General features: G+C 43.3%; 3 protein-coding genes and 1 long non-coding RNA gene across 6 annotated transcripts; 3 read left to right on the top strand and 1 right to left on the bottom strand.

Annotated features, from left to right (window-relative positions):
• Positions 1-55,737: 55,737 nt before the first annotated feature.
• Positions 55,738-82,437, bottom strand: LOC134504020 (uncharacterized). The gene is made up of 4 exons (XR_010068621.1): positions 81,905-82,437; positions 68,047-68,141; positions 63,259-63,301; positions 55,738-56,283 (listed from the first exon to the last, which is right to left on the bottom strand). It is a non-coding gene; the product is annotated as an uncharacterized LOC134504020 (long non-coding RNA).
• A 156-nt stretch (positions 82,438-82,593) lies between these two features.
• Positions 82,594-100,185, top strand: LSM14A (LSM14A mRNA processing body assembly factor). 2 transcript variants are annotated; one of them, XM_063313066.1, is made up of 10 exons: positions 82,594-82,839; positions 88,074-88,237; positions 90,674-90,806; positions 91,670-91,789; positions 93,355-93,534; positions 95,113-95,178; positions 95,930-96,103; positions 96,703-96,865; positions 97,400-97,640; positions 98,335-100,185. In XM_063313066.1, exons 1-10 carry the CDS (start codon positions 82,719-82,721, stop codon positions 98,356-98,358), a joined length of 1,386 nt encoding a protein of 461 aa, XP_063169136.1. In that variant the 5' UTR covers positions 82,594-82,718; the 3' UTR covers positions 98,359-100,185. The 2 variants fall into 2 exon arrangements, with proteins under 2 accessions (XP_063169136.1, XP_063169135.1); XM_063313065.1 differs by having other exon boundaries at positions 95,924-96,103.
• Positions 100,186-100,785: 600 nt separating this feature from the next.
• Positions 100,786-122,409, top strand: PDCD2L (programmed cell death 2 like). The gene is made up of 8 exons (XM_063313080.1): positions 100,786-100,978; positions 101,031-101,536; positions 102,246-102,409; positions 103,659-103,728; positions 109,423-109,781; positions 110,464-110,577; positions 113,122-113,273; positions 122,256-122,409. Exons 1-8 carry the CDS (start codon positions 100,786-100,788, stop codon positions 122,384-122,386), a joined length of 1,689 nt encoding a protein of 562 aa, XP_063169150.1. The 3' UTR covers positions 122,387-122,409.
• A 1,864-nt stretch (positions 122,410-124,273) lies between these two features.
• Positions 124,274-143,922, top strand: UBA2 (ubiquitin like modifier activating enzyme 2). 2 transcript variants are annotated; one of them, XR_010068604.1, is made up of 17 exons: positions 124,274-124,549; positions 127,603-127,686; positions 132,320-132,390; positions 132,785-132,849; positions 133,434-133,534; positions 133,639-133,760; positions 134,817-134,884; positions 135,293-135,414; positions 136,411-136,510; positions 139,271-139,431; positions 140,104-140,197; positions 140,287-140,399; positions 140,484-140,639; positions 140,806-140,902; positions 142,098-142,203; positions 142,436-142,561; positions 142,985-143,120. XR_010068604.1 is itself a non-coding variant. In XM_063312821.1 (17 exons), exons 1-17 carry the CDS (start codon positions 124,334-124,336, stop codon positions 143,167-143,169), a joined length of 1,992 nt encoding a protein of 663 aa, XP_063168891.1. In that variant the 5' UTR covers positions 124,319-124,333; the 3' UTR covers positions 143,170-143,922. The 2 variants fall into 2 exon arrangements, 1 of the variants encoding a protein (XP_063168891.1); XM_063312821.1 differs by having other exon boundaries at positions 124,319-124,549; positions 142,431-142,561; positions 142,985-143,922.
• The last annotated feature ends 257 nt before the right edge of the window (positions 143,923-144,179 follow it).

Here is a 144,179-nt window from a genome sequence, read left to right as displayed (position 1 = left end):
CATTCTATTCCCAAATAAAACCAGAACCTAAAGTCTACTCTAGCGTCTGTGTTGTTATTGGGTCTCAGGCAGATCCTGACAGTCCCCCGGTTGTGAGCTTGGACTCGGCCATCGTTAACTATTTTCCCTCACAAGAAACTGATCTTGGTAGGAGCTAATGGTACAACTTTGGTCATTCTCAGTTTTATGTAATGAATGCCTATTCTAAAACACTCTCAGACTCATGAGCAAGAATGCAAAGATATCTGATTTATTAAGGAATAGTATGCAGGATCACAAAGAAAGCTGAGAATGATAAAAGCGATCAAAGTGAAAGAACTGGTTCAAAAATAAATTCATCCATTCATCAGGGCCATGTGCTTGGGCCTTGATGAAGAATTCTGCCCCTTTCTTCCACACAGCTTTGGCAGCTGTAGGGCTGAGAGTTTAGGGCAAAGTTTAGGGCACGTTTAGGGCACTAAAAACTCTTAGCCCTTTAGCCATTTTCCTTTATTTACTTTCTAGTTTTGCACTCATCTGAAATGAGAGGGAAAGAAATAAGGGAACGTGTAGGGTAAATGTCATGCATGATGACTTTACATGGCATAAGCATGAGAGAAAGCACAGAAATGAGCAAGCAAACTGAAACCGCTTGATGACCCTGGAGGGAGAGGAGACAGATAATGAAAACCAGACTGTTTTCTTTCCTTCGGAAGGCACAATAAATGTCTTTGTTTATGGTACACAGTATTAGTATCTGTAACTAGGGCAAGGAAAGTGTCCCATTCACAGAGAGGAATGTAGAGGCCATAGTAAGGTCATCCCATTATATTATCAGATACTACATTCTGATTGTAAAGGTCATACTACGATTTACATTATTTGCTTTATCATTACTATGAAATCTCTGGGGTTATATAACCCATAAACTTGCTTAGTTTGGGGCTGTTTTGTATTCCTTTGGCCAGAAGCCCAGTGTTTACTGTAGTTGTTCATGCCAATAAAAAATATTAGTTGCATCTATGTCCAAATGCTCCAGTTCCTTATTTAAGTGGGCATTTTTTCCACAACACCATTTAGGAAATAGTAAAACCCAAACCAATGGAATGGGATTAACACCTTTGGTCAGGAGAAGCCAAAGGAAAGAAAGGAATCCTTGGGTCCTTCCTTCAGGCCCAGAGTGGCAGGGCTTGGTGAAGCTGTTGGCAAGGTCTTCCTGGCATAGAGGGGCTCCACAGAAAAGTTCTCTATCTGTAAAGTTGGCTGTTCTTTGAGACTGGCCAGCAAGAAAGCCCTCTGCTGCCATTTAGTTGGGTTTGTGTGTGCATTTTTAAATTATTTTATTATATAACAAACTAATTCATAGAAGAAAAAGTACACATATATACTACACCATGTATTGTAATCAGTAAAATATATAATCGGGGGAAGGGGGAGGGGTAAGGGAGAAGATTGGGGTGCTCATCAAATCTATCCATAGAAAAGGATGTTCAGTCACCACACTAGGCATTCTGATGTAATCCTCTTCATGCCACTGGTCCCAAATTAAGGATAGCCAAGCAACCTGCATGTTGCAAGAATGTCAAGGTTGGGAGAGGAAGCTAGAGAATCTCTAAGAAAATCAAGAATGATGCCATCTTTCAGCACTTTCTGACAATCACCCTTCTTTGGAATGGTACTGAGCTGAAATCTCCCCTCAACGCTCCAAAATGCTGACCTGCAGTGCAGCACAAGGACTGAGAAAAGTCAGAGTCTCTCTCCACCATGGCTGTATACTTTTCAGACACTTGGAAGCAGTGAGAAAAGTCCCTCGTGCATGATGCAACCCCCAGCTCAGTCCTGAGCATCATTTGTGCAACCTCCCTAATCCTACAAGTTCTGAGGTTCAAAGAAAGAAGGACACTCATATAGTCTATGCAAAACTACTGTCTCAGATACTTCACTCATAATGGGTTTTGATGTGTGTGAAAAGAAGGCACTTTCATGTGTTCTTTTTTCCCTTGTATCAAAGAAACTGCAGAGTTACCATTATCTGAAATGTCTCCCTATGTAAGAAACAACCCTTTCAGCTGCATACCTAATTTTTCCAGTAAGGAAAATAATTTGACAGGTAACTCTTTCTAGAAACTCTCCTTCCTTCCTTCCTTCCTTCCTCTTTTTTTTTTTTTGCAAGTGAACTTCTCCAGAAAGGGAACATGGAAGAAGAAATTAGGCATACATTAAATAAATAAATGTTCTCATTGCAAGGAAAGTTGGGCTGGAAAGGGGTTTTATTTTATTTTATTATTAAATTTATACACCACCCATCTCACTATAAAAGTGACTCTGGGCGGTTTACAAATAAAAGTTATAAAGGCATTATAAAAATAAATAAGTACAAAAATAGAAGATAAAAGAGGGAAACTAAAAGGCAGAGACAGCATCTTTAAGCCAACAACCACCCTAATTTTAAAAAAATAAATATTTTTATTTTAAAAATAAGGTTGCCCTTATTTTTGAAAAAATACAAATATCTTCCATTTCTCTTTGAAAAGCTGAGGAAAATCTCATATATTAAATAGAAATGAAACCTGCATCCTTTCACCATGAATTTTATCTCCCCAGGGAAAGAAGAATCCATCATAGTCCCCATCTTTAAAAAAGAGAGACAGCATGAGTGCAAAAACTCCTCTGAGATCAGTCTGCTGCCATGGGTGGCAAACTGTTCTATCTCTTAGCACGAAAACAAAGAGAACGTGGCCCATGAAGAACAGGCTGGTTTCTGTCCAAACCAGCATTGCTTTGACCAGATATGTACACTACAACAAGTCATGGAGGAATGAATCTGATGCAGCAAATGGCCTATCACAGTGTTCAATTGACTTTGCAGCTGCCTTTGACAATGCACTTTGACCCACTCTTTGGAAAGCTGTTGTTGCTTGTTGTTGTTGTTTATTCATTTAGTCGCTTCCGACCCTTCGTGACTTCATGGACCAGCCCACTCCAGAGCTTCCTGTTGGTCATCAACACCCCCAGCTCCCCCAGGGACGGGTCCGTCACCTCTAGAATATCATCTATCCATCTTGCCCTTGGTTGGCCCCTCTTCCTTTTGCCCTACACTCTCCCCAGCATCAACAGCTTCTCCAGGCTGTCCTGTCTTCTCATTATGTGGCCAAAGTATTTCAGTTTTGCCTTTAATATCATTCCCTCAAGTGAGCAGTCTGGCTTTATTTCCTGGAGGATGGACTGGTTTGATCTTCTGGCAGTCCAAGGCACTCTCAGGATTTTCCTTGAACACCACAGTTCCAAAGCATCGATCTTCCTTCTCTCAGCCTTCCTTATGGTCCAGCTCTCGCAACCATATGTTACTACTGGGAAAACCATTGCTTTAACTATGCAGATCTTTGTTGTCAGTGTGATGTCTCTGCTCTTAACTATTTTATCGAGATTTGTCATTGCTCTTCTCCCAAGGATTTAGCATCTTCTGATTTCCTGACTGCAGTTGGCATCTGCAGTAATCTTCGCACCTAGAAATACAAAGTCTTTCACTGCTTCTACGTTTTCTCCCTCTACTTGCCAGTTCTCAATCAAGCTGGTTGCCATAATCTTGGTTTTTTTGAGGTTTAGCTGCAAGCCAGCTTTTGCACTTTCTTCTTTCACCTTCATCATAAGGCTCCTCATTTCCTCTTCACTTTCAGCCATCAAAGTGGTATCATCTGCATATCTGAGATTGTTAATGTTTCTTCCAGCGATTTTAACTCCAGCCTTGGATTCCTCAAGCCCAGCTTGTCGCATGATGTGTTTTGCGTACAAGTTGAATAGGTAGGGTGAGAGTATACAGGCCTGCCGTACTCCTTTCCCAATCTTAAACCAGTCTGTTGTTCCGTGGTCTGTTCTTACTGTTGCTACTTGGTCGTTATACAGATTCTTCAGGAGGCATACAAGATGACTTGGTATCCCCATACCACTAAGAACTTGCCACAATTTGTTATGGTCCACACAATCAAAAGCTTTAGAATAGTCAATAAAACAGAAATAGATGTTTTTCTGAAACTCCCTCGCTTTTTCCATTATCCAGCGGATATTGGCAATTTGGTCCCTAGTTCCTCTGCCTTTTCTAAACCCAGCTTGTACATCTGGCAATTCTTGCTCCATGAGTTGCTGAAGTCTACCTTGCAGGATCTTGAGCATTACCTTACTGGCATGTGAAATGAGTGCCACTGTTCGATAGTTTGAACATTCTTTAGTGTTTCCCTTTTTTGGTATGGGGATATAAGTTGATTTTTTCCAATCTGATGGCCATTCTTGTGTTTTCCAAATTTGCTGGCATATAGCATGCATTACCTTGACAGCATCATCTTGCAAGATTTTGAACAGTTCAGCTGGGATGCCATCATCTCCTGCTGCCTTGTTATTAGCAATGCTTCTTAAGGCCCATTCAACCTCACTCTTCAGGATGTCTGGCTCTAGCTCACTGACCACACTGTCAAAGCTATCCCCGATATTGTTATCCTTCCTATACGGGTCTTCCGTATATTCTTGCCACCTTGTCTTGATCTCTTGTTCTTCTCTTAGGTCCTTGCCATCTTTGTTTTTGATTATACCCATTTTTGCCTGGAATTTACCTCCAATGTTTCTAATTTTCTGGAAGAGGTCTCTTGTCCTTCCTATTCTCTTGTCTTCTTCCACTTCCACGCATTGCTTGTTTAAAAATAATTCCTTATCTCTTCTGGCTAACCTCTGGAATTTTGCATTTAATTGGGCATATCTCCCCCTATCGCTGTTGCCTTTTGCTTTCCTTCTTTCTTGGGCTACTTCTAGTGTCTCAGCAGACAGCCATTTTGCCTTCTTGGTTTTCTCTTTCTTTGGGATGTATTTTGTTGCCGCCTCCTGAACAATGCTGCCAACTTCTGTCCATAATTCTTCCGGGACCCTATCTACTAAGTCCAGTCCCTTAAATCGATTCCTCACCTCCACTGCATATTCCTTAGGAATATTAGTGAGCTCATATCTAGCTGATCCGTAATCTCTTGAGTCTGATCCTAAATTGTGCAAGAAGAAGTTCGTGATCTGAACTACAGTCAGCTCCAGGCCTTGTTTTTACCAACTGTACAGATGTCCGCCACCTTTGGCTGCAAAGGATGTAATCAATCTGATTTCGGTGTTGTCCATCTGGTGAAGTCCATGTATAAAGCCGTCTCTTAGGTTGTTGGAAGAGAGTGTTTGTTATGCAGAGCGAATTGTCTTGGCAAAATTCTATCAGCCTATGTCCTGCTTCATTTTGTTCTCCCAGGCCATACTTACCTGTAATTCGAGGTGTCATTTGACTGCCCACCTTAGCATTCCAGTCTCCCGTGATGAAAATAACATCTCTTTTAGGCGTGTTGTCCAGCAGGTGCTGCAGATCCTCATAGAACTGCTCTACTTCAGCTTCTTCAGTATCTGTGGTTGGGGCGTATATTTGGATCACTGTGATGTTAGATGGCTTGTCCTGAATTCTATCCGAGCACTGCTTTAGCCACTTGACTATTAATTATGAAGGCTACTTTGCTGAAGTGTTGTTGCTCAGGGAACACCAAAAGATCAGATGGCACACTTACTGGGCTAGGATGGGGTGTTGAGCTGAGAGGATGTTTGGCCTAGCACCTGGGAGGGTACTTTTGTTTTTAGCAATGTTTTTATGTATTGTTGTGAGTCACATAGAACCTATATGAGATAGGTGGCCATATAAGTCCTGTAAATAAAATAAAATAAAATTATAAAATTATATGACATACACGATGGCTCAATCTGTTGGACTCACATCAATAATGAACTACCAGTGGGATTCTGAGTACCCCAGGGACATGTTGCTATTCAGTTACAAGAGCAAGATTGTCTGTGAGCCCAATGTCTGAGTCTCTCAGCCCAAAGAGGCAGGATGACACTGTGTTTGTTGGATTTGTATCCTGATAATTCAAGAGACATCCCATAAATAAGCCTACACAGAAAATGTGGGACAAAGATGAACCATTGTTGCAGTGACAGGAACTGTTAGTACCTTGAAGGAGATGAGGGAGGCCCACTGTAGGTCTGTGTCAGCCCCAAAGCTTTCTAGCACCCACACAATTTGACATGTTTTTCAGAGGAGAAGGGGGGCAGAGAAGTACAGTTACTTCAAGAAGAACAGAGCTATAAATATAATAAATGAATGCATGAACAATCCAAAAAGCAGAATTCAGCCTGGCAGAATGCTCTCAAATTTTCAGCCCTCAATTTTCCCCTTTATTTTACCCTTTTCAAGCCCCAGAACCTATTCTAAGTGAGAAGGCAAAAGGAAAAACGCAAAGTTCTCCTTTGCCACTCAGAAAAAGTCAAACTAACTTTCAGAACATATCACAGTGAATTTTTTTAGCAAACATCAAAAAATCCTCAGAGCTCCAATTTGCCCCTTTCCAGAGTGACAAACCACTGTGGTTAGCGATTTGTCTTCTCTCACCAAAGGTGAGATAAGCACAGTGACTGCCAGGTTTGCTTTTATTATTAGACAATATCAAGGAGGCAAATGAAAAATACTGTAGGGCACATTGATTTCTAATGTGCAGTTTGGAGAAGCATGAGGAGCACTGCACACTGGTGATGGGATCGATTATCTTTTCCTGCTGTGAACAGAGTATTTTCTGCATCCCTGGGAGCAAAAGGTCTTTGCACTAAAGATTCTCACCTAAATCTTACTGTTATATGTCATATGCAAAACATGCCACTAATGTAAGCATCTTAAAAAACACTTACTTGTACACAAATACTGGAAGGAACAATACAAAATTAAACACAACTGCTATTGTCACTCTGCCGCTGTGGAAGAAAAGTGATGTGTTCAAAGGTTAAGGCATTTCTTCAGCCAAAAGAATGTGCCACTGCTTAATCCTGCACTCTTCATTTGAGTATGCCTGCTTAATTTCCTGAAAATATCAAGATTTCAGAGCAATAAATGAGGTATTTATAGTCCTCACTGAGCTCACTTTGATTCCTTTCATTATTCTACGTAGTATTTTGCAAAATACATCAAGATGTTAAAAAAGAGCTTTGATTGCAAATAGAAGATGAGTTAGCAGGGAGTAAACAAAGGGTCAATTCACATGTCCCTTCTTTTAAAAACAATTAATAGTCTTTGAATACCTTAAATCTATTATCATCATCATTATGATTGAATGATTGATTGACTGATTGATTGATTTGCCATCATTGGTGTCAACTTTAGTGACCCACATAGGTAATTTTCCAGGATGATCTGTGACCAAACTGATCCTTCACATTTTTCAACAGTGCACCCATCACCACTGTAACCGAATTTATTCATCTTGCTGTTGATCATACTCTTCCTTCCGAACATTATCATTATCGTCTTTATTATTATTGGTATGCTACCAAATGATCCAACCTCTAATAAAAACACAATCAAAACATCCACAGAAAGGAAGAAAACCCAACTTTAAAGCCTCAAGAAAAGGAATAAATTAATAAATTAATCATAAACAAATTTAGTCTGAAGTCTATTATCGCATAAATTTTTGTGTGGATGGCAGTCCCATTAATTGGCTAAGGAAAGAGTGAATTCACAATTGGGAGGGAAGGAGGGGGAAAAAGAGAACAATAACCTGAACTATGTCAAGTGGGATTACAGCCTCTCCCTGGTTGCTAGAAAGGATCATCAGAATTCTTAGGTATTATATTCTCATTTTGCACTTTTGTGCTGAGCATTGGACTACACTGAAGCAGTCCTACCTGTTATGAAACAATAAACCATCTGTGCAACGGGAGCTCACCCCGTCACGCGGATTCAAACCGCCAACCTTCCGATTGGCAGGCTCAGCGGTTTAACCCGCAGCGCCACCACGTCCCACTATCAACATTATTCGTAGTCAGCATATTTTGAATTATCTAGCTAGTTGGTTTATTATAAATAGACTTTGAAATGGCTTTGTGTAGGTCATAATGTTCTACTAGGTTAGAATTTTCTCTTTTAAGATTTTGATATATTATTATACTGACTACCCTAACCATTTTTGTATGAGTGCTGCAATGTGTTTTTTATTATTCTAACTTTATTTTTTTTATAAAGTTGAAGAGTGTTGCTGAGGTGGAATTACTTACAAAAGCTCTGGAATAAAGATTGGGAACACTTCATTAACTTCAATGACTAAGGGATTTAAGGAATATTAAGTTTCTTTCTTATGATCTTAAGAGATTCAGCAAAGGAGCTTACTTTACTGGCCATCCCAGATAATGTTTAAAAAGAACTTCATTGTGCAGAAGTATAACATGATAGAGAGGACATATGCATATGATTATAGATGCTTCATTATTGTCCCTTTGGTTTAACATTCATAAATTGGTTCATATGGTTTTCCCAAACCATCTCACTTTCCCCAAAATATAGTTTAAAGATATGAATATGATTCTGAACTACATAATCAGCATTTGGCATCTATCTATGGATTGACCCAGCATATGGTATATCAAAAAAGATCATTTTTTAACAATGGAAAGACAGTCTCACCCTAAGATTTACAATCAGATTGATTATGTGTACTCTCTGCTTATGAATCAACTCTTTACTGATACAATGGAAAGACTGATCAATATTGATCAAGGGGTGGGACAAAGAAAAGGGGCGGGAGGCTTGGAAGGGAGGCAGGAGGAAGTGGGGCTAGCCATCGCTTTGACAGCCTGAGAGAAAGACCTAATAAAGAACTTCGCATATCCATCGTGGCTTGTGCTGTGAGTTTCTGAAATTAGGCCTTAAAATCATAACTCTCACACCTCAGGAGGGTATAAGTGAACCCAGGTTTAAGTCCAGAGATAGAATGGACTGAAAAACAGATCTTCTTAGACCTGTTGGCTTACTCAGAATCTTTAGCCTCCTTACAAAGAATCTTTTCAATACTTGATCAAATGGTTGGCAATACCCATAACATCTGGTTTTATTTTATTTTTTTTCCAAGTTATTTTTCAGTGTGAAGTGGATGGTTTTTAATGTTCTTGCTTCTTGAACTTTGAGTTTTGGACCCCAGCTTCCATAATACCTTGGCTCTGACCCATACATGAATTAAGCAGCCGGAAAGACAGAGGGTATGCTGCAAGACCAGGCAGTACAAGGAACTGCTATGCCTTGAACTCTCAGCGCATGAAACTGGTAGTGTTTCTCCAGTTTCATTTGTGTTGGCCACATTGATGTGCAGGGCAGCACAAAGATCTGTGTAGGCTTCCTTTGCCAACTCATATTTAGCTTTTTAGCTCAAATATCTTTGGCTCCTTTCCAGATTAAATGCCAGTTAGAAAGACCTGCCTACTTACCCTTTCCAGGTAGATAGAACAGGGTAAGCTCTAATCATTTACAAAGGTCACGATCAGAAGCTAGCCCGTAAGCAGTCATTTAAAATTCGATTGATCCCTATTTGTAGTCAGGAAGGGAAAATGGACATTTCAGCTGTATTGTAATTATGAGGCTTCAAGGCAGCTGTAAATAGATGTGTGAATCCCAGCACTGGCCAAAACCTGTGAGAAGAAATTATTGCTATCCTCTTAAGAGAGAGCTGAGAAAGGTTGGAAATAAAACTGCATATAAAGAAGATGAATTATCTTCTCTCCCAATTTCCTCTGGTCAGTGTCCTAGGAGGGTTATCACAATTATCCCAGGCCAGCTGAAGAGCATAACCAAGATAAGGAACGAGCAGAGGCACAGCGCAAAGGTGAAGCCTTGCCGAGAAAAGAGGGTTTAATAACCTGGGAGTGGAGGGCCAGAGAAACAATGTGAAAGTCACATTTTTAGTGGCATGACTTATCCAGCCTCAAATTCTGTTCAAGCACAGCACAGGTGAGGCTCTCTTCCATCAAGTGGCTTATGCCCAACTGGTAACTTCAAAGGTATATTGAGCATTTCATCTTCCTGTCCCTGTGATTCCTGCAGGACGCACCTGTGCACCAACTCTTGATTTCCCACAGAACTATTTCCTCCCCCAGCTGCTTTTTCTTTTGAGCAGTGGCTCTTTCAGAGCACTGCCAGATTAAATGGGCCGCAGAGTTGTGTCATATATGTTTTATCCTGTGGAGCATCACTGGGGAAGGTACAAGCTATACTTGTGGGAACAGAAAGGAATCGAATGACTCGAGCTTTCTATAGGCACTGTGAAATGAAGATCAAGTTCACAGATAAGAGAGAAGGTAAAATTGGCTAGATCAGAGCCCTAAATGCCACAGCCAATCTCTTTCCCAGGGAATAGCAGGCAAGCGTGGATTGGCTTCTTTTAAGAGAAAGCCTAAAATAAATGCATCAAGTCTAGATGGTGTACATTCTCAATATTTTTATTATTATTACTACTACTACCGCTAAAGCATAAGCACACACATACACAAACACACACACACCCTGTGTGCATTCCAGCTACCCACTAAAGACATGAGGCCCTTACAGCAGTTCCCATTTCTCCCACGTTTAGAGTCTTGCTCTTTTTTTCATATGCCTGCTGACTTCAACTGGACCGTGCTCCATTTATAGACCTCTGGCAGAGAAACTGGGAGCAAGATGTGCACAGAAGGTCTCAGCTTCCCCTCCTATCTCCAGCAATAATGTTGAAGAATCCCACACGTCAGGGAATCTCCCCCATGAGAGCCTTAGGACAGGTTAGAATAAACTCCAGACCTCTACAGCTGCATGATGGCCTTGGTTGGTTTCGAGAGCTAATAAGACAGCAATCTTTTCTACACACACAAAAAATGGGCAGTCACACTGCCAAGACTGCCATCTTGACTCTTTTTGCCATACCCTTCAGACACCCTCCAGGACATGCAAAGGGGATCATCAGGACATGTGCTCCTAAAGAGTGAAGCCAAATCCCACACTCCATTTTTGCAAAGGGTGGGAGGTCCCTAGTGGACATCTGCGGCTCCTGCAGTCAGATCATGCATTCTTGTGTAACATCTTCGTGAAACTGAAAGCAGCTGCAAAAAAAGACACTGGATATTTATGTAGTGTCTGCTGCTGTGGCAACTTCTCTGAGACAATATTCCTTACAGCCGTTTTACACAACTGCAACTTAAATGTATGTAGCAAGCACCAGCTACATTCACTCGGGTGTGCCTTTTCACAGCAAGAATTAATAGGCTGGCCTGTGAAAGGAATATACCTATTAGTACATATTTACTGAACTAAAGCAGGTATCTAATTGAAAGAACTCTCTTAAACAAATGTAGTACCTGTTAACAACACACAACAGATAGAATAAATTATTTGTAATTATGTTCTATAATTAGCAGGTTTTAACCATTAAAATAAGAGCTATTCCATCAAGCAACTTGACAGGGCAACTTGTCTCTATGAATCTGATGGTAGGAATGCGATCTAGGCCTTCTTTCTTTGTTCCTGCTGAGAATTCTGGCTACCCAACCAAAATAAACTAGCATCGGTATTTTCTATAAATCACACAGATGGTAATCACCTATCCATTAAGTCCTTGCAAGGAAAAAAGAAAATGATATACTTCAACTACTTCTGCACCACCGTCCTCAATCAATGTTCTCCCATGCATCACCATCTCACTCTCCTTGCTCATTACCTCCTACTGAATGTCTAAGAATTCTGGTTCTCATACCAGTGTCAGTTCCTCCTTTCACCTGGCCCCTTTCTCTGTCTTTGGCCATCTGTCTTTGGGGATATTAGCCCCATCCTCTCTTTTGAGAAGGAGCCTCAAGATGCATCTTGTCATTTAACTTGTGGAAAGTTTGGGGACTCTGCTTCATGGCAGCCTTCAGCTGTCTCCCTTACATAAACTGGATGGAAATGAGGCTGGCTTAAGAAATTCCTTTCCACGTTTCAGCCATTTCTTTTGCTTTGCCCATGGAAGTGGATGGGGTGAACGGGGCCCTGACTGATGTATTCCCTTGCTTCATTCGTTCCTCACATCATTGCCAGAAAACCAAGCACCAATCACTATCCTTACCATGGACGGCTCTTTGTTGTTCTTGCTGCCACTTGAGCGAATACAGTTTCACACCAGGTTTGAAAAAACGCAGATGAATAAGGGCTAAATTTACCTGGGGATGGATTTAAAAAGAAAAGAAGAAAAAAAGTGGAGTGATTTAAAAAATTGGAAAACTTCTTTAGGCTTAGGGAAAGAAAAATAATACCCTTCTCAAGCAAGATAAATATGACTCCTCTGCTATTGGAGCATGACCTTAGGAATACCTGTAGCAGAGATTAGGAAGACAGTCTGGGTAATTGCAAGAAAAAAACTTTTAAAGCTATTTTCTGCAAAGGTATATATGTAATAAACAAAAGCAAAGTTCTATTTTGATTATATGTAAACATCAGCATGAAAAAGAGGATGTATCCATACCACACATATAGCTTAGGCAGCAAAATGTCTAACAAGTTATATAAACTTATCTCTTTGGGGAAGTTAACAGTTTAATGGAAAGGTTCCTGGGGATGGGGGCATTCAGTTCAGTGGCCAAGATGAAATTGTTGTGGAGGGCAGTGGCCAGCAGGGGGAGTTCCTTCAGTGCCTACTAGCCAATTGGAATGGAGGCGTTTGCCTGCGATGCCATGAAGCACAGCAGACAAACCAGTCATTGTCACTACGTTGTGGTGATGCATGAAAAAATGTGTAGAAGTTCTGTTTGCTGCAGGCTGGGAGCTGGCTGAGAACAGCATGAGGCAAGCTGAACGAGTGGGGAATGATCTGTAGAAATAATGTGGTTTTGGTTTAATATAGAGCAAGAGATTGATTATGGGAACTTTTGTATATCATGTTTAAAGTTGGAAGTCACATCTTTCTGTAATTTTGAAAAAAAAACATTTCTCTTGTGTTTTCACACCTTTTTAGTTCTTTTTTCTTTTTTGGTAGCTTTTATCCTTGTCCTGAAACTTAATAAAATTATGTTTTAAAAAGGCATCTTAGAAGAAGGCAATAACAAACTGCTTCTATTCTGCTGCAAAAAAACCCAATTTGGACATATCAATGAAGTCCAGGAAAGAGCATTTGCCTACCATTGAAAGAGACTGTCTGCCACTGCCGGGGGATGAACACAGACCCAAAACATCTTAGAGGACTCTCTATGCAGTGGACTTTTAGAATAATAATGAAATATGGTATGCCAGAAAACTTTCCTGAGCCATAATGTGATCTGTCTGGATCTGGCTTTGTTGTATGAACAGAGCCATTGTAACCCATAAATCTGAGCTGAGTGTCCTATGTGAATCCAAGTGTAGTTTATTCCTGAATTAGCATAATGTGTGTAAAATCAAACTTCTCACCCTGACCATTTTCTCTGCGGTGAAACTATGTTGTGCCTGCATTTTCTGAATTATGTGGGGAATGTTGGAGTTGAATGTTGAATGATGAACATCTTTTCAACAGCACCATCCTCCACCTTCCAATGACCAGCAGCCTTCTTGGCATCTCAGATTTCTCTCACTTGCTTGGAGGACCTCAGTGATCAGGGTGGGTGGGCAATTTGCTAGATTTTGGGAGAGTAATATTTAGTAGGCAAACCCATCACAGACTTTAGCCATTTCTTGCCTCACCAAATCCTTGCAGGCCTCTCCTAGCTGGATTTAAAATGCATATAATTCCAGCATATGTGTTTAAGTGTGAACAAATATGGAAGCAGCTCCAGTTTTCTCTTGATGTTTAGGAGGAAAGCCATCTGGAGCACTGTATGGAAGGTGTCTTCCTTCTACCTGCATCTGCGGGTGACTCAGGGGCCTATTCTGTCAGACCCAGATTGTTCCTGCTCCTGCAAGTATAAATTGAATCCTGGGAGTGCCTATCAGGAGCACTCCAGTAAATAAAGACCAGAATGTCAGAAGTTGCCTTGAGCCAAGGCAAAAGTCACTTTCTCCAAAGTATGGCTGCAGAGTGGAAATTTCCATGACAAACTTAAAATGATGATGACAGTTCTGGAAATAATATCAAGCCGTTTGAGAATGCCTGTGGAGGTCACTCCCCCACTGCACCTACAGTCCTGCAAGCACACACACAGAAATATATGCATGCAATTCTGCAGACCTCACTCTTTAGAAATCTGATTAGTAGGTACTCTGCTGCTCTCTTTAAAAACTACCTTCAGGCAAAGACCAGGCTGGGAACATTTGAGCCCCCGCATGAAGTTTCAGAAAGTAATGAGCCATTGGTATATTGTTTTGGAACCTTGACCAGAGTGGACACTCCTCCAGAGATTTGTCTCTCCTGCACTTGAACTGATAGATTCTGGGATTTCAGAGAAAAGGAGGAGGGACTCCCCTTTCTCAAGGAGGTCCACTGCTTTTCCAGACTTTGCATGGGAGGTTCTTGAAACACAGGAGACATGGAAGCTACTGTGCTAAACGAGATCATCAGAAGGAAGTATGGGACAAGCTCTTTCATGTGGTTTTAACCTATGCCTACTTTTTAATTAATATTTTCAGTCAGAGCTTCCTCTGAGCTTTCATTTCAGTTCCCTTTTATTAGATTTTGAAAGGAAAGACTAGCAACATGAATACAAACTTAATTCAAACATGACCAATGTTTGTATGTCCCAGACTGACAGTGCAAGAGCTTGAGAACTCATCTTCATTTGCTATTGTTAGGTGGTTATAGATAGGAACTGGGGAGTCCAAAATCCAGATTGTAAATAACTGGACTTTTGTCTGTTTGCTTTGCTTACTCTTTTGGAAAAGCTATGGACTTTGGAGATTAGAATCCAGGGTTACCACCTTTATATTTCAAGCACATGACCCCTTCAAGAAAAAGGGTCATGTGCTTGAAATATAAAGGCAGAATGGGCTACATTCACAACACAGCAAGTGCAAGGGAGGAAGGTAGTGTTGGAGAGGTGCAGTCCCATAAAGTTTGTAATTACCATTTTTGCCTCCTCCCTGCAAGAAGGAGAAAAAGACTTTAAAAATGCAGTGGTCTGTCACAGGTGAACCTTTAATTTAATCCTGAATAGGCTGGGTGGTGGACAAATGACTGTACTATAAAGCAGAGTGAGATGTCAGTTACTGCTTCATAGGGACTATGTGTATAATGGGAAGACAAAACTGAGCACAGCTGATTTCTCAGCCTAGCTCTCTCTCCAATCCTTCCCAAGGAGATGCCCAAATGCCCACTTCACTTCTTCCTTTCCCTTCCTAGATAGACATACGTTTGCTACTGAGTTGCCCACAATAGAAATGCAAGTTTATAGCTGAAAAATCAGGGGAAAAAGAGAATAAAACAGAATCAGGAAAAATTGTGACAGAAGGATGGGTTTGGTTCTGTGTAGTGGGAATCTCAAGTGACCAAAATGGTGGTGGAAGAAAATGTCTGTGCAAACCCCCTCCGTTTAGTCATTCTCTACTTCTCAGGAAAAGCTGGTTAGAGACTGGAAAAATTAATTAAGGTAGTTTCGAAATATCAATAGTACATCTCCATTCCATTCTAAAGTAAAGAATTTAGCCAGAAAACAAATAGTGCCCCTTAAGCAGATACGAGCTTTGTTTTAAAAGAAAACGATGTGTCTTTGTGTGAGTGAGAAGCATGTGCTCACACCTGTGACTTGCAGTGGGGAGCTTTGATTTACAGCTTTGATTTTATTTATGTCTGAAAATAAATGAGGCATAAGCCTCAAACGTGAAAAAAGAAAATGAGGTTCCACCCAAATTCTCTTACTTTTTGCACTCTATTTACATGAAATATGCATTTTCCCCCATGACAAGGGGCTCTGTTGACCAGGCCGGGGTACTTGTTTCCAATGGCTTGTCATGTTCGCTAATTAGAGAGAGCTGCTGCACGATTCACCTTGTTAATTAGAGGGACTCACACACAAAACTCCTTCAGGCAATGCGGAAAAGAGCCTCATAACAGTGCCCTGAGAAGGCTGAAGCCTGTGAAGTAATTCTTCTAATCTACCTTCTATTTTTTATTTGAAATGAATAAATCATTGAGATTTTCCTTGTGTGGAGTGAGAATGCAAGAATTCACATCTTTGTCAGATGTAAATTATATGTGATCAATAGAAAGAAAGCTCCTATATTGTACTTAACAAGGCTCTCTAATTTGTTTTTTGTCCCTCTATGAAAAATGGCTTGAAATAGTTTGTCTCCAAAGTGAGGGTGATTCCCTTCATTTTGCTGCCCTTTTATTTTATTTTGTGCCTTGATCTATGGGAAAAATGTGTTCTACCCAGTGTCTTATAGTGAAATCTCAACTAGAAATTTTGTCAAATTTAAATATTGGTCTACTTTTGCATTCCCAGCAAGTTAACAGGATTTTACTCAATGGGATTTCATATTTGAGGTGCAAAGAAGATAAGGTGTCAGCTTCTGCACTGAACATTGCTGTGATACTGCTCTTCCCTTTCCTTGCTGCACCTTCCTAAGCTAAACATAGTTTTGTTAATAATTTAAAACTTTTTTTTTCAAATAAGCGCAACTTGAACAAATCATGATCCAAACTGCAAAAAAGGGTCTGTCAAAGGTGAAGCTGAGCTGGGCAAACTACAGCACCTACTAATGACAACAGTTGTGTATCTCTGCCCATTTTGTACATGCACCATAATTTTATTCATTCATTCATTCAATTTATATAGCCACTCATCTCAGACCAGTGGCTGTGGGTGGCTTATGATGTCACACACAGAAAATGAAAGAAGCAGAGCTTGTGTCATGATGACACAAAACTTTTCTCATAATTTTTATGACAATGTAGTAAGATTGTTGGATTCCTGGTGTTCTTTGAGCTTGATCATTGTCTGGCAGAACCCAGCAGCTCAATCCTGAGCTATCTATATTCTCTACTATTGGATCCTCTCTACTTCCAGGAATGCCTCTGGGCCCCCAGGAGATCTTCTGGGCATTCTAAGAAAGCCAAAATGCAAAGTGGCTGCAGCCAAGGGCTTGGTTTAGAAATGGGCCACTTGACCAGAAGACAAGAAAGGTAAGCAGGACTAAGAGGTAACACCTGCTGGGCAAAGGGGAGATAAGAGGGGATGGCTGGGAGTTTCCTGGGAAGTCAGTGCTTTGGAATTGGTTCTAGTTTTTTGCAAGGATCTGGATAAGGAATTATTTTCAAGATTGAAGCCTTCACCTAAAAACTAACATAAACTAAGGTTCATTCCTGGGATACCTTCAAAAGGGTTGAAGTAAGGGTTAGGGTGAGGGGTGAGTGTGTAAAACATAGGGGGCCCACCCCCACCATTATTGGAGGTTTTCATGGATGATTTAATGGATTCTTTGGGCACAGAGTTGCACTAGATGAACTCCCAAGTCCCCCCCCAACTCACAGCCATACAATCTTTTCTTTCTGAAAATCAATTCTGAAACCATTTCTTGCTGAAATAAGCAAATGCAAGATATATTGAGAAAGCCTTTTCAATTTTAATGATTAAAAATGACCTAAGCTATTTCAAGCCAATTAAGTAGTAGTTATTTAATTTTAACACCCACAAGTCCTGCTGTGTTGCCTTATTGAGGTGGTGGGGTTTTCCTGGGAGGGATGAGCAAAGAACCCTGGGAGTGTAAGCCAAAAGTACATATTCCCAGCAGGATGAAGGTGATCCCAGCTGCCCCGATAAAGCAAGGAGGCACTTATGCCGGGCAGCAGGCCATATAGGAAGATGCTGCAGGCCAAGGGTCATCTTAGTGACAATGGCAAAGGCATCAGTTCATAACTGAGGAAGAGAAGGCCATGGTAGACCATCCTTGTACAGTACGTTTACCGAGAAAACCCTATGGATAGAAAACGTAAAATGATTGATAATGCCGGGTGATAGACCCCTCAGGTTGGATGATACTCAACGTGCTACTGAGGAAGAGCTGAGCATCTTTCAGAGTATTAATGGTGTTTATGACGTGCTATATTAAAGCCTTCAGGATAGCTACTTGTCGATCTTGCATAAAGAAGAAAAATCCCAAACTACAAAGATATCGTGACTTTTCTCATTTGTTCTTGATGTTTCTCTGAAGACACAGAGGTGCATGAAAACACATGGTCTTCCTGATTCTCCTTTCCAGGTAGAATATGACTCACCAGCTGCTTTTCCAATATGCTCTTTGGCTGAAAGGGAATCTTGAGTTCTCAAACTTGAATTCTGCAATCGCTATGATTGGCCTCAGTGGAATTGGTAACCTGAGTCTATGGTAGATGATTGTGCTAGACTGCAGTTAGAAGCCAATTCTGAACTCTCAGGCGATCGCTAAAACAGCGCTGCAGTTAACTGTCCCCTTGGTTGTACTTTTACTATGCACTCCCTCTTGGGCAGTCAGAGAATCGCGGTATTTCTCACTTCTTCTTTATATTTCTCTTCAGAAAGAAAGCTTGGTTTTTCTGATTCTGCTCTCCAGAAAAAACATGGAACACCAGATACCTTTGCAATACGGTCTTTGGCTGAGTGGGAATCTTGAGTTTTAGAACCTGAATTCTACAGTCGCTATGGTGGGCCTCATAGGAATTGGTAACAGGAGTCCTCTCTGTGCTGTTTCATGAAAGTAGATGAGTGTCCAACTGCAGTTAGAAGCCAATTCTGAACTCTCAGGCGATCGCTAAAACAGCGCTGCAGTTAACTGTCCCCTTGGTTGTACTTTTACTATGCACTCCCTCTTGGGCAGTCAGAGAATCGCGGTATTTCTCACTTCTTCTTTATATTTCTCTTCAGAAAGAAAGCTTGGTTTTTCTGATTCTGCTCTCCAGAAAAAACATGGAACACCAGATACCTTTGCAATACGGTCTTTGGCTGAGTGGGAATCTTGAGTTTTAGAACCTGAATTCTACAGTCGCTATGGTGGGCCTCATAGGAATTGGTAACAGGAGTCCTCTCTGTGCTGTTTCATGAAAGTAGATGAGTGTCCAACTGCAGTTAGAAGCCAATTCTGAACTCTCAGGCCATCGCTAAAACAACGCTGCAGTTAACTGTCCCCTTGGTTCTGTTTTTACTATGCACTCCATTTTGGGCCAAGAAAATAGCAGTATTTCTGATTTCTTCTTTATATTTCTCTTAAGACAGAGAGATGCATGAAAACATGGTTTTCCTGATTGTCCTTTCCAGGTAGAACATGAAACACCAGCTATTTTTGAATTATGGTGTGACTGAGTGGGAATCTTGAGATCTAAAACATGTTCTACATTCGCTTTGATAGGCCCGATAGGAATTGGTAACTTGAGTCCTCTCTATGATGTTGCACAGAACTACTTGAGTGTCCAGGACTGCATTTAGATGCCAATTCTGAACTCTCTTGGGATTGTTAAATCAACAGTGTAGTTAACTTTCCCCATGGTTGTACTTTTGCTCTGCACTCCATTTTTTATTATGTGGCAAAATACCTACTTTTCTCAATATGTTTTCATGCATGTCTATGGAGAAATCCACAGGAAATTGAGAATATTTGCTCTTTTGCCACATAGTACAAAACGGAGTGCAGTATCAGAAAATCGCAATTTTTGCATGAATGCCAGCTGGGTGACCTCAGAGTAGTTGCGCTCTCTCAACCCAAGAGCCAATCAGGCATGACATGTGAGTTCTAGTCCCGCCCTAGGCATGAAAGCCAGCTGGGTTACCTTTGGCCTTGGCTAACTTTCTCTCAGCCCAACTTACCTCACAGGGTTGTTGTTGTGGGGAAAATGAATATGTGAAGTTTGGTTTCTCCATGTGGTGTTCATTTCATCCCTATATCTGTATACCACTTTTTGAAAAATGTTTGCATGAAAATTGGGTGATCAAAGTTCTGCCTTTACTTTTCATGTGTTGAATCCACACATGAAGAAGGGGTAGGGTTATGCTTGCATACTTTTTTGACCCAGATTCATCTGAGTTCAGGATTGCACTTTGATTAATTTAAGCATCCCATCCTTGACACCTTTTTTCCATTCTCCATGGTGTTTTGTTTTAAGGCTCGCTGCAGGAAAGAGAGGGTTCTTTGCCATCTGTTTACCTTTTTCCTCCACCTCTTCCCTCTCTTAATGTGGAGCTGCCTTAGGCTAGGAGGCCCTGCAGCCAGCAGGACTGAAACATAAAGCCAAGTTTCTAAGCTGTGCTAGAGATCATTACAGTTGACATTTCAGGGCTTGAACATAATTACTCTTTTATTCCTTCTACTAATATATTGTTAAATTCTGACTAAAAACTTCTTTGGTTGTATTTTTTGCTTTGCTTTTGATCTTCATAAGAATAAAATAATACAATACATGGAAAGCCTAAAGAAATACTGGGTGGGGCAGGGGGAGGGAGGGACAGCACATTTCTATAATTGCTTTCAACCCTGTGAGGAGGGTTTACCTTTTCATGAAGGGGTGATAGCAACATTTTGTTTGAGGGGAGAATGGTTGACCTTGGCTTTGGTCTTGCAAAGGCCATCTTAAAGTCTCCTTGGGCCCCTTTTAAAAAGTTAGTAGCTCTGCTGTAGCAGGTAATCCTGCCTATGATAGGCATTCAGGCTTTCCTTTTTTAAAGTGTATCTTCAGTGCTTTTTCTATGGTATAAAACTGCAGTGCAGCATCCATATCTCCACTTTCACATCCAATAGTTTGGATTAGGCCTGACATCTCATAGCAGGCTGGAAAAATCTGCCTGACAAATACAGCAACATACCAAAGCCAACAAGGTAACACCTTTTGAGCTATGGCATGAACACAAACCAAGCGTAAAGCATCTGAGAGTGTTTGGATCCTAGGCTTATACACTCAAACCAAAGGAGGAGAGATCCAAAGTAGACTCCAGAGCTGAAGAAGGTTTCATGATTACCCAATTACTCCAGGAAGCAAGGGATAACCCTACCCCCAACCCTAAAGGGACCTGCACCATGGAACAAAGTGCTGCAAAATGCCAGTCCTATGCCAACACCAACGGATACCGGTTTTCACAAGCAACAGGAACCTAGTGAACTTAAGAATGGCTATAAAAGTGCCATGGGTAAGCTATTGTATCTAGCCACTAGCACTAGGCCAGACATAGCAGCTGCTATAAACATTCTATGCAAAAAAACTTGCGCACCCACACAGAAAGACGACTGATGTTAAGCGGGTGGGACATGCTAACTTGAGAAGGGGTGTTGGAATTATCAGGGGTCAACTCAGCATTGTCTCACAAGTCTAATAAGAGGATTTGTCTGGTAAGCCTGTCTATTGTGCGTGTGGGAAGTCACATGGGTCACCTGATTTCCTCCTCGAGTCTGGGAGATTCACAGTCTCCATCTTTACCTCATGGGCAGACATGCAGGCAGGAGGACTGCGTAATGCAGGCCTCATCCTCTAATACCTTGCTTGCACACAGACTTTCTGCACCACATAGAAAGTGTCTAAAAAGAATCAGTGATGAAGTGCCTTTCTACTATGAACCTATCTGTATCCAGATCTGCTGAATAAAGATATCTCTATTTTTCTTCTAACTGCTGTGTGAAGACTTAATTTATTTTTGAACATAATCAAGCTTAATGTGCAAGTTACTTTTTTGGTCCACGCTTCTACTCTGCAAGATTAGTGTTAGCTGCTTGGAGTTCTTTTAGCGTTAATAAACGCTGCCCAGTCACTTGCTGAGATGGGTGGCTATAGAAATCTAATCTAATTAATTAATTAATTAATTAAAAACTCCATCACGTCCTGTCCTTTTGCTTCTGAGGTGGGGTGCCTCAGATGCAGGATAGGTCCCTTCTAGTGCTGGCTCCTCACTGGTAGAATTTCATTCTCAAAGAGAATGAGTTGCCTTCTTTGAAATTTAGGAAGGCAGCAATGACTGCTATTTGGTGAACTTCTCCCAGTCCCAGTCCCACATTTTCCCCATGACTCCAACAACTTAAACCCTCTGGACTCAAGGGAAGGTGACAAAGCAAGATTTTGGAAATACTAACAAATCTGAAGGTACAAAAATGTGCTGCCCGTTACTTGAAAAGCTACCTAAGCTAAACTAAGTTCAACTACACTTTACTTAAGGTATATCTGCTAAACAGCTTTTCTTTCATGGGTAGGTTATTTTATTTTCAGGCTGAGAAAAGAAGATGCCAAAATATACAGAGAGCCAGTCTAGTTAAGGTGCTGGGCTAGAAACCAGGAGTCTGTGAGTTCTAGTCCCGCCTTAGGCACAAAAGCCGGCTGGGCGACCTTGGGCCAGTCCCTCTCTCTCAGCCCAACCCACTTCACAGGGATATTTTTGTGGGGAAAAGAGGAGGAGGAAGGAGTATTAGGTATGTTCGCCGCCTTGAGTTATTTATAAAAATAATAAAGGTGGGATAGAAAATAAATAAAAATAATAAATACATTTTGGTCAATATACAGGGTTAACAGTACACATCTGTGAAGTTTTCTCTGTTTTCTTTTATACTGCTTCACTTGGAGAAAATGAAGCATGCTAAAAAATTACCATGCAGGCAGGAGTGAAATGAAGAAAGGAGATGCATTAATTATTTATCAGTAATTTTGTTTAGGTGCTCTAATCATCCCACTGAGCACCTTTAAAGTAAAGGTAAAGGTTTCCCTTGACGTAAAGTCCAGTCATGTCCGACTCTAGGGGGCGGTGCTCATCTCCGTTTCAAAGCCTTGGAGCCGGCGTTGTCCATAGGACACTTCCGGGTCATGTGGCCAGCATGACTCACGGAACGCCGTTACCTTCCCGCCGAAGCGGTACCAATTAATCTACTCACATTTGCATGTTTTCGAACTGCTTGGTGTGCAGAAGCTGGGACGAGCAACGGGAGCTCACCCCGCCGCGCGGTTTCGAACCGCCGACCTTCCAATCGACAGCTCAGCGGTTTAACCCGCAGCGCCACCGCGTCCCTTGAGCACCTTTAGTGGTCCTATTTTTCAGCACTGTTGATGACTGAAGAGCTTTCCAAGCAGAGTTTTTTTATAGTCTGTGAGCTCTGCTTCTGTTTCCACCCATCTTGTACAACGGCATAACTTGCTGGTTTGCCGTCTGCCTGAAGTGTGACATTTAGTCTCCAGTTTGAACAATATTTCATAAGAAATAAGATGGTTCACATTCCATAATTAGGATTTTGAAACTCTCTCATAATTATATACAAAGGCTTTGAAACACTTTATTTATCTACTAACATTTCAGACCAGGGCAACAATGACATGGCTTTCTTTTTTAATAGCTTAATGAGGCTTAATTGGAGGACATAATTAGCTATAATAATTTCTTAGTACTGTCAATTCAGGCAATGTCCAGGGCTTTCACAACTTGGATCAAAAGAAGATAAAAACGTATCTAATGGATCAAATATGTTTTACCAAAACTTACCAAATAAATAGTGGCTGTGGCTGCCACAGCTGTGGGGTCTCAAAGTGAACGTGGGAGATATTCATGAAGTGGCTCCTGGCATTACACCGTTATTTTAATACTTAGTGATGATTTGGAAAATAATTCCAATCTCGCTTGGTGAATCATAACCTATTTTCTTCTGACTCTTCTGTGGCTTGTTACATAATGAGATTCTGTGCATGTGCTGCCAGTATTCAGCACAAAAGATGCCCCAAGCCATTTCCTTGGTAGGCGTGTGCACAGAAGTTCTTTCACGTCCAACCAACCTTTGAGTTAAAACCAAAGGCTATATAGACTACTGAGAAATGTACATTGATTTGTAATTTTTTTAGATACTATTTTAATGAAATGATCAGCAATGGGTCCTGAGCTCAATTTATAAAGTCTTTTATTTGTCTGTAATCCAGTTCACTAACCCAGGGCCAACCCACTGGGGCTGAAGGCATAATTGAGAAAAGCTGGTGCAAGCTCAGCTAAATTTAGCATATAACTGTTGTGGAAGGATAGTGCATATTCTTGGCGGAGAAGCCCTCACAGGGGAATCTGGAGTAAAAATGAAGCAGATTGTGATATGAGCAAATGAGGTAAACGGCCAATGCTAACCAAAGAATATGTACATGTAGATGCAGAAGAATTAAGACTCTTCCCATTCAGCCACAAGACGAATTACCAAAGTGGTGGTGAGTCACCGTGTGATGTTCGCAGAGGCCCCAAGGTCAAGACATTACTGTGAGATAAATTGCTGCATAGTTGGGTCCAGTGTTATTCATTTGTTGTTTAAATTCTCCCTGTTGCATACCATAATATTTCAAGCTAAATTGACTTCAAATCAAACTTTTCAGCTTGTGGGAAAGATGAAAATTTATCTACAAAACAATTAGGGTTAGGGTCTCATTGAATAGAACAGAAGAATCACAAAATTGGAAGTAAAAGACAGGGTGGATGGAAGTGTAAATGTGGGCTGCGGTTGAGCATTTGCACAATCATTTAAGACCCCATTATGGAAGATAAGCCACAGCCTACTTTGCTTTGAGATATAAAGATATAAAGAAAAGACACTTCTAAGACATGGTAAGTGATAGAGTGGGCTCCTGCCATGCAGAAGATGCAAATGTCCCCCTACACCTGTCTCCATTTTAAGGCTATAATGAGACAGAGCTAGAGAAAGCTCAGGTAACAATGAACTAGAAGGAACCATGCAGTGCCTTTATGTCACTATGTTTGGAAATGGCAGTAAGCCTAGTGGTTAGATGCTGGAACAGGACTGGATAGACCCAGGCTCAAATTTCTACTCAATCTTTAGAATTCATTGATAACTCTGGGTCACATCCTTCCATCCATCTCACAGGGTTCATGTGAAAACGGATGGATGAACATTCAGCATTGAGCTCCTTAGAGGAAAATATAAAATAGATATCATTTTTTGGGGGGCCTGGTCTCTGGAATGGAGTCTGAGCTCAATGGCAAAATGCATGTTTTGCCCATAGAAAATTCAAGCTCCTGTTGCTGGGTGGAATTTAGTAATGGGACCTCAGCGAAGACCCCTGACTGAGCTGTTAGAAAATGGAGGCTTCTTGGAATACAGATGCTGCCGAGCTGATGAATCAATGGTCCATTTGCTGCAAGGCACATGTATGAAACAGCACAGAGCAGACCTTTGACATGGCCAAAGTGGAGGAGCACAACAGGAGTCCTGTGCAACTCCAGGAGCTGAGCTGCATAATAGAGACTGCTGTATTTACAAGTGGAATGTGGAAGCTCAACAGAAATACAAGTACTGTACAATCAGTAGGAAAACAGATCTTTCATGTTTGTATGGCTCAGGACACAGAGCATGGTTTAGCTTACCACATTTTATCCTGTGTATACAGATGGTCCTTGGTTAATGATCATTCGTTCAGCAACTATTTGAAGTTACACAGTAACTTCCGGTCCTTGAGGTTGCAGCTGTCACAGTGTCCTGCAGTAATGTGATTGCAATTTGGGCACTTGGCAACCAGCTCGCAATTGCAATGGTCGTAGTGTCCCATGGTCAGATCAGATCAAATCTTTATTATGGCCTATGGGCCAGAAAGCACAACAGTAAAATACATAAACCTGTAATTAATAAAACTTTTTAAAAATGCAGTAAAATTACATAAAATACATTATTATAGTAACTGTAGCACAAATAGCAGTGGCAATCATTAAAATTTGTGCTAAACATCAACCGTAGGTAGGATAGATACAAAAAAGATAGCACAAAATCAGGCAAACTGGAAAGAGATGTCAGAGTCCTGGTCAGATAAAAGCAGTGACAGATAGACATTAGGCTCTCTACCAGGATAATTCTTTATAATGGGACTTCTTTGCTTCCGTATAGAGAGAGCCACAAAAGGAGCATCTGGCTTAGAGATTCCACAGAGTCACCTCCACATGGACATAAGGACTGCTGAAAAGGGATACTGTCCCCACAGAATTGCAGAAGTAGTGCATACAAAATGGCCAAGGTGAAAGCCTGACAAAATTTCGGAATTTGAATTCAAGATGATGGAACATGCCCATTTGAGAAGATTTCATAAATTGTAGGGTTGTTTTGTTGTTTATTCATTCAGTTGCTTCCGACTCTTCGTGACTTCATGGACCAGCCCACGCCAGAGCTTCCTGTCGGCCGTCAACACCCCCAGCTCCCCCAGGGACGAGTCCGTCACCTCTAGAATATCATCCATCCATCTTGCCCTTGGTCGGCCCCTCTTCCTTTTGCCCTCCACTCTCCCTAGCATCAGCATCTTCTCCAGGGTGTCCTGTCTTCTCATTGTGTGGCCAAAGTATTTCAGTTTTGCCTTGAATATAATTCCCTCAAGTGAGCAGTCTGGCTTTATTTCCTGGAGTATGGACTGGTTTGATCTTCTTGCAGTCCAAGGCACTCTCAGAATTTTCCTCCAACACCACAGTTCAAAAGCATCGATCTTCCTTCTCTCAGCCTTCCTTATGGTCCAGCTCTCGCAGCCATATGTTACTACGGGGAACACCATTGCTTTAACTATGCAGATCTTTGTTGTCAGTGTGATGTCTCTGCTCTTAAATATTTGATCGAGATCTGTCATTGCTCTTCTCCAAAGGATTAAATGTCTTCTGATCTCCTGACTGCAGTTGGCATCTGCAGTAATCTTCGCACCTAGAAATACGTTTTTCACTGCTTCTACATTTTCTCCCTCTATTTGCCAGTTCTCAATCAAGCTGGTTGCCATAATCTTGGTTTTTTTGAGGTTTAGCTGCAAGCCAGCTTTTGCACTTTCTTCTTTCACCTTCATCATAAGGCTCCTCAGTTCCTCTTCGCTTTCAGCCATCAAAGTGGTATCATCTGCATATCTGAGATTGTTAATGTTTCTTCCAGCAATTTTAACTCCAGCCTTGGATTCCTCAAGCCGAGCATGTCGCATGATGTGTTCTGCATACAAGTTGAATAGGTAGGGTGAGAGTATACAGCCCTGCCATACTCCTTTCCCAATCTTAAACCAGTCCGTTGTTCCGTGGTCTGTTCTTACTGTTGCTACTTGGTCGTTATACAGATTCTCCAGGAGGCAGACAAGATGACTTGGTATCCCCATACTGCTAAGAACTTGCCACAATTTGTTATGGTCCACACAGTCAAAGGCTTTAGAATAGTCAATAAAACAGAAATAGATGTTTTTCTGAAACTCCCTGGCTTTTTCCATTATCATTCCATTATCATTTTTCCATTACTGGCAATTTGGTCCCTAGTTCCTCTGCCTTTTCTAAACCCAGCTTGTACATCTGGCAATTCTCCGCCCATGAATTGCTGAAGTCTACCTTGCAGGATCTTGAGAATTACCTTACTGGCACGTGAAATGAGTGCCACTGTTCGATAGTTTGAACATTCTTTAGTGTTTCCCTTTTTTGGTATGGGGATATAAGTTGATTTTTTCCAATCTGATGGCCATTCTTGTGTTTTCCAAATTTGCTGGCATATAGCATGCATTACCTTGACCGCATCATCTCGCAAGATTTTGAACAGTTCAGCTGGGATGCCGTCGTCTCCTGCTGCCTTATTAGCAATGCTTCTTAAGGCCCATTCAACCTCACTCTTCAGGATGTCTGGCTCTAGCTCACTGACCACACCGTCAAAGCTATCCCCAATATTGTTATCCTTCCTATACAGGTCTTCTGTATATTCTTGCCACCTTTTCTTGATCTCTTCTTCTGTTAGGTCCTTGCCATCTTTGTTGGCATTTTTGATCATACCCATTTTTGCCTGGAATTTACCTCCGATCTTTCTAATTTTCTGGAAGAGGTCTCTTGTCCTTCCTATTCTCTTGTCTTCTTCCACTTCCGCGCAGTGCTTGTTTAAAAATAATTCCTTATCTCTTCTGGCTAACCTCTGGAATTTTGCATTTAATTGGGCATATCTCCCTCTATCACTATTGCCTTTTGCTTTCCTTCTTTCTTGGGCTACTTCTAGTGTCTCAGCAGACAGCCATTTTGCCTTCTTGGTTTTCTCTTTCTTCGGGATGTATTTTGTTGCTGCCTCCTGAACAATGTTGCAAACTTCTGTCCATAGTTCTTCCGGGACCCTATCTACTAAATCTAGTCCCTTAAATCTATTCTTCTCCTCCACTGCATATTCCTTAGGAATATTAGTGAGCTTGTATCTAGCTGGTTTGTGCGTCTTCCCTAATCTCTTTAGTCTGATCCTAAATTGTGCAAGAAGAAGTTCGTGATCTGAACTACAGTCAGCTCCAGGTCTTGTTTTTACCGACTGTATAGATGTCCGTCACCTTTGGCTGCAAAGGATGTAGTCAATCTGATTTCGGTGTTGTCCATCTGGTGAAATCCATGTATAAAGCCGTCTCTTAGGTTGTTGGAAGAGAGTGTTTGTTATGCAGAGTGAGTTGTCTTGGCAAAATTCTATCAGCCTATGTCCTGCTTCATTTTGTTCTCCCAGGCCATGCTTACCTGTAATTCCAGGTGTCATTTGACTGCCCACCTTAGCATTCCAGTCTCCTGTGATGAAAATAACATCTCTTTTAGGCGTGTTGTCCAGCAGGTGCTGCAGATCCTCATAGAACTGCTCTACTTCAGCTTCTTCAGCATCTGTGGTTGGGGCGTATATTTGGATCACTGTGATGTTAGATGGCTTGCCCTGAATTCGAATTGAGATCATTCTATCATTTTTTTGGATTGTATCCAAGCACTGCTTTAGCCACTTGACTATTAATTATGAAGGCTACTCCATTTCTTCTGGGGTCCTCTTGTCCACAGTAGTAGATCTGGTGGTCATCTGATGTGAAGTGGCCCATTCCAGTCCATTTCAGTTCACTGACGCCCAAATTGTCTACCTTTAATCACCAATAACCACATCCAATTTGCCCTGGCTCATAGATCTTACATTCCAGGTTCCAATGGTGTGTTGATCCTTAGAACATCGGATTCGCCGTTCACCACCAGCACCGTCGGCCGCTAGCCGTCCTTTGAGCTAGCTGCGTCATCACGTCTGGGGCTAGTTGAACTCATCCTCTGTTCCTCCCCAGTAGCATTTTGACCATCTTCCGACCTGGGGGTCTCATCTTCCACTGGTATACTGACATATCTCTGGTTGTACTGATCCATTTAATTTTCACGGCAAGAATACTGGGGTGGGTTGCCATTACCTTCCCCAGGGATCACATTTAGTCTGACCTCTCTGTCATGACCTTCCCGTCTTGGGTGGCCCTTCACAGTTTAGCTCACAGCATCATTGAGGTGCTCAAGCTCCAGTACCACGACAAAGTAACGATCCTTTGCTGAAGGTAGGGTTGGTTACTAGGTTTAAATTGGTTTGAAAATCAATATTCCAGATATGTTGTTTAAGATGACTCCTGGTATTTTCAAGCCCTAGTGGACAGAGACTTTCCAAAGGGAGTCCCAAGGACTGGAGTTTGTTATTAGCTTTTGCTAGCTGGGTTGATTTAAAACGGAGTCTGAGAACCAGTGGAGCCAGACCCACAGGAGAAAAAATCAATTTCAACCAGAAATTAAGGAGTTAGAAGCAGGCTCTGGCACCCACAAAAACCAAACCTGTAACCATAAAAGAACATTCTTGATACATCTTAGAACTGCAAGTATTGCTCTTATAAATTTGGACCGGACAGCTTCCAGGATCTTAAAGTTTGTAAAGATGCAAATTGGAACACCATAAAGAAGCTGAAAGATGGCCTTAGCAAGAAAAACCTTACAAGCTGCAGGAATAAAAAAAGCCTCCTTTGAATAGAAGAATCTTAAAACAGCTGTGGAGCTACAATGGGTCACAACTGTCCAATAAGAGAAATATGCGCTACAAGATAAAGAAGCCCTCACTGCCAGATTCTGACAAGCAAAGTCAATTGGGAAGCCAGCAGGAGGTTGCAAATGGCAATCACGTGATGTTGCGCATAACAACCGTGCAGGATTCACCTAACACTCGCAACTGGCACTGCCAGAACTGCCAGTGTAAACTGGTGCGGGCGCTTTAGCAACAGAGTTCCCAGTCCCAATTACTGTTGTTAACCAAGGAATTGGTAATGCAAGCTCAACTGGTGTAGTTAGGTTTATGATTCAGTATATCAAGTAAACTAAAAACGTAGGGCTAACTTTAATTGTACTTTACCATGTGTGCTGGAAGTGAATACAGTTATGAAATAACAGAAAGGATAAATAAGGGAATTTTAAAAATAGGTTTCTGCTCTATGAAAATCTGGATGATCTTTGGCATTTCTTGATTTTTCTCTCTCTTTCTCCGGTTAATAAATTGATTGTTATTGTTTCTGGCTATATTGGTTTCATTATTATTACGTTCTTCTGAATGGCAGTCTCAAAAGCCCGCTTGGTTTCAAGAGCTTGCTCACACCCGCTCAGCTGTGGGATCAAAGGGTTTACAATGTAAATTACAGAAAGCCTCACAACTGTGGGGATCTTGCCACTCATCCAAGGGGACAGGGACACAGGGATGAATGGAGAAGCCTCCTGGGCTACAAAGAATAACCTGGAGTGTCCATCAGCTGTTCCATAGCTAGTGGAGTGGTGGAAGCAGTGGCTGTGAGGCTGGAAGGTGCTTGGCAGCCTGTCTTTCAGGGTGGGGGCAGCAGCTCCAGCACTGGACCTGTTGTGGGAAAAAAGGAGAATGTTCCACAATGCTGGAACTTCTCTTATATTCCTTTTACTGTGTCCATGAACAAGGAAGAAATTAAGTAGGTTGCATCATGGTGGGTACAGTCGCAGTTCCTACTGAGAGAGCACCTCCCAGCTACAAAATGTGTGTGTGATGTAAGAATTAAGTGCAGGACTATAAAGCTGAACACAGCATTTTTTTTTTCAGAAAGTCAAAAGTGGCACTATGGAGAATTTCATGTGGGGTTTGCTGGTCATCCTAGTTTTCTCTCTGGTAGGCAGGATTTGTCTGACTTTGTAGAGCTTCAAAAACTTGATTCACTAGAGACTGCAATAAGACACAAGAAATTTATAGCATCTCTTTCATCATTCCTTCAACTCTGAAAAATTGCTTTCTCTTGTCCTGCATCTGGATACTTCTGTAGTGCTGCATATTTTGGATATGTACATGGTGTTGACCTGATGAAGCAAAAGGGCCATCTGTCAGGCTCTGCCTGCTACCCAGTAAAAACACAGACACTAGTGTAGGCTTAGGTTCTGGTTTTATTTGAGTAACAGTATGCGTGCCCTTTAAGAAAAGCTGAGAGTGAGTGGAGCGCACCGGAATGGGATTTAAATAGCCCGCGCCAGTCAGCGCTCCACCCCTTCTTACTTCAGGTGCGCCCTGAGCCCCGTCGGTTCCGTTGCTGGTAGGTGAGGGGTCGTGGAGCCCCTCCTGTGCTCCGGGCATTTCCTTAATTGCTTCCCTGTCCGGTGATGGTTCGTTGCCGGGCGATCAGGTTCGTAATCTCTTTGACAGCTCGGGCGCGCCTCGTGGTCTGGTCTTGTCAATTACCTTCTTTGCAACATTGTATCTCTCTTCCGCGCCTCCGGCTAGAGTCGATACTTTGTTGCCAGCACCTGTTGCTCTCTTTTGTTAGCTAGTTGCCTTTTCCCTTAATCCGCCTGGTACCCATTTCCCTGCATTGTCATGCGAGCCGTTGAGATGTCACAAGCATCACAACGGTGATCATGACATACTGTCCCCCTTTGAGAAGGTTAAGCCGCGGATTTGGAGGGGTAGGCGGTATGGAAGGTGCGGATCAGGTCGGGGGCCTGGACGTCACGGGCAGCGACCCACTCAGGGTGTGGAAAGTGTTTCCACTTTACGAGGTATTGGAGGGAGCCCCGCCGCTTGCGGGAGTCAAGTACCTCCTTTACTTCGAAGTGTTGCTGCCCATCTATCATCACTGGTGGAGGGGGGGGTGTCCGTGGGTGCCACCAGGAGGGATCACTTGCCAGCTTGAGTAAGCTGCAGTGAAATACCGGGTGCAGTCTCTTTAAATTATGGGGCAGGTCCAAGCGCACCGTGACTGGGTTCACGATTTGGGTCACCTGGAATGGTCCAATGAACTTGGGGGCCAGCTTCTTCAACGGTTGCGGCGATTTTATGAATTTGGTGGATAGATAGACCATGTCCCCCACCTGAAATGTTGGTTGCTAGCGCCGGTGTTTGTCCGCTTGTAATTTGTACGCCGTTTGTGCCTCTTTAAGCGCGTCCTTGATGACCAGCCAGGAATCGGTTTGACAGGCAGGAGTCCAATTAAGTACGGCCCCCGGGTTTTTTACCTTGTGCATCTCCCTGACGCCTTTGGCCTTGAGCAAATCGGTTAAGGGTAGGGCGATTTCCGCGAACCCCCTCGCGAAGGACCTATAGAAATTCGCGAACCCGAGGAAGCTTTGAAGCTGGCACCTGGTGCGTGGGCGTTCCCAGCTCAAGACTGCCTGAACCTTCGTGGAGTCCATCTCTACGCCTTTGTCAGAGATTCTGTACCCTAGTAGTCCAAGCGCGACTTGTGGAATTTGCACTTGGACAGCTTAGCGTAGAGTTTGGCTTTCCGGAGCTTAGTGAGGACTTGCCTCACTAACCTCTCGTGTTCCCTCTGCGTCCTCGTGTAGATGAGGACATCATCCAGGTAAACCAGCACGCCCTTGAATAGGTGTTCATGCAGTACCTCGTTGATGAGTTGCATGAAGACCCCCGGGGCCCCTGCAAGACCGAATGGCAGTACCTTGTATTGGAAGGAGCCCAAGGGGCAGTTGAATGCCGTTTTCCACTCGTCCCCCTCCCTGATGCGGATTCTGTAATACGCCTCGTGGAGGTCGAGTTTGGAAAACACCCTTCCCTTTGACAGGTGTGCTAGCATGTCCTTTACGAGGGGTAGGGGGTATTTGTTGGATAGGGAAGCGGAATTTAATCCGCGGTAATCGGTGCATAGTCTCAGGGTGCCATCCTTCTTTTCCCGAAATAGGATGGGTGCTCCAACCGGCGAGTTCGCTGGTTCTATGAAGCCCCTGGAGAGGTTTTTGTCCAAGAATTCCCGCAGCACCGCTAATTCTCTCTGGGTCATGGGGTAGATTTTGGGCTTGGGTAATGGGACGTCTGGGAGCAGTTCAATTGTGCAGTCCGTCTTGCGGTGGGGGGGTAATTGGTCCGCCTCCTCTTCTACGAAGACATCTGCAAAGTCTGCATATTGCTCCGGTAGTCCTTCTGGGGGGGGGGGTCGTGGTTGTGGATGACAACTTCTGCCCTCCCCACTGTCGGAGCAGATGGTTTGTCTGGTGTCGGTGCCTGGTAGACCCCGTCTTTGAACTTGATGGAGCGTGTCCTCCAGTCTATGTGTGGGTTGTGGCGTACTAGCCAGGGGATCCCCAGCACTACTATGGGTTTCCCTATCTGGGTTTCCACAAAGTCTATGGATTCCTTGTGGGTGCCCATTGTCAGGGTGACCATTCCGGTCCTCTGGGTGGCCGGTCCCCCCCCCCCGCTGTAGAGCCGTCTAGTTGTTGGAACGCCAGCGGTTTAGGGAGGGGGGAACAGGGCAGTTTTAGTGCGGCGACAATGTCTGGGTGGATCAGATTTCTGGAGCACCCAGAATCCACCAGAGCTTCGACCGTAATGGCTCTAGGGCCATAAGGGAATTTAATTGTCCCTGCCAGGATGGAGCAATCATCACTCACCCTGGGGTTGTTGCGGCCCTTCTTCACCACCTGCCCATCGGCGCTGCTTAGAGCAGGTGGGGAGCGTTTTCTGCCGGCTGTTCTTGGGCGTCGATCGCTTCCCCTGTGAGGTAGGCATCCGCGTCCTTGTCTGGGGTTGCTAACACTCCTGTCAGACGTCTGGGGGCGTTGGATGGCTTGTGCGGCGTCTTCGGTGTGGGTCTGGGCGGGCGATCCATTGTCCTGTTTTTGTAACAGTCTGCCGCTCAGTGGCCCATCTTCCCACACCTGGTACACTGCCCACGGGCAAGCCTCTGTTGTTGGTCCGCGTGCCAGGTCGGGTCCGACTGTGGGACTGGTCCTCTGGTGCTGGGAGGGATTTTGTCCTCTGCGGTTGCGAGCAGGAACGTGCGCTGAGCATGCTCCGCTTTTCCGGCTAGGCAAATTCACCCGTGAAGGGAGGCTGGGTCGTCCCTGTAGAGTGCCCATTGTAGCACCTCCCGGTTGAGGCCACACTTGAACATGTCAATCAGGGTGGCCTCAGACCATTCCGTGATTTTGCCTGCGAGGACCTTGAACTCAAGGGCGTAGTCGGCCACCATTTTTCTTCCCTGGCGCAGCGCTTGAAGTGTGCACTTGGCCCTTTCCTTTGCCAGGGAGTCCTCAAAGTAATGCTTCAGCTCGGCTAGGAAGTTGTGGAAATTGGCCAAGGCTGGGGCTCCGGACTCGGACATCTGTACATACCAGTCTGTGGCCCTATCCTGGAGCTTGGTGGCCACTGCCGAGATTTTTGTGGCTTCTGTACTGAAGCAATGGCCGTATTGGGCCATGTAGTCCCTCGCATTTGTTAGAAAGAAGGACAATTTCGTAGGGTTCCCGTCAAATTGTATGGGGAAGTCTTTGGCGAACCTCCCAATTTGCGGGACCCCTACCTGTGGGTGGTGAGGGATGGCTCCCACTGGCCTGGGGCCACGAAGCCCTGTGACAGAGTCTCGTGCTTGGCCCCTTCCGCTTGGGGTTGTTGGCGGGGTGGGTATGGTGCCTCGATCCCCTCTTGCCCCCCGTGCCGCCTCAGTCTTGGAGTGCTCGCCTACGATCGTTGCCAGGGACTGGAGCATATGTTCCAGGTCTCGTACCTTGGTTTCCAGGGCTGTGTCCTTGTCTGGCATGCTCCGGTCTGCCGATGTCGGGGACAGGAGCAGGTGTTCAAGGTATCGTACCCTGGCTTCCAGGGCCGTGACCCTGTCTAGCGTGCCCTGGTCGTCTGACGTCGGTGCTGCCAGATGCTGTCCGGTCTGTAGTCTTGCGCCTTCCTGCTCAGGCGTTTGCGGGTAGCGGAGCCTCCAGGTGGAGTAGGGTGTTCCCGTCCAGGGTCCCGCTCCGCCGGCCCATGTGAGGAGTTGCTGGTCCCCGACTTCGTCTTCCATCGGGGCTCTCCCATCTGGGTTGGAGCTCCAGGTCTGGAACTGGGGTGCGATGTGGGCAGGGAGGGTGTCTGTGTCCCATTCCGGGTGTGCCGCCTCCAGCAGCTGTCGGGTCGCCTCTGCCTCTTGTGGGCCGTCCTTCACACCTCCATTGCTGTCCCTGGTTCCGTTTTCGCCAGTTGATCTCTCCCGCAGAAAATTTTCGTCCGGTGGAGCTTGGCGACTTTGGTTTGGTGACTCTCAGCTTTATGTCAGGCTCTGCCTGCTACCCAGTAAAAACACAGACACTAGTGTAGGCTTAGGTTCTGGTTTTATTTGAGTAACAGTATGCGTGCCCTTTAAGAAAAGCTGAGAGTGAGTGGAGCGTGCCGGAACGGGATTTAAATAGCCCGCGCCGGTCAGCACTCCACCCCTTACTTCGGGTGCACCCCGAGCCCCGTCGGTTCCGTTGCCGGTAGGTGAGGGGTCGTGGAGCCCCTCCTGTGCTCCGGGCGTTTCCTTGATTGCTTCCCTGTCCGGTGATGGTTCGTTGCCGGGCGATCAGGTTTGTAATCTCTTTGACAGCTCGGGCGCGCCTCGTGGTCTGGTCTTGTCAATTACCTTCTTTGCAACATTGTATCTCTCTCTTCTGTGCCTCCAGCTAGAGTTGATACTTTGTTGCCAGCACCTGTTGCTCTCTGTTAGCTAGTTGCCTTTTCCCTTAATCCGCCCGGTACCCATTTCCCTGCACTGTCATGAGAGCCGTTGCAACAACAAGCATCGCAACGGTGACCATGACACCATCACTCACTATCTGAAATGAGGGAGCGCAGAACGAATTTGCTGATGTGTGCTTTGGCTCCAGGAATGGGTCCCTTGTTGGTTATTGGCATTGATGCAACTTCATACAGGCATTCTAGCTTTTCATAGCTCTTTGCCCTAGGTATCAAAGGTGATAATAAGATGCTTTGTGCATCAGGGATGGCCACATTTCCCATTTCTTGTAGGAGAAGGAATTATCTGTTATATAATTACAACTGTCTAGATAGTAAGTAAAAACAATTGTTTCGGCTGCAAATTGAAAATTGATGAGGAACTGATTAATTAAGTGATGTTCAAGTCACTGGAGAGCAAGGAGAAATATTTTGAGAGGAATGGATAACTAGGAATCTACTAAAAAAAAGTTGCTAAGTAAAGAAGCAGATCAATAAAAACAGCTAATAAAGAGTAATCAGGCAACAGCAGCTTGTCTTAAAAATCTCAGGCAAGAGGACCCTGTAAAGGACAAAATGACCCTCTAAAAATGACTCTCCACAGCTTGGCACTCTCCAGATGCACTGGGGATGTGATTCCCAGAATTCCCAATACCATTTAGCTTGGAGTTCTGGAAGCTGTGGTTCCAACACACATCTGTAGGGTGGAGAAGAGCTGTGTTGAAACATAAAGGACAACTTTCTGAAAAGTTTGCATAGATAAAAGGGGGAGCTGATGCATTTGTGTTTGAAAATTCAGCAAGATTAGATGCCATTGTAAAGTCCAAACTCGTCATCTTGTGATGGCATTGAGACAAAGAAAGAGCATAGCATAACACAGTTATTGGGAACTGCCTTACATCCTGCCTAACTCAGTTTTGAAAGCTAGCAGGAAAACGCACAGGGTTTCAGACAGAAGTCCTTCTCAGCAACCCTTCAGGGAGATGGCAGGAGTTGAAACAGCCTTGCAAAGCTGGGCCTCTTGCACGGTGTCACTCTTCTCCCAAGGCTGAATCTTTCATTCCTACAGGAAATTCTCCCTCTCTTCCTTCCTCCATCACTTATAATCAGAGGTAATGATAATGGTTTTCAAACTGAACCAATGTGTTTCACAACTTTATTTGCTCTGGAGGTTTGTAGCACAAAACTTTTCAATTCAAACTTTAATGACAAAACAGGTTGCTTATCATAGTTGACCAAACACAACCAACAATAATAATCGATTTACAGACTTTGCTAAGAGCAGTGCTAATTAAGATTAAATGGCTTCAGTAAAGCACAGCTAATTATGTTTTCATTTTTTTAAAGCCTTATATACTTGAATCACAGTATTTTTGGCAGGAAGACATATCAAATTTGATTATCCATATTTTTACTCTGAATAAATTTATTTATGAATAAATAAGTTGTATCAATTATCAGGTTAACATCTGGAACAATACAAGTGAAAATGAGTATCTCATTCTCAAGTCTCATTGCACTTGTTTTCCTATTACTTAACCTTTACAATTTGTTAAAATTCTTTAAGTGTTACCTTACTCAGGTTGTGCAGATTATGCCACTTTTTGTCCAACTTGGTGCTGTCCAGCTGTGTTGGGACCTCAACTTGTCTGTCCAGGCTGAGAATTCTAGAAAGTGCCTTCCTATCTGGAAGGTCTGAGATTGGGAAAAACAGGAGTCTACTTTGCTTATATCTAGGTTGCAGAGAGCCTGTTTCAAGGAGAAGCAATAGTAAGAACATGGTTTGGCTATGGCACTAACGTGCAAAGGGGCTGGTTTTTATTTAATGGGACAAATAGGCAAGGACCTGTGCTGAAAGACTTATGAATGAGATCCTAAGGTCAAGTATAATGACTGATCAGTGGCTTTTCATTATCCAGTCACTTCGGCTTATTGTACATCATTTTGAAGTTGACGTTTATCCTTTTCCCAGACTCTCCATTTCCAAAACATCCTGTAACAGCCAAGACATACACAGATCAGGAAAGAAACTCAAAATCATGCATGGAAAATATAGGCTTCATTGTCTTTGATGTATAATTCTGTGAGAACCAGCCTAGAGTTTTCTTAGCAAACTGCACTGAAAAAATACACAGTTGAATTTATTTCCTTATACATGTGGTGTCAGCAGTTTCTAGTTTTTTGGGCAAGTTTCTCCATCGATATGGCTTTCTGTTCTCTCTCTGCCCTTTGGGAAACAGAGGGCCCTTTTGCTGCTGCTCTGAGGTAAGCCTGGCCAGTACAGGGCTTTCTTTCACTAAAGGCCATACAGTATTGTCATGGGACAGGGGCAACTCAAGAAAATGCCTACATTTCCTTTTCTTGGACACAGGTCACTTGTTTGAAGTTTTTGCTCTTGTTTCAGCTTTGCACAAAATCTTCTGTGTCAGGAGCTGCAGAACTTGCAGCAGGGGGTGTTGAATGCGTAGGTGAACTCCCTCCCAGGTGAACTGCAGCATAGAGCAGCTGCTTTGATCAAACTATTTGCAATCTAGTCTTCTTCCAATGTGGGAATACCATTCCCATCCTCCCAGGGTGGGAGCATTCATAAGGCTGGCCTTTCTCAACCACTGGACAGGAAGGAATGCAGATCAAAGGGATGGGTGACAGAAAGGCTTCTGGAACTTTCTGCTCTTTCATATCTGGGGATGGGTCAACTCCTAATATACACCTTAGGCTTGCCTGCCAATGTTGTTGTTCAATTTGACCTGGCTGAACTGCAACTACTCATATTTCCAAGTAAGTAGAATACCAGCATAGAAAAAAGGGCTGCTGTTTCATATTGTCCCCAGTAAGGAGAATCTGGAAATGGTGGGTTTCACTAATCTCTCTTTCACTTAAGAGAGAACAAAACTCTCTCTTACAAACAAAATCAGAGAAACTTCGCATTAGTTCCTCATGTCGCAAAATGGAGACCATGACCTAAGTACAAACAAGGGGAAACGTAAGTGATTATTTGACAATACAGTGATAGGAAAATAACTTGGTTTCATTAATCTCTCTTTTGGTTAGGAGAGAACAAAACATCAAATCTGAGAAACTTCACTATTACCAAAGGTTACAAAATGGAGTCCATCTGAGATGTTCAAACAAGGGGAAAGGTAACAACAATAGATTAGCAATCCAATATAAATTCAGGATTGTGACAGAAATGCAATGTATTAGAATATCCTTTTCTCCCTGGACTTCTGGTAGGAAATGGCGGATTGACTGGTTCCTCTTTTTTAAGTGGAGCCAGCGGTGCAGCAGTTTCTGGGCGCAGGCCCAAAGAATTCTCTGGAGGTAAGGAGAATCCAAGAAATCACTCCACTTGTTGCAAGTTGCTGGGATAAGTCTCCCCCTCCCATGCACCCTCCCCAGCCCCTTTGCCTCCACACACCCTCCCCAACTAGCACTGAACTTCTCATGCATTGCCATGCACCTCTGTGCACCCTCCCTGACCCATGTAGCCATCTCTCACGCACCCCACGCACTCCTGTGCACCTTCCCTGACCCACACAGCACCTCTCACACACTCCTCATGCACCCCTGTGCATCCTCCCCAATCCTCTCCCACATCTCCGCACAACCCCTCAGTCCCTCCCCCACCAAGCAGCAGCCACTTACCTGCCTGCCAGCCTGGGACTTGCAACTTCCTGCTGATTTCCCCACTGTCCTTGGTTATTATAATGTCATAGAATGGGATTTCTTTTCATTTTGTCTTTGTCCCTTCTCACACATTTCTTCAAAGCTTTAACAATCCTCTTTTGTAAATCCAATATTAAAAAACTATCCAGGCCACTCTCTTATTTCACTCACTCCAGGTCACTATCCTATTTCAGTCCTCTTATATGCAGATGAGCCCGTTTTATCCACAACCCATGTGAGCCTTTACTTTAGCATTCTATTCTAGGGAATTTCTGAAAACAAGCAAAACAATTTAAAAAATTCAAAAACTATAAATATAAAACAAAAAACACAGGAGAAGGCATTCAGAGTCTTACATGCAACACAGCCATTTTGTGGGTTCTGTATTTCCATGGGATTCCCATGCCCAATGACAAAATCAAGTTTTCAGGGCCTTCAGGAAGGCCAATAGGGTCTCACCTTGGGGGGAGTTATATGGATGGAAAATTCAATTTGCACTGGAAGTCTTTGTGTCAGGATGGTCATGGACATCCTGCCAGTGTAAGGATTAGATGTGTAGAAATGGGATTTGTAGTTATATAGGGTTCTATGGGAATGGGGTTTGTATTAATAGTAGTAGTACGCAATAGGGCTTGAGGAAGAAAGGAGGGGGGAGAGCTGAGCTGCGCACCTGCAAGGTCAATGGGGCCTCTCAGCACTTAGTCTAGAGTGAGGCAAAGGGAAAGAGATACCAGGAGGTGGGAATGGAATGCAACCATTATTCAAGAAAGGGAGGATGTGGCGTTTGATGTATGGGAATGGCTGTATGTTTGGGAGGGGGAGAGTTTTTAGTTTAATGTATGCACACACTTTTTTCAGACTGAGCTTTGCATTGATTTGGTTACTTGTGCTAATAAATTATTTTATATCCTGCAATGGCTTGCATGAAGAATTTCGGAGTTAGCAACTAAGAATCACATTCATCACACTCTGGAAATGAAAGGAATATAGATAATTCTCAAGTTATGACTGCAACTGAGGCTGGAATTGCTGTTGCTAAGTGATGTGGGCATAAAGCACAACATCATGTGACCATGTCACTTATCAACAGTAGTTCTGGCAGTCCTGGTTGCCATTGTTAAGTGAGGAACTCATGTGATGCTGACTTCCGACTTCCTGCCGACTTCCCCATTGACTGACTGACTGACTGACTGACTGACTGACTGACTGACTGACTGACTGACTGACTGACTGACTTACTTACTTACTTACTTTATTTATTTATTTATTTATTTATTTATTTATTTATTTATTTATTTATTTAATATAGCTGCCCAACTCACACATGGTGACTTTGCTTGTGAAAGGTCAGCAGGGAATGTTGAAAATTGCAATTACATGACCATGGAGACGCTGCGACAGCTGGAACTCTGAGGAGCCATCATAAGTCCCTCTCATTTACCGTCATTGTAAGTTTGAACAGCCACTGAATAAGTGGTTGTAACCATTAGGACAATATCCTCCTTATACAAAAGATTATCCATGCAGGGCAACAGACAAAGAACTCCCTGGTGCAAAGAAGGATGCTGGAGGTGAAGACGTGGGGAAACTTTATGTAGCTGCAGCACTAAACTGAACTAATATGGAAAGGGTTAAATAAAGATAAACAATTAGATTTATTTAAGACAAAATATGTCAAAATCAGTTTGAAAAGGCAAACAAACCAGGGGAACTTCTGAAATATCAAATTAGAAAAAAAGAGGACAATAATAGCAATAGAGAAAGAAAACAAACATAGGTAAAGGTAAAGGTTTCCCTTGACATTAAGTCCAGCCATGTCCGACTCTAGGGGGCGGTGCTCATCTCCGTTTCAAAGCCGAAGAGCCGGCGTTTGTCCATAGACACTTCCATGGTCATGTGGCCGGGATGACTAAACGGAACACCGTTACCTGCCCACCGAAGTGGTACCTATTAATCTACTCACATTTGCATGTTTTCGAACTGCTAGGCTGGCAGGAGCTGGGACTAGCAACAGGAGCTCACCCCGTCACGCAGATTCGAACCGCTGACCTTCCGATCGGCAAGCTCGGCAGCTCATCGGTTTAACCCGCAGCGCCACCGCGTCCCACGAAAGGAAACAAACATATGTATGCAAAATTTGAAATATCAGAACTTGCCATTTTTTATGAAATTATATTTTACATACAAAATGGACAAAGGAAATTTGAAAATTTATATTGAAAATTCAAAGCCTAAAAAATTTACGGAAGAACATAGACAAATCTTAAGCAAATGCATAACAACTCAAGAGATTAAAGAAGCAATAAAGAAAATTAAAATTTGTAAGATGCCAGGACCACATGGGCTGATGGCTCCATATTACAAAAAGCTAGAAGAGACACTGGCGGAACCACTGTTAAAGACGATGAATGAAATTCAGCTAACAAACACAATACCAGGGTTATGGGAAAAGGCATCCATAAGGTTAATACATAAGGAAGGGAATGAGCTGAAGAAACCCCAGCCACGTAAACCAATTTCTTTACTAAATTTCAATTACAAGATATTCACCACTGTATTAGCTGAATGTATGAGGAAGCACATTCCCAAAATGATACATACATCAGACACATTACAAAAGGGAAGATGAAAGATAACTGCTGATTTATCATAGATACACTGTGACAATTTAGAATTGACTTTAGTAAGAGATCTTATACAAAATGAATCCTAGAGAAAAATTCAAAACCTGAGTGGAGAATGTATCAACGGCAAACAGCAGTACAGTGAATGTAACATTCTCCACAAGCTTTTCAATTAGTGCAAGGCAAGGGCGCCCATTCTACTCTTCGTAATTGCTCTGGAAGTCTTGCTAAACAAGATCCAAAAAGGTATAGATAATTGAGATAAAAATTCAGGGAAAGGAATACAAGATGAAATGTTATGCAGGTAAGTTATAAAACCACAAATCTCAATATAATGATGAAAGTAATCAAAGATACTGGTTGCTTTTCTGGATATAAAATCCAGAAAGGCATTTAATGAGGCATTTAACTTCCAAGGAAGAAAATTTCATGAAAAAAATGCCTATGAGATAAATATCCAGTGAAATGTTTAGGAATTTACTTAATAGGATGCAACAAATATCAAAACATATATCAAACATATAACAAAAGATATACAATGTATCAAAACAATTACAACAAATTATGGAAAGAAATAAAACAAGATCTTGAAACAAGATTAAAATTACAAGTAATTAGACCAGACTTCCTAGGTGTTTCTCTGTCATTTGCATAAGATGTCTGTTTGGGCAACCAAAAGGAAGCATCCAGTCTCACATTATTAGAAATGGAGTGGGGTAAAGTGATCAGTATCCAGAATCCAAAAGTGAAAAATAAATGGCCATCAATGTGGTGGTATATACAAATAAAATGTCGTAAATGGGTGGCTGTCTTTACTTGTTGTTGTTGTTGTTGTTACTTTACTTTTGCCTGTCTGAGGTCTCTGTGTCTCTTGTAAACAGATTAAAAAATTATTGGCAGAGCTGTGTCTTCTGAAAATTTCCATGAAGATGTAATTTTTTACAGCCAAACAAAATCATGACATGCTTTTTTTCCTAGTTAAAATCCATCCCCAAGCCAACCTTAAAATGGAGAGGGAGAGAAAGATACCTGGTCAGATTCACTTTTCATCCCTTCTGCACCAGAGGTCCTCAATAAACCAAGGAAAAATCCAGGATCAACAGAGGCCGCTGGTCAACAGAGGCCGCTCAAGGGCAGTCAGGTCATGTACCCAAGTCATAGCTTGTTGCTAGTGGCTATCCAGGAACTCAACAGAACTGCCTGTAAGATTGCAGGAAAAAAAATGCCCATCATAAACCATTAGCATCAATTAGGAATCTGGGCAGGCCATCTTAATCAGTCCCATCATCCAGTTAAGGTCCTAGGATGGCAAATAACCTCATCTAGACCATAGCAAAGGGCTGATGGAAATGTCTTCCATATTCAGATCACTACCCATCCACTCTGAGACAAAGGAGAAGTCTTATGTGCCCATCTACATGCACTGGACCCAAAATCACTTGGGACAGGCCCATGGTTGCCTTGGAGCCATAAGTTTCACCTGAACCTACCTCCAGAATATGGTCACCCAGTGCCAGGAGGTGAGGGGAGTCCAATATCAGTCATGAGTCCAAACTGAGGAGGTCAGGCAAGGACCCTGCCAGTTAGCAGGCATCTGGTACACCAGTAGGATACACAGCTTGTCCCTACAGCCTAGCTTACCAGATAAGCATTCACACCCCACTATCTGAGGAGCAGAGTCCCTGGTCAAGATTAATGCCACTGCAAGTTTCAAGCCTGTTGAAGAACTGGAAACCCAAAAGGGAATATCCCCAAGATATTTGAGCTAGAAGGCAGAAAAGGACCAGGCAGCCTAAACCACAAGGAGTGGTGGACAGAGTTAATCACCCATGTGGTCTAACCAGTACAGGTCATCCTAAGGTGAATATAGACTGCAAGAAACCAGGGACAGGGAGGGAATGAAAACATGGGAAGAAGTTGACAAAGGCTTAAAAAAATAAGGCTCTATCCTGCCTGCAGACACAGCCCTGCTCAAGACCAAGACTAGAGGAGCTTTCATATGCAACAAGCAAAGATTTATTTATGCCTTTCACTCTCATTTCTTAACCACCTTTCAAAACCATTACTTTCCCACTGTGGCTCCAGCATAAAAAGAGCACAAAAACCCTATAAAATATTAAACATTTTTAATAAAACCAGTTCCCATCAAATACACTTTTAAAATACCCATCAGCAACAGAAGCCACAGGAAAAAAAAAGGGAAAACAGATGGATTGTTCCCAGATAACATGGTAAGTATGTTCCCTGGGTATCTCCTCAGACTCTGTCTCACGCTCGGAGTCCAACTCGGACCGGATCCGAGCGATTTTATCCTGCAGATGCCCAGAAAATTCCTCAGCATGGCCCTGTAGATGGATTTCTGACTCCTCTTTCCCCAAAAGGGATTGGGTAACCTTAAACAGGGCCACTGGGTGGCATTCTGCGGACGCGATAAGGGCGGAGAAGTATTGGTGCTTTGCTGCTCTTATCGCCACAAGGTAGGCCTTAATCGCGGCTCTAGCTTGTGCTCCTTCGGATTCGGTCTTTGTCTCCCTCCAGCAGCACTCTAGGCATCTCTTAACCCTCTTCAAAACCCTCAGTTCCTCCTTAAACCATGGGGAGTGTCAGGTTTGGGTAGGCAAGAGAGGCCGCACAGGTGTGATCCTGTCCAAGGCCTTAAATTATAAGTTTAAATGATTAAACATGCCTTAAACTGAGCAGTTTATTTCTGAGCAAAAGGACAAATGACTGAGCTGTTGATCTAGCAAAACAAACTTTGCTGATCATTTCTTACCAGCCAATCTTTTACCCAAGCCACTAAAAGGAACCTTGAACTGCTTTTAAAGAAAAGGTAGAGTGTCAAGTAATGAAGAAAATATGCCATAATAAAACGCTACAGGCAAAATACATTTATACACCACACTATTTTTCAAAATCCTTGCTTGGATTTAGATGCCAGTTTGCCTCCTGGCTACAAATACATTCTTCACCCATGCTGAGAATGTTGAGGAAAACTCGTCAGCATTCAGAGGATTAATACAGATTTCCAGCTCTTTGCCCATGGGCTCAATAGTCAGACATCTATTTGTCCTCAGGAGAGGTTAGAGGTTGAAATGTAAATTGGCCAACAACATAATTCCTTGTTCAGATTATCAAGGCAAAGCTTGATCTCAGCTGCTGTTTAATAATAACCTGAAATTTTATGGACTTATTCAAATGCTGCAGAATCACTTCTTACTTTCTTGATGAAAGAAAAGGAAAAAGAAAAAAAAAGAGAAAAGGCAACTGCTTTTACTCACTAAAATTTGTTCTCTGGAGGGGGAAAAGGAACGACACACACCTGACAGCTTATTTACCAAAACTCACTAAAGATTTATTGATTTGTCAATCAGTGCCTCAAGCATGTGCACAGAAAAATTAATAATTTCTAGGGGCATCTACATATAAACTAAGCAAATGCAAGAACCAATTTGGGCTCCATTTAAAACATCCAGGAGAAAGAAAACACTCATTCTTCTTAGGGGTTGTGGGGGGTTAAAACTGGAAGTTGTGTTAATGAAGAAATGCTTGCGTTGTTCTACTTGCACAGTATTATTAGGACAGCACCAGGGAACCCAACAGATATTTGAAAGACTCTGCAGGAACCTAGAGCCTTGGAAAAGGTAAACACTATGTGCTTCCAGGTTAATACTAACTGCAAATCACTTTCTTTGCCATACCCAGGGTATGGTTAAAAAAAAGCCAAAATAGCTGTTGTGATGGTGTGATGTGATGGACATAAAAGAAATAGGTGGAACTTCAATCACACTATGACAATCATTGTCTTGATGTTTTTTTACTATACCCTGTAGACATCCGTAGCAATACCAGTGGGGTCCAAGTAGAAGAGCTTTTTAAGTTGGTCTGCAAACAGCTCTGCTTCTTGATGAATTCATTTCTACATACAAGCATAAATTTCCTAATGATTGAAAAGTCTTGGCTATCTGTAGCTGCAAGGGCTATAACTAGTTAAGCCAATGTGGGACTTAGATCTGGGCTCACTGAGTTTCCCAACTTTGATCTCAATGTTGAACTTCTCCAGAAAAAACTGCTGCACTATCTGGGGCTCCTCCTAGACTTACAGGTCTTGCTGAAAGAGCAGATGACAGCTGTGGCTAGAAGGCTGTGCAAAAGATTGTACCCTTTCCTGGACTGGGCACCCTTCTCACAGTCACTCATACCTCAGGCACCTCCTGTTTGGACTACTGCAGAGTGCTGCCTTAAAGACCATTCTGAAGCTGCAACTGGTATACTTATGGTGGGTACACTTTGGTATGTCCATATACAACTACTTCACAAGCAGCTTTGGCTGCCACTAGGCTTCCAGGTGCAATGCGAGATGGTAATGACCATTTATAAAGCCTTTCATCACTTAGAGCCTAAATATTTGTGGGACTGCCTTTCTCCATTTTTTATGACTTTTTTTAATATCCTGTAAGATCTGACAGGGTCAGCAACAAAACGAAGTTATTTTATGGGGCCCAGGAGGCTTGCCTTCTTTATTGTCACATCTACTCTCTGGTACAGCTTTCTCCCATGCAGCTCCAACTCTGCTGTCCTTCAGGAAGGCCTTAAAGACCTGGCTCCTCCAGGAAGCACTGGAGTGGGGCTGTTCATGAATTGATGGGATCTTAAGGATTTTAAGATTTTTGAAGTTTGAATCAGGTTGCAGTTCAGATACTTGATGACCTTACAGGTTCTACTGAATAACTTTGCCCAGCCTGGTGACTTCTTGGTGAGAGTATATCTGAAGCTGTGTAGCTCTGCAGACATCTTTGTAACACAGCCTGCATAACAACAGCCCAAGTATTAAGTTTCATTCTAATCAACTACACTTTATTGACTACACCCTATTATAGGAAAGCAAACTCCCATCACTTCAGGCTCTGGGAATCCCTGGCCAGGGTGAAGATACATAACAGGATATCGACATTGATGATCCCTCATCCTGAACTGAGAAATGACCTATCCCAACAGTTTCACATACATGTTGAACAGAGAAGAGAATAAACCCTGTGGCACCCTGCCACATGTGGCCAAGGGCTTGGTTACTCAACACTACCAACTGGTACTACCTGTTCAGGATGGAACTACTGAAACGGTGCCCCCAATCTCCCCAGCTAGTGAACCAAAAGGATATCATGGCTAATAGAATGAAATGCTACTAAGATATCCAGTAGAACTAGGAGGGCCACATTCCCTCTATTCAGGTTCTGGTGGAAGTCTTCCACAAAAGTGTCTATGGAGTTTCCCTCCCAGTTTTGAAACCCAACTGAAAGGGATCAATATAATCTACTTCACCCAGGATTCTCTGCAACTGCAGTCTATCTTCTCAAAAACTGAAATTGCCCAATATTGTCAAATGAGAGATGGCTCCTTCAAACAGGGACACACCATAACGTACAGTATCAATACAGGCTTATTGAACACACATTGTTTTTAAGCCGTGCTTTCTTCTTTCACTGGAGCCTTTAAAAATAACAAGGCAAAGTATTAAACACCTTTCAAATCCAACCGTACATAATTCAAATGCAAAACTCATGCTGCAGAGAATCCTGTCTTTTTCTGCACTGCCATGAGTAAATCAAGGGGCCAACCCAGGATCAATGAACAGACATTGTCAACTCCAAAGGGCAGACATCAGCAAGGCTTGTGATAGAACTGCCTGATATTTCACTGGGAAAATCTTAGCGTGACTCCTGAAAACCAATCAGTTCTATGAGGGATCTAAGGTTGTTCATCCTAATCAGTTCCCAAAACCTGTAGAGGTCAATTTTGCACATTGACCAGGAAGGACTACAGAATAATAATGTCTTCCATCCTCAGGTCGCAAGCCTTCTCTTTTGTCCAGCTATCAACAGATATAATCCCAGGGTTGCCATGGAGGCCATGGATTCCTGAGCCCCTCCAGATCCCATCCCCAGGGCACAGAGAGTAAAATCTCCCAGTGGACGTGATGCTTGGAGCATTGATGGAAAAAGAAGGGATGTCTACATACAGATACTAACCCAGGTATGTGTACTGTGCTGATAATTCTCATCAATTCATTAATGAAAATACAGCAAACTCACACATTCCATTCTCCTTCGTCATGGACTCTTCTCTCACTAGGATTACCCAGGCTGGAAATACACTTCCCCTCTCCCCATACTTTCACTCGATGAGGAATCTTGCATTGCCACTGCCACCCAGAGTGTGAAGGTCTTACAGTACAAACTGTCCATAGTCTAAATATAACAGTGTACTCCTAAAGGATCTCCTACGAAGGAGAGACCTCCACAGATAGTAGAGACTGAGTATAGGCCATGAAAAGTACTTGAAGAAAATTGTAGCTAACAGGTGAAAATCACAACTCTTCTTTTTCTTAGTCTGCACCTGGTCATGGCTTACAGTAAAGGAGCAGCAGTTCTGGCTGGGCACAATCTGAGGTCATTAATCTCCACCAAGGCCACAGCTGTAGCTGTTCTTCCTGGTCTGCAGTGGCTACATCAATTTGCTTAAAAATGTATCTTCCTGTCCAGAAGAAAGAGGCAAAGGAGAATTGATTGACTGTGGGAATAGAGACTGGTTGGAAGTATAATGATCAGTTTAGCTTGCATTAATCAAGGAATTTTCTCAGATGCCACATCATTCTGTCAGATTACTTACACCATGCCTTCATATGTGAAGATAGAACATCCAGTTATATTCTGGAGGGGCTGGATTGGAATTATAAATATGTGAAGGTCAATTCACATCGTGTGTTATATTTTATGGTGGGGCAAAGATGTGAAGTAGCCCCAGTCTCAAATTTCATTCATTTACCTAAAAATCAATGAGATTTACCAACAAATCAATCTATTTAAATTTAGATTTCATATCCTCATGAATTAGTGCATGAATGTCTTTGCCCAAAATGCTGGGTTGGGCTTTGCCATTGACATAACTACAAAAAGGACTCTGAAAAACTAATGGCAGCAGAAGGGGAGAAAATCAGTGGATCTTCCCACCATCACCAGATTTCCATTTACAAAAGACTATAGTAAGACTCTAAGCAATTTATCTCTAGGCAAAAAACAAGACTGTTACCATTATTATAGCTGTCAACCCAAAGTTACATTATTATGAAAAATATAGTATTTAAGAAGAAAATGAGAAAGAATAGAATACAACTGTGCATTACATTTTGCTTAATAAAAAGGGAAATCTATAGCTGCAATTTTATATTCCATTTTTTAGGAAAAGGAAATTAACTGTTCCAACTAGTATACTAAAGAAAAAAAATCATACATGTAAAAACACTGCCCTCTGGTGTTGAATTATTTAAAACAAAAGGTTTGTAAAGGGTTTGCATTTTTTTTTATGCAAAAGCTTTCTCTTTTGCCTGAAAGAACTAGCCCCAGGGAAATTGGGCTTGTTTTTCTGCTTTGCTAAGACCTGTACATCACCTCTCTGCCTCATTAGATTTGTGATGGTTTGGATTGTTGGTACCTGGAAACACCTTGCCATGTTATTATGAACTGTCTGACACAATTCACATTAAAAAAACCTTCTGTCCATGAACTTAATTTAACTGGCTCTTTACTGCAGAGAATAGCAAGTGATCGTTATTTTTAAAGGCTCCAGTGAAAGAAGAAAACATGGCTTAGAAACAGTGTGTGTTCAATAACCCTGTATTGATTCTGTACATTATGAGGGCAAAGTCTATGGAAAGCATTGTTGCTATGTGACCACAGAACATTTTGCTGTCTTCCTGCAGCATTCAGGCATAGGCAAGGCATTTATGCTCATGTAATTTGTAGATCATCTTCACAGTGGCTCAAGTTTTGTGCACATTCAGTTAATAGCTGGAAATGCTCAACAATGGAAAGTACATTTGAAATTGGCTTCTTTCATATGATATGACAAAGTTCCACAATGTTCAGTTTACAGTATAATGCCAGGTAGAGTGACCATGCATTATCACTTTCTTTACATGTGATTATCATTATCTAATGCTGCTTTTCTGGGAAAACAAAAACAAAAACAAAGTAATATAGCTGTTCTCATAAAATGTACTCTGGATTATCCTGACAGTGGTGGCCATCAATGAAACATAGGTATTCCTGGGGGTGCGTTATCTGCTTTGTCTCTTACTTCTTAAAAATTCCTCTCCATCATCCTTAGGACACAATTTTCAGTGGTGAAACCCAGTTCTATTCCCAATCCAAACAAGTTTTGGGAAAGGGGATGGAAATGATTTAGGACACAAACTTATTTAGCCCTTCTTGTTATTTTTTTAGGTGGCAGTCAGTAGTCTTCAAATAGATGGGTACGGTTAGCAGGAACAGATCTTCATCTGGTAACTAATTGGCTTTGGAGGCATGTTTTTCAACCATTATCAATTATTCACATTAATTAAATTTCCTGAGTGGGGGAGATGGGTGGTAATAAAAATATGATCAATCAATCAATCAATCATTAATTTATGGAAGGCATACAAGTAACTGGTTGCAACAGCAGGGCACTGCAGTAAAATAACTCAAGCCTTTTTTAAAAGTCCTGAAGTTGGATCTGGATCTAACTCATTTGGCATTCTGAGTCGCACAGTAAATAACCAGGTGTATTCCAGCAGATGAAAGCCTTGACAAACTCTCTGAGATACTTTCAAAATATTCTAAGCAGAACAAGAATCAATTTTGAGCCAGCTTGCTACACCCTTATTAGAACAGTGATTTTGGAGAGATGAAAGAAAGGGGCTAGAAAGGTCTCCTGCAATCCCTAAACAAATGAGGCCAAATATAAAGACTTCCATCTTGGAACCCAGCATCATTCCACTAATAAGAAGTAGGACATCAAGAGACAAGACATAATCCTGCTACAACATTAAAAGAATTGCTTTATGAATTATAAAATAATTATTATAACCCAGTTATAATACATCTCAATATTCTGAGTCTGGGAATAAAACACTCTTTAAAATCATGTAATTACTACATATTTGCTAATGTATATATTCAGCAAACATTCACATTTTAGAGTATTTTTCCTAAATGCGACTACCTTCCCATGGCCACCCACACCTTAAAAAAAATCATCGGAAAATAATGCATTTCAATCTTGAGACCTAGTAAAATCACCTTATTCACAAGGATACTGTCAGATCCCCTGATCAAAGGTTTCACAGAAACCCTTAACGGGGCATCTCCCATCATTGCATTCTCTCATGTTGCCAGATGGGAAGGGGTGTGAAGTTGGAGTGTAAAGTGGTTTATTATGGCTATGGAGCACATCAAGGACGCGGGGTTGAGATACGCCAGGAATACCATCTGGATGGGAGAGGGAGTGACATGCTTCGTGGGAAAGGGGACTAACTAAGGGGATGTAGTTTTAAATTAGGTTTGAGCGGGAAATCTTTATTTGCAGCTTGCCTTCTGTACCGTTCATTACGCTTCACTAAAACAGTTTAAAGAGATCCAGCCTCTTGACTGTGTATGTGTGAATGCTCAAATGATCAGGTGCTGACATTAAGCTGCAAATCCATAATTTCAAAAACTCTTCCTGAGATAGCAATCAGCTGAGAGTTAACGAACCATGCCTAAGCACGGAATGTCCCGGGCAAAGCAGCCATCGCCTCTGCCATCCTCGGAGAGAACTGTGCTGTATGCCAAAGTGGCAGAAGAAAAAACTGAGATGGAGGAGAGTTTGGGGAGCGGAGACAGCGAGTGCGAGGTGGAAACCCGGCTCAACAGATGGAGTTAGAAGGTGCCCTCCACTCCCTCAATTTCGTGAGGGAACCTCAGACGCTGAGCATTATCATCGAAGAACCACAGGTGGGACCTTCCCAGGTTGGTGCCAGAGAAAAAGAGGGAAGACCTCCTCCACCTGTGGATGCGCAAATAACAATGCGGAGTCCGGGGTCACATGGAACCATACCAGTCCCGAATGGAACTCCACAAGACATGCGCAATTTGGAAGCAAGGAGGTCTGCCATGGAAGTGGTGTTGCAGCAGGTATCGAGAACTCTGGAGACCATGGCGTACCCTTTGGCAGAAATCTCAACTCAGCTGTCCAGGGCAGAGTCGCCAGTCGCATGGGGAAGACGGTGTACCCTAACCCCAACCCGGGATTTCAAGTCTCCAGCGAGGCACAGGCGGAATGGGGGCCACCCAGAAAGCCAAGGAGATGGGGGAAAAGAGCTACCCAGTGGGGCAACCCAGGGCGCAGCCCCAAAGGACATACAAGTTAAGTTCGATGGAGACCCACAACAGTTTTTCTTGACCAACGTATCCATATACATGAGGGGATATGGCTCTTCCTTCCCCACTGAGTACAAGAAGGTTAGCCAGGTGGGTGCCAGACTCAGGGGCCCAGCTGCTGAGTGGTTTGTGCAATTGCACAATGCAAATGCTCCAAAACTGGGTAGCCTGCAGGAGTTCATGAGGGCCCTGAGAGACCAATTCGAGGACCCACTGGATGAGAGTGAAAACAGGTATCTGTAAGGATTGCCTACCCTAATAGACTCAGACTCATAAGCAGGAACTTAATGATATCTGATTGATTAAAGAATAGTATGCAAATACAGAGAAAGCTGAGAATGAGCAAAAGCGCGCCAAATACAAACTAAAAACCCTCGGCACAAACGTAATCCCTCCCCTCGCCCTGCCGATGCAAACTCCCCCCCCCCCCAGGTGCTGGTAACCGTTTCTGCTGATGTCCTGGGAAAGAAACCTTGAACACACGAGATAACCCAAACACGTTTCAATCCAGCTGCCAACATATAACAATCCCACGAGATGGAATCCTCCTCCCCTCCCCGACAAAACACGCCTCAGCCAAATGACATGGGAAACATTACGATGCAGCGGTAACATTGGAACAGTGAACATGACAGTATCCAACAACTTAGGCAAGTGGGAAGAACTGTGGCGGAGTATGCCATGGAGTTCAAAGCTCTTGCTGAAAAAGTTATGGACTGGTCAGAAACTACTAAGATTTACTACTTCAAGGGAGGATTGCAGCCAGAGATCCTGAGGTGGGCACTCTGCCATGGAGACCCCCCCATTCTGAAGGATTGGATCTGTCTTGCAGGGGAGGTAGAGAACACCCAGTACCAGTTCCATAGGCAGCTCCGAGCTCAAATGATGAGGAGAAATACAGTAGCACCAAGTCAATTTCCTTTTACCCAACAAAGACAATTCCATGATAGGGATGGTCGGAAAGACCGTCCCGGGAAAAAAGGCAGCTGCTTCAAATGCGGGAAAGACACATACAGAGCAGCAGAATGCCCAGAAACACTGAAAGGAGCAACTAAACCAACAAAAACCCCACCAACCAGACACAAGGCAGCAGCTGCAAGCGCACTGGCTTGAAAGGATCCTGAACTGGAAGCTCAACTGGACTCCGGCGAAGACTCCGAACAAGAGGTTCTGGAGCCAGCGGGAAACAAGTTTCACCTGTGCTAAATCGTGCCAGTGAGCAGGTGGCAACTTCAGGGTGCAACATGCCTACTTCTGACAATGACGACAAAGAAGACCCTTTGGTGAGTGATGATTGCCCCACCTTAATGGTGAAAGTAGAATTTAAAAACTTAAGAACCCAGCACAAAGCCATTTTAACAGCAATGGTAGACTCGGGGTGCACAAAATGTTTAATACACCCTGCCCTCATTGACACTCTGAGCCTTAAAACCAAGAGACTTAAAAATCCCATTATTTTCACGCAGATGGATGGCTCAGTTGCCCACGGGGGTCCCGTGGAATTCCGGACCAAGCCTTTGGCCATGAGGTTGAGGGGGCATAATGAAACCTTGCAATTCATTGTAGCCCCTATTGCCAACTATTCTATCATACTGGGACTCCCGTGGCTAAAAAGCAGAAAGCCACAGATCGATTGGGACTCGGTGTCATGTCCCCCGTTGCGATGTATACATACATCACAATGGGGAACATGCCTTCCCAGGGAAGGGGAGGAAGGAGGAAGGAATCAGTGATAATCTCACAAACACTTAAAGACAAATACAAATACAAATAAAGGAGCCATACCTTTGTCCTGACCTGAAAAGCCATCACCCTGTCTCCCTGACATCTCTGCATTACCACGGGGGACACACCTGCTCCGGACACAGGAAGAGGACAGAGGCAATCAGCGCTAATCCCCCTGATTGCCCATCGAGACTCCGGAATCACACCCTGATCGCCCATCAAGACTCCGGATGAGGACTTTGGGACAATAGGGGGTGGGGAAGGATCAGGTCCACACCGCGGGTATTTACCGGATACCTCGCACGCCATGTGCTCATTCCCGTCTTTTTTCGTGTATGCATTCTATTCCCAATAAACCAGAAATCCTTAGCCCTAACTAGTGAGTCTGTGTTTCTTTGGGAATAAGGCAACCATCACATAAAGACGGGAATCGAAAAAAAAAAAATTTCCACTAGCACCATTCCAGATTTCGTCTGTGAGGGATCAAAGCTGGCGATGGAAAGACTCAACCCACGAAGAGGTGGCTACCAGAGGACCGGCGACAGGACTCCCGACTCCACGGCACAGACGATCGGCGGGAACCCTGTTCCCAGATGGTACAAAGTCCAGGAGGTTTCAGGATCAAGCTCGGAGGAGGAGGCCGGAAGAAGCAGGACACTTGAAGCCACCAGAGAGTTGCAAGGTGAGTGGGTCACTATGGACGAAACACCGAGATCCCTGCCAGGGACGCTCGGGGCATCTAGGAAGCCGTGGGACTTGCTGTCATCGTCGATCGCAGGAGCCGAGGGAAGGCACCAGATTGGATGATCCGAGGAAAGCCCCCAGACAGCTGAGAGGCTGAGGATAATGGAGGCGAGGCTGGAGTCGATTGAACAGCTGTTCCTGAGATGGTCGGTGGCGTGGGAATCCCGAAGAAGGGGTGAGCTGGAACCAGGCACCAGAAGTTCATCACCCCCCCCTCCCATCCCTGAGACGCGACAGCCGGGGCGAGGAAGGAGATGGCAGGAGGCTGAGGCAGCGCTGGGCAGAATTCACCTCGCAGAATCCGCCAGGAGGTCATCTTCCCCCCCTCCCACCCTGGGGACGCGACCGCTGGCAAGAGGCTGGAGTCGGCACGAAACGGAGGCAACACCGCCCGGAGTCCGGCTTGAGGAATCCCCACACCGAGACCAGAGAACCCCAGCAGCCCGAGGTACAGCCAGACGACCAGATGTGGTTTGGAGCCCACCGGGAGCGGGGGTGAAAGACTTCGGGGTCATTATCCTTCTTCCTGACAAACGCAAGGAACTACATGGAAGAATTTGGGCCATATTTCTGCTCAGAAAAGGGCAAAATTAATGCCATTGCGAACAAACTTAAAAGAAGGGCGGCTGACTGGTATGTGCAGCTATGCCAGGCAGATGCCCCAGAGCTCGATAACTTCGATGAGTTCCTCTGGGCGCTAGATCTGCACTTCAGAGACCCCTTGGAAAAGGAGAGAGCGAAGAGATCCCTAAGGGGAATCAGCCAAGGGCAACAATCCGTTGCAGATTATGCCATGGACTTTAAAGCACTGGCTGGAAAGGTGGTGGACTGGTCGCAGTCTACCCTAATTGAACATTTCAAAGAGGGCCTGAACTTGAACGTTCTGAGATGGGCATTATCCAGAGAAATAGGCGGAAAAAGCCCAGGAAACCTTCCTACAAGCCAAGAGGGCGGCACAACAAGAGGCGACGGTAAAGGGACCCCGAACCACTGCAGGACCAATGAGGACAACATCCCAACCCTGGAGAGAGGAGAGGGAGAGACGGTTCGCCAGGGGGCAATGCCTTCGTTGCGGGAAAGAGGACCACAAAGCAGCGGCGTGCCCGAAAACAAAGGTAGCTGACAGACCAGGAAAAACGCCGGGCAAACCACCCGCAGCGCCCAAAAAGATGCCAGCGGCCAGGGGAGAGATCGTGTAATGGTTGCCTAATCCCAAATACTCAGTCTCACAAGCTCGGGCTTAAAGATAACTGATTTATTAAAGGAATAGTATGCAAATACAGAGAAAGCTGAGAATGAGCAAAAGCGCGCCAAATACAAACTTAAAAGCCTTGCCTTCAATCCAGTCCCGCCCCAAGCACCCGTCAGCACGCACCCCCTCCCAGGTGCTAGGAACCGTTACACGCGCCTGGGAAAGTAACCTTGAATAGGATTGCAAACCCAAACATACATTCCAAAGTTCCAAAACAAAGCAGAGCGCAGGAATGGAAAAACCCAGAAATGAGCCAGGCGGGTATACACGGAAAACGGCTTGACATGTGAAATGTTACAAAGTTAACAGAACATTGAAAGGGGGAACATGACATATCGCCCCCCCCCAGAACAATGCTAAGGAGCCGGTTTGTCAGGGTAGGTAGAGTGAAAACGAGCAACTAGGCGGGGTGAGCGTACATCGGGAGCAGAAACCCATTCAGGATGAGGGAAATGTTTCCAGCGAACGAGGTACTGCAAAGCGGAACGCTGGCGGCGGGAGTCAAGGATTTCAGTAACCTCGAAGTGTTGTTGGTTATCAATCATGATAGGAGGTGGTGGAGCCAGTTGGGGATGCCAGCGGTCCGACTGCAGGTAGGGCTTGAGCAAACTGCAATGGAAAACAGGATGTAAACGTTTGAGGTTATGGGGTAAATCCAGTTTTAAAGTAACGGGGTTAATTTGTGCAACAATGGGAAAAGGACCCACAAATTTATGGCCAAGTTTCTTTGAGGGTTGTGGTGACTTGATGAATTTGGTGGATAAGTAGACTTTATCCCCCACAGCAAAAGTAGGTTCGCGGGAGCGTTTAGCATCGGCATGACGTTTGTAGGCGGTTTGGGCATGGTGGAGAGCTTGTTGAATGTTTACCCATGAGTCTTTGAGAGTGTCAGCCCAGTCCGAGAGAGAGGCTGGTAGGGGCTGCGGGTGCGGGAGTTCAGGGATCGGGACGAACTCCCGCCCGAAGACAGCCTTAAAGGGAACTTGACCAGTGCTTTGATGCACGGCGTTGTTATAAGCGACTTCAGCAAATGGGAGTAAGTCCACCCAGTTGTCCTGTTGGTAATTGACAAAAGCCCGAAGGTATTGCTCAAGAGTAGAATTAACTGCCTCAGTAGATCCATCCGTTGCCAAGCGGTGGATAGGGCTTGCTTGGTGCCAAGCAATTTTAAAAATGCCCGCCAAAATTGTGACGTAAATTGTGTGCCTCTGTCACTCACCAAACGGGCGGGGATACCGTGAAGGCGGTACACGTGAACGAGGAAGAGGCGTGCCAGTTGTTGCGCAGTGGGGATAGAGGCGCATGGGATGAAATGCGCTTGCTTAGAAAAAAAATCTTTCACCACCCAAATGACAGTTTTTCGTTGACTGGGGGGTAGGTCAACAATAAAGTCCATGGAGATGTCCTGCCATGGGAAGGCGGGGTGGCAACCGGTTGGAGAAGACCTTGAGGCTTGCCTGTCTTGCGCTTTGTAGCCGCACAGACAGGGCATGCAGTGACATAGGCTTTAAGGTCCTTTAGCAAAGTTGGCCACCAGAATTGACGCCCACCCAGACCCAACTCGCCCTTTATTGTACAAGCAGATGCTTCTGACTCAGCTGTTGGGGCAGTTTTAGTCCAAAAGGATGAAACGGGGTTCCCCCATCCCTGCGCTTACCTATCACGCAAGTTTTCTGACTCTGGGTGCAACTGGCCAATTTGGGAAAAAGAGGCTTTTGCTGTAAAAACTGCTCTTACACACTGGAGGCATCTATTAGAAGGTGCTCTTTGTCCCTTTGAAGTTTGGACTGATCAGAAAAACCTCCAAGCCTTGCAAACTCCCAGGAAACTGAATGGCAAACAAATTCGTTGGGCTCAATTTTTTAACCATTTCAATTTTACCCTTAACTTCCTTCCGGGGAAAAGAAACTTTTTAGCTGATGCACTTTCTCGCCTCCCTCAATATCACACAGCACAAACACAAATTGTAGACACTGTTTTCTCCCAAAAGCAGCTTGGAATGGCTTGCGTAAAGCACAAACAAGCAGTAGCTGCAAAAGTGAAAGTGCAGGCTGATTTAAAAGAGGAAGTACTTCAGGCACTCCCTAACGACCCCTGGCTATAATGTAACAAAGCCCAATTAACTGAAATTGACAATGTCTGGTACTCTAACGGCAGAATCTACGTTCCTGAATCCCTTTGCCAAACCATTTTGCAACGTTCTCATGATAGTAAATCTGCCGGTCATTTTGCCTTCACAAAAACGCTCCACTTGGTGAGGTGCCAATTTTGGTGGCCCTCCCTTCATGCTGATGTGCAATCCTACATCACATCATGCCACGTCTGTGCCCAAGCAAAGAGAAAGGGGGAGGGGGTGATGGGACCACAAGGACTGTTACAACCAGTAGCCTCCCCAAAAGCTCCCTGGAAAGAAATCACCATGGATTTTATTGTGGATTTACCTGAGAGTAAAAACAAAACTCTACTTTGGACTGTCATTGACTTGTTTTCCAAGCAGGCTCATTTTATATCTTGTACTAAAATCCCAACTGCTCAGCAATTGGCCAAGCTCTTTCTCACGCAAATCTATAAAATTCATGGGTGTCCCACACGTGTAATTTCTGATAGGGGCGTCCAATTTACTTCCAAATTTTGGTGCACGTTTTTGAAATTAATTGGTGTCCAACAATCTCTCAGCTCGAGCCATCCGGCCACAGATAGGGCAACTGAACGAGCTCAGTCTACTCTAGAGCAATTCTTACGCTGCTACATTAGCTTTCAACAAGACGGGGTGGACCTTCTACCTTTTGCTGGGGTTGCTCATAATAATGCAGTTCACCAAAGCACTGGGTTTTCCCCTTTTCATTGTTTATGGCCAGGACTTCGTTCCAATACCTGAACTCCAACTGCAATCCCTGCCTGACTCCTCCATAGCCAACTGGGCTGCACAGATTGCCACTAACTGGCCAGTCATCCGCCAGGCATTAGATCACACTCATGAAACTCAGAAAAAATTTGCTGACCGTCACAGACAAGTGGAAGTTTAAAGTGGGAGATCTGGTTTATCTACCAAATTTTTACGCTCCCAACAACCCTCAAAGAAACTTGCTCCCAAGTTTGTTGGACCTTTTCCCATTATTAAAATAATTAATGCGGTGACTGTTCAATTGCAATTACCCCCCACCCTAAAAAGACTTCACCCTGTTTTTCATTGCAGCTTGCTTAAACCTGCACCAAACCGTTCTAAGTGGCACCAGCCTGCAGTAACCCCTCCACCCATCATGGTCGATGGTCACCAGCATTTTGAAGTTAAAGACATTCTGGACTCTTTTTTTTCACAAGTCTTTACAGTACTTAATTCAATGGAAACATTTTCCAGATCCTGAGTGGGTTAATGCATGTCATGTTAATGCTCCTCTTTTAACCAAAAGGTTTCATGCTAAGTATCCTTCTAAGCCCTCTTCTGCTTAGGCTTATTCTTGCATTTGCTTGATAATTGTTTAAGTTTTCTTAATCTGTCTTGTGGGGGCAGTATGTCAGATCCCCCGATCAAAGGTCTCAAAGAAACCCTTATCAGGGCATCTCCCATCATTGCATTCTCTCATGTTGCCAGATGGGAAGGGGTGTGAAGTTGGAGTGTAAAGTGGTTTATTATGGCTATGGAGCACATCAAGGACGCGGGGTTGAGATACGCCAGGAATACCATCTGGATGGGAGGGGGAGTGACATGCTTCGTGGGAAAGGGGACTAACTAAGGGGATGTAGTTTTAAATTAGGTTTGAGCAGGAAATCTTTATTCACAGCTTGCCTTCTGTACCGTTTGTTACGCTTCATTAAAACAGTTTAAAGAGATCCAGCCTCTTGACTGCGTATGTGTGAATGCTCGAATGATCAGGTGCTGACAGATACATTCTTTTCTGTTGCTAGATATAAAACAGAACTGCTATAAGAATGAAATGTCTTATGAGCAGGTTTGACAGGAGACTCTGGGCAATTTTTGCCTGTAAACATCTTGTCAAGATCAAGCAGAGATTATCTAGAGGTTGCATCTGTAGCTAATTCCCACACAAAAACTCCAGTTCCAAACCTGAAACACCATTTTTTTCCCTAAAAGCAGTTCTGCATTAGGTCAACTAAACTAAACTAATTTCCAGTAATCGTATACACATCACATATATTAAAACAAAACAGTGTATTAGCACTCTGTTAGAAGCCCCCCCAAAGTGAGAGTATTAACCCTGAAAGGTTGGGTGTTGGACCTAGTGGCCAAAGACCAAACTACATTTCTTCAGCTTGTTTGGATCTCCAGAAATACAGTGAATGGACTTTCCTGGTTTTTAAGGTTCTCACTGAAATTCGAAGTATTTAGGTTGCCATCTTTTTATATTTGTTCATAGGACAGGGAGCATAAGCAACGTAACACCTGGGAATAGCTTGGTAGCACCTCCTATCAGTGACTTGGTCACAAGTCAGACAGCTGAACTACTGCCAGGGATATTTTTAGGCAAGACATCACCTTCAGCACACAACACCTGGAGAGGGTTTGATGACATCTCCTGCCAATAACTTGGGAATCCAAACAATTGATCATCTGCCAAAGATACTTTTGTGTCTAGCATGCCTTTGCTCACCCTTTCTCTTGCAGGTGTCAGATTAGGGAGCTCTTTATCTTAATTTTACAAGTAGCAATACAGATAAAAGGCTCAAAGTGGGAGTGATTACATGTAAATTGTCATGGTTAAGTAACCCTTTCTAAGCATGACTGTGGAGTGTGGAGGAATTTACAAGAAAATGGTGCAATTCACAAAGCTTGCAGGTGTGGAGGAATTTCATATTATATGTGCAGAGAGAGGAAAGTGGACTGCATCTTGCCAATGCTTCTGTGGTGCTGCTACAGGCTGTCCAGGCAGACACTTCCCACCAGAAGAATGTTCTTCAAGCCTTGAAAGGACTTTTCCCATCTCAGTTTTGGCTACAAAATAACCTGACATGCATGCCACAATACTCAGTGCATTGCACAGGATTATGAGAGAATAATTTATCCCTTTAGACAAACAGATAATTCTGTTCTGATATGTAGTAAGTAGGGCGAGGATTTCTATGACCTAAAAATGTTAGAAATATGCAAACATTTATGACCTTAAAACCTTTTAAATATAACCAATTAAACCAAAAATATGACTTTAAAGCAAAAATATGACTTTACAATTTTTCTGAAATTAGCACCCAATTTTTAAAAATCTGTGCTTACCCACACACTAAAAGGTTTATTCTTCTTCACTTCCAGTGCAGAAGTGCTAGTATTGAAGGAATCAAATGAACATTTTGAGAGTAAAATGGTCATCCTTGGATTAGTTTTCATTAACAGCAGAATTGCATTGGATGACCACATGCATTTTATCAAATTCAAAACTTCTCTTGTCCACCAGTATGTTCTTGTATCTGGAGAAACTCCGTTCGATATCACAAGAGATTATAGGAACAAATAAAAAAAAAAGCAAACTCATCTGGAGAAAATTCTGGCTCAAAGTCTTCAAATTTTGCTTCAAGTCCATTTAGAACATTACTTATTTTGCAGAGTGTTGAATAACCCAGATTAGATTGCAGCACTCTTTGCAGTTTATCACTATTTTTTTCAGCCACTTTCCCCTTTGCTTGCTTTAAATCACTCTATTTGTTTTACAATCACTTGCATCACTAAGTTCCATTCCTACAGTTTCAAGGCAGGTGATTGCTCTTGATAATCCACTGAAGTTAGGTCCTATATATGCTAAGTTTCCAGCCATGGTTTCAGAAAAGGAATCTTGCACAATCTTGATGGAGATTCACAACAGTCAAATTCTTTAACTATCTGCTGCAAAAAAGAATAATTTGTGAAATAATACATAGGCGCATCCAGCCAAGTCCCCCAGTGTATCACAACAGGCTGGGGAGAGAGAGCCAAAGTAGGAGCAATTTCTTTGAACTTTTGTACTCGAAGTGGAGCTTTAATGAACATTAGGATAGTTGCTTCGAATCTCTTCAGCCATTTTGTGTAAACCATGTGCAAGGCATGTAATATGGATCATTTTTGGATAAAGAAGTTTAAGTCCCTTGGCTGCTTTAGTCATGTATGGAGCAGCATCTGTTACAAAGAGAAGGATATTTCCCCTTTCTACACCATCTGGCCAGAGTAGGTTCACAGAATCGTCAAAGAGCACAGCAATAGTGGAATTGTTTACTTTTTGTAGAGTTTCACATGTTAGAAGAAATACTTCACCAGGCTTATCACATTTCAGCATGCCAATAACAACATTGGCTACATATCTTCCGTTTACATCGCTTGTTTCATCTATTGAAACCCATATCTTATTGTTGTCAACAGCAGATCTTATCTTTCCTAACACAACTTCATAGCAGGCAGAGATGTAATTTTTCCTTACAGTTGATTCATTTGGAATTGGGTGACTTGCATACTTCTCCAAAAAAACACCTGAGGCTACCACTACCTAATTTCCTTAAGGGAATATCTGAAGTAACTATCATTGTACAGAGATCCTTACAAAATTCTGACTGGGTATTTGATGACCCTGCAGTTGAAGAAGCAGCTCTCTTGAAAAGGAGACGTTGCCTGTTCTCAGTGAAGGTAAATCTTGCTAAACAACTCTTGTGTTTCGTGGTGTCACGATGTTGTTGAATATCAAAACACTTTTGGGCCGATACCTTAACTTCACACAATTTACAAAACAAAGTATCACCATCACTACTGAAAATCTGCTCCCCAAAGACGCCGTAATTTCACTTGCTGAACATCTACTTTTAGGCATGTTGAAATCAGACTGCAGCTCTCACGTGATTCCACTGTTAATATGTTTTCTACTACAGATTAAGGTTACTATGGTAACTAATCATTTTGGCCGGGTGGAGAGGTTGAATTTAATTGTCCTCTTTTGGGATGTTAATTTTTGCACCTGGGGGGAAGAACTTGCCTGGACTTGTTTTAGTTTCAGTTTCCCTTCTGTGTAGGCATGTAGAGAGTTAAGCAGCTCTCACTGAGAGCCTGTAAGAACGCAGAAGCTTTTAAATATGTTTGCTTTCTGTAAATAAAATTATTTTTATAGAAATGCCTGGTGTATGACTTTTCTGATCTCTCCTGGGTCAAAGGCTTTCCTAGCAATCTGCCAACGTCCACCACCTCTAACACACACATCCCTGAGTTGGGGAGCAAATGAGAAAAAGAAGGGGGAAAAAAGGCAAATTCTTTTTTTTTCCAGGCCTGGTCAGGGAAGAAGCCTCTGCCTGCTGAAGTCATTTTTAAAAAGGTTGCTCTCCCTCTCTTACAGACACACACACACAGCCCTGAGTTGGAGAGCAAATACAAATTAAGAACAGGCAAATGCTCACTTTTCAGGCCTGGGCAGAGGAGGAGCCTTTTCCCTTTCTCTCCCTCCCTCACACACCCGAGTTGGGGAAAAAAATAAGAAAACAGAACAGGCAAATTCTCACCTTTTTTTTCAGGCCTGGTCAGGGGAGAAGCCTTTGTTCCCACCTCTCTCTCACACCCACACCCACACACCCCTCCCTGAGTTGGGGAGCGAATAAGAAAAGAAACAGGCAAATTCTTACTTTCTTTGCTGGCTCGAACTTGCTGGCTTATCAGGAGGGTTGCCTATGACCAAAATATGATGTTTGTTACAAAATTAAGCAGAAATATAACACCTTTAAAATCAAAATATGACTTTTCAGGCAAAATAAAAAGCATCTAATTCTCACCAGATTACTCTAAAACATGTTTTAACTTACTTATGAATTCAAATAACAGTTCCAGAAAAAATATGACATGTCATAGAAATCCTCACTCTAGTAAGAAGCTATCTCAACCTGAGTGAGGCAACTGGTTGATATTCAGCATCAGCTTTCCAGACTTTCCATGCAGATGTCTGTTTCAGACTTATCTAAAGATAAAAGTCTGGAATATTCTTGATTATGGAATAGGAAAAAGAATTTCTTTCAGCATTGACACAGTTCTACTTCCCTAGGACTTCCTTGGTCTGAGGCAGGTGACAGGACCATCCCAGAAACAATGGTGGAGCCACAGGCTTCCCAACACCATTAGAAGCATTAGTTTCTAAAGCTTTTCTTACTAGATTAAGCAGACTTGTGCTCTTATTTATGATTCTTCAGTTTGAAACTGTGAGAATTGGCTGACAGAGTTCATTTGGAACTGTCCAGGGTGCTACCTGGACCAGAAACTTTGCTTTGAACTCTTGCTTTGAGGCTGATCTCTTCCTTGTCTTGTCCATCAGCCTTTTCCCAAGAAGCTACTTTAACTGCAGCAAGGTAAAAAAAGAGTGAAGAGTGAAAACAAAATTGGTGATAAAGAATACAAGAGGCAGTTCTTATAGAAAGGTTCTGTATTTCCAAAGTGAGCTACTTCAGAGAGACACCATTATGCTGCTACACGGTTAAAGCCAAGTCTTGGGAAGTGTAGACCTCTGAATGGAGAAGGTTACATCTTTATCATCTCTGAGATTCTGCCTATATACCAGAAAGCCATCATTAGTCAACACAGAATAGATCCAAGGGGTTTGGCTATACACCCAAGGCTGCATGCAGCCTCCAAATGCTTTGGGAATGGCCTTCCAAAAGTTGCCACCAAGCTTAACATATTAAAATCATATTATCTAATTCATGGGAAGTAATTGTATTAACTGTATTTGATTAATGTGTACTATATCACTGAAAATTACAAAAATATAACCTTGATAGCAACTCAAAGGAACACAAGTCAAAAGGCATCTGAAAGGAACCCAATGTCTTTTCCTTTGGCTGCAAAATATGCTGTGGCAACATGCAGCCTTAAGCATTATAGTCAGAGCAGGAAGAATAAAACAAACCCTCAGAGACCTGTCAGGCAAAAAAAGAGTAAGAATGATTCACAGCAGAAGAAAGGAGAGAAAAATAAAGGTATCTTATAAAAGAATACCAAGAATCTTCACATGAAACACCAAAAAGAATAAAGATTCCAAGTTTCTGTTATCATACTTCTTTCTCTGCATTTTTGTTTTCGATAATTATAAGATATAAGATAATTCTATAATGTAATAAAATTTATTGTAGAAGAAGTAACACTTTCAGGCACCAGGTGCCCTTCTGGGATTTCGATTTTTTTTTTTAAAAAACCTCACAAGATTTGTCAAGTCTCATGTTTTTTATTAAACTAGACCATCACCAAATTCTTATATATTCTTGTCTGAAACTGTAAGATGTCATACAAGAGTCTCAAGAGATTTGGTGATCTCTCAAGATTTAAAAAAAGTATGAAAAGATATATTCTGGGGACCTCTAGATACCATCTAGAAGAACTTTCCCCAGTCTTGTACCTTCCCTGTGTGCTTGGTTACATCCCCCTGGATGTTGTCAGCGGGGGGGTTACATCCCCCCCCCCGCTGACAACATCCAATGGCCATTCCTGGCTGAGTATAATGGTATGTGGGAATGACCTCGAGAGATGGAAGGGCCGCAGCCTAGACAACAGTCTGATAAAGCAAGCCTGAGTCGAAAGGAGGGGTGGGGGGAGAAAGTGTCTCAGAAGGGACCCTCCCTAGTTTTCGGGAGAGTAAAAGTAAAGGAGGGGAGAGGTATTTTTAAGCAAGCAGCACAGCAGGCAGGTAAGTGGGGAAGGGTGCATGAGCATGCACAAGTAGTGGGGGGAGGCATGGCGTGAGTGTGGTGGGGCTTGGGGTGGCTGCTGTCAGATAAGGGAGGGTGCACAAGGGTGTGTGGGTTGCTGGCAAGGCAAGGCACGGAGTGAGCACAGAGGGGCTGGGGGAGGGTGCGCAGGTGGGGGAGTCTTACCCAAGCAACTTGCGACCTTCCCCGCCAGCTTCCCCATTGACTTTGCTTGTGGGAAGCCAGCAGGGAAGGTTGCAAATTGTGATCATGTGACCATGGGATGCTGCAACTGTTGTGGGAGCTGGTTGCCAAGTGCCCAGATCACATCACGTGGCTGCAGGGTGCTGGGAAGGCAGGAACTTCAAGTACCGGTCATAACCACCACTTGTTCAACACTGTCGTAACTTCAGTTGCTGAACGAGTGGTCATTAACCGAGGACTACCAGTAACCAGTACAGTACAGTAAGGTACTGGCAACAGTAGAGTTCCCCTACATTACTGTTCAATTAGTCTATTGAGTGTACCCAGCAAACTATATGCCCATTTTTTGTACTGCAACCTGCTGGATTGGCTGGATCAGGAGAGATTCCTGCAGATGATTTAGATGATTTAGTGGGATTTAGAGAGGCCAGATCTACAATGGACCAGTGCACCATCCTGCAATTCTTAATAGAAAAATACACATGAGGACAGCAATGCCTTTTATCCATTGTTTGTATCAATCTTAAACAGTCTTCAATTCCATCCCAAGAGATAGACTCTGGGGGAGGCCTGCCCTCACATCTATTGACTGATAGTTACTTTCACTAATCTGGATGCTGCATGAAAACTCAGTCACCTAAGTTAGGTATAATAAAGCTGGCTATCTTACTGCAGACATTCTAATCTGCCAAGGATCAAAACAGGGATGAATTTTAGCTCCCCTAATGTTTAATATTTATATAAACTCAGTGGTTGCTGCTGTTACTAAAAAAGAATGCCCCCCCCCCGCAAGCTCAGGAACAGACATTTGGCAACGCTGCCGTATGCAATTCCCTCAGTTACACAAGTGGGCCTCAGGAGAAGTTTGCGGGCCTTAACAGAATTCTGTGAGGAGGAAGGGCCTACAATTAATTACTCTGACTAAAATTTCGGTTTTCTTGGGAAGACTTAGCTGCCATAAACACCAATGGCGAATAAGAACTAATAAATAGAACAAGTTGAAGCTATTTTTCAAGCCTTTGGAAGTTGGCAGGGACAATCAAGTCATCTCTGCCAAAGCCAGTAATAGTTCCAAGACAGTCCTGGGCTTTTTTTCACTCTAAGATGCATACCTGCTGTCATTAAGCCGATTAAAGAGCCAGTTTGGTCTAGTGGTTGAGGCAACGGGCTAGAAACCAGGAGACTGAGAGTTCTAGTCCCAACTTAGGCATAAAAGCTGGCTGGGTGACCTTGGGCCAGACCCTCTCTCTCAGCCCAACCCACATCACTGGGTTGTTGTGGGGAAAAGAGGAGGAGGAAGGAGTGTTAGGTATGTTCATCACCTTCAGTTATTTATAAAAATAATAAAGGCAGGATAGAAAATAAATAAATAAAATAAAGCTAAATCTATATCCCAAATGCTGTACACTGCATAGATACACCTACAATGACCTAAAGCCCATGGATGCTGTTCAATCTAAGTTTTTGCAAGCACTCTTCCAGGTTCCATGTTGTATCCCAAACATTCTAATTGGCATGAAAGCAGGAATGATCCCACAGGAGGTAAGCGTCCGTGTTTGCCACCTTATTGGCTCAGAGGTCTCTTTTCTGATGGCCCACTGGCCCCACTAATTCTTCTTGATGACTTCTCAACAAGATGGGAGTAAAAATAATAGCTGACCTGTGTTATTTCTATCTACTCTTTTCTTTTTGTTCTATCCTTTCTATCCACTGTTTGCTGCCTCTAGGCCTAGAGGAAACAAAAGCCAAGATTCACTATTGTACTTGACAGACTTGAACACTACAGGCAACCTAAAAAGGTGGGTTCCTTCTGGGACCCCTTTTAGATAATGAGCACAATTCATTCATATGCCTACAATAATTCTACATTAATATGTAACTTTAAAGAATTCACACACACACAAAATAAACCTTAATCGTAATGAGCACAACTCATTAATATGCCTACAATAATTAATTCTACATTAATATGTAGCCTTAAAGAAGTAAATTCACAGACACAGATCAGGCATTTTATCTACAATGCTCTGAATCTCAATTCTATGCAGTGCTGCTGACAAAAAGTAACCTATTCCAAAAAGAAACTAGGCAATGTTTTGCTCCTTCCCTTTAGAGAATTTGTAAATCAACAATCTTCAAGTACTTGTTGTAAAGAAAAGAAATTAAGTGGCTGCAGTCTTACAATCAAGCATCAGCAGGAAGCAATTTTTATTTACTCTGGCAGAATAAATGGGTGTTAAAGACAGCTTTGTAAATAGCTGGGAAGTAAGAGCACTTACTAATTGCTATGTACAGTACATAGTGACTTGACATTTATTTATTTGTTCAATTTCTATAGCTGCCCATCTCACATAAGTGTTTCTGGGCCACCCACAATTAAAAAAACACACACACAAAAAACAAATCAATAACCAAAACAACAAAAACCATTGAAACACATTAAAACAATAAAAAACCATAAAAACAACCAGCAGGACAGTACAATCCACCAGATCCCCAGGCACAATGGCAAAGCCGTGTCTTCAGCGCCAACTTCACCTCAGGGGGGATGATGTTCCGAAGGGTGGTGCTGAGGCAGAAAAGGCTCTCCTCCTGGGTCCTGTCAGATCCATAATATGTCCCTTCTGCTGCACCTGATGGGATGGGTAGATGTCACATTAGGGCCCTCAAGTGAACCATTCTGGCTTGATATTCTCAATGAGATTCTGTCTGCAATTACAGAATAAAGATTTGCTTCTTGGCTGGACAGGAGTGGGGGTAGGGTAAACAGCGAGCCTTGACGTTTTGGGGCATGAATTTGCAAATTTTAGGTAAACATGACCAGCATTTCCATTTCTCAAGGCTGACCAATTTAGAGCAAAATTCCTGGCTAGGGTAATTGACCAGAAAGGAAAGTCCAGCTGACTTTGCTGCTGGCTGGCCTATGTTCAGGAAGGAGCACCCAATGTTTCCCTCCTTGCCTGAAGCTCCTGGAGGAGAATGCCAGCTGCTGTTTTGTAAAGAGAATGTACTTTAAATCTTTTATGCAATAAGTGGTTGTGGAATGAAGAAAGCATTTAGGGCAGAATTGTTCTCTCTTTTTACAACTTTTTGCAAAGATGGTCTTTTCAGTATATGCAGCACTGCAATTGTTCTATTTTTGTCTTTGCAACTTCTACATATTTCAACCCATTTGACCAGAGCTGCACTATTTCCATAAGCTCAAGGGCTTTCTGTGTCATACTGAAAGTTGTGCCCCAAAAATTGGGTGGGCAAGGGCTGGTAAGTTTTAAGGAGTGAAATGGCAGTTTGCCCCTTTACATCTACCAAGACTCCCTGCCCAACTTTTTAACTCCATCCACTTGGGATGGCAAAAGACATGCTGATGGAATTCCTGCAGCCAAAGGCCAAACCTTTTGCATTCCTGGACTAAATCAATGGTAACCAAAAGGAGGTTCTGTGCCGTTAAAGCCCACCCAGCAGGGCAAGAGCAAGGAAGCAAGAACAATACAGAATCCAAAGATGTCCCTTGAACACTATTCTGGGTAAAGACAGATACTGGAAACTTTAATATGAATTTTCCACCCTCACTTATAGTGAGTTAATGAAAGCAGTTAAGCTCTCAATAGATTTGCACACTGTCTGTGATTGTTTGTGCCTGTGTTCTCATCCATTCCTTTCCCAGACTCTCCACAATATCTCACATTTGTACACCTTAAGATTTTAAAACTTTTAAAAAAGGGAGCCTGATCTGCTGCAAAGCAGTGCCAATTTGCGGCATCATATTTATTGAAAAGAATACCCATGGACATTCTCAGGAAATAAAAAAGGATGGCACTTACTTGTCCAGAGAAAGGAAAAATTTAAGTTTGGGATGATGGGGGAATATCCTGGGGAGGCTAATAGCAGTGGTGTGGAGCAATGTCTCTATTTTACCTTTGTAAAGTGAGTGGCAATCATTTTATTAACATAATCATGGCATGCTCCCAAAATTCCACATGTGCTCACAAATGCCCCCCTAGTACTGCTCTTAAAGGTATTGTTATGTTTGTGGAACCTTTCATCCGCAGTCGCAACAGCCAAGAAATAGAAAAAACAGAACATATACTTTTGGAACTGTCCCCTTCTGTTTGTTTGGTTTCCCTGTAATATGAGCCACAAGACTGTTTCTTAACTCATTGCCTGTGTGCATTTGGTGGCAGTATCACGACAAGGATATTTCTCCTAATACACGCTGAGGTCATGGTGATTTCTGGCCAGAGAAAGATCTTCCACCACAGTGGGTTTTAGAGGGGTGCTTTGTCGCTGAACAGCAGCAGCCTCTTATTTTTCCCATTACCTGGTACACCTAAATTCAAGGTTGGAGCTACAAACGAGCCAGTCTGGTCTAGTGGTTAAGGCAACGGGCCAGAAACCAGGAGTCTGTGAATTATAGTCCCGCCTTAGGCATGAAAGCCGGCTGGGTGACCTTGGGCCAGTCATTCTCAGCCAACCCACCTCACAGGGTGATTGTTGTGGGAAAAATAGGAGCCTAACCCAACCAAGACAGAAGTAACATGCGTCCATCTCAGCAGGCAGAGAGCTTAATGTGAGATTCAGGGGAAATTGACTTAATCACAACATGCACCCCAAGTACCTTGGTGTTACTTTAGACAGGACTCTTTCCTATAAAGAACATCTGATGAAGGCTGCCACCCGACTGATAAGCAGAAATAACATCTTATATAAATAATGCAGCACTAGTTGGGGTTCGGCAGTGGACATGTTGCGAGCGTCTGCGCTCAGCTTGGTGTACTCAGCAGCAGAGTATTGTGCCCCAGTGTGGCTTAACAGTAGGACTGATGCACAGCTGCATGAATCAATGCGCATCGTCAGTGGGACAATACGATCTACTCACACATACTGGCTGCCTATTCTGAGTCATATACCACCCCTGGATGTTAAGACGGAAAAATGCCCTCCTTCAAGAACACCAGAAGATTACTGATAACCCCAGCTGCCAATATTGAATTACGTAACATGCCTGGAACGAGACAGGTGGAGATCTAGACATCCAGCCATTTCAACTGCTAAATCACTTGTAGAAGATGACTTCAACATCCACAATATGGGGAAACAGAATTGGCTAGAAAATTGTCCTCCACAATGTCGAAGCTTACCCTGCATCTCAGAGAAACCATCTGGATTTGATCAGCCCTATGTGATAATGGACAACATTGAACAGAATCCGCACAGGCCATGGTAGATGTGCTGATGTCCTTTATAAGTGGGGCAAAATGACATCACCGAATTGTGACTGTGGAGCTGAACAGCAAACTATCCAACATGCAGTGAGAGTGCCAAAACAGAGCCTATAACGGAGATTTCTCTGATTTCCTGGCTGTGACAAGTGAAGCAAAGAATTGTATTTGTAATCTAGACATACGTCTATAATTTTATACCCTACATTTGGTATCTTGTATTTTATCTCCTGTGTTTTTATTCTATTGAACTGCGGTGTGAATGTGCCATATGATAAACAAACAAACAAATAGGAGGAGGAAGGAGTATTAGGTATTTTCCCTGCCTTGAGTTATTTATATAAAAAAAGGTTCCTCACCTTTCAGGCATAGCAGAGATAAAATGCTAGAGGTGATGGATTTTTTAAAGGTTAATAAAAGAACTCCAAGCAGCTAACAACAATCTTGCACAGTAGAAGTGTGAACCAAAAAGAAACTTGCACATTAAGCTTAATTACATTCAGAAAAGAATTCAGTCTTCACATAGTATTTAGATGAAGGGAAAAAAAGTAGCTTACATTTATTCAGTAGATCTGGATACAAGTAACTTCATAGTAGAAAGCTCTTATTCATCACTAGTTCTTTGTAGACATTTTTATGGAAAATGTCTGCATGCAAGCGAGATGAAAGGATGAGAGCTGCATTCTACAGCACCTCCTGCTTGCAGGTGTGCCAAAAGGTAATGGAGATCATTAAACTCAAACCCGAGGAGGAGGGAGGGAGGGAGAGAGAGAGGGAGAGAGGGAGAGAGGGAGAGAGAGAGAGAGAGAGAGAGAGAGAGATGCACTTTCAATGTCATAGCAGTCAACTGACATTCCTTTGAGTGCAGCAATTTTTAACAGTAATCTAATTGATTCACCTTTAGTAACTGGTGCAAAAGTCTTGTCAAAGTCTAAATCTTTCCTTTGAGTGAACCCTTTTGTAACCAACCTTGCTTTATATTTTTGAATTTTATCATCAGCATCCCTTTTCAGTTTGAAAACCCACCTATAATCTAGACAGCATTCATTGGGAGGTAGATTTACCAGTTTCCATGTTTTATTTTCTTTCAAGGATGCTAACTCCTGTTGCATGGCAGAATGCCAACTTTGTGCAATCTCAGGTGGTAAAGCATTCACTTGTTCTAAAGACTCAGGTTCTGTGAATATGTGAAAAGCCTTTACTGTTTCAGCCTGAAAACGTGATGAAAGAACACCTTTATTATCTGCGAGGTAATACAGGGCTTAAATTTTGACTCCTATCACTTTCCTGAGAAGTAACTGTCTCATCAGACAGACCTTCAGTTTGCTTTTCTGGCTTAATGTCCTCACTAGGCAAAAGATCACCATCAGCAAGTCCTTGCTGTTCTCTTGTGGTGGTCAGTTCAACTGGAGAGCTAGAATTTAATCTCCCCCAGCTAATCATCAATTTCTCTCCCACTATGAACCTGTAGCTCCTTTGGCTTTGTTCATAGCCAACAAAGATGGCTTTCTTTGTTGAGGGGCCTCCTTTCCTTCTCTGTTTTGGAATATGAACCCATGTGGTGCTACCAAACACTCTAAGATGGCTTACCTTTGTTTTCATACCATAAAACAAGTGGAATGGAGTGTCCTGGATCACAGAGTTATACAATCTGTTTTGCACATAACAGGCAGTGGATATCCCTTCTGCCCAATATTTACACAATAAGTTCCAATCTTTAAGCATGCATTCCATTGATTCTTGCAGTGTTCTGCCCTTTCTTTCAGCAACACCATTTTGCTGAGGGATGTAAGGGTTAGAATTTGTTCTATCCCTTTGTCTGCTAAGAATCTTTTAAATTTGTGAGAAAAGTACTCTCCTCCTCTATCACATTGGAGTGCAGATACAGGCCTTGGGAATTTTCCATTTGCCCATGTCACAAACCCTTTAAATTTCTCAAATGCCTCATCTTCATGTTTTTATAGATAAATGTGTATCTTGAGAAATCATCAATGATGGTCATTGCATACCTTGCTTGTCCAAGACTTGGAGCAAAAGGACCAATAGTGTCAGAGTATACAATTTCCAAAGGTCTTGTTGTAACTCTGTCACTGTGCTTACTCACAGGAGCTTTTAGTGTTTTGCACTCTTTGCAAACTACACAGTCTAGGTATTTATCACAGGGTTTTATCGTTAGGTCAGCACACAGCTGTGGCATTTGTGCTATATACTTGAAATTAGCGTGACCAAATCTTCTATGCATCAGGTGTACACATTGGTCATGATATGGAGTGTTGCCAACTGCAGCCTTGCAGTCTGGCTTCCTTGCATTTTGCACAATGTACAAGGAATCTTTTAACATACCAGTAGCACACAATTTCCCATTTTTATGTATCTCACAACCATTTTTCTTAAATGTTATGACATACCTTGTTGCAGCTAATTGTGCCACAGGTAAAAGGTTTGACTGTAGATTTGGCACATACAACACACCTTTCAGTTTCTCCCAAGCAGGATAAATATATGTCACCTTGTCCCATAATTTTGGTCACAGACCCATCAGCCAAAGACATACTTTGTCTGTTTTAGACAGTGATACAAAAGAGCTTTTATAATTACATAAATGACAATTGGCCCCAGAATCTAACACCCATAGATCAGAATTACCCTTCTCAGCAACCTGTGCAATTTGGGTTGTCTGAAGAGCCTTCTTCTGTGTTGCCCTTGTGTTCTTCTGCTCTGTCTTTCTACTCTTGGGTCTCAAGGCACAGTCTTTCTGCAAATGTCCAGCTGAACCACAAGTGAAGCATCGCTGGCTGGCTAGTGCTGTTGCCTCAGCTTTGTTTTCTGGTGCTGCAGCTTTCCAGAAGAGATGGGGGGGGGACCTTTCCTCTCTTCTCCCATTCAGCGAGTAAGCGCTGTTTAACATACGATGGGTGAGGTGTGCTTCAGGCATTGCCTCCAGGGTACAAATCAGCATGACCCACGTTTCATTCAATGAGGACAGCAGGATATAAGATTTTGTGAGAGGTGCAAATTCCATACCTCTCTCCTGCAACTCAACAAACAGCCGCTGAATATGATGCAGGTGCTCAGGAAGGCTATCTCCTTCTGCAAGGTAGGCTTTGTACAGCTTTTTTGTCAGGGTAACATTACTTCCCTCTGTTGCCTTTACGTACAAGTCTCTCAAAGCGTCCCAAAGTTGCTTTACAGTCTTTATGCCACGCACATACACTAGCTGATTGTCCTCAACTCCCAGGATAATGGTGGCTCTAGCCCGCTCATCCTGTCTAAGCCATTCAGCGCTGGGATTTTGGGGTTTCCTCACCAATTGGCACCCAAAGATTCTCTCTGCGAAGATACATTTCCATCTTCAGGGCCCAATTCAAATAGCTAGTCTCTGATAGGTGCTCCAGAGGCATCACTGAGGGCTGGGAGGCAGCCATGGCTGCTTCTTTCTTTTGCAAGTCACTTCAGCTGGCTTCTTTGTCCTGCAGAACAGCAGCAGCTGGAAAACCTCCAGGCAGCTCCAAAGGAAAATCTTCACAGGTCTTTGCTACCCGCCTTTAAAATGTCCATGAAGTGTGGAGCTGATCTCTCTGCTCTCTCTGGACTGGGCCCATAACCTGTCAGAGTGTGCTGGAAAGTATTTGGCCTGAGAGTTCAGAAAAATCACACACCAGGCATTTCTATAAAAATAAATGTATTTATGTGGAGACAGAATTTTATCAGCATCCTTCTTATAAGGAATGTATGTGTTCAGCTAACTGTGTAAGTTGTAATTGTCAAGGAAAATAATAAGCTTCCTTGTCTCAAGAGCTCCAAGGCTCTCCTGGGGGATAAGGATGCCTAAGAATAAGTCGGAATATGAGGGAGGCTGGCAAGTACATGATAGTTATAAGTTGGGAGATGGCACAAATGGAAGGGAAGGGAAGGGAATAACCAGCAGAAACCAGTAGAAGACAATACAAAAATGCAAGCATGCGCACATGGGGGTATCTTGTCCGAAAGTAACCAGACAGGTAATTGTAATGTTAAATTCTCCTCCCATTATTAGATCATTCCACTCCCAAAGGAGGGCCCAAGATGGAATTTTATACCTGAAGGAGGGCAGAATCCCTAAATGGTGATGGGTGTAAATGTAGTGTATAGTTAACATAGATAACACAAATATATGCATGCCTATGTACCCTGTGACAGAAACTGTCCAATAATCATCTTATATTTGTAACTATCTTATGGACAATAGTATAAAAAATGCTGTCTACTAACACAAAGGGCTCTCCTTTTCAGAGGAGAGACCCCCTTGTTACGAGCGCTCAAATAAAAGGGTTATCCTATTTCTCACTTGGTGTGTTTATTGGGACCCATACCAGGTTTAAAGGACTCCGGTCCTACGCTGTGATTTGTGGCCCTTCAGATTGGTGACTCTGCTGGGACTCTGACTTGGTTTCGGGCTAGCAGTACAACGCCCAGCATGGACCCACCACCTTGGTGGAAGGGCGTGAATGCTGCTCTCCCGAGTGCAACGCTGTGGTCCCTAAAAGAGAACTAGTCACTGTGCCTTGAATCACTAATCCACGCATGAGCCAAGGGCTCTGGAACTACCGACGGAAAGGTAAGACACTCCTTTCTTCTCCCCTGTCTGAATCCCACGAGCCAGAGGGGCAGTGAGTGGTTTTGGAGTGGCCCAGAGAAGGACAGGACAATGGGGTCTGCGCAGACTAGGAGAAAAAGGTAAAAGGAACAGGGGTCCTGATGGGTTTGAGTCCCATCCGGGTGGGTTTGAGTCCCATCTGAGAGACCAAGGCCCTGGAATAAAGGGTCAAGGGATGTGTCTTGGAGCTCAGGAACAAACAAGTCTCATTCGGAATTTTAGTCATTTCGCAAAACTAGGAATGGCTGTGAATAAACTGGTAGAAAAAAGTGATTCATGGACAGAGGCTACAGAGGGAAAATGGCCAAAAGGGGGGTCTACAGATTATGGTGTGCACCAGAATTTAGGGAATTTTGTGTCAACATTTGGAAAGGAGGAAGTTGGAATTGTTGGGAAAAGATTTGGATTTCAGGTATTTTAGCATGTTTAATGAGCTAAGACAGGATGAATTGAAATTATTGGAATATTTTGGCCTTGAAGCCTGGAAAAAAAAATGTGGAGACTCCTGGGGGAAAAAAATATTGGGAGAAGGTGAAGTACTATCACCACCCTACAATCCAAGCCATGAGGTTGGTAGGGGAGGATGTCGGGGTTGTGGAAAAAAGGTGGAACCTGGGGGGAGACCTACTAAATTAAAATTGAAAATTATTAGTAGTTTTTATTTTGTTTTGTTTATTTTTGAGTATGTTTGTGCATGCACATGTATTTTGTTTGTTTGTGTGTTTTGATTTTTATTGTTTCTTTGGAAGATACCTTGGGATGCCATAGGTGCCCACTGGCCCCCAAGTTTGTTCCTTTGATGGGAAAGCAACCAAGAACAGCTGCCATGTTTATAACTATGTTTGATTTTTATAACTGTATATGTCGTTTGTAAGAAAGATGATGATTGGCAACGGTATGTGGATAGAAGTTTTGATGAAGTGTCAAAGGTTGTGATTTAGTTGAGTGTGTGTGAATTGGATAGATTATTGTATTTTGGGTTTAAATTTGTTTTTGGTAAGGCGGGCAAAGACAACCTAGCAAAAAGGGGAAGGGTAATGAAACTGGTTTATTGCCCTATGCAGGAAGCGACCTGTTTTATTGCTGTGGTAATAAATGTCTTCAATGATTTCCTGTGGACAAGGTGGGGTGGTGTTATGTGGCACGCATCATTCCAGTGCTGAGAGTTGTAGAAGGAACAAAACATCCCCTTGTGGGAGGGGGACACCCTTGATATCCCCTGGTCGTAAGTCAGAAAAGGGGTGATGAGGTTTGGGCATGGTTTCCCTCCTATACAGGGTGGGGGATCGAAATGATGAATAGGCTTAACAACTACTCTAGGATAATGGATTCTATTATAAATGAGACCCAATTGGCAATAGGGCTGCTCAATGAGGAGTTAAGGACAGTTTGTCAAGCTGTTCTTAGGCAGGAGATGAAAATGGAATCTTTGTCAGCTGCTGTAATGGGGCCTTGTGAACAAACTTCTGATTATGACTGTTGTACTTGGATTGCAAATACTAGTGAAGAAATTCCTGATTATTATGATGACATTATTCCCCAGCACCGCTCAGAAGCAAGCAGATTACAAAAACAAGCAAGGGAGATTTTAACAAGAGGTTGGAACCTGTTTGATGCCCTCATCTCTTGGCTGCCTGATTTTATCTGGTTAAAAACCCTGATCGGTTCTATGCCAGTTTGTGCTTCAGCTTGTAAAGCTTGTTTGCCCTCTAAAACAGTGACTAGTTTGTTTTATCAAGCTACTGTTACTTCAGAAGAGATGGATTATGGTTCAACAACAGGAGGATTCTCTGTTGTGAACCAAAGGGGGGAATTTGTGGAGACAGAATTTTATCAGCATCCTTCTTATAAGGAATGTATGTGTTTGGCTAACTGTGTAAGCTGTAATTGTGAAAATAATAAGCTTCCTTGCCTCAAGAGCTCCAAGGCTCTCCTGGGGGATAAGGATGCCTAAGAATAAGTCAGAATATGAGGGAGGCTGGCAAGTACATGATAGGTATAAGTTGGGAGATGGCACAAATGGAAGGGAAGGGAAGGGAATAACTAGCAGAAACCAGTAGAAGACAATACAAAAATGCAAGCACGCGCACATGGGGGATATCTTGTCCGAAAGTAACCAGACAGGTAATTGCAATGTTAAATTCTCCTCCATTAGATCATTCCACTCCCAAAGGAGGGGCCAAGATGGAATTTTACACCTGAAGGAGGGCAGAATCCCTAAATGGTGATGGGTGTAAATGTAGTGTATAGTTAACATAGTAAAGGTAAAGGTAAAGGTTTCCTTTGACATGAAGTCCAGTCATGTCCGACTCTAGGGGGCGGTGCTCATCTCCGTTTCAAAGCCAAAGAGCCAGTGTTTGTCCGTAGACACTTCCGTGGTCATGTTGCTGGCATAACTAAACAGAACGCCATTACCTGCCCGCCGAAGCGGTACCTATTAATCTACTCACATTGGCATGTTTTTGAACTACTAGGTTGGCAGGAGCTGGGACTGGCAACGGGAGCTCACCCCATCATGTGGATTCGAACTGCCGAACTTCCGATCGGCAAGCTTGGCAGCTCAGTGGTTTAACCCGCAGTGCCACCACGTCCCTATAGTTAACATAAGGTAAAGGTAAAGGTTTCCCTTGATGTTAAGTCCAGTCGAGTCCGACTCTAGGGGGCGGTGCTCATCTCCGTTTCTAAGCCTTGGAGCCGGCGTTGTCCGTAAGGACCCATCCGTGGTCATGTGGCCGGCATGACTGCACGGAACACTGTTACCTTCCCGCCGAAGCGGTACCTATTAATCTACTCACATTTGCATGTTTTCGAACTGCTAGGTGTGCAGGAGCTGGGACTAGCAACGGAAGCTCACCCCACCGCGCGGATTCGAACCGCCGACCTTTCGATCGGCAAGCTCAGCAGCTCAGCGGTTTAACTCGCAGCGCCACCGCGTCCCTATAGTTAACATAGATAACACAAATATATGCATGTCTATGTACCCTGTGACAGAAATTGTCCAATAATCATCTTATATTTGTAACTGTATCTTATGGATAATAGTATAAAAAATGCTGTCTACTAACACAAAGGGCTCTCCTTTTCAGAGGAGAGGCCCCCTTGTTACGAGCGCTCAGATAAAAGGGTTATCCTATTTCTCACTTGGTGTGTTTATTGGGACCTATACCAGGTTTAAAGGATTCCGGTCCTAAGCCGTGATTTGCGGTCCTTCATTTACAGAAAGCTTCTTACATGAATATTTACAAGCTTATGCATTCACACGTGCTCAGAGTAGGACAGAAAGGAAACTGAAACAAACAAGCCCAGGCAAATTTCTTCCAGGCAATTTCCTTATATGGTCATTTTTTCACACCCAAAACTGAGGATACTTAAGTCTGATCTTCTCACCCTGCCAGAGTGATTTGTTACCATAGTGGCTTGGTCCTTGCAAAACAATCAAATGCCAACAAAGACCACCTAAAAAATATGGCAGTGCATCTTTTTGGGAAATGGGATTTGTCTACTGAGGCAACCTCATGATAATCGATAACAATAGGAGCAATCTTAATCCCCTCAATTTACAAACCACCAATTACAAACTTCAATTTTGTGGAGTCAGCAATGTGGTAAAGTTTAAACAGTCATAAAAATAAATGAGGGTTTACCTCTTAAATGAGGATGCTAAGTTTGGGGAAACCTGGGCAGAAATAGACCAAATGAACCTGATTCATCTCCCTTTAGCAGCAGCTAATGGAAATGAAGCTACAATCAGGGCAGATGTAACAGAATCTTGTGAAATTTAAGGCAATTTAATATCTAATGCTTATGAGAATGCTGAGTTGATCCCTGATAATTCCAACACTTCAGTTGATTGCCCTTCTTCTGTAAATTTTCAAGGTATGTGTTTTATTTGCTCTATTTACAGTGAAAAACGGTGAAAGGTCCCCTGTGCAAGCACCTAGTCGTGCCTGACCCTTTGGGGGGACGCCACTTTCACAACATTTTCTTGGCAGACTATAGAGCGGGGTGGTTTGCCATCGCCTTCCCCAGTCGTCACCTTCCCCAGCAAGCCGGGTGCTCCTTTTACCGACCTCGGAAGGATGGAAGGCTGAGTCGACCTGAGCCAGCTACCCGAGAATCCAGCTTCCACTGGGATCGAAATCGGATCATGGAGCCTCGTGTGGCGCAGAGTGGTAGGCGGCAGTATTGCAACTGAAACTCTCCCCACGACCCGAGTTCGATCCCAGCAGAAGCCGGTCACTGTAGCAAATCACATCTCTATTGTGTGTGTGTGGGATGTCACATGGGTCACCTGACTTCCTCTTCCTCCTCCTTCTTGGGCATTAACAGTCTCCATTACCTCGTGGGCAGACATGCAAGCAGGAAGAGCTGCAGAATGCAGCTCTTCCCTTTTCATCAACCAGTGTTGATTAAGTGCTTTCTACTATGAACCTACCTGTATCCAGATCTACTGAATAAAAGTAAGCTATCTCTATTTCCTTCATCTAACTACAGTGTGAAGACTGAATTTATTTCTGAACATAATTAAGCTTAATGTGCAAGTTCCCTTTCGGTTCACGCTTCTACTCTGCAAGGTTACTATTAGCTGCTTGGAGTTCTTTTATTAACCTTTTAAAAACTCCATCATGAAGACCCTGTACAATTGGCAATAAAAAAAGAAAACAGGCCATGGTTTCTATGGCACATGCACCCCAAGGACACCACTCTGCTGTTATGATTCTTTATACATACATCACAGGGACAAACAGCATATTCTAATGGACCTTCTGTATCTAATGCCCTTTGTTTAAGGTTAATTTACCTTGATCTAGGCCCAGGGAGGCTGAGAAGCCTTCCAGGCTAGGTGGCTCCAGAAGATATTGCAGGGAATCCCACAGTACATTCCAAGGGGGGCTCTGAGTGTGCTGCCTCAAGTGTTTGTGGAAACACCGTCTAACTAACTCTGACCCTTTTGAATCTTAGACCCTCCTTGGCACATCCCTGACAGGGATGGGCATCTCCAGTACATATGACTTCACAACCAGTGGGGCAGGTAGAAGGCAGGTGATGGTAGAGCTGCCCAGCTCAAAAGACCCTCAGCGTGAGGGTTGAAGCTGGTGAAGTAGGAAGCGAGCCACCTGGAGATGAACTAGGCCTTTTGGTAAACAGCCTTCAATAAAATGGGGTTTCAAAAGTATTGACTTCTGCTTGTATAGTCCCTAGATATCAGCCCTTTGAGGTAGTCCTGACAAGAAGCACCAACCATGAGTTCTAACACTACTTTTATTGTAAGGTTATAGTAACAGAATTTTGCAAGACTGAAAGTACTGACTTTGATTGTTGGAAGCTGGCAGGAAGTTGCAAGGAGGTGCTCACTTACTGACCAATGACCTTTGCTTAACTACAGCAAACAGGGACTGCAGGGATTGCTGTTGCTAAACAATGCGGTCACGTGTTGTTGTGCTTTATAACCACATCACTTAGCAATGGATTGCCACTGTAACTCAAGGGCAGAATTTAAAGACTACAGATTTGGCTAAGAAGAGCTGTCTGAGATCTGAGCTGTGTAACAAACCAGGAAAATATCCTGGAGTCATTGTGGAGTTGACTGTGTGGCAGCTGTGAAAAAGGAGCATTCCATTCTTTGGATCAGCAGGAAAGGGAGTGATAATAAAACTGCTGCCATTGTAATGCCATGATACAAACTACCTATCTGTATTTGGAATGCTGTGTACAATTATGGTTGCTATATTTGAAACTGGGATGACAAAAGTGCAGAAGAGGAAAACCAAAATGCACAAACACATTCCTCACAAGAAAAGACTAGAATATTTGGGATTCTTCTGCTTAGAAAAATGGTGACTGAGGGAAGACAGGGTCGAGGTGCATAAAATCATGAAGGGCCTGAAAAAAGAGAAGGGAAAGTTTTTCACCCTTTCTCAAAATATTAGGACCAAGGCCATCTAATGAAGCTGATTGGAAGATTTAGAACAGGTACGTTTTCACACTATTTATTTACTTCTCTAGCAAATGTGTATAGCCATCCATCTCATGAATGTGACTGTGGGCAGCGTACATTAAAACACTTCTTCCTAACTGACCTGTGCAAATTCATTCCCCATAGACCTGGCAACGTCTCCAAACTTGGATGGCTTTTTGAGGGAACTTAAAGTGAATAAATTAATGAAGGACACTAATGGCTTAGTAATATGTTCCCTCTAGGTCAGGGGCAGCAAGAACACGCACGGCCCTCCTTCCAAAGACTGTTATCCGGTAATTCCCCGTACTCGGAGTTAAGAAAGGGGGTGAAGGTGTTGGCCGGCCTTCTCCCTCTCCCTCTCCCCCTCCGACCGCCCTGGCTGTAGAGCCTGGCCTCGCTCCGTGCCCCAGCCTCTTCAGCCCTCTTCTCTGGGCCTGCCCCACTCCTCTCCAGGCGTCCTTCAGCTCCTCTCGTACCGGCCACCCTGAGGCAGATCAAAACCGCCCGGTCCACCTCAGGATCACCAGCCCGTCGCGAGGCCAGCAGGCCTCCAAAGGCCAGCACCGCCTAGATCCCCCCTACCTTCTCCCGCGTCCCGCTGGTTTTACGACTCGGCCTTCCTGGGCCAGCTCAACGGCCTCCCGAGGGAAAATCTTCCCACGGGGAGCGTGGCCTTCTCCGCTCCGGGTCCGCTCATCAGCTCGCTAGAACAAAGCCTCGGTCAGGATCCCCGCGAGATTCAATTCGCCGGCAGGCGGGACGAGCCCTTCAACCCGGGGCTGGAGAGGCTCCTAGCGCTGGAGGAAGAGGGCGGGCCTCGGTCTCTTCGGCGCGTGCCGCCCCCGGGGGAGGGGGGTCTCTGGGGCGGCAGAGCGAAGCCTGCTTGAGGCAGCCCGGCCGAGGGGCGCGAAGCCTGGAACAGGGATGCTCTAGCAGGCCCCGCGCTGCTGCTGCTGCTGCTGCTGCGAGCGGGCGGTCCGCTCCTCTGCCCCTGCCCCAACAGCACCACGCGAACCTGGAGGGCCCCCGAGGCGGGCGTGGCTGCGGACGGCCCGGACAGGCCGCGCCCCTCGGCATCCTGCGCCCCCTGGCCTGGCAGGCGTCCCAAGCCGAGCTGGACTATAACTCCCAGAATTGCTAGCGATGGCCTCCCAATTTCCCCGCCTTCTGCGTTTCCTCCCCGCGCGGGCCTCCGCCGTTGTCGCGAGACGTCGCTGCTGCTTCCCGGCATCCATTTCGTGGCACTGCTGAAGGCGGTGGCCGCCATATTGGGAGCGTCGGGACGGCTGGAGGCCGCGCGCGGGGGAAGCGAAGCCGGGGAAGCGGCGGCGACGGCAGGAGGCGAGCAGCAACCGAGCAGCGGGCGAACCGGGCCTCGGCCGGCGGTGGCGGCGTCATGAGTGGGGGCACGCCGTACATCGGCAGCAAGATCAGCCTCATTTCCAAGGCCGAGATCCGCTACGAGGGCATCCTCTACACCATCGACACCGAGAACTCTACCGTGGCCCTCGCCAAGGGTGAGGCGCCGGGCGCGGGGAGGGCTCCGCAGGCCGGGCGGCGGTACTACTCGAGTCTCGGAGGGCCTCCTTCGCGGCTCGGCGACGTGGGGTACCGGGAGGCAGGGCCGAGCCCCGCCGCGAGCGAGATCGGGACTATGGGGGGCCGCGGAGCTTTTGTTTCCCCCCGTTTTCCTAGTTGAAGTCGCTGGCTTTCCCAGTGCTTTTTACAGTCTGCTAATCAATCGGCCGGTTGCTGCGTTGTATTTTAGAGAAAAACATAAATTGCATTGGCCTGTTAACGACTATTCGCCTTTTCCTTCTGTGACCCACGCTACATTTCCCTGATTTAAGTCTGAGCAACCTTACAGCATTGAATAAAAATAGTTTTTGAGTGGTTCAAAACAACCATTGAAAGAATGAGCATCGACATGGTACTTTGAGCATTACTTGTGCTCAGTTGCAAGTTTTTTCTACTTTGTTTAACTCCTTCCCTCGGTCAGTACTTGATATTATTTCTGCTTCGACTTATTGTTTCTTTGGTTTCATCCCTTTTGTCTCTTCCTTTAAACAAAAAAGAATCTTCACTAATTAGATATTTATATACCCTTATGATGGATAGAGTAACAGTTCCTAATCCTCTGGGTAAATATTTTTGTTCTGCTTTTCATTCCTCCCAGTTGTACTGCATGAAACATTTAGCATCACTTTTTGTAATGTTTTGGAAAGAAGGCTGTATGTCTTTGGTAGAGTACGGGCTATGCGTTCCAGAAGCCCTTTTGGTCCTCCAACATCTTTGATTCTCTTCAGTTGATCTTCAGGTAGACCCCAAATTTATGTCTGGAGTTGGACACTTAAACCTTAGCTATACCTGAAGATGCTGGCAGAGATTGTCTCTGTCTGGGGCACTGGGAATCTTGCTGGATGGAGCGATGTGGGTTGCAGTTCAAAGTACAGGAACTACTGGTTTTGAATTTGGTTAATGTAGAGGTAATGACATGGACATGCCAAGCAGCGGTCTGATCTGATAAAAGAGAACTTGCCTCACTTCCCCAGGAAGCATTAAGTGAAGACAAGAAACTTCTTTGGTTACAGGCAAAACATCTTGACTCGTAAAAGCATCTCTGCATACCCAAATTATAGGAACCACAGGGCAGTGACGTAACAGAAGCTTTGTACAGAGAACCCCCAAGTTTAGGTACAAAAGATAGCTTGGATAGCTAGTGTTGAGGAAGACCTTCACTTGAGGCCATTGAAAGTAGGCCAGACACAGTCTGATTCACAGAATAACAGCTTTAACACCAATTGACATTTTCAACTTGTTATGGTTCTATTCTAAATATACCAAAGCTACCATTAAGTTCTGTTTTCCTTCGTGCAGAATTTCTGTATTTTAAGTTGGCGTGCTGGTCCTCTAGGTTGTAAGGTGCTTTTAAGTGTGGTCAGCATTTAAAAAATGCTGTTAACTTTTCATTGTGGAAGTATGTATGATTTGCCAGTATCAATTACTCAAATTGCATTTCCTGGCTATAAAAATTGAATACTGTACCATTCAGATCTGGAATTGTAGTCCAAATCGTTTGGAGTTTAAATTCCATACTCTGAACAAGTTTATGCAGAATTTTACGAAACAGCAGGTGTGCCACATCTTTTAAAAAAGGTGATTCAAAACTGTAAACGTTTTTAAAGATTTATGCAGATATCATTTTAAGGAGGACCCGTTGTTTGAAAAATCCAGTCTTATGCCTATTTTGTCATGACTATACTTTTCATTTGCAGACTTTGAGTCACAAGGATACATAACTGCAACCCCAGTCTTTTATTTTTCACTATACCTATCATCCCTGCCTTCTCCATACAGCCTGACATTACCAATTTATTTATTAATTTATATTTATTTATTATTCAAATTTCTATCACTGCCCATCTCCCCCAAAAAAGGGGGACTCTTTACTTGTTCTCTTTTTAGTTGTTCTCTTTAACTGATAACAAGTGATAGCACATTGGGAGAACAGTATGCATGCAGTCAGATAGCCAATCTGTAGTATCCTTAATTGTGATTTCCCTATTTCAACCCGGCGAGAGGTAGGGAAAAAATTCAAGGGAATATTAGTTTTTTGGAGTGGTTCAATTATGGCAATAAATAGTTTAGTTTCAAGAAAAGTCTTCTTCAATACAGTGCCAGTACAGGTATTTCAAAATTGATATAATTTAGTCTCTATATTGTGCCCTAGTCTGGAGCTTAATTGCTGCATTTCATTCCAGGCTGTTGTTTGAGAGGGGTCTTTGTACAGCACATTGGAGTATTTTAGGCCTGAAGCAAATACAGGTAGTCCTCGCTTACTGACCCTTCGTTCAGTAACTGTTCGAAGTTATGATGGCACTGAAGAAGGAGACTTACCACTGGTCCTTGAAGTTGTGGCTGTCGCAGCATCCCCACAGTCATGTGATTACGATTTGGGTGCTTGGCAACTGGTGCACATTTACAACAGTTATAGCATCCCGTGGTCATGTGATTGCCATTTGTGACCTTCACAGCCAGCTTCCAACAAGCAAACTCAATGGGGAAACTGTCAGGAAGTTACGAGTCGCTGTCATGTGACTTAATGACCCACGGTGATTTACTTAACAACGGCAGCTAGAACTGATGAACTGCCGTTGTAAGTTGGGTGGGGTCACATGTTTTTCACTTTACAACCACGTTGCTTAGTGATGAAGTTGCTGGTCCATATTGCAATCAGTAAGTGAGGACTACCTATAATGCTGCTGCTCATGAGTTCTATATGGAACAACCCTGGAAAGTTGGATTTTTAGAAGAAAAAATGTGTATCATTTCAGAAGACTTCTTGGATTTGGACAAGACTTCACCTTTGGACTTGTGCTTCTTGAAGTAGCTGTTAACATATTTTATGCCTTGCAACCTGAAGATTTAGAAAAAGAACATATACTTACTGCTTTCTCTTAAATTATAATTAGCTCCTCCAATAGAAATGAAGGCTTTTGAGAGCTCATACGAGACATGCATTTTTGCTTAACGATCTGCTCAAGGACAAGTTCTGGCAAACTCAGAAACTTGCTTACTATTTTGTAGCATTTTATGTATGTTTATTGGAACTCCTGATAGTTCACATACACTGTTAAAATGCAATAAAATAGCCATGTTAGAAAGATGAAAATTAATGAAACGATGATCATTACTGAGTCAGGTGACAGCTCATCCCATTTAAGTTTCCCATTTAAGAGTTGTCAGGTGGCATAGAAGTGTGATATAAATATTATAAAATTGGGTATTGTACAACCATCTGTTTGAGCACCTTTCTAACATACCGATATTATTTTTGCTTTTTGTGAAGCTACTTCCAAGCTACAGGATGGTTGTCTAATATAGGTTTGCCAGATTTCACAGATCATTTGGCTGTGTCATTATTGAGGTGTGGAGAGCAGAGTAGTTTAGGGAATATTAGTTTCACTATATATTCTGAGGTGATATATTTTTGTGGTGTTTTAAAGTTCGACTTGTCAGCCAAAATTTGAGATATGGTTTATAAAAACACATCAGTGGTAAAGAACAGCTTGCAGAAAATTCAGAGGTTTATTAACAACATGCAAACACAGAATTGCAGATAAAATATTTCTGGGCAGCACACATTTTGTGTTGTGCCTCTTTGTATAATGTTTGGGTGAGAAGCAGTTGCCACAGCATGTATTCTTGCAAAGCTTGAGCTTGTGGCCTTTTGGAATTCTTTTGCTGCCCAAAATTAAATGTGCACAAGGTTCCAAAAGGATTGCTTCCCCCACACAATACAGGTAGTCCTTGTTTAGAGACTGCCTCATTTAGTGGTCATTAGGATGGTGATGGAAAAGTAACTTTACAACCAATCCTCGCCTTTACAGGTCTGTAAAGCAAAGGAAAACTAAAGTAAGATCATAAACACAGTTGTGGTTCCACTTAGCAATCGCTTCACTTAACAACTGAGTTGCCAGTCCCAGTTGTGGTTGCTAAACGAAGACTACCTGTAGTTTTCTTCTGAATTAAGCCTGTGGATCTGGATGGCACTTCAAGGAGAGTAGCTGATCTGTTGGGTAGGGACAGACACTGCTTCCCTCTAAAACAGAAGATGCACTGATGATGATAGCTGGCAATAGTGACAACATTAGCCTGCTTCTCCCAGGATGTTCCACCTCCATATCAACTGCTGCTTGTTTGAATTTAATTTATAAGGACAGGTTAAAAATAAACATTGCCATAGTAGACTGGTGAGTAGAAATTAGATTCAGGTGAAAATGCAGGTAGCTTGCAGACTTCCTTTCTTCATAGCCTGGAAATACATTTTAAACAGGCTCTGATCGTATTTCAAGCTGCTATTAATTATTTTTTTTAGTATTCTGAATTGTTTTCCGCTATTGCTGATCTAATCCTTTCTTTGAGGCTGTTCTTAATTTTATCTTTAGGGTATTATTATTTTAGTAAGGAATTGTTTAGTTTGAACAGTGATTTCTTTAAGAGGATCATTTGTATTTTGGCATGATGTGACAGGATTTTGTAGATTGATTTATTGATTTATTGATTTTTATAACTCAAATTTAGCCACCGCCCATCTCCCCCAAAAGAGGGACTCTTTTATCACTGAGCAGCATGCAAATGTTGCTGAAATAAATACAGGTAGTCCTCACTTAACAACTACAATTGAGCATGGAATTTCAGTTGCTAAGTGAAGTGGTCTTTAAGCAAATCTGACCCAATTTTACGACCTTTTTTTCAATGTCCGTTAAGTGAATCACTGTGGCTGTTAAGTGAGCCATGTGGTCGTTAAGTGAATCATGCTGCTCCCCATTGATTTTGCTTGCCAAAAGCCGGCTGGGAAGATAGAAAATGGTGATCTCATGACCGAGGCACGCTGTGAAGGTCATAAACGCGAACTGGTTGCCAAGTGCCCAAATCATGTGACTGTGGGGATGCTGCAACAGTCATAAGTGTGAGGACCAATCGTAAGTTGTTTTTTCCAGCATCATTATAAGTCCAAATGGTCACTAAACAAATGGTTGTTAAGTGAGGACTACCTGTAAGACCTTTGGTTCAGATTGATATGCCTCTATTTAACTCTATTTTTGAGAAGTCATGTTCCTTTGAAAGTATTGGCATAGTAGGCCAAATGTACGAGGGATATTGCTCTAGGATTACTTAGAATAAATACTGATACAAACTCTTGAATTATTTGCATATAATGATAATGCAAAATTATTTTGTTCTGCAGTTCGTTCATTTGGAACAGAAGATAGACCAACCGATCGGCCTATACCACCTCGTGATGAAGTATTTGAATACATTATATTCCGCGGCAGTGATATTAAGGACTTAACTGTTTGTGAACCTCCTAAACCACAGTGTTCTCTTCCCCAAGATCCAGCAATTGTTCAGGTAACTCAGTGTAATACACTGGTTTTATGAGGGTCTAATTGTGAAAAGTGAAAAATGTGTGTGTTTTAAATTGCATTGAATGCTGCTATGCATAAATATTTGCTGAATATTTCCCGGAATTTGAGAAATACCCAATACCTTTGCAAAGTGGCTTTTTTGCCGCCACCCCCCCCTCCCCACAATATGAACCACAAGTACTTCAGGCAAAGCTAAAGGTATTTATTAAGAGGGTGGTCAAGTCTTTACATAGGGTACAGAAACAAATGATACATACATTTGATATATGTGATGCATCAGAAAGCAACAAATCAAACAATAAAAGACATTGATGTGCAATAAAGGCTTTGTTTTGTTAGACATGAGAAAAGACAGAAACTCTTATTGCATCTTATCCTTTCCCACCCAGATGTGTTTCTTTACACTTGCAACTTTAATCAAGGACTTCAGAATACACTCCTATGTTTGGTTGCTGAAAAGGCTAGTTTTTGCACATTGAAGGAAATGGCTTTGGCTCAAATGGAAAAACATGGTTTCCTAAACTTCAAAAGGAGGCATGGATGCCATGCTAAAATGCTAATATCACCTTTATTAAAATGCTAGTAATAAAGTCTAAATTACCAACAGGATATCACAAGTCTTAAATAGTAAAACTATTAAGAAAATAACACCATCAAGGCCAGTATCTAATATACTTAAATGTAATTGGCATGAATATATATAAAAAAATCCAGGAAAATATTTAATAAAATTAGACTAGATTGCTTAACAGTTGTGTGTCTCTCTGAACAGAGAGAGAATAAGAATAATTTAAAACTTTTTTTACTGTGAGAAATAATATAAAAATACTTCAAATAGAATACTTCAAATAAAATCAAATATCATGTATCCATTACTACAGATCAAAACTTTCCAATCTTTACAATTCTCTTTGGATTTTTGGGAGTGTGTATTCCTTCAAGTTAGTGTTGACTCCTGGCAACTGCCTGGACTAGGCCCTGCAGTTTTCTTGGAAAGATTTCTGACTGGTATGCCATTGCCTTTTCCTAGGGCTAAGAGAGAGTGACTGGCCCAAGGTCACCCAGCTGGCTTTGTGCCCAAGGCAGGACTAGAGCTCACAGTCTCCTGGTTTCTGGCCTGATGCTTTAACCATTACACCAAACTGGCTCTCTTAAGTATTTTAAAGTATATTATTTAAATACAATACATTTAAGTATTCATTTATTGCAATATTTAAAATCCACCAATTGCACATGGATTCCCAGCAAATTATATATATCCATATATGGTTTAAAAACTGTAAAACAGTTAAAACTGTAGAACAATGCCCATCCCTTGGTGTCCAATCCCAGCAACAGAACAAAAGCTCTGTGGAACAATTCTGTTTTAACTGTTTTCCTAAAAATCATTAGGGAGGGTACCATCTGGATATCTGGAGTAACTGTTCCTTGGGGTGGCGCAAAAATTGAAAAGGTTTGCCTCTTGGCCCTCTTCCTCAAATCTCCCTCAACATCCCTTTTCATGATGCATGCACCAGACAGATTGGTTCTACTCAAGAACAGGTTGTCCTAAAAGTACAAGAGTTATGCTTTATTTAAAATATTTCTATCACACTTTTCTACTTAAAAAACATTGAAGCTAAATTGTGACACAGAATGAACATTGCTCAGTCTTTGCATCAGGAAAAAATTCTGTTCCTTGGCAGCTTGTGAAATACATCTGATTATGATAAAAAAAAAAACCTTGCTCTCCCATAGATGCATGAGGTGTGACTGTACAAATTTTTGCTTAAGGAGTCTCTACGAGAATTTCCTGGTGCACAACTCAAGAGACATCCCAGAGAAGAAATACGCGTGCAGTTGAAAAACTTGTTCTGCTGCTTTATCAATAGACAACAAGGAGCTCTATAGAAAGAGCTTTACTAGCATAACTTGCTTCTGAGCAGCATATGCTGTAAATAAGAACACTTACCAGGGGTGTCACAGCTTTCAGTTTACATTTCTTTTCCAACAGATTCAGAATGCAATATTTATCAATCGACAAATACATGTACAAATGATGCAGGTCAAAAAACCTAATTTGCCATGTCACTAGGATAACAAAACATGGAATAAGAAGGAATGGCCAACGTAACCTGAAGTTCTAGCGGTCATAGCCTCCTATATTGAAGTCACTGTTATTCCGTACTTTGTGATCTTAATGGCTGATGTATTTGAGTTGATGAGAATTAAAATTATATATTACTCCAATGTGTAAAATGAACTTCTATGAATGTGCACAATTGCATTTGTTGTAGGCCACTGCAGTGCATTTGGAGTCCTGTTAAGAGAAGAGCCTCCTTCGTTCTTATTCCTAATTTCTAGAAAACAGCAGAAAATCTCTGTTTGGGTTCTGTTTGTCTCTGTCTTGATGAGTCTCTTTTAAATATTTTTTCTTCAGTCTTCTCTAGGATCATCTTCTACTTCTTCATTCCAGTCTGTGGGTTCTTATGGTCCCTTTGGCAGAATGCCAGCCTACAGTCAGTTTAGTCCAAGCCCATTAGTGGGCCAGCAGTTTGGGGCTGTTGGTGTTGGTATGTTACATTTTTTTTCCTCAACAAGCAACTATGTTTTTTAAAAAGATAGCAGCTGCACAATTTTTAGCCCTCAAGATAAAATAAATTATTTTTTTACATGTTCTGTGAAAGCAAGTTTAGCTGAGGTGAAAGTGGGTGAGAGGGTTGGCTGTGTCTAACAATTCTATTTTTTGCACTTCTGCAGCCTCCATTACAGGGGAACAGCTTGTCTGAACCCCAAGAAACGCCACTACCCCCAGCCAAAGATCACTGAAATCTTTGGACATTTCAGAATGTTTATTTGTTTAATTGGGGGAGGGGGAAGCTAGAAACTATGTTTTAAGTCTTTTCTAAAAGACAGCAGGATCAGGGGCAATGCAGATTTCTGGGGGGTTCTTTTCCAAAGAGCAGGTATAGTCACAGATAATGTGCTTCTTTGGGGTCCTGCAAGGACATTATTTCATTGATAGGACACGAAGCATGTGAGTCCTGCTAGATTTAATAGGACAAGCAGATAGAACTGGAAAAAGATGATCTGCAGCTGTCCAGGCCCTGACCAATGAAGGACTTTACATTTGACAACCAGCACCTTGAATTGTATCCAGAAGCAAAGTGGTAAGTGCAGCTACAGAGGAGAGGGATCATATGGTCAAGCAGAGGGATGCCCATAACTACTTGAGCTGCTGCCTTTTGGACAAGTTGAGCTTCTGAGTGGCCTTTGAGGGCAGCCCCATTTACAGCTCATTGCAAGTAGCCAGCACACAAGGTAACTGAGCGGCTGTGAGAGAGGCATTAGGATGATCTGTTAAAATGAATTATTTTGTAATTGTGTTATTAATTAAATAACACGAGTCAGATGTGACACTTTTTTCTTGGTGCAGGAAGTTCACTGACATCTTTTGGAACAGAAACTCCAGCGAGTACTAGTTTGTCCCAAAACAGTGCAGTTGGTTCCACTTTTACAACAGATGCAAGATCACTAAAAACACAGCTTTCTCAAGGTAAATTTCTCAATCCTTTCACATTGTCATGCATTGCACAATATAATACATTTTCTGTAAATCTGTGCTCCATAGTTATGATACTACAGGTTTAAGCATAGCATGTTTTAATAGGCTGCCCTATTCCCCATCATCTGATATTAAAACCTTGTGTTGAAGTTCCTTGATCTTTGATCACACTAGATCTTAGTGAGGAAATTGCAGGTACAACGTCTAAAATGTTTTATATTTGAGAGCTCTCGACTTTCTATATGAAAGTGCTAGTCAGCAACTGTAAATGCAAACACACATACCATAGAAGGAGCCTAGATCCTTTGCCCTCATACATTACTGACTGGATATATAACCCTATTCTTGCATTTTTAGTAGGAAGCTTTATCTCATGAGGGGTTGATTAAATTCTCCCTGTCAGACAACAATGGTAGCTAAGAGTTTTCTGAAACTCTTACATGCTTATAAAAGTTGTGTGACAAATTGCAGGTCTGTGACTCTAGGTTTATTGAGTACTGTGAATAAGATCTGGACAGTGTCACTGTTGAAGAATCCTTTCCTCTAGAAGATACTACATTCTTTGGTATAAGGAAAAGATTATTTTGTATTCTCTGGCTTTCAGTGCAATTGTATTTGCTTGGTTTTATTCTATAATGACAAAAACAGATTTTGTCTGATCTGCAGTGGCATTCAAAATATTTCAAATTCAAGACTGAATGCCTTTTTTCAAATTCAGAACAATTGATCCAACCTTACCAGGGAGTGGCCCAACAGTCTTTTATGATTCTAAAAATGTTTTGAGCTCAAAACAAGATATTTCAATCTTAAATATTTTGAATTCAAAATATTCTTTGTGCCCCTACTGATATGTCTGTTGGTGACTTTATATTATTTGAATAACTTTATAACCTATTTCAAAGACTTGAGTAAAGCAATCAGAACATATACTTCACTTGGGAGAAAAAGTATTCTAAAAATAATTAATAGTACTCCTTTTTATAGTTTTCAGAGATCTGATTAATGTAGACCTGTAATCTTATAATGGTAACACGGTAACTGAACATTGAAAAGTACGGTATTTTATTGTGCCTTTTCCCAATAAGTTTGAACTCTGCAATAAGAATACACAGTCTGTTTTTCCACTCAGATAGCAACAAGACTCCTGGAATTTAAGAAAGAAAATTCCTTCTTGTTCAAGCTCTCTTTTTAAGGTGTTGTTTTATGAAAATGACTGTAGAACACTAATGCCATGTGTTGAACAAATTTAAATAAGTGATAAAATTGTCCACATCACCTGAAGCCTCTCATATCCAGTATGCATCTCTTCCTTTAAAAAAGAGAAAAAAGAGAAGAGAAAAATCTATAGGAAGTGAATTAGTGACTGAGGATAAAGATTTACAACAAGATGAGCTCCCTCTATTTAAAACGAGATAAAGAGAATATTTTTATCTAATGTTACTCCAGAGTAGTGGTTGATTCCATTTCAGAGCATTTTGACTCATTCAAGTGGATTAGTAGATTTCCCAAGAATCCTTAAAGGAGGACATAAGCTATCATTCCTGCTTCTGTTTCAGCTCGGTCAACCCCTCCTCCCTTAGATCACTTGAGAAAGAGTCCAACCCTGGAACAGGCTGTGCAAACTGCGTCAGCCCACTTGCCTGCTTCAGCCCCAGTTGGGAGGAGAAGCCCTATTTCAAACCGACCACTTGGGGCTACCAGCCAAAAACCATTGGATCACCAGGAACACAGGAGAGGTAGAACTTTCCTTTAGTACAGGACTGCAGCAGCATTGTGTGTGTTGGGTTGCTTTAGACATTTTTGTAAGCCTTTATTACTCTTTTAAAAATCTGTGTAATTGAATTTGGATTTGCCTTAAATGCTTGGACTCCTGAAGTGGTATAGAGATCAACTGCCTGCAGATAAATGTCAGGCCTTAAGGTAAAATGACAGGTGCATCTTTCTGTCTTGTATCTGGAAAGATACTCTGGCAGCAGAAAAGCCTGTTCAGTGGTGGATTCCAGCTTGGGAAAACTCATCCTTTTGTTCTGAGGCATGTGCAGAACAGAAAAAAATGATGGAACAAACCCATCACATTCTGGAAGTTTCGCCAAACATTTAGGGTCAGCCAAAGTTTGGCAGAAATGAAACAAGGAATATTTTGATTCTTCCAAGCTCCAGATGAGACAAAACCTGATGGGGTGAGTAGGGCAAGGCTAGCACACATTGCCCTGTTTCTCCCCTCAGGAGCTATGAGCGCAGCATATGTCACCTGCCTCCTAACTTCTTAGCACCTTTCCTTTCCCCCTCTCCTCATCTATTATTCCAGTTGTCTTATGTCCCACTGGTTTCTGACCCTGATCTCCCCAGCACCTTTCCTTCCCCATTTTTTCTTAGCCATTGCTGCTGTTCCAATGCAGTGTATCCCACTAGCCTTGTCCTTCCCACTGCCAAAATACAGGTAGTCCTCACTTAACAACAGTAATTGGGACTGGAATTTCCATCGCTAAGCAATCAGGTCGTAAAGTGGAATTGCACGTGACCACACCGCTTAGTGACGGCAGTACTGGCAGTCCATGGTTATCGATAAGCAAGGACTGCACGGGTTGTTAAGCAAGGACCTCACATCCCAACTTCCTACTGGCTTCCCCATTGACTTTGCTTGTGGGAAGCTGGCAGCAGGGCCGCAACTGGGGGTGTGCAAGTGGGGCATGTGCCCTGGGCGCCGCGCTGGGGGGGCACCAAAATGAGTGCGGGGGGGTGCCAAAATGGGCGTGGAATCCATGTTTGCCCCGTGTGACACAGACCCTAGTTGCAGCCCTGGCTGGCAGGGAAGGTCACAAATTGTGATCATGTGACTGTGGGACGCTGTGACAGTCAGAAATCCGGGCTGGTTGCTGAGCACCTGGAGGGCCATCATGTGACCACTGGGCACTGCAACAACTGGTCGTAAGTACCACTTATTCAGCACCATTGCAATTTTGAATGGTTGCTGAACAAGTGGTTGTTAAACGAGGACAACCTGTACTAGCTCTCCCTTCTATGCAGAGACCAAAGCATACCCAGACCCTGTGCATGGACCAAAACAGCCAAAACACAAGTTCTGGTTCAGACATGCACCTCTTGAAATGTGTACAGAACATCTTGCACATCTGTATTTTGAGCAGCGAACAAGACTGCTTGCTCACAAGCTCCTACTTGCCATCAATTCTGTGTTTTTGCTTAATAGTGGAGAAATACAATACAGTGCTTAGATCTGGCTTTCTCTAATGCCTATGGTGATGTAAACACGATGAAAATTAAAACAGTATTATTTGCATTTTCTCAATTCCTAGCTGAAGCACACAAGGTGGCAAGATGTGAAGCAGAGCATCTAAGAAATGAAAACAAGCGACAAATGGGTAAACTGAAGTCACTTTTGAAAAAAGTAAAACATTGTGCTATAGGGTGGACTGAACTACAAAGATACCATGAAAGGACTTCCCAGTTTTAAAGCATTGAGATATAAGAACATTCCCTCTCTTTTCCCTCTTCCTTTGGACTTGAGAACAAACCAGAAAGTCTTGCATTATATCCCTAAATACAGGGAGATAGCTTGTTCCAGCCATTGCTGATTGGGACGAACCAGGACCAAAGTGGGTTTCCGTTCCGATCCACAAGCAGCTGGTTCCTTATTCAGACATAATAAGGTTGTTCTGTTTGTAAAATAGCAAAGGAAACTTCTTTCCTCTCCCAAAATATTTGGCAGTGGTGGGCAGGGCTGGCTTACAAGCTTTCGGCCTAAGTCTACTTGGTAGTATTTCTGTCACTGGTGACTTTTGAATTTGTGTCTCACTCAAAACGCAAACATTTATGTTCCTGAAATGATTGAACAGTCTTCAGTCTTATGAAACACATTAATTCAGGATTTCTGTGGCTTTTTACGTTAATTGACCAAAAATAAAACATTCAGTATGTGTTCAGTAAGCTGATCTTGTCTGGTGACATCAAATATAAGTCGTTTAACATTATCAGTATTGGCAAACAGAACATTGCCCATTAGTCAGTGTTTGAAAGTTGTTTGAAGATTTTGTTTACCAAAAAAAATGAAGAACTGAGGCTGCAGATACACCATTGGTGCCTTCAGACCCTGTTTTTTTCTTACGGTTCCAGGTGCAACTTCAGCACGGAGGGGCCGTGGAGGTCATCGGGGAGGCAGAGGAAGGTTTGGTATTAGGCGGGATGTTCCCATGAAGTTTGAGAAGGATTTTGACTTTGAAAGTGCAAATGCACAGTTTAATAAAGATGAAATAGATCGTGAATTTCATAATAAGCTAAAACTGAAAGGTAAGTGGTGAATAGAGCATTTTATTTTTATGAGGCTTGCTGACTTTGGAGTTAAGTGTTATGGGTGTTTTTTGTTGAAAAGAGAGGTTTCACTTAGATATATTCAAGGTCTGTGACTTTCCTCCTAGATAATTTTGCTTTTCCTTCTCACTAAAGTAAACAGAGAAGTCGTCTAACAACTTTTTAAACACAACTGTGTATGTTCCATATTTAAGAAACCAGATAGTCTGAATTTATAGAATGTAATGATACAGTTTTCAGAGATTGATTTCATACCTAATCACGCTTAGAATAGATTGAAAATCATCATGGCATCGTGATTTCAGTAATTTGATTCTAAATGTAACTAAATCTGGATCTAGCTGATGTCACAGTGTAGCTTTAGCTTTTGCTACTTACAGGAGTAAGGTAAAATGTGGTAGAAGAGGAAAGAAAAGAAACTGAGAGAAAATTAAAAGCTGTTCTCCCCAGTTCTGGGGTCCTTTTCCCCATGTGACAATATCTTGATTGCTGTCATTTTAAAAGATGATTTGCCTAGGATGCTCACTGAGGTTGGTCATTTTTTTTCTTCTCCCTCTGTTCCCCTCTTGATTTTCTAGAGGATAAGCCAGAAAAACCTGTGAATGGGGAAGATAAAGGTGATTCAGGTGTTGATACCCAAAACAGTGAAGGCAATGCAGATGATGAGGACCCACTTGGCCCAAATTGCTACTATGACAAAACCAAGTCTTTCTTCGATAATATTTCCTGTGATGACAACAGGTAGCAGATTTGGTTTGGGCACTGAGCAAGCAGAACATGGCACTCCTTTGATACTAAGATGTAGAATGTCTGAGCCAGGATTTTGAATGTGAATAGAGAACTGAAGTTTCTTTTTCACATTAAGCAGAACAAAGGCAGTAGAATGAACTGGACAAGTGTAAGGCTGAGGCAGTGAACAAGGTTGTTTTATCTTTGCCCTGTAAAAAGGTGCAATCCCTTTTTTCCAGACTTGAGTGAATTCCAAGTATTGCATCAGTTTATTAACAGCTTAATGAATTCCTTCTGACCTCAGTTCTATACCAAGTGGAACTTAATGAGGACACTGGCATCTCTAAATCCACCTGTTTCTTTTCCTTTCAATATCTACTACCAAGGGTTTGAGAAAGGAGTTACGTGATATTGCTTAATACAGTTTTCACATTTCATTTTGCTAACTAGCCATGGCATGTCCAATGGTTGTTGGTGCAAGTATTCTTTATGATGAAACTGATCATGATTTGGAGCAACAGTTCTTGTCACTTATGCATCTTTCAGAGAACGAAGACCAACCTGGGCAGAAGAAAGAAGACTAAATGCAGAGACATTTGGAATTCCATTGCGTCCAAACCGTGGTCGGGGGGGGTTCAGAGCCAGAGGGGGAAGTGGAGGAGCTGGTGGCTTCCGGGGAGGTAGAGGACGTGGAAACACAAGAGGAACCTTTAGTGCTCCTCGGGGTTTTCGTGGTGGATTCAGAGGTGGCCGTGGAGGCAGGGAGTTTGCGGATTTTGAATATAGAGTAAGTCAGTTACCAATTTTATTTCTTCTGCCTGTAGATTACTAATTGCAGTGCTTCTTACAGAACTAAAATGATTTAGACAATTCACTTAGTTTTTTTTTAATTATGGTACCATTATTTCACTATACATTTATGATTTTCACCAAAAAAAAACATGTACAGAAAATCTGAAATGGTTCTATGAATCTTCCTGCCATTTTCCCTTTCCTGCCATTGGTGTGCAGCCTCATTGAGTTAATTGGTTGAGCAGCACAAGAAATGGGCTACAAATTCATTGTGAAGTTCCCTTTTTATCAAGTCAGACCACTGATCCATCTCACATCATTAGCTCTACTCCCCAGCAATAGCTTTGCAGGGGTTCAGGCAAGGGGCTTTCCATCTGTGCCAGGCAATGAATTGGGACTTCTCACACACCAAACATGGACACTAAAGTACCATCCCTCCTTCGGGTTATGGTAAGAGAAGCATGGCTTAATTTCTGTTAAGAGCAAGAATCGTTCTATTCCATTCTTACTTTGATGTAGTTATTATTGTAGGAGCTTATCGTAACACATAGTTGGTAAGGTCTAGTAGGTGTAATGGAACTCATTTGTTCATTTTGAAAATTTGTCGACAAGTTTATGATCTTTCTTGATCAAATTGACTTTATACTAGCTTGGACTAAAAGTAATGTTAATCTTATATTACTTTTCAGAAAGACAACAAAGTTGCAGCATAATCTACAAACAAGATGGACTTGTTGATCTTCGTGGTACCGAGAAAGTGTTGGTCTTTGCAAAGAATTATGTTCATTTGCTGTTAAAACTTCACCAGCACTAGGGTTTGTTTTTAGTTTCAAAGGGGTTTGGAGCAGTAACCTTTTTTGAAAATATGGCCATCTTCAAAAACATGAATAGTAAATATATTTGAGATAGAAGACTTAAATAATTTCTTACATATAGTTAAAGTATAAAACAGTACTTCTGTGGAGTTTTAGTATTTTTTTCATCACAGAAAGGATTTTTCTTAACTAAAATTGTATTTGATAATTGCTGCTGGCTGCAAAGACAATTGTATGCAGAAGGCCGTCAGTACTGTGAGTGTGTTGATCCCATGAAGGTTGTATTTGAAATCCTATAATCTCCCTTTTCAGATAGTTGTACTTTTTGTCAGATAGGGTGCTGGGCAGTAGAAAACTTGGTTTGTCAGTAAAGAAAATATAAACATGGAAAATCCTGTTTCTTAGGCAAAGGAAGCTTTTTATAGTTGTATAATTCCATGATTATCCCATTGCCAAAGAAACACTAAGGACTTTGTATAGCTGTATAAAAAGCAACTAATTTTTTAAGAATAAACATTTTTAAGTCTACAAAACTGCTGTGTTGAAAATGCTAAACACACAAGTTAGTTGTTTGGAGGGTTTCTTTCTAGCTTTTCAGCTTTAAATTTGTTTGTTTTTTATATTTTGACTACCAATAAATATTTCTTCCATTATTCAGAAGGATTAAAAAAATTCTCTTGCAAGAAATCCGTTTTCTAGTTTTTGGTCCTGCTGTAGGATTGGACCACATTAAGGGGCTATTTAGATAAATATAAACCTTAACAATTTATGGCACAATTTGCAGGTCATGTTACGATAGTGAGATATGAGCCAGCCCCTGCGTTCTGATGTTCCTGTTGATGTGCCTGGAACAAAAATGAAATGTCTCCATGTGCTGATTCTTAAAATGTTGACTTTGTTTTGTATTGTTGGCATACTCAATTAAAAGTGATTTCTTAGTGTTTGCAATTACCAGAGTTTTGATGGACTGTAGCTTGGAGATATTGACTGTTCATTTTTACCCCGGTATCCCAAGAGTGATTTTTTTTCTGGAGTAACTGAGGTTGATTCCGAATAACCAGTTATGACTTCTTTTGATATTAAGTTATAATTAGAAACAAATTTTAATAATTTGTATTTTTATGTATATCTGAAAGCCACAAGAATAAAGGGATCCAAAGATTAAATATTTTATCTAATTTGCTGAATTTTTGTTCATTTTCCTTCATGTTCAGTAATGATAAAATGTGGATAAATGCACTGTTAGCAAATGGGAATATTTAAGTGATAGAATCATAATTTTATATTTTTTGTATAGCACTAAAAGGAAGTATTTTGTAATTCGTTTCCATATGAAGTCAAGTATTTGGCAACTGTAGAATTAGATACTATTGTTTAGTAATATTCTGCATGTTAACAACAATGCCTTTTTGGAATCCACAAATCATGATACTGAACAGTTTTGAAGGGTTTTTTTTAGACAAAAGACAAGTGCTGTATTGTTGCAATAACTATGTATACTGTATAAGGTGTCCCAAATTTATTTAAACCAGATAAATTGTAAATACCAACGAGACATATTATGAAGGTATGACTTGGTTTCAATTTACCCACCAGTTACCTGGGTTTACTAGTTGGGGTGTGCTGTACCCTAACAAACAGCAGCATGACATACCTTCAGTGTACCTTGCTACAGAAAAGTGGGGCATTTATTTTAAGCCAGAATAAAACCATTCAATAAGAAAAGTAATCTCTGTGAAATTTCTTTCTAGCTCATCCATATTTGAACCACTTCTTTTGGCTCACTTGTTTTAAGATCCAGTTTGGTGATGTGTTGTATCAATTAAACCTGCAATCTCACAGCTTTGGGTGAAAACATCCTTGGTCTTTTAACTGGCCTAAATTTAAAAATATTATCAGTTGGTAATTTTGTCACATTACAACTTAGTGGTCCAATGTTCTTGCATTATAATTCAATATCAAAATTGAGAGACACAGAACAGATTTACCTTACCAGGCTCATCTATTAATTCGCAATGAAAACAAAAATGGAGAACCGCATTTGATGTCCAGCAAAATCAAGATTTCCAATTTCTGGCTTTGAAAACTGACTCAGCCACCCAAGAGCGAGAATGTTTACCAGTGGATACTGGTTTTACACATTTACTCAGAAGTATGTACAAAAGGCAATTGTGGACTGCTTGATCAAAGATTGAATGACATCTTTAGATTGTAGGGAGGCAGATCTTGTTTAATTACCCGTGCTTAGGAAAGATTTTAATCTCAAAATGGCAAATGATTTAAATCAGCTTCTTAAGCCTACTCCTGTCTGAGCTAGCAAAAAACATGTATTCAGGCTACTTCGCGCTGTCTGGTCACTCGCGGGTTTACTTCCAGGGACAGCACGAAAGAACGGGGGTTAGGGCTGTCCGAGGAGCTGCGCCACGACTGGCGTTCCGCTGTTGTCCGGGTCCTCGCTACCGGCATCAGCGGACGGGAGGAATACCGGCCCGGGCAACGCCAAGACTACGGCGGCTGCGCAAGGAGGTTAAAGAACCGCGCTTGACGAGACCCGGGCCCGGCCGAAGCAGGATGTACACCTGCGGCAGCCAGCCCGGTCCAGCGAGCCGACCGTCGGGCCCGCGCCGCTCGCCGGAGAAAGCGAGTCCCTTCCAGCCGAGCTCGACCTCGCGCCGCCGGGCGCCTTGCTTGCCTCCCCTGCCTCCTCCAGCCCAGCCTACGGCCTCGGCCGGGGGCCCACGCAGCCCCTCTCCCCACGTGCATTTCGAGGGGAAGAGGCTTGGCCGGCGGGCCCCGCGGTACAGCTGACGTCCTCCGGGGACGGCCCGAGCCGCGGCAGCCCGGCCTCCGCGCGGGGGCTGCTGCAAAGCAGCGGGACGGCCATCGCGCGCCGCAGACTGGGCCGCCCTCGGCCGCCGCGCTTCCGGTGCTCCCGTCGCTCTTTCCGCCACGCGGTGCCCGAGGAGCCATGGCGGCCCCTCCGCCGCCGGTGCTGCTGGGTCTGCGCGACGCAGCCGTCCCGCCGGGCGATGGGCCCCCGTCGCAGGACACCGCCAGCAAGCTGGGCGGGTCTCCGGTGAGTCGGCGGCCCGGGGCCCTCCCGCAGGGCGCCGCCGCCTCCAGACCGGGTCTGAGCGGGGGAGAGTGGACGGACTTGGCCGGGCGGAGGAGCGGCCGGGCGTCCCGCGAGGATCCCCGCCTGGAACTCCTGGGAATCCCGGCCCAACGAGGGCAGTTCCGGAGGGTGCTGTTGTGCCCCTTCGCTCGAAGATTGTCGGCGGGCCTCGAGCCCGTCCCCGCCGGGCCCTCCCGGCCCGGCCCGGCCCGGCCCTCCCTCTGGAGTCGTCGTTCCTGCGGCGGCGCTGCTCAGCCGCGGCTTCCTCGCTCCACCACCCCGCGGTGGTGGCGGCAGCGAGGCGGCGGAGGGGCAGCGACGCCTTTGCAGTCCCGGCTCTTTCTCGACGCGCGAGGAGGAGGACGACTCACGGTGGGAGCGGCCACCAGCAGGCAGGTGGATAGCCAGATGTGACGCTGTAGGGCCGAAACCCTCTGCCCGACCTTCGCACGTGCGTTCCTGGCGCTCAGCGGTTGCGGGAAGGAGTAGCCACCAGCCGCTGCGTTCCGTGTATCTACCGATGTTAGGCCAACCGGGAAAAAGTTGGAGGCAGACTAACCAGCAGTGTCTTTGTTTGGCATTGCCCGGTAACGTTGCTAGAAAGAAAGAGGCAAACAAATATCTTTTATTGAAGATTAAACAACTTCAGATTCTTCTCCTTTTCTTCTAGGATTGGAGGCCCTCAGTGAGGGTGGCCCATCCTTCTTGTGGGATTTGCAAGGCTGGCTTGCTGCACGTGGTGCAAATCTATTGTCCCCTTGAAGGCTCGCTGTACCACCGGGTCATTAATGTGTTTGCTTGTGCCACAAAAGGCTGCTGGGGGAATTCTGAAAGGTGGGTCAGAGTTTATCACATCTCAGAGTTTGGGGGCCAGTACCTCTAGCTTGTGTTTAAGTGAAACTGTAGGGCACATAACTAAGATGTAATATTACATAATAATACTTCACTCTGTATACAAAGCTCTCTTAATATTTTCTACAATCCCATGAAGTGGGTCCTACCTATTTTTGAGTTTGCAAGGGAGTTATGGATGAGCACCTCCCTTGTATCCAAAGATCTCAGGTGGGAAGGAATATTCCAGAGCTCCTGCCACTCAGTTCAGGAACCCCATCAATCCATAATACATTTTATTTGTTTACGGGTTCAGCAACCACTTGTTCAGTGACCATTCGAAGTTGTGACTGCTCTGAGCAAGTGGTACTTATGACCAGTCCTTGAAGTTCCAGCCATCACAGTACCCCCATGGTCATGTGATTGCAGTTTGGGTGCTTGGCAACCAGCTCGCACTTATGATGGTTGCAGTATCCCGCAGTCATGTGATCACCATTTGCGACCTTCCCTACCACAAGCAAAATTTCCCATAAGCAAAGTCAATGGGGAAGCCAGCAGGGAAGGTTGCAAGTCACTCCCACCACATTTTCTCCCAAGGAGCCCTCTATGCAGTACCCCCCCACCTGCACTCCATAGCACACACACACCCAGCTACACTTCTGCTGCAGCACTTCCTCCCTTGCCTGCCCGCATTCTGTAGCACTCACCTGCCCACCAGCCTGTTTGTGAAGGACTTGTGACTTCCTGCCAGCTTCTCCACTGACTTTGCACATGAGGTCCTCACTTAACGACCTGTGAGCCTCACTTAACAATGGCAACGGGGACTGCCGGGATTGCTGTTGCTAGGTGATGCACTGCTAAGTAATACCCAGTTACTGTTTTTAAGCAAGGGCTGCCTGTATGGCTGGTGTAAACCCAGCCATTGTGGTTTATGGTTTGTTTTTAGTGTGTTGAGGTAATCAGCTAATTGTGGTATAATCAATAAAGCAAGCCATGTGTTGTGTGAATACCGTGCAAAGCAAGGTAGACTAATAGCCTGACTTAGAATCAGGTGGTGTCCTACATTATCTCACCTCACCCAGTCAGAATATAAGGAAGAGAATTCAAGCCAGAAATTTCTTGATTTATGCAGGTTACCCTTTTTGTCCCTAAACTGTCAAATCTAGTGAAGTTACTGTGAAGCATTTAATTTCTGTTTACTAGCATTAACTTATGTTTCTCTTTTGCTATTGTCTGTACCACGTTTTTAAAGCTGGAAGGTGTTACGGTCCCAGTATTTGCAAGTCCCAAGAAAAGAAATACAAGACTGCACATGGAAGCAGGTATCATGTGCCAGCGGGAATTTATTCTTGCATATGGCCCAGCTCAGCTAACCAGTTGCATGTGGCCCAGGTCAGCTTTCTGTCTGTGGGAGGACTTCCAGTGTAAAGTACAAGCTTTGCTGGACTATCAGCTAAGAATTCACTTTAGAATTGGAGCATTTAATGGTCACTGAACAATGGCTTGAGTCCCAGAGTCAGTAAAACGTATGGAGAGAAAGTAGTGCATATATCAGTCAATCTGTACAAACAGTCTGTACTGCATATATTAGTCTGTAGAAACACAAGGGTAGCTTGCAACAGGCTACAAGATAATATCTGAAGTCCTCATCAGAATGTATTTATTATATATATATTTGTGCATCTTGTCTCAGTCTAACTATATGGAACATTAATGGGGAGACTAACATGCCTTTTTACATCAGCTTCCCAATCTGGATGTCCTCTAGGCGTAAGATTTCAGCTTACTAAATTCCCATCAGAAGATTCTGGTGCTGAAGTCATCTATGTGGTTGGTGGACACCAACTTGGGAAAAGCTGCATTAAACAATGACAGATGTTAAAGTCTAGTCATGCAATTAAAGTGATGCAAGGGCAGGCTGTGATGAACGCCTACCCAAGTTTCCAACCAGACTCACACAAGAAACTTATGGATGTCTGATTTATTACTGGATAGTATGCAAGTTCAAGAGCAAAGCTGAGAATGGCAAAAGCGTGGGTCTTTCAAACAATTAAAGCTTAGACAGTTCCAATCCCTCCCCCCAGAGTCGGTAAGAGTCCACTCCCCGCAGCCTGCAGGTGTTCCTAACGGTTCCTGCTGGGCTTCAGGAAAGTGTCCTTGAACAGGCAAGATAACCCAAATAGAACAAGAGCAGCGCCCTCCCGAACAGTAACACATGTCAGCACCAGCATGGCATGGGAACTGGTTACGATGTTCACAGGAACATTGGGACAGGAGCCATGACACAGGCAAACATTCTCCGTGAAGCTGAAGCATTCAGCTATGTATTGGTTAGGTTATAATACATTAACAATCTTCAGATTGTCGAAAAATGTATCCCTAATTTATTATTCTTGCTCAGAAGTGTGTTTCTTAATGTGGTGCCTGCTACAGTTGGAGTTGACAGACTTTACTCTTGGGGGTTGTCCTTTGTTTGCTGAAACAGGATCCAGAAGAGAGTTCAGCAAAAAAAATTTTTTTAAAAGGAATTGTTTATTAGATTTAGAGGCCTCCTGACTATAAATTAACTCTGGGCAGCTTACAGTTAAATAATATTTTATTAAACTTGTATGCTGCCCAACTTTCAGTGACTGGGCAGCTCAAAACAATCAAAGAAGGATAGAAAATATCTTTATTTTCTCAAACAGAAAATAAAGGAGAAAAGATGGCAAGCATAATGAAATGAAGAGTCTCTCTCCCTCACCAAAGGCCTTTTGAAGGAAATGGGCAGTGATGAAATTTGAAATATAAATCAATAAATAGGCAGGAATATCAGGTATATTTGCCACCTTGCGTTCTATATAAAGGCAGGATTGATGATGCAGCAGCAGCAGCTGGACAGCCACATCCCATATACCAAAAATACAACCCCCACCCCAAGGCCTGGGAATTGGGCCAGGTTTTTAAAGACTTCCAGAAAATCATCAGGGTGGAAGCCATACAGATCTTGGGGTATTGTTCCAGAAGGCAATTTAATGTAAATCTATGGTTAGACATTTCTGATTAATCAGCTAACATTAAACTGTCAACCTTCATTTCCAAGTCCTGTTTTAAAGAAATTGTTTCAAGCGTGTCAGGAATGGGAAGCTTGTGGCCCTCCAGATGATGTTACATTATCATTTCCAGAATTCCTTATGATCAAGGTTGGGGTTGCTTGGAGTTGTAGTTTAGAAATATCTGTACCCAATGTGTTCTCCACCCCATAAGTTTAATATTTTATCATGTAGATATTTTTATTTTTTTTGTTTTTCATTAAAGCCATGTATTAGCACTGATGTAGATTAGTTAAAGTCTATAACCAAAAATGACTTTAAATGGTAAAGCTTGGGGTTTTTTTCATAGGTTTTTGTCTTACATCCCAATCCTGTGCATGTATACTCAGAAGTATACTTGCTGGTTTAAACCTAACTCTCTTTTCTTTGTATAAGCATTTGGAATTTTGATCCCATGCAAACCTTTAATTCATCATTGTCATGTTCACCGTTTCAACGTTCTGTTAACATCGTAACGTTTTACATGTCACACCTCTGATCCGTGTATTGCAGGCTTGCTGGTACTTTTCCGTTTCTCTTTGTTTCTTATCTTGCTGCTTAGGAATGTACGTTTGGGTTTGTAACTCTGTTCAAGGTTACTTTCTCAGGCCGATGTGGGTAACGGTCGCTAGCACCTGGGAGGGGGTAGTTGCTAAGAGGGGGTAAGGGCGGGACTGGTTTTGAAGCAAGGGTTTTTAGTTTGTATTTGGCGCGCTTTTGCTCATTCTCAGCTTTCTCTGTATTTGCATACTATTCTTTTAATAAATCAGTTATCCTTAAGCTCTGGCTTGTGAGACTGAGTATTTCGGAGTAGGCAACCATTACAATCATCATCAAAAACTCAATTTAAATTTTTGGGACTTCCGGAGGAAGAAATGGCGGACTGAAGACAGCTCCATGAAAAGCAGAGCTGATGACCGCGGCAGAATGAAGAGCCGGCAAGTAGACCCGTTCTTTGACAATTCCTCTCCGGACAAGGAGAAAACTTGAGATCACCCAGAAGTCCTCCAGACAGCTGCTCCTCGCAAGGAGGCCACAAGACAGTGGTCTCCGGTGGGTTTAGAGCTCTGGGAGATGAGGGAATAGCTGTCTTGCTCAAACCACGGTCAGCTCCTTTGAAAGGACACTTAAGTTTGCATGCTTCCTTTTCTAATCACTTTCAGAAAATGCTTTAGCAATATGAAGTTTTAACTAGTTTTTACAAACAAAATTTGGAATAAACAGCAAAAGGGTGATTAAAATTTTGGTTTTAGAAAGTTGCAAATGGACTAAGGGTCCAGATAAATTTGAAATAAGATTTTGGAATTAATTGTAAAGAATCTTTCCTGTGGGAAAATGCATTTGTTTTGATCTTGTCCTGATTACCAGGAAACACACTGAGGCGAGGACTTGGTCTCTAATATTTATTAGTAGTACTTAACAAGAATCCTAACAAACTGAGAAAGCGTGGGAAAACCCAGCCATATAAACCCCAAAGGTTAAGGCGGTCCCGATCTGTGTCTCTTTGAATGGCTGAACAGTTCCTCAGTGCTACGCATGCGCTTGACCGTCTGGGTGAGAGCCCCCTGCTCGCCATCCTTACTCATGACAGATCTTTTTAATAAAATAAGATAAGGCTTTAAAAATTGGATACTAGAGGGAACTAGAAGGAACTAATGACTACAATTAAAGGAGAAGAACACATAAACTTGACTTAAATTACAGAATGAAGCAAAAAATTCTAACAGTATTGAAGGATATTTTTGAACAATGGACTCAAGTTAATTTTAATAGTGTCAACAGTGACATCTGCCTTTATAGGGAGAGTGTGTCTAAAAGATGTTATGGAAGAGGAACACATTCTACCTACAAGATCAAGACTGAGTTGAAAGTGGATTTACAAATGACAGGCTACGAGAATGACATGGAAAAAGATGTTACATTCAAAAGAAACTGGCTGATGTCTTAAAAAGTAAAAGGGATATACAAACAATAAACCAAGAGAGTGACCTGAATAATTTTCCTATATTGGATTTATAAAACAGGCTTGTTAAAGTTTTGAAGAATCTCATGGAAGAGACAGAAAAAATGAAAACAAATCAAGTCCTAGGCCTTTTTGAATGAACTAAAGATCGTTAGAAGTAAGAAGAAGGAATATAAAGTTTGTTTATTTGATCAAGGTTAAAATAGATACGTTGTTATCTCTGGTAACCCTTAATGGACTTTTGCTGACATCAGGACTGAAATGATGATGCTTTATGGATTTGTTTATAGATAAGAGATAAGATATGGGAAGAAGAGGTCATTTGTTGTATTTTAAGAGGAGGTGACACGTTACTAAAATCGTTTATACTTGTGATGAAGGTGGGAAGTCACTTCTTTATTTCTTTTTTTCTTCTTACTTTTCTTTATTTCTATTTTTTTCCTTTTTTCTTTCTCTTCTGCACCTTCTTTCTTTATATTCTATCTTTTTTTTCGTTTGTATTAGTTTTTACTGTCGTAATTTTAATAAAATTATTATATAAAAAACATAAAAATGTTGAGATGAAAGTACTATCCTCTTGATGTTTACTCAGAATTAAATCTTGCTGTTCAGTGGGTCTTACTTTCAGGATACAATCAAAGCCTGTGTGTGTTAGGGATGTGACCCCAGGCTGCGCAGCCTTGTCCAAAGGAGGTTAGTCCCAGGGCCTGCTTTGAAAAAACAACCTCTACACCAAACTCTTCAGCTCATTGACTCCCTCATGAGGTTTCAGATTGTTCATCAACCCCCAAACATTTATTATATAAAAAAAAAAAGTAAATACTACTTTAATAATACTATGAACAACAACAACAATAATGGATAGTCCATCAACCTTGGGGATTGGTATTGACCACTTTGGGGAACCCTGCTCTACACCAACACTCACCCTGAAGCACAGATGGTCTGAGTCTGGTCAGTTGTCTAGGTGCCATGTATCTTAAGCTATGTTCCTTGGCGGAAGGCAGGATGCATATGTGCAACACATTAAATGCTGTAATATGATTGGGCTTAATTTTGAGCTCAAATAGTAACTCACTTCAGGAAAAGCCACATTAATATCGTTGAATTTGTAGGCAAGTCATTTCAAAGTTTTAATAAATTTATTGTGATATACCCTTTGCTATGTTAAATGCATGGGTTTTAAGGTATGTGGGTCTATTGGCCTGCAAAATGCCATATTTGTTTTTGCTGCAGCAATCTAACAGAATTTCCCTCTGGAATTCATTTAAATTTGCTTTCTCTACAGCCTTGTGTTCCATTTCAAAGGAGTCTCCAGCTGTACAAAATCTGCATTGTGTCCAAGGAAAGAAAAGGAAGGGAAGGAAGGAAGGAAGGAAGGAAGGAAGATAGATCAAGGGTGCAGCTTTGTTCTGCAGGCAGAAGGGCCCAAACAGTATTTATTTATTTACTTACTTAATTAGGAGCCTCGTGTGGTACAGAGTGGTAGGCAGCAGTATTGCGACCAAAAACTCTCCCCACAACCCAAGTTCGATCCCAACGGAAGCTGGAGTCTCAGGTAGCCTGCCCAGGTCGACTCAGCCTTCCATCCTTCCGAGGTTGGTAAAATGAGCACCCGGCTTGCTGGGGAAGGTGGCGACTGGGGAAGGCAGTGGCAAACCACCCCTCTCTATAGTCTGCCAAGAAAACGTCGCGAAAGAGGCATCCCCCCAGAGGGTCAGACATGACTCGGTGCTTGCACAGGGGGCCTTTCACCTTTTCACACTTAGTTAATTAGCTCAATTTATATAGCTGCCCATCTCAAATATGTGACTGTGTGGCTCACAACAATTTAAAAAGAATATAAAACAATTCCTGGCCTCTCCAAGCAGGACTGGGAAAGTCTCCAGTCTGATGATTTAAAGCAACTACTTCTTTATAAACAATCCTCCACTTGGATCTAGCTCTGCATAAGGTTAGTTCTGCATCCCTTGTTTTAACAGGAGCAAGAATGGACACAAGCAGCCATGGACTGGTGTGATGGAGCAGATGACTGGGGAGAAGACTATGAAGAGGCATCTTCTGAGCGATGTGGGATATTTACCTCTTTTCCCAGAGAAAGACACTGTGTAGCTCAGTTCCAGAGGCTTTGCCTGGGGAAAAACACAGGGGTCTTTTGTGATCTGGCTGAGGAAGAGCAAGTCAAGCCCTCCAGCTGTGTCCCTGAGTTCCAGCCCTACTACATCAGTGTAGTGGATGAAGAAGACTACCTTAGTTGTGATGATGTGGATCATGTTCAGAGGCTTTTAAAGGAGTATCAGCAGAGGGAGGATGTGGATTTGGAGCAGTTGATGTCAACTGGGTGAGGTGCAAGTCAAAACTAATGTGAAAGAGTCTTCCATAGCCTGTCTGGGTTGGGAAGGTCCTTGAGTGGCTGGAGAATTTGTAGCAGGAATAGCCAGATGTACAGATTTGGAGAATGTGCTGTGTAGAAGAGTACATTCAGATTCAAACCAGATTTGCTGATTTGAGTATTTACAATTTTCTATTATAGGCTTCAAAGCAGTTTGCAAAAGTAAATTTCAAACCATTCAGATAACAAAATAGAAGTATATCATCTTGGGGGTGGCTATTACAGATCTCTCCCCAACTAACAAGATCTGTGCTGCTGGATTTTATATTTTACATTTATTTTATTTTTGTAGAGTTATTTATATTGTAATTTATGTGTTTTAATTCTGACTGTAAACCGCCCAGAGTCCCCTTTTTGGGAGAGATGGGCGGTGATAGAAATTTGAAATACATATATATATATAAATATAAATACGATCAGGATCAGCCAAAAAATCAGCAGCATAAAAGGTAGGCTAAACCAGGCAGAGCTTCAGTCCTCTCATGGTCACCATCTTCCCTTTTTTTAAACCATACCCTATGGACATCCCAGAACATAGTTTTCACTTTCCTTGGTAGAAAACACTTCTGAGTTTGTTACTAATGCAGTAATATTGTGATTGGTGTAATATTCGTGTCTTCCCTATGCTCAGTTATAGCACTGATGGTTCTGGTGAGAAGTATGAGAAGAGTGGAACTGAAAAGAGAAACCGGTTCTTCCACAAGTTCATGAAAAGAATTTCCTTCTGCCAGGAACAGATCTTAAGGTAGGCTTGGCCCATTTGTTTAGCTTCTGCGTATTAGCAAATAGAACGTGTATGGAATTAAGCTAAAATGTATAATACCTCTGAGCCCTACAGGAAGGGAGGTATCCCAGATTATGGGAAGCAGGCTTTTGGAGCACTTAAAAGAACATTTTCCCTCTAAGGCAGTGGGGTTGCTGACAATGAAACGGTGTCCCTGGCGGGTACAGAAGTGTGGTGTGCTGCTCTCTTTTACAGATGGGAGGGGAGGATCCAAAACAAAAAAGAAGTGACAGGTGTTTAGCACACCTGCTGTAACCATTAATTTAAAAATGGCCAAAAGCACATTGCTGCAAATGGGCATGTTGCGCTGAATTTCAGGGCAGGTTCCCCACTGGTCTAGGAAGCCCCATATGAATCTTCCCCTTAAGTAAAAGTTCCAGCCATTGGCTCAGATGAACTGAAGAAAAGTAAAGGGATGGACTTAATAGTCCAAAGTAAAACCTTTTCTGTAAGTTGTAGCTGAAAGCCTGTGTAACAACATAAACCAAGATCAGGGCTTCCAAATGATGTATAAGCCAAAAGGTTGGCAATTCCTATAGGACAAAATGTTCTAAACTGATCTGTTTTGGTACATAGAGCTGGGCTGTAACATTGCATAGTAAGTAAGTTTTATTGTAACCACAGGCCATAACCTACCATAAAATACAGTAACAGTAGAATACTATCAAACCAAATGCCTAAAAAGATAGGAACTGATGTGAAATTGGAGGAGGTCCAGAAGTCCTGACTTACTACGCAGTATCAACAGAAATCATCAGTAATAGCAATCAGGTGATGTCTTTCCCCTTTCAAATACGTTTAATCATTTCTGTGGCAGGGCTGTTGGTTCTCTCCATTCAGCATACAGGGGCTGCTTTGGAAAGGTGAGCACATTGTAGGAAGAGAACTGTGTTAGTCTACAGTGGCCCAGAATCATGAGTCCGGTGGTGCTTTTTCCAAATAACACGTTTAATTAAAAGGCATAATAGCATCATCTCCATGCAGCTGAGGAAGTGAGTTACAGCTCACAAAAGCTCATATATTTTAATCAGATGTGTTAGTCAGCATAAGGGCTACCAGACTCCTCCTCCTCATATATTCACATTCTGTTTATGAAATGTCTCCGTTGACGTAATGAAAAGACAAATCAATTATTATTCCTTCCACTCAAGGTTTAATGAAGTATCTAAAAAGTAGGCTGAATGGTTTCCTCTATGCAACATACTATGTTTTTGTCTTTCCTTTCCTTTCCCTTTTTCTTTTTTGTTCTTTTTCTCTTTTGTTCCTTTTTCTTCTCTTTTTTTGTTTCAATTTTGAGCAAATAAGAAAAAAAAAATTAAAACGGATGGTCAGGAGAATTCTCACCGGTTTCCCATCTGATCAGTGAGCGTTCTTCTGATTTTTTTTTAACATGCTCTTTCTTGGCTCCTAGGCTGATGACATTCTGTTTGCGCCGTATCCTGGTTCACCCCTCTCCCCACCCCTGCAGTGCCCTGCAGACACATCAGGGGGTGTCTCACTGGCCCACCTGCTCCTCATCTTGCCAGGGCTTCTCTCCCTCTCCCCCTGCTGCTTTTCTGGTAGTCCCAGCAATGAGGACCAGGGTTCCTATGCAGCCCACTCACCTACCAGCCCACCCACCTGCCCCAGGCCTTCCCTCCCCATAGCTGCTGCCAGGGTTTGCATACTCTGTCACTGAGGAAACTCCCCAGTCATGCCTCTTCCCGCTCCCCCACCCCCACTCTAAATCCTTCTGCCTAGTACCACCCCCTTTCATTACTCATATGAGCCACAGCATCTGAAACACGGACAGGGATTGCTCAGACCAACTGTTCTTGTGCATGGCATATTTTGTACATCCCTAATGCTAAGCTGTTAGCCATACCTGAGTTCACGCAGCACATTGGCCCCAAATTAAACAGACTTAGAATTATGTCCGAATCCAGCCTTGGTGTGGAGGGAACAGTAAAAGAGCCAAGCTGCCTGCTGACATAGCAGGCTGTATGTGTGCTGTTATCTAATAGGATCAAGCCCTGACAAAGGCAGATTTGTCCTCTTCCTAAATGGCTTCATCCCCAAGAAGGGTTGCCCTCTGTGGCCCTCCCTGCCAGATATTGCTCTCCCCACCCGGTCTCTGAATGAGATTTTATTGCTCCGTTCCAGATTTGATGGCCGCCCCCAGCCACCCTGGCTGATCCAAAAAGCTCAGCAGGGCCAGTCTCAGTATTGGGATCTTTGGAAAATCCAGGGCTGTAGAAATCTGAAGACACCCCACAGACCAGGGCAAACCGCTTCTGGAACTACATGGATGGAGGAGTCAGTATTGGCCTGAACAGTATCTTATTCTAATATTGTGACAGAGTATCTTCACTTCCAGTGTTTTCTTTTAAAAATTTTTTACAGTATTATGCTTTTATTCCATATGTTTGTGGTATCATTGTTCTTAGCGTATTTTTTGTTTAGCTGCCTAGGGAAAATTTATGCTTAGGGGCAGTAACAATATGTTTGGGATCTTTTGACTCTTAGGTACTCCTGGGATGGCCAGCCTTTATTTATTACCAGTCCATCGGCAGACTTCCAGACAATGGTCCCACCCTGTAATAACTGCAAAAGTAAGAGGATCTTTGAATTCCAACTTATGCCAGCCATGGTCAACATGCTGAAGACCAGAGACAATGGTAGGCAGACTGAATTAAGACTTTGGCTTGCAAGTAGCCCTTTGTTTTTTCCTCCTTGCTGTGGTTTAAGTAGGGGAGAGAGGCTGGGTAGAAAACTGGAGGTTCTACTTTGGATATTCAGAATGTGTGGCTTTTCAGCTCATTTCTGCCCATATATTACTTATATTTGCAAATGCCTTGTCAGTCTGGTTTGGCTGTTTCACTACCCCTACAAGTTTCTATTACAATAATTTTTTTCCCCACACACTCGGACAAAAGCTGCCAGGCTATCTAACCATTGAGGTGCTAGCAACTTGCAGGCAATGAGTCCAGTGGAGACTTGACCCCCAGAACCTTGGAATTCAGAAGGTGCAGGCACATCAAACACTCCATGTACCAGGCTCTTGACTTCCGAGACATTTCAAGCTTCTGGCAAACATATTCTTGTTCTAATCCAGTTTTGCTTGAAGCCTTTTTAGTTCTCTTTTGCACTTTGTAACAAAGTTGTTGTAGGACACCTAAGAATTTGAATGAATGAAGAAATGTTTACAGCTAGTCAGGGTTTTCCAAGTCAATTTTAGGAAGGCAGGGGTTCTCACTAGATTTGGTAATGAAGGACCAGTGGAACCCTTGCAGGGCCACTGTGAAGAATATTCTCAGCATCTTTCAGATAAAGTTGCTTGGATTTGCTTTAAGGGGGTGATCCTATGGAAGTGACTGGGGCATGTCTTTGTTCAGTTATCTGGGCAGAGTTGCAATAGGTTGGTCCTGAAAAAGTGGACAGGGTCCTTGCTGCTGTGCCACTATGCTCTGGACTCAGCCCTCCCAGGAGGTGGCATGTGGTTTGGTCCAAATGATGGTTAATGCCTCTTTGTGAGAGGGGGTGGTTCCACCTGCCTGGAAGAAGCAGTGGTTCACTCAATTCTCAATAGGCCATCTTTGGACCTGAACATGTTGGACAACTTTTGTCCAGTCTCTAACCTTCTCTTATTGGTTAAGAGGGTGGTAGGCACTCAGCTCCAAAAGGCCCTGGAAGAAGTGAATTGTCTGGATCCTTTTCAGTCAAGATTTAGGCTAGGTTATAATACTGAGGCAGCATTGACTATGCTTGTTGATGTCTGGCAAGCTCGGGATGGGAGTGTTGAAAGCCGCTGAGATGTCCATCCTAGCCCTCCTGGATCTCTCAGTGACTTTCACTACCAATGACTGTGGTATCCTTCTGTACTAGCTTAGGGGATTAGGAGTGGGAGGCACAGTTCTTCAGTGGTTCTCCTCCTTTCTCGGCCATTTCCAGTCAGTGGTAGTGGTGGGGATAAATCTAGCCCTAGGTCCCTCTTATGTGGAGTGCCTCAGGACTTGGTTCTCTCTCCCCTCCTATTCAACATCTACTAGAAGCCATTGGGTAAGGTCATTTGGAAGCATGGAGTGCAGTATCATCAATGTGCTGATGATACTCACTTGTACATCTCTGCCCTAGGCCGGACAAGTGTGGGTGAGGACACCAACCTAGTGCGTATAACCAAGTCCTGAGTGGGCCCGACGAGGGAGTTGCCCCTCAAAAATATGTCTAGTGTGGTTTCTGTCAGAGTGTGCTGGAAAGCGTTTGGCCCAAGAGATCAGAAAAATCACACACACCAGGCATTTCTATAAAAATAAATGTATTTACAGAAAGCACAAAAACATATTTTACAAGCTGTGCATTCACACGCACTCAGAGCGGGCTGAGCTGAGAGGCTGCAAAAGTGAAACTAAACAAGTCCAGGCAAGTTCCTCCCCCAGGCAATGAAGCTTTTAACATCCAAATTGAGGACAATTAAGTTCAACCTCTTCACCCTGCCGATACTTAAGGAAGTACTCAATTACCATGGTAACCTAGTGGCTTGGTCCGTGCAAAAAATGAAAGAAATGCCAACACTCCCCTTTGTTTTGCTATGGAATAAGACACAAACCAATTTTCTTTGTCAACTCTGTATGATAAAATCCTCTAGGAGCTTTTGAATTTTACTACGTTGGCTTAACAGAAAGCTCCCTCCTTCTCCCTGTGTATTTCCAAGCCTTTTTAATATGAAATGGCTTTTCATGCAGGCTTCAAAATCAAGCCTTTGTTTTTCTGTTGATGTGAACAGCAGCAAATCATCAACATAAATGCACAGATACATACAGCCTTGTTTGTCTGTCTTCCCATATACACATGGATCTGCTTTTCCTTTTTCAAAACCAAAATTCTGCAGTTTTTCATCTAATTTTGGCTTCCAGGATCTAGCAGCCTGTTTTAATCCATAGATTGATTTCTGCAGTTCACAGACCAGATTCTCCCCTTTTTCATAGCCAGGGGGTTGCTGCATGTGTAATTTGTGGTCTAAATCACCACAGAGAAATGCAGTTTCAATGTCATAGTAGTCAACTGACATTCCTTTGAGTGCAGCAATTTTCAGCAGTAATCTAATCGATTCACCTTTAGTAACTGATGCAAAAGTCTTGTCAAAGTCTAAATCTTTCCTTTGAGTGAACCCTTTTGCATCCAACCTTGCTTTATATTTTTGGATTTTGCCATCAGCATCCTTTTTCAGTTTGAAAGCCCACCTACAATCTAGACAGCATTCATTGGGAGGTAGATTTACCAGTTTCCATGTTTTATTTTCTTTCAAGGATGCTAACTCCTGTTGCATAGCAGAATGCCAATTTTGTGCAATCTCAGGTGGTAAAGCATTCACTTGTTCTAAGGACTCAGGTTTGGTTAATAAGTGAAAAGCCTTTACTGTTTCAGCCTGAAAACGTGATGGAGGAACACCTTTATTACTTCTCTGAGATCTGTGAGGTAATACAGGGCTTAAATTTTGACTCCTATCACTTTCCTGAGAAGTATCTGTCTCATCAGACAGACCTTCAGTTTGCTTTTCTGGCTTAATGTCCTCACTAGGCAAAAGATCACCATCAGCAAGTCCTTGCTGTTCTGTTGTTGTTGATAGATCAACTGGAGAGCTAGAATTTAATCTCCCCCAGTTTTGCTCAGTGAAAGAAGCGCTTTTGCTAATCATCAATTTCTCTCCCACTATGAACCTGTAGCTCCTTTGGCTTTGTTCATAGCCAACAAAGATGGCTTTCTTTGTTGAGGGGCCTCCTTTCCTTCTCTGTTTTGGAATATGAACCCATGCGGTGCTACCAAACACTCTAAGATGGTTTACCTTTGTTTTCATACCATAAAGCAAGTGGAATGGAGTGTCCTGGATCACAGAGTTATACAATCTGTTTTGCACATAACAGGCAGTGGATATCCCTTCTGCCCAATATTTACACAATAAATTCCAATCTTTAAGCATGCATTCCATTGATTCTTGCAGTGTTCTGCCCTTTCTTTCAGCAACACCATTTTGCTGAGGGATGTAAGGGTTAGAAAGAATTTGTTCTATCCACTTTTCTGCTAGGAACCTTTTAAATTTGTGAGAAAGGTACTCTTCTCCTCTATCACATTGGAGTACAGATACAGGTCTTGCAAATTTTCCATTTGCCCATGTCACAAAACTTTTAAATTTCTCAAATGCCTCTTCTTTATGTTTTAAGATGTAGATAAATGTATATCTTGAGAAATCATCAATGATGGTCATTGCATACCTTGCTTGTCCAAGACTTGGAGCAAAAGGACCAATAATGTCAGAGTGTACAATTTCCAAAGGTCTAGTTGTAACTCTGTCACTGTGCTTACTCACAGGAGCTTTTAGTGTTTTGCATTCTTTGCAAACTACACAGTCTAAGTATTTATCACAGGGTTTTATCTTTAGGTCAGCACACAGCTGTGGCATTTGTGCTATATACTTGAAATTAGCATGACCAAATCTCCTGTGCATCAGGTGTACACATTGGTCATGATATGGTGTGTTGCCAACTGCAGCCTTGCAGCTTGGCTTCCTTGCATTTTGCACAATGTACAAGGAGTCTTTTAACATACCAGTAGCACACAATTTCCCATTTTTACGTATCTCACAACCATTTTTCTTAAATGTTATGACATACCCTGTTGCAGCTAATTGTGCCACAGATAAAAGGTTTGACTGTAGATTTGGCACATACAACACACCTTTCACAGTTTCTCCCAAGCAGGATAAAATATATGTCACCTTGTCCCATAATTTTGGTCACAGACCCATCAGCCAAAGATACACTTTGTCTGTTTGTTTTAGACAGTGACACAAAAGAGGCATAAATGACAATTGGCCCCAGAATTTAACACCCATACATGGGTCTCAAGGCACAGTCTTTCTGCAAATGTCCAGCTGAACCACAAGTGAAGCATCGCTGGCTGGCTAGTGCTGTTGCCTCAGCTTTGTTTTCCTTCCTTTCCCTTGTTTTCTGGTGCTGCAGCTTTCCAGAAGAGATGGGGGGGGATCTTTCCTCTCTCTCCTCCCATTCAGCGAGTAAGCGCTGTGTAACATACGATGGGGTGAGGTGTGCTTCAGGCATTGCCTCCAGGGTACAAATCAGCATGTCCCACGTTTCATTCAATGAGGACAGCAGGATATAAGATTTTGTGAGAGGTGCAAATTCCATACCTCTCTCCTGCAACTCAAGAAACAGCTGCTGAATATAATGCAGGTGCTCAGGAAGGCTGTCTCCTTCTGCAAGGTAGGCTTTGTACAGCCTTTTTGTCAGGATAACTTTACTCCCTGCTGTTGCCTTTACATACAAGTCTCTCAAAGCATCCCACAGTTGCTTTGCAGACTGTATACCTCACATGTGCACTAGCTGATTGTCCTCAACTCCCAGGATAATGGTGGCTCTAGCCCGGTCATCCTGTCTAAGTCATTCAGCACTGGGATTTTGGGGGATTTGCTCACCAATTGGCAGCCAAAGATTCTCTCTACGAACATACATTTCCATCTTCAGGGCCCAATTCAAGTAGTTGGTCTCTGATAGGCACTCAAGAGGCATCGCTGAGGGCTGGGAGGTAACCATGGCTTCTTCCTTCTTTTGCAAGTCACCTCAGCTGGCTTCTTTGTCCTGCAGACCAGCAGTGGCTGGAAAAACTCCAGGCGGCTTGAAAGAAAATGTTCACAGGTCTTTGCTACCTGCCTTTAAATGTCCATGAGGTGTGGAGCTGATCTCTCTGCTCTCTCTGGACTGGGCCCATAACCTGTCAGAGTGTGCTAGAAAGCATTTGGCCCGAGAGATCAGAAAAATCACACATACCAGGCATTTCTATAAAAATAAATGTATTTACAGAAAGCACAAAAATATATTTTACAAGCTGTGCATGAACACACGCTCAGAGAGGACTGAGCTGAGAGGCTGCAAAAGCGAAACTAAACAAGTCCGGGCAAGTTCCTCTCCCAGGCAATGCAGATTTTAACATCCAAATTGAGGACAATTAAGCTCGACCTCTTCACCCTGCCAATACTTAAGAAAGTACTCAGTTACCACGGTAACCTAGTGGCTTGGTCCATGCAAAAAACAAAGAAATGCCAACAGTTTCAGGTTTTGCATGAGCTGAGACTTGGGTGGAGGAGGTGGCGGCTGTTGTTACCCATGAGTTGCTGAGGTCTCAGAGGCTGTGCTCCTCAGATAACCAGATGTAAGACCCTCTGGCTTAAGTTGGTGTCAGGCTCTGCCTGCTACCCAATAAAACACAGACGCTAATTTGGGGTTTAGGTTCTGATTTTATTTGGGCATAGAATGCATGCCTTATGTAAAAAGCTGAGAGTGAGTGGAGCGCGCCGGAACGGGATTTAAATAGCCCGCGCCGGTCAGCGCTCCACCCCTCCTTACCCTGGGTGTGCCCCGAGCCCCGAGTGTCCTGTTGCCGGTGGGTGAGGGGTAGGGGAACCCCTCTGGTGCCCCGGGCGTTTCCTTAATCGTTTCCCCCGGCCGGTGATGAGTTTAAGCCAGGCGATGATGTCCGTGCTTCTCTTGACAGTTCGGGCGTGCCTCGTGGTCGGGCGTTGTCAATTTCATTCTTTGCAACATTGTATCTTTCCTATCTGCTTTTCCGCTGGAGTCCTTACTTTGTTGCCGGTGTCTGTTGCTCTCTTTTGTTAATCAGTTGCTTGTCCCTTAATCCCTCGGCACCCCTTTCCTTGTATTGTTATGTGAGTCGTTGCACTGTCATAATCATCGCAACAGTGATCATGACAGTTGGGCCTTCTAGAACAGTTGGGATTGCTGCTGGTGTACCATCGTCCCTGCTGCCCAGCATCATCTCTGCTTGAGCAGCTGGATTCTGTGGCTGGGCTGGCAGTGGAGTTCCCAAGGCTGATGGTCCTTGGGGACTTTAACCTGGCACCTAATGACATTGAGTTCAGGGTGGGTCAGAAGTTCATGGCCTCCATGGCAACCATGGACCTGTCCCAAGTAATAGAGGGCTCAACACATACTGGGAGTTAGGGTTAGGGATGTTTCCACTGTTGGTCTTGGATGGGGTTGCCCTTCCCCATCTGAGACTGATGCATAACTCGGGGGTCCTTCTGAACTTTTAGCTACAGCCAGGAGGGCTTTTCCAGAGGTACATCTTATGTGTCAGTTGCACCCCTTCCTTGACTGGGAATCCCTTCAGATGGTCAGTCACGCCCTGGTCACCTCATAATTAGATTATTGCAATCCACTGTACGTGGGGGCGCCCTTTTTAAAAATATACATCCTATGTTGCCACTAATTTGTGCGTCGTTTAATTTAGGATTTGCAGGACAGATACCAAAGCATGAGGACAGCAAGGGAGATGCCAGGACAGCATCAAACCTTTTACGGAAAGTTTATTAAGAAACTACCCTTACAGTGCCAGAGGGATTTGTCCCCCAGCAGTCAAGTGAGCCCAAATGGAATTTGGGAATTCCAGGATTTGACTTCCTCTCCCTCTCCAGAATTTGACTCATGAGGAAGCCGGGTAAAAAGGCAAATCTTATAGCCCTTTTTCCACCCTCCCCCACCCTTTGGAATACTCACCCTGACGTTGGGATAATTAGCAAGAAGGAAATTACAGTAATATAGTAATAATATAGCAACACATTCATTGGGAAGGAAGGGATCACAAGGGAGTAAATAGGAGCATAGTAGAGCATACACGCTGAGAGGAATGCTCTAGCCCCGGCTGTTTGGCTAGCCTAACCCCTGGAATCTGCCACTGCCAACTGCTCAGGAGGCAAAAAAGCCTTCAGTTTGAAGCTGATTAAGGTCTTGTCTGTTTCAGGTAGCAAGCCCCAGAGGGTGCTAATCAACTAAGGCTGAGCTGAGCCTGCCAACTTGCCATTAGCACTTTCTAGGGAAGCACTGGGCTATGGAGAAAAGCTGCCCAAGAAAAGATAGCTTGCTTAAGCAGTCTCTCTGCTCTGCAAGGGAACAGGTCAGGCACAGGACAACGTATGCGCGTGCACACACTAACTAAATACAAAAAAACAAGGAAAAAATACACAAAATTATAAAAGAAGAAAAAAGCTGAAAAAAGAAACAAAAGCATACAAAACGTATATTTACAGACATGCATGCATCAATACAGTAAATTGAGGCCACGATTCATTCCAGTTATTTGTGGCTTATCTATATTAATCAAGTCTGCAAATCACTGAATAGCTGGACCCTTATGTTTGTCTTTCTGCGCACGGGGCTGCCCTTGAAGACCATCCGGAAGCTATGGCTGGTTCAAAAGGCAGCGGTGTGGGCAGTAATGGGCGCTTCGTGTTGTGCCCATGTGTTGCTGCTGCTGTGCAAACTGCATTGGCTTCTGGGTGCAATTTGAGGTGCGGGTTAAAGCCCTTCATGGGGCAGAACGGTCGCATTCCAGGCCCCTTCTATTAAATGTTGCCATCTTGTGGGACGTGGGAAGTGTGCTGTCTTTGTTGTGGCCCCCAGCCACCAGAACAGCAATCCCAGAGATACGGGTGGCACACATCTCATGGGGTTCTGAAAATATGTTAAAACCTGGCTTTGGCCCCAGGCCTGGGTGTGTGTTGGGGGGGGGCTGTCATGTTGTGCTTTAATTGTTTTTAACTTTACATTAGATTTTGTAAGCTGCCCAGAGTCTGTTAGAGTGGGTGGCCATAACACATTGAACAAAATGCATACATACATAATCCCATTCAGGTGCTTACCCTGTGCCTGGAGGCTGTGAGGGTCTGGGTAGAGAGGAAACCGCCTGCGACTTAACCCCAGCAGCTTTCAGTTTTGGGGACCCCTAGATCTGGAGACTTGCCATCTTTAACTCTTGACAGGGTAGCACTTCCACAGAGAGAGGTGGTATATGATTTGAGGATCTTCCTGGACTCATGGCTTTTGCTTGAGGAGCAGGTGACAGCCCTGCCTACGGGGCCTTTTCATGAAACTATTTTTGCTCCAATTGTGCCATTTCTGGACTCGGAAGCCCTGCTCATGATCACTCATGCCATGGTCACTTCCCATTAGGACTACCGCACACTGCTATACATTGGGGCTGCCAGTTGAAAACCACCTGGAAATTTCAACTGGTCCAGAATGCTTCTTGCCCATATTGTACTGCTGCTGTGCAAGTTGCACTGGCTTCCCATTGCTTTCCAGGTGCTGGGTATCACCTTGAAAGCCCTGTATGGCATGGGGCTAGGTTGAGGAATCACCTCTCCCTGAAGATATCTACCCATCCCAGCAGATTGGATAGAGTGGACTTGCTCCAGGTTTCCTCTGTTAAGGGTTGTTATCTGATGGGACCTAGGAGTGAGACTTTTCTGTAGCTGTGCCTGCCCCATGAAACAGCCGCCCCCCTGAAATACAGGGGGCCCAGTTCCTCCTTCCAGAAGGCTGTTAAGACCTGCCTCTTCCCTCAGGTCAGGGTTGAAATGAGCCCAGCATTTTCAGCATTTTTTGAGAGAATGCTGTTATGGCACTGATGGTGTGTTAGAATTTTAATCTTGTTTTTTTTATTATTTATGTTTGTTAGGACGACTAAACTTACATACATACATACATACATACAGTGTTCCATATATCTTCCTACATGCATTTGTGATAAGGGCGATAATCTTGAAAATGCTCTTCTCCTTTTTTTGGCAGATATGTCAATAGAATTTGGAACTGCAGTGGTGTACACATGTGAGAAAAGTTGTTGGACAACCAATTGTTCTGCACCCCTGGAAGAATATATTTTTGTACAAGAAGATCCAGATCAGCAACTGTTTAAATAAATTGTATTTAATTCCTTGCCTAACTGAAGTTGCATGTGAGTTAATATGTTTTAAGTGAAGTGCCACAAGTTTGCTGTTCACAAAAGAAACAGTGAATCAGAGATCACGAAGCCCTGTTAATTCGTGCAAAAGAGGGAGTATTGGCCTCCACTGGTTCCACCTGCCTAACCTTGTCCAGGCTCAGGATTGGCTAGTATTTTTCTGGTTGCCACCAGGAAAGCTCACTATCCTAGGCCAGACTAGGAAGAACCCCTACTAAGGGATTCCACCTACCAGGAAAATCCCAACTTTGGGCATTCTTGGTAGTAGTTCTTTTACCATGGAACAGCTTGCCTTGTGGGGCAACACTGGTTTCTGCTCTTGTGGCCTTCCCAAGGCAGGTGGGAAAAGGTCTTTAGGGAATGACTGTGGAGCCTCAAGCACCTATTTATATTTATATATTTTCTGTGGACACACCCAGGCATGAATCCATAAAGCCCTTGGTGGCTTGGGGCCTGGTTATCTGCAGGACTGCGTCTCCCCACTAGAGTCAGCCTAACCACTCTGATTGTGTCACTCCACTCCTGGCCAGCAGCCGTTTGTCCCCCAATTCCAGGCTGTTGGGGACTGAGGCCCAGAGGCGCTGCTCTTTGGTGTTGGGGCTGCACCTCTGGAATGGCCTTAGCAGGTTCTTTTCTCCAGTGCTGTCTGCCTTTGGAAAATGGCGAAGACTGAGCTTTTCCAGCAGGCTTTTGAGACCTATGTTAGGCCTGGGTTATGTTTTTGTATCACTGTATGTTCCTATCTTGTGAGCTAGTAAGAGTCCTGTGATTGCAGCACGGTATAAATTTGATTAATATTTGTTACTGAGGTTCTAATGATACCATGTAACTTATTTCTTACTGTTATTACCTGTAACCTGCCTAGAGCCAACTTGGATTGAGGCACTGGATGGATGTTGTTGATAAAAGGGAATGGCCAAACGCTTCCATACTATTGCCAGAGAAGCCACTGGGAATTGCGCTGGCTTGGAGTCTTACCCCTCCCTCTTCCAACACCAGGTTAGGCAATGGAAGAGCTCCAGTTTCCATTTGGAAAGAGAGAGCCTGTTCTCCAGGCTGTGCAGCAGCGGCTGTGTTTTGCGCCCCCTCCCCATCTGGCTGCCTGGTGATGAGGTCGGCAGCAAGACTCCCAGAAAGGGAGGCCGCCCCCACTGCCCCTCCGGCTGGCCAGGATGCTCCCGGGCACCAGACCTGCTGGCCTCGTCTTCCCTCCGGGCAGATTCTGCGGGAACAGCGCCCGACCGCGTCCGTTTGCTAAGAGCGGCCGCTGCAACGGAAGGGGAAGCGGCTGGAGAAAACCGCCCGCTCCTTATGCGGTCGCTAAGAGTCGACGCCGGCTTGGAGCAGCGAAGCATCCTTCGGGGTCAGACCTGCCGGGGCACCTCGGCATCGGGGCTGGCCGCGTTCGACGGGCGGAGCGCCTTCTGCTGTGGGCGCTGCCCGCGCCTCTGCGGCGGAACGCCGGGCTGGAAGCGGGGGAGAGCCCGGTCCCGCTCGCCCTCCTGCCGCAGAGTCCGCGGGCCGGTTGGCAGGAGGCGCCACGGGGCCCGCTTCAGCCGGGCGCCCCGCTCCAATGTGCGGGGCCCCGGGCGAATGCCGAGCGGGAGGGGGCCGCCCGTCCTTTCGCGGCAGCCGCGGCTCGGAAAGAGCAGAGCGGGCCGTCCGTCGCCAGAGCGCCGGGGAGGAGAAGCGGGGGGGCGACGGGGCCGCGCGTCCGCGGGAAAAGCCCGCTTTGCCCCAGAGAGCGGGCCGCTGTGCCGCCCTCCGCCGCCTGCGAAGGCGCGCCGCCCCGGACTGCCTTCCCGCCGGCCGCTAGGCGGCGCCGCGCAGCGAGGCCGCGGCCGCTCTGGGAGCGCGCTTCCTGATCCGTGGTGACGCCGGCCGGAGGCGGCCTGAGGAGCTGCGCATGCGCGGCGCGGCGCTCGGAGTTGCTCTCGCAGTCCCTTTTCCCGCCCGCTTCCTCCGTCCTGGGATGGCGGCGGCGGCCCTGGCGGCCCTGGCCTTGCAGGGGGAGCTGGCCCAGGCCGTGGCTTGCGCGCGGGTGCTGGTGGTGGGCGCCGGCGGCATCGGCTGCGAGCTCCTCAAGGACCTGGTGCTCACCGGCTTCGCCCACATCGACGTGGTGAGGCCTGCGGAGCGGGCGGGTGGGCGGACGCTTCCCCTCGGCGCCTCCCCTCGGGCACCGCCGCCCAGGGCCGCTCGTGTTCCCCCGCGGGAGGGGCGCCCCTGTGGTCGCGGGGGCGGGGCTTGGCGGCGGAGCGCTAAGCGAACCTCCCTCTGCAGGGGCAGTCCACCTTCGCTGCCCAGTGCCCGACTCCCTGCTTTGAATCCGCAGGCCGGCCCGACGGGCTCTCTGGAGGGGAAGGCTCCTGTGGCCTATCCATCGTAGGGACGCTGGAGTTGAGGCTCCCTGGATGAGCAGCCGTGGGGCAGCTCCCTGGGAAAGCAGCACTTGCGCCCCGCCGGTTGATCCTCCAGCGGCTCTCAGGGCCCTGGAAGAGGATGCAGGCAGGGACTTTTCAGGTTGGGGAGCGGCTGCGGATGCTCGGAGGGCAAATGGTGTCCCTCGGGGGCAGCCGGCCCCCCTGGCAGCAAAGCTGGTGGACCGGGGCCCTCCTCGCTTCCCTTACGGGGCACGAATGTTGGAGGGTTGTGCGGAATGCGGTCTCGCCTCCTTTGCGTTCTTTGCTCCCTTTTCCTGTCGCACTGATTCGGTGAGATTACATAGGCTGAGGGAGAGAGTGCCTGGCCACAGTGGCCCTCATCGCCAGAGGGGATTTGGTTCCCTAGCACTTTCACCGTTGCATTTCCCAAGCAGTTATTTCTGGTCAGTTTAGCTGTGGCAGCTGCTGGCAGTGAAAGGTCCGTGTACAGAGCCAGGGTCCCTTTTAGACACTGGACACCACAGAGAAGGATAGCAGCCTCTTTCATTCGGGGTTTCCTAGAAGCATCTTTCCAGCTGCTGTCAGGGAGTTGATGCCAGACCAGTGATGTGTGTTTTGAGTTCATCTTTTCTGCTGCTTCTGTCTGAAGTCTTAATCTGTAGGTTCTCACAAGATCTCAGGACCTGCATTTGTGCAAGAGAGTTAACTTAGTTATAGGATTAATCCATTTTTCTGGATTAGTACGTTGCAGTACATTAACTCACAAAGTGACTAGTGGTTTGGGTTTGCATAAGATGCTAAGTTAGCAAACACCCTACTCCCCACCAACTAACTAAACTTAGTATGTTGTGTGAATGCAAATAAATACATAAATAATAGGTCTTTGACTGACCTGGTTCATTCTCAGCTTGGGCAAGCCCAGCCCATAGAAAACAAGAGTCCCTAAAACCTCAGTCGTCAAATAGCAGTTGAAAGCGGAAAAAGCAAGACGTTGAAAAGTGATGGGTCTTTATGGGGAGCTTTTGGAAAAGGGCTTTTAACAGTGCTTTAACAATTTGTAAGAGAGCCAGTTTGGTCTCGTGGTTAAGGTGCTGGGCTAGAAGCCAGGAGTCTGTGAGTTCTAGTCCCGCCTTGGGCACGAAAGCCGGCTGGGTGACCTTGGGCCAGTCACCCCCCCTCAGCCCAACTAGGTCCAATGTAGACTAGTCTCCTCGTGGTGCACCCCAGGCAACATGACTTGTCACAGATAGTCTACACATCTGGCTGCTGGACCTCACAAGGATTTCCCAGCAAGAAAGAGCAGCATGAACACCAAACTGCTATGCCATACGATTAAAGACAAAACAATTTGTAGGAAAACCCTGAGGGAGGTTCTGACTTAAAAGAGTTAAAAAGTATTGTTGCCAGGGACCACCCCAAAATTATTGGCAGTTTGGGATTGGAAATGGATAAATTCAAGACTGTTCAGCGCTTCATAGTTGCTGTGACTGTGGCTGGCAGATACACATACTTGTAGTTTGCCTGTGCTTCCTGCAAGATTGTTTGGTGGCAGCTCTTAATTGAGCCCTCTCTGCTGCATATGAGCTCTTTGGAATGCATTCCCAGCAGAGTTAAAGGACCTGGCATTTTGTTTTTTAAAAAATTCCTTAAGTTTGTGAGGAGTCTGTTTCGGTGTTTGTGTTTCACGGCTGCTGTGTATTTGGTGCACGAGTATGCTAATGACACCTGACTGTAAAAGGATTGTGCACTGATGTTTTCACAGAAGGGCTCGGGGTATGTGGGAAACATAAAATGGCTTTTGGCTCAGCCCCCCTCAAAAGAAAATCCATGAAGTTCCACAAGTTCTGCTGAACTATTTTGGTGGTGGCTGCATTCTGCAGAAACAAAACCCAGCACGTTTCGCTTATTCTGGGTCTCAGCTGAAACAATCCAAATTCAGATGCATTTACAATTATTCATTGGCACTTTGTTCCATTTTGAAGTATAGAAATATCAACACAATCATTAGACAAAATGTTCCCACTCACCACTAATAATATTTGAGGAATTACAAGACAACAGGCATGAGCAGAGCCTGAGCTAGAAGAAAATGCAATATGAATAGCAAATTACCAGAGAAGATAAAGCTCATCCATAGTTCACAAACGGTGGTACAGTGTAAGTTTGGTATGTTATTTTTAAACAGCAATCTCAAATGCTTAAATTTTCAAACTTTAATCTCATAAAGGATGCAAAAGTTGTGGAGCATTTCAAATGACATTTTTCAAACATTCATAAACATCCAATTAAACAATTCTTTTAAAATACGGGCAACTCCTGGCCCTCCCCAACTTGCTCAAAGTGTTCTTATAGGCTTCAAAATGTATTGTGAAATAGAATTATCTGTAACTTGCCTTATGTTGTAAATTTAAGCATGGATGTGCAAGATTGCTGGCTGCACACACAACAGATAATATTGTATGATGTGCGTTATCTTCTGTCTACTGGCTGCTAATGGAAGCAGGCAATTGAAAATGTTAATTTAGGATTGATTCAGAAATACTATTTCTTAATTCACTAACAATTTGTGCTCCAAAGTGATCCAAGTCCAAGGTAGGTTGGTGTTCAGCTTTGTACACTGAAACAGAATGTGGCTGCGTTTTTAGAGATGACTGAGGTGAGATGGCAGGAGGGTGGTCTATCTGTGCCCGTCCCCATTCAAAATGCAGTGCCGTGATCTCTGATATGCAGAAAATACGCTTTTGTTAATTCATCTGAACAGATCTGGTGATTGCAATTATTATATTTCTAGATTGATCTGGATACCATTGATGTCAGTAATCTCAACAGGCAGTTCTTGTTTCAAAAGAAGCACGTTGGAAGATCAAAAGCTCAGGTAAGAGGAATTCTGAGTATACTCAGTTTCTTATATTTTTCAGCTTCAGCTCAGCTTATACACCATTTATATTTCCTCTCTCTCTCCTCTCTCTCTCAGAGAAGTTGTTGTTCCTTTCCATTTTTCATTGGACAAACTATACCTTAAATATTTATTTATTTATTTATTTATTTATTTGGCCAATTTATATGGCTGCCTGACTCACAAATTGCAGCCTTGGGTGTCTAGCATTGGGTTAAAAAGCAAGTAAACAAGAAATAACAAAAAAAAATTAAAAAATTAAAAAACACAGAAAAAAAATAACACATCCAAAGCCATCAAGATCTGAGCACTTAAGTAGAATCGTAAGTTCTATAGGACATAGAAATCATCTCATCCAATGCCCACTCAGTGCAGGATCCACTAGAGCATCTTTTTCGTTTGAATACCTCTGTCAAAGGAGAATTTCCGTCTTCGTATGGCGACCTGTTCCATTCGCTGACAGTTCATACACTCAGGAAGTCCCTTGTAGTTTCCCGCTGGTTCCCCTTCAGAATTAGAAGTCATTGGATCCGACCTACCTTCCCTTGGAGTTCATCAGAATTTGCTCTCCTGAAGTTCTGATTCTTCTCAGTTCCCCCTTCCCTGGGTATTGCAAATTCAAAGACAACAAGATCACTTTCCCTCAGAGTTCTTCTACCACTTTCTCCCTGTGGTAAGGATTAGATCCAAGAGCGAAGACCCCTTGATCTTTTTTTCTGTCTTCTACCAAATTAAGCTGACAGCAAAATAGAACAAGATCACGTCTCTGACTCTTGGCCAGCTTGGATTCCCAGCAGATGTCAGGATAATCGAACCCCCCTCTTCTCACTTTTGCATATCTTGTGCATGGCCTGCCGCTGCAGACAAGCCTTGTCCGTAACGTCTGTCTGTCCAGACCAGCCTTTCTCGACCTCTCGACCCCGGAGGAGCCCTTGAAATACTTCCCAGGCCTGGGGGAGCCCCTGCACGTCCAGGCTCAAGTACAGGCCAGAAGTCGCAAAATTATCATATTCGTTTCATGGGCAGGCCTGCGTATGTGCATTGACGTAAATCAACAGTGTTCTTAAACTAAAAATAAAGAATAAAACTTACCTCTTGAATGTGAGGTTGCCCGCATTTGAAAGACTTTTAAAAATAAATTGCGATCTGGCAGGGAACCCCGGGTGAGAATCCTGGTCCAGACGACCTATAATAAGCCCCCACAGCGGCTTTGCTTTCGCCATGACTTCCATGTTCTCAGTCCTGAACTTCTGTGCGAGGCCCTGCCTAGCGCTTCCTTCCCAGGCGTCTATCAGGAGTCCTTTGTGAAGGCTGGCAGGGTCATTGTAGAATCCAAATACTTCCTGGCGACACTATAGAGTTGTCGGCTTCCAGGAGTCTGTTCTCTCCTCTTGCGTTATGACCCCCAACTGGAAGGATCGAGGAACAGGCTACGTTTGCCTCCGGTTCCTTCGACCTTCCTGCCCAAGACCTCCTAATTTCCAAAGGTCACCTCTGGCTGTGTCGCCCTGGATCAAGAGGAAAGGACACCTGCCAGCCGGTTTGAATTGACGCGGAAATCTCTCGTACGTGGGCACCTGAAAGACAACACACCTCTGCACACAGTCACCTTGTCTCCTCCTAGTAAGAGATCAGCCACTACCGTGGCGTGCTGCTGCTTTCTCAGGGCAGCTCTTGGATATCTTGAATCCATGGGAGCCCGAGCGTTTCCTACAGTGCCCCGTTGCATGGTTCATTGAGGTAGCCATTGATTGTGGTCCAGAGGGAGAACCAGCCTTATTCCTGAGTTCCACTAGCACCAAACACCCCCTGCTCCTCTTCCTTCTTGGGATCGCATGCTCCCAGGTGTCTGCCTCTTCCAAAAGGAGTTCTTGCTGTGGTATTCGTTTACCGGCCTGTCTTGGAGAGGTTCCATTGTCCTGTGTACGAGACGCATTTGAGTGGAGCAGCTCTCTCCTCAAATTGCTTCACTTTCTCCACTGATAAGGAAACAAGCAGGTTGGCGGGAAGGCAAGCACTGCACAGACTTTGCAGGTCGCAGTGATGTTCCCTCACTGCCCATGTGGTTTTGTCAGCCTTGTGAGGCGGATCAGACAGGAAGCATGGCCAGATGGGCTAAATCTACTTTATTGTAAGGCTACATTAACAGAATCTTGCAAGCTGGAAAGTACAAACCTCCTGCTGTCTCTTTTTACAGCCTGATCATTTAGGGCAGATCCTTCCTGAGTTTCTTCCTCTGACCATTGAGCAGCTGCGGGCTCCTCCCTCTTATCTGATCGTTCCCTGGGCAGCATCTCTTCCCCTTCGTCCCTCAAGGTTATTCCCCCGTACCATTACAGGTCCGGAGCCTTCCCTGCCCACTCCACTTGCCAGGTTTCCATGCAGAACTTCTGTCTGTTTGCTTGCTTTGCCTGCTGCCTCTGTAGTGAGGATTAACCTGGACTGAGAGACAGCGATGGGGAAAAAGAGAAGAGAAGAGAAAAGGGTCAAAAAAGTGCTGCCTCCATCACACTTCCTTGCCAGACTCCTGCTTGTTCTCTTGCTTGGTGGTTCATTTTAGGAAGAACACTGACAAACATGGGCATGGCCAAGACAGAGCAATCAAGGTGATAAAGGGCCAGAAGGAAAGAAAGTTACAAGGAATATTTGGAGGCACGGAAAACTGCAGGGAGACACATAATTTCGGAATTGTTCCTGTGGATAGGACAAGAAACTGGGTTTAAAGTAGATTTTGGTTGTAAATCAGAAAAAAATAACTAATAGGACTGTTCAGCAATGGAACAAACTTCCTCAGGAAAAGCTCTTCTTCAGAGGAATGTGAATGATAGAGATGACACGTTAACAATTCATACATCAAAATAATCACTACAATATATACAATACATTAGTAAGTATAAAACAATATAAGCTTTACATAAAGAATAGAACAAATATATGGTAACGTTTTTTAAAGTAATGAGTCACTTAGAAAGTGTCAGTTAAAGCAAAAATAAAAATGTAAAAAATATCTGTGAGCAGAACCCAGATAAATTAAATAGTTCAAAGAAATTAACAGCAACATTTTATATTATGTGCAAATTTTGGACCATAATATAAAAACACCCAATTCCACAAAGTATGCAAACTCATAGCTCTGTGCTAAAGATTGGGAAAAAAAGCATTTGCTAGGATAAGTCACCAATTAAAAAAACAGTGAAAAAAGCAGAGAGGATATTCAAAGCATACGGTTACACTCAAACTTTTGGTTATAGCAAAAAAACTATACAGGTAGTCCTCATTTAACGACCCCAATTGGGACCAGAATTTTGGTTGCTGAGCAAAGCAGTCATTAAGCAAATCCAGCCCAATTTTACAGCAGTCGTTAAGTGAATCGTGTGGTTCCCCGTTGATTTCGTTTGCCAGAAGCCAGCCGGGAAGGTCAAAAATGGTGGTTTATTTATTTATTTTAGATCCCACCTTTATTATTTTTATAAATAACTCAAGGCGGCGAACGTACCAAATACTCCTCCCTCCTCCTCTTTTCCCCACGACAACCCTGTGCGGTGAGTTGGGCTGAGAGAGGGACTGGCCCAAGGTCACCCAGCTGGCTTTCATGCCTAAGGCGGGACTAGAACTCACAGACTCCTGGCTTCTAGCCTGTTGCCTTAACCACTAGAGCAAACTGGCAAGCACATGACCATGGGACGCTGCAATGGTTATAAATGCGAACTGGTTGCCAAGCACCCAAATTGTGATCATGTGACTGGGGGGGAAACGCTGTGACGATCCTAAATGTGAGGACTGGTTGCAAGTTGGTTTTGCCAGAACCGTTGTAAGTCCAAACTGTCACTAAACAAATGGTTGTTAAGTGTGGGCTACATGTACTTGAGATAAACCCAGTTGTAGCATGGGTATGATTACCAGCAACTATATGAGTAAGAGTGGATGTTCTTTTGATGTATGTATTGTAAAAACCTCATTTTTTATCATTCACAGTCCTCTGAAAGTTTTTTTCTCAGAACTGAGATTTTGTAATGTAGTTCAGTCACTCCTTTAGGGACCACCATGTGCATTTACAACCAAATTTGGTCTGGCTGACAACAAAAGCCTTCAGTGTGAAACTGATTAAGGTCTAGTCAGTTTCAGGCAGCTGCTGAGCTGATGGGAGGGTTCTAATGAATTAATTAAGGTCACAGAGCTGAGGTTGTTAACTTGCAGTTACCACATTTTAGGGAAACACTGCAGAGAAAGGCAGCTCAGGAAGAGAAAGGTTGTTTAGGCAGTCTCTGCTTTGCAAGGTGACAAAAAAGGGAAACAAAAATAGGTCAGGCACTGTAAGAAACTTATCTGAATGAGACGGCAGCAACCAGTGCTCCTCACAGTGTCTCTGTCTCTCAGTCACGTGTTCACTTAGCAACCATTTCATTTAACAATGAAGTCACTGGGACAGATTTCAGTTGCTAAACAAGGAGAGGGTGTGTATGTGCACCAAACGTTTCTTTTTCATCTTTTTGGTTTGTGTCCATTTGTCTTGTACAGCTGTTAAAAATTCGTAAGGCCACTTTTGATTCACAGTATGAAGTTTAAATTTAATTGCTTCTGAGTATAAATATGTGTTCTTGATCTCTTGCAGGTTGCCAAAGAAAGTGTGCTACAATTTCACCCCCAAGCTAATATTATTGCTTATCATGACAGCATTATGAAGTATGTCTGACTCTGTTTTTACTGCCTAGTTGTTTTTTTAAAATGTCTATATTCAAGAAACTTGGCTTTTGGAAATAAGTTCTGTTTGTCACACAGTATAGAGTTTCTTCCATAATCTGTAGCATTGTGAGATACCAGACAATTTGATTTTCATTTTTCTATTTAACTTTGATTTGGTGATGTTATAGAATACCTGATAGCTACTGAAACTTCTGAAACCATCATCAGCTATACATATTCCAGACAATGCTAATTTGTATGTTTTCTGTGATGGACTGAGTAACCAATAGAATTACAAAACCTAGTGATTTGGTGTTTGGAAAAGGTTGTATTCACATATGTTTTGTTTGACAGACGGTCTTAACTAAAACAGGTATGTGCTCTTTCTCTGCAGCCCTGACTATAATGTGGAATTTTTTCGTCAGTTCACCCTAGTTATGAATGCCTTAGATAACAGAGGTGAGATTTCTCTTCGCATCTTACATTTTTGAAATGGATCCCACAGACAAACACATTTGTAATCTCTCAATATTCCCTACATCTGTTCCAGTCTGTTTCCTAATAACATGTGCTGCATGGATGGATATGGGTAATAATGGTTCAGGAATTAATGTTGAGAACAAGTGCTCTGATTGCAAGCTGCTAATTTAATTGTTGTCCAGTGATCAAAGTGAACAGTAGCCACTTGTAGAGGGCATAGGGAATGGCCTTGAAGGACAAGAAGAAGAGCCGCTGCTAAAGCAGTGGCCAGATAAGCAGGGCTTGAGCCCTTTCCAAGAAACTAACTTGAGAAAACGTATCAGACAAGCCCCTCCCTAATCCACACAAAGATAAAGTGAGGGAGGGGGAGAAGCACATTCAGACTTGCAAGATTGTGTTACCAAGCTGTTACAGTAAAAGTGGTCCCAACCTATATGGCATTGGTTTCTTAGTCTGGTCTATCTTGTGGGACTGACACCACTGTTCTTTAGGGAGAAACTGGCAGTATTGAACCTAACTCTTTCTGGTTCTTGGAAGTCAGTAATGAGCATCTCTTTGCACAGCTGCCCGTAACCATGTGAACAGGATGTGTCTGGCTGCTGATGTCCCTCTTATAGAAAGTGGGACTGCGGGCTATCTTGGGCAAGTCACAGTTATCAAAAAGGTAAGACGTTATTGTCTTTCTGGTCTCTCATGCTGCAGCATTATGACCCCAAAATGTAACAATACACACTCTGCAGTGTTTTTTTCTAATCTTTCCCTCAATAGGGAGTGACAGAGTGTTATGAATGTCATCCTAAACCAACCCAGAAAACATTTCCAGGCTGTACCATTCGGAACACTCCTTCTGAACCCATCCACTGCATTGTGTGGGCAAAGTATTTATTCAAGTAAGCTGTTTCTTTTTAAGGGAAGGATGCCATTTTCCTGTTGCAAAGCTCAGAGGGGTTCTGGTACTCTCTGCTCTGCAAGCGCTAAGAAGTAAGTGCTTGGGCTGGGGTTCTGTACCTGGTGTGTTATGCAAATTTGCCTGATAGGGCTGTTGGGTAGATGTTACGGAAGAAACCTGGAGGTAACAGATAATTGCTGGCATGCTATAAATGTAAACACGGGCAAGGCAGTTTGTCCTGTCCTGTTCAGTTGCAGCTGCCAAGAGTGTCTTGTTTCCTGTGGGAACTTCTCGGACGCATTTTCATAATAATTCTTCAGATTGTTCTTCTATCAGCTGCCTTGAGTGATGAATACCAAGAATACTATAACCGACCTGGCCTCTTTGAACCAAATTCCAATAGTTGCAGTCTGTTCTTTACTAGTTGGGCCCCATCTGGAATATGGCATCAGAGAATTTGGAATTGGTTCAAAGATGGGCAACGAGGATGATCCAGGCACTAGAAACCCTTAAGGAATAATTGGGGAAACTGGATACATTTGGCCTTGAGAAGAGAACTCTGAGGAGGATATGGGGGCCCTTGTGAAACTCCTCTAAGGATGACATTCTGAAGGCCAAAACCTGTTCCTTGTCACTGTACAAAATAGTGGATTTAAGTGAGAGGAATGCAAATTCCAACTAAATGCCAGAAAAAACGTCTTTAACAGTAAGCATATTTGAAGATAGATCTCGGAGGAGATTGTAGTCTGCCTTGTAAAAGAGGAGGATTCACTATAATATTTGAATGCAGATCAAGACTGGTTAGCTTCTCAGTTTTGGACAGACACCATCTCTGACGCTTACTAAGCTAATTGGTTTTTTCTCCCTAGTTCACCACCCTTGCCTGTGTGGTGGTGTAGTTAAAATACTAGACTAGGATCTGGGGACAATCCAATCAACAAAAAGAATAATTGCTCTCGATTAATACTTTATTTGGAGAAAGGGTAATGTGCATGTATGCATATTCACATCCATTGCTCACCATGAAATTGTGTATCTTGTGTGTTTGAACACATAGCCAACTGTTTGGAGAAGAAGATGCTGATCAAGAGGTGTCTCCTGACAGAGCTGATCCTGAAGCTGCTTGTAAGTGTAAAATTGCCTCTTCGTTCTTGAAATGAATCCTTTATTCTGTTTATTGGAGGCCCAGTACCTCTTCACAGCTCCTACTGATTCTCACCAGGCTTTTCTCCCATAGGGCCAACCAACTACCACACAAGGGCATTTCCATTCTCCTTGCCACAGAACTGTCACTGTCTGCAGTTAAAATTTTCAGACCATCTCAGTCTTAGCCATTTCCTTTAAAGTTAAGGACATACGTGGCTCTGAGTCTTGGATGCTCTCATATACCCAGCTAAGCAGTTGGATTCTGTGGTGATCTAAATGATGTCGCAACCCTCTGGGGCTTTCTTCCTGAGAAATGCCTGTTGTTTGGTCGAAAGGTATTGGGCAAAATATCTTAGTAATGAATGTAAAATGTTCCGTTACTGACAGGGGAGCCAGCAGAAGCTGAGGCCAGAGCAAGAGCCTCGAATGAGGATGGGGACATTAAGCGTGTTTCAACCAAGGAATGGGCTAAATCAACAGGCTACGATGCAGTTAAACTTTTCACCAAGGTATGGCATACCCAGTGTCAAAGTCTCTGCAGGCTGAAGAAAAACAGAACTGTGAAGTAGCATCTGTGATGTTCTTATATCCAAGTAGTGTCTAGGTTGTACAGTAGGATGCAGCTGAGGATGTGAACAGAACATTGTGCCACAGTATAGTCGTCAGTTTCTAATTTTAAAAAGTTTTACATTTTTTTTAAATGTAAGTTTGTTAAGTGTTTCAATTTATTAGTTTAATGATGTATTCTTCTGATAGGTGAAAACAAGAGTACATACCTAGGGGTAACTTACCCATTATGCCTTGAGAATCTGTAGCTGCAGGGCATTGCCAGTTCTATCAGCTGCATTGAAGCTGATTCGATCAGGGACATTGAAGAGAAAGGAAGCTGTTTCTGTATTTCAGAAGAATACTCTCTGGAGCCTCACGTAGGGGTTCTCTCTGCACCCATGCATGTCCCTTGCCCTTTGAATCCCATCTTCCTCCCGTGCTGGTACAGGAATGCTAAAACTCCAGATGTGCCTGACTGCATTCGTACGCTTTCTGTTCTTTTAGAGAAAGCAATGTTTTCCACAGTAACGGGCTATGCCTGTGAGTTATGTGGGCAAACGTTTGTATAGGGAGCAGACAATCTTTTTGGCCTGGGGCCATACTGCATTGCCTACGGGATCGGCGGGATCAGGTGGGGATTGACATGCATGGACCTCCTTTACTTAATTCTTGTATAGACCATTAGGCTGCTTCAGCTGATACTACATCTGTAGAGTTCGCAAACAGAATGCAGCATGTCTATACATTTAATTTTGCTCTCTTTTTTGTCAAATTTGCACAAGATTGCACTCAGCAACTTAAGATTTTCCAGAAATTTGCCATTGTCATTCAGCATATCTCTAAAACAGCCGTGTTCCTAATGCTCCCAATCAGCTCTACCCAGAGAACTGTTAATATTTATACCATAAAAGAGCATCACTTCATATTAGGCTTCCTTTCCAAATCTGGTTTTCTAGCTTTTCAAAGATGACATCAGGTATCTGCTAACAATGGATAAGCTCTGGAGAAAAAGGAAACCTCCTATTCCTCTGGACTGGAATGAAATACAAAATCAAGGTAAGCATTTTTAGATTAAGAACTGAAAATACCTGTTAATCAGTCAAGCAGTAAGTATTTCATTACTGGCCTCCTAGAACTGATCTGTGTATTTACACCATTTATTTGGTGCTGGTCCCCTGCACTGTATCCTCCTAATTTGAAGGGTAGCTAAAATTGTGAGAATTTCACAGTTGTGCAGTTGGCAGTAACAACTGGGATAAGAGACCCATATGTGACCCAATGACACAAAGTCATCTCTAGTGTGCATACTTCAAGATTATGGGCCATTACCTTTGTTCCAAAATATTATTTTGAAGGATATGATCATGCCAGTTTAAATTTGACAAGTTGTTGTTTATGTCACCCAATTCCCAATGACTTTGAGTGGCTACAGATAAAAAACATCAAAAAGGAAAAATACAATAATTTTATTTATTTACTTATTAAATGTATAAAGTCACCCATCTTACATATGTGACTCTGGGTAACACACACAACTTAACAAAAACCAAACCATCAAAACAATTGAAAAACAAAACTATTAAAATACAGTTAAAATGGTTAAAAATTATAAATCGACGAAAAAAACATGGGAGAGTGCATTCCAAAACTTACAAACAATACGACCATGTTGCGGGCTCTGTACTTCAATAGGATCTGCAGGCCTGATGACAAAGCCAAGTTTTAAGAGCCTTCTGTAAGGTCAGTAGGGTTGGGGCCAATCTGACCTTGGGGAGATGTTGCTCCGCATGGTGGGCGCCACAGCAGGAAAGTCTCTCCTGGGTTCTGCCAGATGATGCTCCTTAGCAGGCGCGGTCCATCTGCCAGACTTGATGGGACAGGTAGATGTGACCAGGGAGAGGCAGTCCCTCAAATAACCTGGTCCGTGTAGGGCTCTGCAGATCATAACCAGCACCTTGAATTGAACCTGGAAGCAGACTGGCGACCAATGCGGCTCACGGAGCAGAGGTGTGTATGCAGTTCTAGGGGCACAAATAAATACTGCCTGCGCTACCGCATTTCACACCAGCTGAATCTTCTGGATGCACTCCAAGAGCAGCCCCCTGTAGAGCACATCACACTAGTCCATTTGGGAGGTGACCAGGGCACGAGTGACTGCGGATAGAGCCTCCCGATCCAGGAACAGGCACAGCTGGTGCACAATACTAAGTTGCACAAAGGCCCTCCTGGCCACAACTACCACCTGCTCCTCAAGCAGGAGTCACGAATCCAGAAGAACCCTCAGATTGAACGCAGGGTCTATTTGGGCAGTGCCACCCCATCCAGCATCAAAGATGGCAAATCCCCAGATACAGAAGGCCCCAAAGACACTTGTTCTTGCAAGCTGAAGCCTGTTGTTCCCCATCCAAACCCCTACAGCCTTCAGACACTGAAACAGGTCGTCAACAGCATTGCTTAATTTGCCATGAGTAATGTACAGCTGGATATCATCAGTGTACTGACCATACCTCACCCCATGGCAACGGATAACCTCTCCCAGCGACTTTATGTAGATGTCAAATGGGGGGGAGGGGGAAAAAACCCGTGCTACCCCACAAAGTAGGCGGCTAGTGACTGATCAACCAGCATTGACTGGAACCAGCCCCAGGGAAGAAAGCCACTGTAGAACGGCGCTTCCTAACCTACAGAGCCTGCTCAGAATAATACCATGACTGATGGTTTCAAAAGCCACTGAGAGATCAAGGAGCACAAAGATACGTGCACCACCTCCATCTCAGTTGCGCCACAGGTCATCCATGAGCGCGACTAAAGCTGTCTCAGCACTAAATCCCAGCCTGGAACTGGCCTGGAACAGACCTAAACCATCCGTTTCCTCCAGGGCCCTCATCAACTGCAGACTGATCCCTTCTCAACAATCTTCCCCCAAAGTTACCAAAAACCGTTGGTCCAAGGACTGCCTCTTGAGCTCATTCCATTTCACAAATGCAGCTGTGAAAATGTTGAGGTTGTTTGTGGATTGTAAATATGATGCATAAAAAAATTAAGTACAGTAAAGCCTCAACTCAATGGACTTCTCAGGGAAGCGGTGTCACTTAAATCAGAAGCAGTTATGATGAGAGCCCTCTCGGGGTTGTCCTCCTCAACGCTGGCCACCGGAATGGTGGTCCTTCAACAGTTCAAAGGCCTGTTTTTCTCTGGCTGCTCTGTCAGCAAAGAAGTGTGGATCGGGGCAAAAGCCAGGCTGGGGAAAAGGAATTGCTGCTGCCGCTGCTTCAGCATATACCCACTACTCACCCCTCCACCCATCTGCCACCCAGCACAACTGCCCAAGCAGCCCCGGGCCTTCCGGGCTTCTTTCCCCAACTCACACGCCTCCACCCCAGCACACTCTCCACCTGGGCTGCCGCCTCCCGTCAGAAATTTAAATGGAGCCAGGGCAGAAGCAGACCCTTCTGTAGTGGGAGCAGCCGCCACAGTCTAGACTGCTTCCAAGAACCAAAGACAAGCCCGTTGTCTTGAGACACCCTTTGGATGAATATTTTGCCTGCCTGCTAAACTTACCTCTGCTTACTCTGTCTCCGTTGAAGTGGCCTCCAACAGAAGGTGAGAAGCATGTCATGCAGACTCTGGGGACTGTTTCTGCTGCTCTTTATTTGCTTCAGACCTTTGTATTTGTAATGGTTGCAGAATGAGTGACAGTCCCATTGTCTTAATGCACAAATAATATATTTGATGTGAAATTGCATTGAATTTGGAAGTGTTTTTAAAGAACAAGTTGTTTGGTTTTTCTTTTTCCTTCTCCTTTTCCTTCTGAAGACAACAGCACATCTAATCAGCAGAATGAGTCTCCTTTGGGCCTCAAGGACCAGCAGGTTTTAGATGTAAAGAGCTATGCACATTTGTTTGCTAAGAGCATAGAAACCCTGAGAGTTCAACTGGCAGAAAAAGGTGATGGAGCTGAGCTTGTATGGGATAAGGTTAGTTCAGCAAATGCTTGGGAGTCCATTGAATGCAGAGAAGTAAACCAGCCTGCTGACTAAGAAGTAGCATTATGCATTATTTAATAGAGTCAGAAGGAGCCATTTAAGATGAAACAGAGGCTGTGGAGTCCACGTCTCTGGGCGGTGCAGGAATCCACATTACAGCATCTGAACAGTCTCTGAACACATCCAGTGAAGGAGAGCCCAGCCCACTGGTTTCACTGTCAGACTGCTCTTTTAAAAAAAAAACTAATCTCAGAAAAAGATGACATTGTGAAATATGTAAACTAAGGTAGCCATGCCATCACTGTTGCCACATGGAAAGTTTGTGTAATAATAACATGGCACTAAGAGCTTAATAGTAATGGATTCCTCTGAAGATGACCAATCTGGCCCTTTCGGTGTGTATCATCCTATGACCCTATGTCTCTGCTAGGAAGAAGACAGTGATGCTGTCAAGGAAACTACAGAGACTTATCCAGGCAGTTGCCAGGAATCAAGACTGATTTGAAGGCAAATAAATGAATAAATTAGATAATGTTAATCTTTACTCTGCAAATGTGCATGAGAAAGGTTTTGATATTATATAAAAATGACCCGTACAGTTATATCTTATGATGGGGCTATAGATACTTCCTTGTTAACTGAAGATGGAAATCTTGTTTATAGGATGACCCTTCTGCAATGGATTTTGTCACTTCTGCTGCAAACCTCAGGATGCATATCTTTAGCATGAACATGAAGAGCAGATTTGACATCAAATGTAAGTTCATGTTTCCCTGAACCTTTGAAAGTATTTGCTCTGCCCTTTCCACATACAGGAAAAGCATCCTATTTTTGCTTCCTTTTCAGCAATGGCAGGAAACATTATCCCTGCTATAGCCACTACCAATGCCATAATAGCTGGTCTGATAGTGCTGGAGGGTCTAAAAATTCTCTCAGGAAAAATTGAGCAGTGCAGAGCGGTAAGTGTGGTAGTGATTGAGTTCTTTTCTTCTTGCCCCTCCTGAGAATATGATTTGTTTTCTCTTGTCCTCTTGTCCTCTAAGATCTTCCTGAATAAACAACCTAACCCCAAAAAGAAGCTGCTTGTTCCATGTGCTCTGGACCCTCCAAATCCTAACTGCTACGTTTGTGCGAGTAAGCCAGAAGTGACAGTGAAACTCAATGTCCACAAAGTCACTGTTCTAACACTGCAGGATAAGGTAAATAAGCTGCTGTTCCTCCATTCAATTCCTGCTTGAACAGTGTTGATAGAGTGCTCCTCCCCAGAATCTCTGTCCCAAGATTGACTTTTAACATTCTTAATTTTAGATTTAGAGAGAGGGAAAAAGAGTCTTAGCATCTGAAATGTATATTTTTTACTAACAGATAGTGAAAGAGAAATTTAATATGGTAGCGCCTGACGTCCAGATAGAAGATGGAAAAGGAACTATTCTCATCTCTTCAGAAGAAGGAGAAACTGAAGGTATGAAATTAAAGCTAAAATAGGATGGTGAATATCAAAAGCCAGATCACATTAAGGAAAAATATCAGTACTCAACTTGCTTTATGTTACATTTCACTAGTATCACTCTGTCCAAGGTCTTGTATCCCACCACAGTAGAAACAAACACGTTATTTCTGAGAAGCACGTTGCCTTGTACTCTGGTTATAATTAATTTTAAAACCATATCATCATCTTAATTCACCACCTTTGCAATTGTACTAATTTTCACTTCCCCTGTCAGAGACAACAGGACTACCCCCAGACTCAGGAGTAAATTCTAAGTCCGAAAATCTGCTTGCAGCAGCTTATAAAGCAGAAAAAAGGGTGAAAAGGTGCAGTGCTTGTAGGCGGAAATAGGATTGAGGGCAGAGATCTTCAGCAGTGGCAGCAGCCTGGAAGGGAAAATTTGCTGCTTAGCCAGGTCACCCATCACCCATTGTTCTCTTTCTTCCTTTCCAAGAAGCACGAGAGAGCAATAGAAATGGGGGGGGGGGTTTCCCTTGCTGCTTCAGCTGCTTGTAAAGCAAGAAAAGTCCAAGAACACAAATGAGAGCGTGGAAGTTCCCTTTTCTCAGTGGTTTCCCTGGGGGAATCAACATTTGTTCTCTTTGTGCACTTGCTAGAAGTGCGAGATGCCAGGAAAATGGTACCTGTGGTGGGAAAAATTGAGAGGGAAAGCAGAAAAGGTCTCACAAAGTGAGGATGGAACAGTGCCTCACCTGGGCAAGCATGGAAATGGAAGATTAAAAATTGGGAAAGGAGGCCATGGGAAAGAGGCCTGAAGCAACCCTTCTCCCTCCAAGCCTGTCCCTCTGAGCTGTACTATAAGGAAGGGTGAGTATTGGGCTGGAAGGTGCGTGCATGCAGTTGGGTATGGGGTTGAGAATGTATTCTTAGTCATTGTTAAAGCATCCGTTTGTGCAGTCAAGGAAGAAGGGATGCTGGTGGCTTCTGAAAACACTGTTCTCTGCTTCCATTAAAACTTCACACCTTTTGTGCGTATTCCTTTCTCTCAAATATAGTACATGCATCTCCCATTTTTTCCAGTCAGGCAAAGAACTGACTGTAATTCAATGTTTTTAGCAGCCTTATGTGTTTATTTTAAAAATTTTAAAGGTTAATGACATTTTCACAAAACAAGTGTCCTTTTCCTGATTTCCCTTCTTGCTTACAGCAAATAACCACAAGAAGTTGTCAGAATTTGGGATCCGAAATGGCACTCGGCTGCAAGCAGATGACTTTCTGCAGGATTATACCCTACTGATCAATGTGCTGCACAGGTGAGGATGGTCAAGTCCAACTTTATGAGACATTGCTGAAGTCAGAAACTGAATTTCTGCAGAAAGAATGGCAGAGATATTTCTAGCAAAGAGATCAAATTTGTGGCTCAGCCCTGGTCTTTCTTGGCCAATTGTGGGGACCTAGAGGAGGTTCAGAAATATTTCTTCTTCTTATCCATGCAACCATGCCCATACAAGCTTATTCTTGTCTGTATCTTTTTGATCAGCGAAGACCTTGCGAAAGATTTGGAGTTTGAAGTTGTTGGCGATGAAATCATTGGTCCCAAATCATCAGAACAGCCCACAAGAAATATCACCAATGGAAGTGATGATGGGGCCCAGCCCTCAACATCCACAGGTAAGGGAAGACAGTATTGTTGAGGTACTTCGGTCATTTTGGAAATCTTGGCAGCCACGTCAAAGGTTGAACTGTAAACTGTTTGAAGAGAAACTAATACTTTTGTACATTTTTTAATATTCTGTAAAACATACACAGATTTTACCTAAGCCTCTGAATCCATACATCAATTTATTTCCTATTAGGTTGGTCTTGTCCTCACAACCAATACGTCCTGCTCTTTCTGTGACCAGACATTTTAGGAATTAAAGTGGTTTAGCAGTTCACATTCTTCATTGCAAGGGTCAGACTGTAACATATTCATAAATGGTTGTTCTCTAATAGAAGACAGACCTGATAGAAATAAAAATGCACACTCTTCCTGTAAACATGCATTTTAAGGATTTGTAAAAGCCAATTTGCCGTATGGTGACTCTTTTCCAGCTCAAGATGAAGATGATGAAGATGTTCTGATTATTGAGACTGAAGAAGGTCCATCAAAGAATGCTGATGACACAGAAGCTAAGAACCGCAAGAGGAAGCTTGATGACAAAGAATACACTGGTGCGAAAAGAATGCGTTCTGAGCTGCCAGATGACAAACAGGATGATGTGATAGCCCTGGACTGAGAGCTGCCATGCCAGAGGGTGTGCCAAAAGGCCAGTGGAAGGGAGGTGAAATGTCCAGAACTAGCTGTATCAGCCCCTGGTTTGCAGAATCTCTGCCACCATCATTCCATAACATTTAGATCTTCCCCAGTATGCTATTTTGAATATCCTGGACTAGCTTATCAATACTTAAGCAGTCACAAAAATGAAGTTCCCTATAATGTTTGAAAGATGAATTGGAAATGGAAAACAAGGGAACCCCAGATTTGTGGAGAGGGTTTATCAGTTGGTCACTTTTCAGAACATTTCAATTCTGGCTAAAAAGAAAAAAAAAATCCTAGCCTAGTTCTTGCAATTTCTCACACCTTCAGAGCAAAATTTGGAAAACAAAGATGAGTAGTGTTTCAAGTAGTCATTTGACACTATGTATATTACTGTAAAACAGTTTACTCCGTCAGCTGGTAGCACCCGCTGTGTCAAAAGTGGATGTTGATGTACTGTCAGTTTCAGATTATTTATACGGGATGTTCTGTAAAACTTAACTGCTACTCTACCAGGCATCTGATGGACCAAATAAATACATTGGCTGTAAGCTACATCTGTTTGCACAAACCACCTGTGTGCTGACATGAGGATTTGTAAAGTGTCTTTATACTTAATACTGTACTAATTTTGATCTTAAGCATCTACAAACATACTGCAGGGCTTTTGAAAAGCATCCTTTGTTGGCATTGAAAAGGGAGGGGTTTTTTAATAAAATTTTTTGTCACTGATTGTCAGAGAAAATCTTTATTTGCTATCAGAGCATTTAAATCACCTTCTTAAGTGTTTCCACTATTTTGGAATGTTGTAAAGCTGAAATATGTAACCCAACTGCAAAGGATAACATTGAAAATCAATGTATTTCCATAAAGACAAAAATGGATGTGACACCAAGAAACAATTCCATTAATCTCTTTTAAGAGACAGCAAGTGATGCAAGTAAGAGGGCTTCTCATTTTTCTCTCCTGTTGTGTTCAGATCCTGGAATG

Source organism: Candoia aspera, chromosome 11 (assembly GCF_035149785.1).
Source record: "Candoia aspera isolate rCanAsp1 chromosome 11, rCanAsp1.hap2, whole genome shotgun sequence".
NCBI lineage: Eukaryota > Metazoa > Chordata > Lepidosauria > Squamata > Boidae > Candoia > Candoia aspera.
Note: the sequence above shows the minus strand (reverse complement) of the source record. Positions and strands in the feature narration are given on the sequence as shown.

Excerpts from the sequence above, each read along its gene's own strand:
- LSM14A (XM_063313065.1), top strand. The coding sequence starts at position 82,719 with ATGAGTGGGGGCACGCCGTACATCGGCAGCAAGATCAGCCTCATTTCC. Across the intron at positions 91,790-93,354 it reads AAAAACACAGCTTTCTCAAG|CTCGGTCAACCCCTCCTCCC; the intron begins GTAAATTTCTCA and ends CTTCTGTTTCAG. Across the intron at positions 96,866-97,399 it reads ATTTCCTGTGATGACAACAG|AGAACGAAGACCAACCTGGG; the intron begins GTAGCAGATTTG and ends TGCATCTTTCAG.
- PDCD2L (XM_063313080.1), top strand. The coding sequence starts at position 100,786 with ATGTATTCAGGCTACTTCGCGCTGTCTGGTCACTCGCGGGTTTACTTC. Across the intron at positions 101,537-102,245 it reads GCAAGCTGGGCGGGTCTCCG|GATTGGAGGCCCTCAGTGAG; the intron begins GTGAGTCGGCGG and ends CTTTTCTTCTAG. Across the intron at positions 113,274-122,255 it reads GCTGAAGACCAGAGACAATG|ATATGTCAATAGAATTTGGA; the intron begins GTAGGCAGACTG and ends TTTTTTTGGCAG.
- UBA2 (XM_063312821.1), top strand. The coding sequence starts at position 124,334 with ATGCGCGGCGCGGCGCTCGGAGTTGCTCTCGCAGTCCCTTTTCCCGCC. Across the intron at positions 127,687-132,319 it reads TTGGAAGATCAAAAGCTCAG|GTTGCCAAAGAAAGTGTGCT; the intron begins GTAAGAGGAATT and ends GATCTCTTGCAG. Across the intron at positions 135,415-136,410 it reads CAGTTAAACTTTTCACCAAG|CTTTTCAAAGATGACATCAG; the intron begins GTATGGCATACC and ends CTGGTTTTCTAG.